The following is a 101,788-nucleotide window of genomic DNA, read 5'->3' as shown; positions in this document are numbered from 1 at the left end:
CTCCAGCTAGTTAGTATGAACTTTTGGAGCCATCCTTTTGGGAAATATCATTTTAACACATTACCTCATGCTTAGTGAAGCTTGAAGGTCGAGATTTGCAACAAAATATTTGCTATTGAAAGATTACACCATCTGCAATGAACTCTCTACCCAAACATATCATTCCTGGCCATGTTTTTCCTTCAGCAGAAAGAGCTCAGGACATAATCCCAGCCTTGTACTTCCTTCCCGGCCAATATTGGTTTCACATTTTAATCATCACCTCATTGACCAGCTCCCTACAGGAGCAGAATGGGGCTGTGCTGAAATCTTAGTGGCTTTACAACTAATGAAAACTGCCTCTTTATCTAAACAAGCCAGAACGCCTAGTATATGAGAATCTTGAAAAATATAGATAATAAAGACAATAAAGACTATGAAACCTGTAGCAAAACATTGTCATTCTGATCAGTATTACCAGAAGTTGTGACTGAAAGTCATATTGCTTTAGTGAAATTATTACTGTTATAGTAATTTCTATCTGGATTAAGTTTATAAAGAACTATTTGTTCATCTAATCGCAGACAATATTGAGACCATTTCCTGTCATCACCTTGTGGAAACACTTTCAAACCTCACAGAAACCTCAAAGTTCCCACACCCACTTATAAACCTACTCTACAGAGACTCTTGGGTAATAGATCTGTTATGAGAGCGTCATGTCTGTTTTCATGGCCGAGATTAAGACCCATTTCTGTCATGTTAGCAGCTTCTAACAGGAAAGATCAGGACATCACTCAGCTCAAAGAGAATAATGTTTGGGGAGCTCTTTTATGTCCTCTTTATGTTTTTAACAATGGAGGGAAACTTAATAGAGTAAGTTTACACCGCCAGACTCTTTCAAGCAATCTCACCCATGTTAGAGACGCATGTAATAATACACCTCAGGGTTCGGAAGCAAAATACGACTTTGTATTGTAAACATTAGCCATCCTTTAGTTTGATAGTTTACATGTAATCTAGTTTTGATTTATACCAAAATGCTGTATAGTAGCAAAAACATGTCTTCACATTACATTTTACTCAAGAGGCCTTTTTAACATCATAAAAGCCTCTCTGAAATAAGCATATTATTACAAATACCATTTTTATTACAATGCCATTATTATATAACCATTTTTTTCTTTGTTACTATTTAAACACTGAACATTAACATTCATTATTATAAGAGGTTACAGAGCTAAAATGTTGTATATTTATGTATTTTCATCTGCAACAATGACAATAAACTTGTAAAATATTGCCCCCTTCCAAAAGCACGTGGTATTGCATGACCCACATTCCATCTTAAAACTTAATAGCATCAAATTGGTAAGCCCTCTAAATTGATCACAACTTTACTTTGAAGTAACTTGATTATCCATACATCATAAATTACTGTAAGTATATACCATAAATTACAATAATTGTAATATTTTACAATAACTACCTGACAAACTTGATTTCCTTGAATTTAATTGGTGCAGGTTGTTAAATACTTCCAGTACACTGAGATAATTAAGGGTAGAATATCACAGTTCAATGATGATTGTGTTGTGAAGTTATCTAACAGGTGATATCTCGTCATTCTCCCTGCTATAAATGGTCCCTGGGTAATTGAATCATTCCGAAACATGGGGCCCCAATGGGGTGGCTCTCTCTCCGACAGGCCGTTCTGGCATGTGGCTGCAGATATTTTACAACTGCCTATAATATCTCATGGTCATAGGTGCTTGTAGTGGAGGATTACCTTACACATAGGCCAACACATATTGGGTGCTTTTGGGGCAAATCAAATGTACTTCTTGTGACGGCACAGCCCAGACAGAAGCCACAAGAAAAAATCAGGTACAGCTTACTGTTTATCCAAAATACCAATAATAACCTGAAAACAAGTGGTTTGTAATTACAGTATACGCAAAATACACAAGATAGCCTATAATGTATTTGTTGTTATATTCTGTCTGCTCATTCAAAGAGATGGAGATGAAATATTCACTCTTACAACTTTCTACAACATATTACAATATAAACAAAGTAAAACTGTCATAATTTATCAGAAGTAGAGGAGACCGGGTATGGTTCTAACATAGGGAGAGTTATAACAACACCTATTCCACCAACCAGGGATAAACTAGGAGTCCTATAATAATTTCTTTACCTCCCAGATCTTGCTGTCAAGGCTGTAAATAGGTACAACCAGATTATATATATATATATATATATATATATATATATAAATGCCTCATCGCAGTATGTGAAAATGGCCCTTTTCTTTTCATTAAAAAAAAATATATATATATATATATGTGTGTGTATATAAACTGATGTTGAGGTAACAATGTCAATTTTTTGACCAAAACTATATTTTGTTTACAATTTTTATGACCTTTTGAAAAAAACTGAATTTAAGATTCTAATGGGCCGTGGGATCCCTGATAACCAACCTACTAATATGTTCTTCTAATTTTAAAGAAAGCCATACAGGTTTGAATCAAGGAATTACCAGACATTTGTAAGTAAACAGCGCCATCTATTGTAAGGCTATGGACTGCATGCTAAGGTTTTGAAAATTAAATTATGTAATTCTAATTATTTTTTTACAATACAAATAAATACAGTATATTTGGCACACAAAATCTGATGACATTCTCATTCTCTATTTAATTAGTTATTTGAAAAAGTAATTGAATGACACATTATTCTGCCTAACTTCTCCTTTTGTAAGTCATATGGATATAGAACAAAATAAAGGTAAGTAATAAGATGTTTAGTTTTTGGATAAAACATTTGGTTCCACTTTATATTAGGTGGCCTTAACTACTATGTACTTACATTTAAATTAATCATTTGGTACAATGCACTTATTGTGTACATACATGTTTTTACATTGTACTTATATTTTTAAAAATACCTATATGTAATTACATCTGTAATTAATTACTATAATTACATTTATAATTACACTGTTGACCCATCCCTTACACCTTAACCCACCCTTAAACCTACCCATACCACCAAACCTGTCTCTAACCTACCCATATCCCACCTCAATAGCAGCAAAAGTGTTTTGCAATACAGTATGAACACAAAAAGTGCATTGTACTTATTTTTTGATGTATGTACATAGTAGTTAAGGCCACCTAATATAAAGTGGGACCAAACATTTTATATACAACATAATCTCTTTTACAATACCTTATAGGGTTACGATAACCAAACAGTCCAGAGGTAGATCATGCTTTAATAGGTGTAAACCAAACTTTCACTTGATTGTAATAATGTTTTTAGCTTTTTACATTCACCAATAAAAAGATTTTATCATTAGCTAGCGCCACACTGTAGAGCTGCTTTATAACAAAACATCACATATCAAGTAAACCCCACTCAGCAGTTTCTGTTTCAGCATTTAAACAGGCTCGGATAACCTCATACTTAAGAAACCCACTCTTAATCCAGCTCTTTTAGAGAACTACAGATTGGTATCCCTTCTTCCTTTCATTGCAAAAGTACTAAAATGAGTTGTGTTTAACCAAGTCTCTGCCTTTCTCACACAGAACAACCTCATGGACAGCAAGCTGTCTGGCTTCAGAAGTGGACATTCAACCGAGACTGCCTTGCTTTCAGTTGTTGAAACCCAAAGACTTGCAAGAGCGGATTCCAAATCTTCTATACTTATCTTGCTGGATCTGTCTGCTGCTTTTGATACAGTTAACCACCAGATCCTGCTGTCAACCCTATTGGCAAATGGTATCTCAGGAACTGCACTCCAGTGGTTTGAGTGTTACCTCTCAGATAGGTCCTTCATGGTATCTTGGAGGGGTGAGGTGTCCAAGTCGCAACATCTAGCTATGGGGTGCTTCAGGGCTCAGTTCTTGGACCACTTCTGTTCTCTGTCTATATGGCATCACTAGGTTCTGTCATTCAGAAACATGGCTTTTCTTATCACTGCTATGCTGATAACACTGAAGTCTACCTCTCATTCCATCCTGATGATCCAACGATAGCTGCTCGCACCTCAGCATGCATTCACTGCTTTCAACAACAGACATTTCTTGCAGGATGAAGGACCATCAACTTCAACTCAACCTTGCCAAGACAGAACTGCTTGTGGTTTCAACAAACCCATCACTTCATCACAATTTCCAGCTAGGCGCATCAACCATAACTACTTCAAAGACAGCCAGAAACCTTGGAGTTGTGATTGATGATCAGCTGTATTTCTCAGACCACATTGCTAAAATTGCCTGGTCCTGCAGATTTTCTTTATACAATATTAGGAAGATCAGGCCCTTTCTTTCAGAATATGCTACACAACTCCTTGTTCAAGCTTTGTTCTGTCCAGACTGGACTGTTGCAATGCTCTCTTGGCAGGTCTTCCAGCCAGTTCTATCAAATCTCTACAGCTAATCCAAAATGCAGCTGCAAGATCTCGCTATTCTTTAACGAGCCAAAAAGAACACATGTCCCACCTCTGTTCATCAATTTGCACTGGCTACCAACAATTGCTCGCATAAAATTTAAGGCATTGATATTTGCCTACAAAACCTTTGCACTCCTTTACCTAAATTCACTACTTCAGACTTATGTGCCCTCTAGAAGCTTGCGTTCTGCAAGTGAATGGCACATTATTGTGCCATCCCAAAGAGGCACAAAATCACTTTCACTGACTTTTTCATTAACTGTCCCCTCCTGGTGGAATGACCTGACCAACTCAATCCGAGCAGCGGAGTCCTTGGCCATCTTCAAGAAAAGGCTAAAAACATATCCCTTCCATCTTCATTTGACCCTCTAACTCTAGCACTTTCTATTCTAATTCTATCTGGTGTTTGAGTGTCAACTTTCAGAAATTGTGTGACAAGTAAAGATTTTTTGTGTAAGCAGTTGAAAAAACTGTAATGTTTACACTTGGATAAATGTGTGCTATTTTAGTTCATATTGTGATTCTTGAGGTAATTATACTGTGTGTTTGTGCTTTCTGAATGAGAAAATGGCTAAACCTTTGGAAAATGAGGGCATTTTGTATAGATTTTTGCAGAAAACACTGAGCAAATTGGAACGTGTGTGAAAACAGGTGAAATGTGTTTAATGTTTTGAGAAACGTGTCTTTGTTATGAATGAGCCAAAATGAATAATTTATAGTGTCTTAGCAATTGATAAAAACTTTAAGCAGGGTCTGTTGGAGACGCTCAACTTTCCCTCACTGGTGGAGACAAGAGTAGCCTGATGGATGTATCCTGATCATCGAAAGCTGCTCCACCAACAACAGAAGCTTCGCTTCTCAAATTCATGTGGACAACAGTGAAGAGCCACCTCCTGAGGAGCCCAGAAGAAAGAAGCCCGGACCCTGAGTCATCACAGTGTCACCTGGAGCCCGAAGTATATAAATACTGTATATATTGTATATAATTACAGAGTATGTTTCATTTGTAGAGTAAGTTTTAGTTTAGTAGTGTATTTAGCTCATTGCTGTGTGCTGTTTGGTGATTGTTGATGTACTGATATGTGGTTCCTTGGTTGTTCTGGTTTTTAGTGCTTTGTTATGTGGTTGTCATGATGTTTTGAGTGGTTTGCTATGCATTAACATGGTCTTGCCAAGGTTTTCTGCACAGCTGCTGGACTCCTCTGAGCATTTTTCGCGCATTGGTTGTTATGCGTTATGCATGGTTGTTGGTTAGGAGTGGTTGTTTGATTTGCGGTTGGTTTTAAACAGTTGGCTTTGGGTAGGTTAGGGTCCCTCACACGGTTTGCAGCTTGACGTGCTGTGAGGGCTTGTGTGCATCAGTGATGCTAAGAGCTACACCACTGGTACTTCACAACTAGGGTCGCCCATAGTGGACAGGTCTCAGCTGAGATGCCAGACGAAGACAAACCACCTGATTCTGGAAAGCAGCAGACTAGCCTGATGTTCCTGGCAGAAGATCACAGTCTTGTGTACGGGTAAGTTGAACAGACATACATTATATATAACAAAATGATGATTATGAAATCAGTAAAGTTTTGGATTTAATTAATTAAAATATTTAGTGACAATTAATTGCTTTGTTTAGAGTTAATCAACATTAATCACAGATTTTGAAAGTGCTGAAATGTTTATGCTTCTGTTCCTGTCAAAATGGATTTAGCTCCTTTTAAAGGAAAGAAAACAAAATTGGAAAATATTTTATTAATATTTTGCAAATAAAGCCTTACTAAATGTAAAATAAAAAGTCAATGTACTGAAAAAATAAAACTATGGAACACTGAAAAAACTAAAACTGTGTTTGTGTTAATAAAAGTGTACATACATTTAAAAGTGTGTTTATACACACACACACACACACACACACACACACTTTTAAATTTATGTACAACTTTATATATTTATACATTTGTTTTACTATATGCCAATAAAGCCACTTTAATCTTATATACAGTACATATTCAATTATTTTAATGTGTAATTTTATATTAATTACATATATTAAATATACAACATTTTTTAAATACACTCTTAAAAATACAGTTGCTTCAAAAGGTTCTTCACAGCAATGCCATAGAAGAACCATTTTTGGTTCCACAAAGAACCATTCAGCCAAAGGTTCTTTAAAGAACTATCTCTTTCTTACCTTTTTATAATCTGAAGAACGATGTAAAGGTTCTTTATGGAACCATTTACAAAACGGTTCTTCTATGGCATCGTGAAGCACCTTTATTTTTAAGAGTGTATAAAATGTTTCAATAATGGTTTTAATAATTAAAATCATAAATGTTTGTTAAAAAAGTAGGTAGGTGTCAGTCTTGAGCAGTCCGTAATGACACAATATAATTTCTCCAATAAAAACTTAGCTCTTGTAATAAAGGCCTTCTATTTCTACTGTAATTGTTGTTATCATGAATATATATTTCAGTCTCAGTTAAATCCGTTGTATAATATTTAAATCCATTTTATATTATTAAAGTCTCCACTAAACTTCACAAGCTTCACTAAACGAGTGAATGTGCACTTGGTTCCAGAAGTATTTTAGGGAAAAACATATATTAGATTAGATTAGATCAACTATATTAATCCCCAAAAGGAAATTAAATTGTCATAATTAAATTGTCATTAAGAATAGGCTACATGTGACTACAATACCCTTTGACTGACACAGTTCTGTCCTAGACAGAGAAATTATTAAGTCTGTTAGCACTAGGCAGGAACGATTTCATATCGGTTCATCTTTGGAACACCTGTAAAAAATCTATACCTATAAACCTATCAAATCTGAGAGCTCTCTGACCCTCCGTAGACAGCAATGCAACTGCAATGTTCCCAGGTCCAGAAACATAGCAAGGACATCGGTAAAATAGTCCATGTGACAGTCCATGTGTGGTTCAACCGTAATTTACGAAGCTACAAGAATTTTGTGCGCAAAGAAAACAGTAATAACATAATTTATTCAACAATTCATCTCCCCAAGTTACCGCCATTTTGGAGTACCCCAGAACGTAATCAGCGTTGTTTACATTCAGCATGCAAGCCCTTTCTACTGAACGTAAACAACACTGATTACGTTGATTACGTTCTGGGGTACTCTCCAAAATGGTGGAAGACGGTAACTCAGGGAGAAGAATTGTTGAATAAATTATGTTATAATTGTTTTCTTTTGCTAATGTCACATGGACTATTTTACCGATGTCCTTGCTACGTTTTGGAACGACATGAGGGTAAATAATTAATGACAGAATTTTCATTTTTGGATGAACTAACCCTTTAAGCAGCGAGGCTGAATGAGCCTGTTGCTGAAGCTACTCTTAAATTTATTCCAAGTTTTATGGAGGTGATGAGAATCATTGTCCAAAATTGCCACAAATTTTGCGAGCATTTATTCCCTAAGCACTTCCTCCAGAGTAACGAGCTCAGAGCCGACGACAGACTCAGCCTTTTTGATGAGATTGTTTAGTCTGTTGGTGTCCTTTGCTTTGATGCCTGCACCCCAACACACCACAGCAAAGAAGATAGTACTCGCAACAACAATCTGATAGAACATCTTGAGTACCCTGTTGCACACGTCGAAAGACCTGAGCTTCCTCAAAAAATACAGCCGACTCAGGCCCTTCTTGTAAACCACCTCTGTATTTGTAGACCATTCCAACTTCTTGTCCAATTCAACACCCAAGTACTTGTACAATTTCGCAAGTTCCACATTAAGCTTACTATGAATTTTTGCAGATGACATGACTCAGAACCATATACTTAAAGTCTGCAGTATAAGTTGTGAAAAGGAAGGAAGTTAGCTCAGTTCCCTAGGGGGCCTGACGTTACTTATCAGACTTATATATACTTATTTAAAGGAACACTCCACTTTTTTTGGAAATAGGCTCATTCTCCAACTCCCCCAGAGTTAATGAGCTGAGTTTTACCGTTTTGGAATCTATTCAGCCGATCTCCGGTGATAGCACTTTTAGCATAGCTTAGCATAGATCATTGAATCCGATTAGCCCAGTAGCATCGCATTCAAAAATGACCAAAGAGTTTCGATATTTTTCCTATTTAAAACTTGACTCTTCTGTAGTTCTATCGTGTACTAAGACTGGCGGAAAATGAAAAGTTGCGATTTTCTAGGCCGATATGATTAGGAACTATACTCCCATTCCGGCGTAATCATCAAGGAAGTTTGCTGCCGTAACATGGCCGCAGCAGGCGCAGTAAAATGCCATGGCAAGCACCACTCACATTTTCTTCAGGAAATGTACATATCTATTTCCACATGCGCTGCGTGATATCACTGCGCCTGCTGCGGCCATGTTACGGCAACTGAAGTATTTTTCACAAAGGGGATTTTTAAAAGTCTTCCATAAAATCATCTAACTGGATGCTTCACACACACACACACACACACACACACACTTCTATTATTGCTGTCTGTCATGTTTATTTGGATAACAGTAAGATCAGCACAAATTATATTGATACAGGTTTGATGATGCAGTTTCCCTTGATGTGTCAGTATTTGTATCTGTACAAAATATTGTTTCTGTCAAAAGATAGACATTCAGATCATACAGCTTGTGTATGTGCTCCCTTTTGGTTTTTTTAATAATTTAAAAATGGGGGTTCACATTCACAGATAAGATCTGGTATCTGATGACGTGTTAGACTTGAAAGTGCAGTGTTTAACACACAAAGCTGATTCACTGGGCTCTGCTCAGAAGTCAGGCCTGTCCTTCTTCAGTTTAGAGTAGTCCATGTTGACAGCGAAGAGCTGTGGGTAATAGGTTATGGGTTAAATTATATTATTACATATTATTACACTAACAAAATGTACCAAATGGGACTTTTTGTAAGGTTATTATAGGCTTAACAGACTATATTAGCTAAACATAGATGGACATACAAAGATGGACACAGGAATGGCCAAAAAGTCAACATGAATGTTGTTTTCACCTTGTACTGGTCATTTGGCCCCAGTTTGTTCCAAGGCTCTGGGTTGTTCTTGCGATCCCATCTGTGCACAAATTTCAGTCACTCATACTCTGAATCTAAAGACTTTTGCCTGTTTGATAATGTAATGAAAAGGGTACTCACGAGCAGTCAGGGTTCTTTAGCGCAAGGCGGCCCAGGTAAAGCATAGACATGGCCGCTCCACCACCGATGAAGATGAAGAGAGGAATCAACTTCAAAGAGAGACAGAATTATAAATAAATGGCTAAAAAAATGACAAAAAAGCTGAACAACCAATAACCTCCATGTTATGCAGTCCATAAAATAAAAGACTTAAATATATTTTAGGGGTCAAACCTGTTATCATCATATTTGTTAATTCAGTTAAATAGTATTCATTAAAAATAATATAATCATGTTTACAAATACTGTATCAGCATTCAATTCTCTTCAAAAAAAGCTTTTAATATCAAAGTAAACTGTAAAAGACTGTCAAAAGTTTCATGATTTAGTTTGAGATATAGGCCTACATACATACATACACACATACATGAATGTTTTTTTTTTTTAAAACATTGTTTTTTCATGCACCTGTCAAGTTTGAGATTTTGGGCTTTTTGGTTTTTCATAAAGTGTTTTTTCGGACTAGTGAAAAGAAAACATCCAAAAAACACTGTTAAGTGTTTCTTTTATAGCACTTTATCTATTTGTGTCAATAGATTTAAATTAAAATGCATATTTTTTAAAGGCCGTTTTCTCAAAATGAGTTTTTTCTCCTACACTGAGCCATAAATCTCCACTTCAGTAGCACTTACACACACCAAACTTTACATTTTTATTCCTGTATATATCCTGAAGGTTTTTACAGAGGGATTTGTTCATATAGCCTATAATTTGCTTGATTATATACAACATTTTAATCCTCTAAGTAATCCGTTCTAAGCATTTTCTGAATTGTGGAGTGACAAAAATGAGAAAACCAAAATTCCCTCTGTAAAATTTTTGACACTAATATATCAAGAAAATGAAACAAGAATTTTGAAACTGACATCATCCAGTGTTTAGATTTTTGTACTAGAATTTATGCAAATTAGAGCATATTTCATTAAATAATGACTCATTTGCATATCTAAACCTAATATTTTAGAAAACTTGTAATAAAAAAAAAGTTTGCAATTATCAATGTAATCAATCAGTTGGGTAAGCAAGGTTGTTTTTTCACCTGCACTTTATCAAACCGGAAAAGGTATGTTTCCAAGAATGACCCCTTTAATGCAGTATATGTAGGCAGTTCACTAGGTATTGAGACATCGCCATGCTTCTCTGAGGGAATTAACAACGGGTTTTATGTTGATTCCGATCATCTACAAGCGGAAAGCTAATTTCTTTGATATTTAGAGTATATTACAAATCCAGTACTACTGCAGCTGCGTATTAGATAGGCTACTGTACAACCAAATACGTATGATGAAATTTGTCCGATTAACCACAGGGCTATTTCAAAATACATAAATGTCCGAATTCCTTCGCATACCAGAATATGTTCTATACTATTTTAGGCTTAAGTCTTGCAAATCTCGATAGAAAGCTGTTAAGGTAAATGACTTAAAAGAGGCACAACTGATTTCACCTCAATGTCCTTGACAGCTGCTGAACAGTGCACAGCCATATATAACAGATAACGCGCCCTATAGCCTGCATACGTGCTCAGCCACTGGTGTTATATGGGAAATCACGTACACAATGTATAGACTGAAAACCATTTGATCAATATTTGATCAATGCCAATATCCTTACCATATCACAGAATGACCAGAATATCTCATCATTGTGAATGAAATAACATGAAATCCATGTTTACTCCCCACTGCGGCAATTCAATACACTGTTTGCCTTTTAAATCAAACATATTTGTATTAAATATACCCCTCAAGCAGCGGGTGAGGATGTATTTACGACACAGCCAACGCCTGAATAAACGATTCTGAGGCATAATTTGAGAATGAATGAATCGTTATGAACAGACAGAAGCATCAGCAAAAAGTGATCTGAAATACTTACAGCCGGGTGGCTTTTCAATTGTTTCAGTACGGTATTCAGCATGTCAAACTCCCGAAATATATATAGAGAGAGAGAGCAGGATTAACGAGAGATCTGATGGTGTTCGTACGCTCTGCTGTGTTTCTGGAGCGGAGTGTAGAGGGATGCCTGACTGTTCTGGCTGCAGAGGGCGTCCGCGGGTAACATTCCATAATATTCGTCCTTGTACAATTGAAATAACCTACTCTTGTGGCCAAACCAAAATAAACCACTAGTGTTGGTGAACTGCCGCTATATATATCGACAGTTCACCAACACTAGTGGTTTATTTTTGCTAAATAATTAGTTTTATATATACATATATAACTAAATTATTTAGCAAAAAGCTCTGAGATATGTATAGTTTCATTTGAATAATCTGTTATCCGAAACTATTTTTAGGAAGTTCTTAACTTAAATGGTTTTAAAACTAGTGCTAGACAACGATTAATAAATTATATCGTGTCATGTAATGAAAATATGTGAAATCTGGCAAGGTAGGAGCAGCAGGTATGAAACTGAATTTTTTTTTTTTAAACATCTCGTTTGCTACATATACTATAAACCACATTACTTGATGACATGAAAGTAGCACTTAATTTTCTTTTGATAATCTTGACAGTCAAAATCACAGCATGTTGTTTCTCATAATATCAGAACAGACATTCAGTCATGCTCAATTCTACTTTATTGGTGTCAAAACATACTACAGACATGGAAGAATTTAAGTGATCTATAGAAAGAAAAGAATAAAACAATATGTATCATCAATGTGCATGTAGTTTCCCCAAGTAATTTCCAACGGGAAGGCAAGTAGTCCAAACTAACTCATCTGAACATAAAGAATTTCAACCAAAGCTTAAAATAGCAACACACATCATGTGTGCAATGAACGTATTGAATAAAGAAATACTTGAAGTCAGATAATGTCACCATTAACATTCTATAGCTTATCTTTAGCAAAAAATTTAAAAAAAATGTGCAAACAATACAGACGTGTTAACTAATATTACATTCATGTACAGATTAATCTATACAAACATAAAAATATTCATATGTTCAAGGTATACAATGTAAACATTCATTAGACAAAAGAAAGAAAAAAACAACTGTGAATGTAAATGTACCATGACTGTGACATTCACCTCAAATCAAAGAACATGAATATACAGTACCTACTGAAATGGTCTATGATTGTTATAATCCACCCAGATACTTTCTTCAATAAACCTTTCAATAAATCAAAATAAAATATAACTAAAGTACATATTAAAAAAATAATACATTTGCTATGTTTTTTTTTTTTTTTGAAGTAGGTGGTAAAATGCAGATTTAAAAATACAATCATTGCCTTAATAGTACCATTCAATTTTATATATATAAACTGCCCTATTCAACATTCACGGTCTATAAATGACAGACTTTTCCTTATAAAACTGCCCAAATTATTAAACCATAAATCTATCAAGCCGGCCATTCCAACTGGATATTTTCAGCACTCTCTCTGAGCCACAAAGAAATCTGGTATTCTCTTATTACAATTAGCAAAACTCAATATTAAACACCAAAGAACTGATTGTTTTTAAAGACAGTCGCTTTCTATCTCTCTCACGCAGATGCTGATTTCACCGGTTTTTCTTTTCTTACTAACTCATCACTGTCCCACCCAGCAGGACCCTGGAGAAACTGAGAGGCTGCAAATCAGGAAGTCCACTGGAGGTATGAGGGGCTTCGGGAGATTGACAGGGCAGAAGGCTGAGCCTGTGTGTGTGGTGAAGTTCACTTTGTTGGGGTCAGGGCAGGAGGACACGTACACTTGATCCAAACATGGAAGGCTTAATTAGAGGATTGGGGGGAGGGGGATGACAGAAGATGCACAATGTCAATACAGAGTTAACCACTCAGATTGAGAATAGCATTATATATGTACATAACCACATAACATTCTAGCATGGTATGCCTACTTACACGTTCTCTTCACACACTCGGATTCTTTCACAACCCTCTGGTGGATCTCTCTGAAAGCAGTAGCTGTTATTGGGCCGTGGTGATGAGGACAGCATCACGATACACGAGTTGACCTCTTCAACTGAGGACAGAGCAGTATCACAGTCAGTTCAAATTAAAGATACATAGGAAGGTGACCAGATTTATGAACGTGTACCAGTTCAGTAGTCAAAATATACTTTACTTGAAATCTTACTTGTTATTATCAATGAATTAAAAATGGGGACAATACATGTTTGCAAGTTTTTTAATGGTTGTGGGTTTCATATAGATTAATAATTATATTTTGGGGGGTGAAGAATCACACTTGGTAAAATAGTTGCAAATAGCAAACAGATAAAAACAAGAGTGTAATAAAATTATAACAAAACATATGAACAAAAGTGTATATAATTTTTTTTTACATTTTCTAATTGTATTTAATACGTCTACAAACTGTGAAAATACTGTATATGATAAATACACCTTTTTAACTTTTCAAATGTTGTTTACGCTTTTTAAAAATGGATTTTACCATGCCTAATTAGGATTATTATTTTGCAGTTTAAGTTCATTTTGAGCAAAAAGTATGTGCTTTCTGCAAACTGAATTGTTGCTAGTGTAATGGACCCTTTTCATATATCTGAGATTCTCAGTATAGCATTATAAATGTATGTAACATTTTTAGAAAACAAAATCTATTGGTAGATTTACAATGTTAATAATGGTGGAAATGCCTCATCGCAGTATGTGAAAATGGTCCTTTTCTTTTCATTAAAAAATAAATAAATAAATAATATATATATATATATATATATATATATATATATATATATATATATATATATATTATTTATTTATTTTTAACTAACTATATCACATAGGTGAAAATACGCGATATGAATATATATATATATATATATATTCATATCGCGTATTTTCACCTATGTGATATAGTTAAAGGGTAGTTCACCCAAAAATGAAAATTTTGTCATCACTTACTCACCCTTAAGTTGTTCAAATATCTGCAAGTTTCTGAGTTTCTTTCTTCTGTTGAACACAAAAGAAGATATTCTGAAGAATGTTGGTAACCAAACAGTTGCTGGTAGCCATTGACAAAAAAAAATAAAAATCCCATGGAAGTCAGTGGCTTGGTTACCCACATTCTTCAAAATATCTAAGTAAGGCAAGTATATGATGGAAAAAAATCTTGGCTGAGTTTTTGGGTGAACCGTCCCTTTATGATTACAGTGTTGTGAGAGCGGAATGTTTGGGAACATTTTAAAATTGTACGCAAAACAATCACAAATTTAATCACAAAAAGCCCTGTTATAAAGTACATAGAAACAGTAAAACTTGCTCGGGTAACCAGCAGGGTATGCTGGCCAGGAGTTTTTGCAGGGCATTTAAAGAGCGTTTTGAATGTGCTGAAAAACCGGTACATTTCCAGGCACAGGACACCAAAAACCAAACTGTGTCCAGAAAACGTGGACATCTGGTCACCCTAATATATAGTTAAATTTTTGACAGGAATAATATGGTGGTGACATAAACTAGAGTTTCAAAATAAGAGACCTACCAGTTTCAAGATCTAGAGGGCGCTGTGGAGAGCAAGATGTGGATGAGGAAGAAGAAGAGTGGGAAGCTACACAGGAAGACCCAATCTGAAATCCACTCTTGGAACACAGGTGAGGAACAGGAGCCCTGTGGCCATCAGGAACCTCATATAGCTTTAAAAAAAAAAAAAAAAAAAAAAAGAAGTTACATGAAGGTTTCCAGTCGTGCAAGTTTGAATATGCAACTTTGCATCATATCAGCCTTCACAATCAGTTAAAATAGTGATAAAGTGTTTAATTAAAAAAAAAAAAAAAAAAAGTGTTAGACATACTCCACAGTGGTGAACTGATGATTGATGTGTGAAGACTTTCTCCAGCTCCTGATCTAGTCTCTCTTCACTTTGACGCAGACGTGACGGCAGTCGAGTCAATGATGCAGATGGGATTAATAGAGCAGGGGACTGAGGAGAGAAGAAACACAATATTGGTATTAGTATTATTACAATGGCTTTTTATTCTAATTATCTAATAATATTTTCTATCCCCAATTATTCCCAGATTTTTTTTTTTTTTTTTTTTTAAACTTTATTAACAGAAACTGGGAGTATTTAAATATTGAATTCATTAACAATGATTCAATTGTGATGAGGAGAAAAAAAAAAAAAATGCACAATAATAATTTTTTATATACTAGTGTTTTGCTCAGCCTCCTTAGTTGGCCCCGGCTCCCAGGTTGAAAGCCACCGCTCTAACACTAAACATAACCATCCAAGAAACCTTTTGGTATTTTCACAAATACATCTATATTTGCGTTAATCATTTTTTGTATGTTTTTTTAAATTGTTTTAATTGCAAGAGCATTTAGGGTTTTAGGTCTCCTATGTTTCCTACCTATAATCAGGACTTGACATTAAAACCCCACACCCCGTCATATGGTTACTCCCACTAGCCACTTTGGCGGGTTAAATTTTGTATAGCCTACAGTAACAGAGCTCAAAATTAATGCTTGTATAGGACAAGTGGATTTTTTGAAGGGGCGAGTGAAAGACAACTGATGTGACTAAAACAACTAATTAGGGATGCACTGAAATTACATTCGGTGTAAACGGCAATCGATAATGGATAAATCAACAAGGTCAACCTAATCAACAAGGTAATCAACAAGTAACAAGGTCGGTTGAGGCTCACAAAGTCTGTCTGTATGTGAACAATCTCGTTGAGAAATCAAAACAAATGAACGCAACTGCACACAGAAGAAACATACTGCGGTAAAAATGTAACTTAGTTTTTATATTTATAACTTGTAGCCTAATTAAGCAGCATGACACGACCAAGAGAGTTAAGTTTTCCCGGAAAACCACGATTGCAAATTTTTGATTTTATACAAGAGTTCAGATGAATAGTCAATATATATTTTAGTACAATATTGTCAATGTTGACATTTTTGCTTGATTTGGTTAACGAAAATAGTTCCAAAGATCACAGCAGAGTAGTCGCGCATCTCTGAGCAAAACAGCAGTGTTTCGTTACTGAACAATTTGCGTTTTTGAATTACTCATTTGAGTCAAAGATTCAGTGGTCCATTCATAAAGACAGGCACTTGCTTCATTCTTAATTGAATCAGACGTCAGAACGAATCGTGTACATGCTGCCACCTACTGGCGGTTTACTTTCATATTTAAAAGTAGCTTATCTTTGCATTTCATATTTGTTTATTTAAAAGAAAACTGATTTAAAACAAGCTCATAACATTATTTATGCAGTTATAATTTTGCAGTGTAAATGCATTCATGCTACATTTCAGCTTCATTAAACTGTCCATGTAAATGTATCTAAATGACACTTCAGCTGCTTCTGTTTCTTCTGCAGTGGAAAGATAGGCTTTGTTAATACTGATTTCATTTGATTGGGAAGCACCCTATATTGACATTATATTAAGTGAAATTATTCATAAAATGTAAGAATGAGATATGAAAGATGACGTATGCATTTAATACAGTTAGGGAAAAATGCCCTTTAAAATAACATGGAAATCAATTTAAATAAATTTTAGTATGTAGTAACTTCAGTCATATAAAACGTAATTTCCCAACAACAAAATTGTGGCCAGTGAAAATGCTGAGTGGCTAGAAAATTTGGAGAACCACTAGCCACATAATGCCTATAATGTAAGTGAACCACAAACAAACACACTTTAAAAGCATGCAATACGTTTAAAACTGCAAATTAGAACATCTCATACATTACACTTCATTTCATGCTAAAACTTTAAGACAATGTTGGCATGAGACGAAAACAAAAACACAAAAAGAAGTTTTCAAAAAATATATATTTTCAATTCTTGCTGCATGGTCTGATTAAATGATCTCCCAAGCCAGGTTTTAGTTTGTATATTTAACAAAATTACACAGAAAGGAAGAGCTTTATCAACATACTGTATAAAACAGCCTATCACAGTTTGCAACAAAATCAACAGCCTCAAACAAAACTCTTGAATAGATATACATCTCAAAGTCTATATGGTATGAACCTTGAAAATTCTCCAGTGTGTACCTGAGTGGGTCCAGTTTATGCTGTTGAATCACAACTGCCCTGGATATGAATAAAGGATGTTACAAAAACTGGTAAATATAGCCACCAAGGGATATTTATCACACATTTCATGGACAGCGAGTACTGCAGTATGCTGCGTTCTTATACAGGGGACTAATAAAACCTTGAAGTTTGCTTAAATACCAAATTTACAGAACACATCTGATAAAAGTGCTACGCGTGTGATGTTGCAGATTGTTGGCCTAGAATTTGGTGCAACAGTATGTTGTAATGCATAAAAACTAACAAAAACAACAGGCATAACAAAATACCATTATATCTACCTAAAACTAAACTGAAATTAAAAACCATAATACACAATCAAATAAGATCAAGAAACTGTAATAAAACTGTGAAACTGTAGTAACCGTAGGAAGTGTTTACAGCTGGACAGCATGTGTTTAAAGCAGAAGAGTTTTTGATACAAGCACTCTTCCTGTTACTTTTTGCAATCCTCCACACTTCCTCTAACATTTGTGTACATGTGTCAGAATATGGCACTTTAGTGCACTTGAAGGCTTCACCCGCAGACCACCGAACTCATTTGAATTTTATGAGCGTCTAGAAGCTTTTGGTGCAACTAAGAATGTGCTTCCCTAAACTATAATACAACCAGAGTTATATTCTAATTTTACGTTAATATGTTGCAATATTTTGATACATGACATGCAATGATATAGATTTCACTACAGTTCACTGAGGTACAAATAGTATCTGCCACTATTTACACTTACATAGTGCAAAATACATACTGCTATTTTCAGTGTAAAAAGCACCAATTTCAGTGATGTTTGTAAGATTTTTTTTGTCAAAGTACATTCTCTTAAGCCAGTTTATTGTTCATTGACTGCTGCAAGTACACCATCCATGGGTTTATCTCCCCCAAATGATTGTTGTGTAGATAAGAATATTCATAAGGCCTTGATGCGTTTGCAAATATGCTTTATTTTTTTTTAATTAAGCTTGATTTTTGTAATTCTGCAAGCGATGCCAGTAGTGCATACATGGCATACTTTTTACAGCATTTTACCACAATTTCAATTAGCTCCATTTGATCTGTTTAGGTTGAAAAAAGAAATGAGGATTGGGAATAAGGAACCGGGGAGCATAAAAGTGTTTGAAAAAGAGAATGACAGTATGTGTTTATTGTATTAGTACCTGATGTTGGTTGGGCAGTTTTTCTTGATTGCCAACCAGAACGCCTGACCTTTTCTTCTGTTGTAGTTGTTGTTTCAGCTTGAAAATCTTAGAAACATAAATAGTGTAAGGATAGAAAAGAAACAGCAGACATTTTCTTCCCCACATACAATATAGAAATGCATATAGTGCGATGTAGATATACAGTATCTTACATGACTCACAGTACACGCAACCACACATGAACTATAATTTCATGCAATTTTCAATTTTATTTATTGTGCAATGAGACTTACATATGAATCTGCACACACGTCACTTCCATCCTGGAGACATTCTGAATTTCCCCATGATGCTGAACGTTTGTGAAATCCAACAGCTGATGTTTCAGCTCCAGCTAACCATGTGTGTGGTGTCTTTTAGAAAAATAACATTATAAATCACATAAAACTACATTTTAAGACTCTTGTTCAGAACATATTATCATCTGTTCCTCATGACTTTGGAATATTGCACTAGTCATACAGACTACTTTCATGGTGCATTTTTATCTTGCTTTTAAAGTCGGCATGAAATTAAAATTCAACCCATTTGGTTACATCCTTGTTTTACTCACAAGGTTGACAGAATTTTTAGTGAACACTTACAATTAGACATTTTGCTATTAACCAGCTACACTTGCAAATAAAACCATTTTTAGAGAGACTAAAATATAAGGCAATTTCATAAGTAAATGGGTCAAACAGTCTTGAGGAACAGAAAACAGATGATATTTAAAAAATGAGAAAAGCTGATGCACCCACTTCCCTTCACATCGGAGCTGAGGATTAAAGTTCATTAGGATTGCAGTAAATCATAGGATGTGATGTAACCTAGTTTGAGCAAACCATGGTACAATGATGGTGTCAGAGAGTACCACAGATACATACCATGGTACTGCATGGCCCCGTTTACACTGATATTAACATCTGTCCTGGGTGAGTCAGCTGAACTCATCTTGTAATATGGGCTAGAATTTATTATGGATCTTGCATCCATTCACCTGTGTGGTTTTGTCTTCCCTGCCGTGTCTGTCATCCTCTTTGGGCCATTGGCCTTGCAAGTACGGCCACACAATCGCATCCAGAGATACTGTGTGCTGGATCGGAGTCTTCAAACGCCACTCTGCTTTGGTCCTTTCACCTGAGGAAACAAGAAAGCTTGAAAACACCTGAAATCAAAGTGATTACAGTAAATTGCATTGACAGAAAAACAAAGAAAACATTTTTAATAAAAAATTTAAATCTAGATCTTAAATTGCTTCTAATTATTATTTAGTATAGTATTATTATATAATATGAATAACAATTTGAGCTGTAAAGATAAACACGATTTCCAGAATGTCTGATATGAACAAAACCAGACGATCGTGTCTTCTAGCATGACTTGGGATGTTTCAATGAACATCTTGTGCTTCAATGGATGCAAGAAAATGTGACCTTTAGTACAAAGGAGTTCACATGATCAGTGTCACAAATTGTATTATTTGATTACTGAAATATTTCTTCTTCATTCTTCTCCGTATGTCATAAACATTCTTGGTTCCATGAATTATTTTGTATTAAAACAGCATCTTTATTTCCTGCTTTGGAATCCCAGATTTTTTATGTAGTCCCCACAGCATATGGGATATATATGCAGTATGATACAGTATGTCAATGAAACCATTCATCTTACAAGTATAACTTAATCGTTTAAAGTAAATATAACGTTACAGCCACTGTTTATAATTAAAATATTAATGATGAAAGTGATGAAGATGTGTTGCTTGCTATGCACCAATCAAGTCTGGAAGAAAACTGAATATAGATTAAATGCACATAAATGTTAAGGTTAAAGGAATAATGTATGCGTTTAGATCGTTATAGCACATGAAGAAACAAGTTAAAGTACTAAGTTAATGCAGTTGCAAACAGTCACATAATATTTCCTGTTGATCTTCAAGATAGACATCCAGTGGCTCAGATCATGATAGATACTGATGTGTATAATATACTTCACCTGGAGTGATATTTGTGACGGAAGCTGGTTTGTGCAGCGTGAAGGGAACAGTAGCTTTGAGAGGCTGGAGACCTGATCCGCTCCTGGACGTCTTCATCTCTCCACAAACACTGACTCTGGCGTCGTGAGCGGTTTTTGTCCTTTTCCAACTGTCCATTTCCAGCTATCTATCCATTCTAAATGTTTCTCATCTAGTTTCTTAACTAGAAGATATACTTATTTAATCGCATTCAAGTAAATGATTATAAAAGTTAAGAAAGCTACTTGCTGCCCAACACCGAGTAACACTCTACCTCTCAAAACGCTCTGTGTCGGATCTATCTTTCATTCATTTAGGAAGTGGGCGGATACCTTTAGAATTCGCCTTTTGATTGGCTAAAAGAAATAGCTGCGTTAAGATAATTGGGTAATAAGACATCAATCCAGAAATAACGTAAACATTTTTATGAATAAACTGTTCATTTACACACACACACACAAATTTATCATGAAATCAATACCAGAGTTGCTGGCTTAGTCTCTTTCTTTTAGATTTAAATGAATCTATGTACAGTAAGTGTACTTCCATTGACAAATTAGCAAAAGTTGAAATAATGCTATTGAAACTTAAATGTGTACAAGTGCAAATAGATGCTGTAGTTAAGCTATGGTTGGTGTTCTGGGCCCCCTCTCCCTTGTCAGGCCCTTGGAATCATCCTAACCTCCCATTATGGTGTCCCTGCATACAATAATATAAAGAATCTGGGGTTAATTAATACTTAACTGTAAGTAAAGCAACATATTTTACATATTTCATATAGATGTGGTACTATATTTCATATCTATGTACAGCACAGATGTGGTATTTCTTCCACGGGTGTAACAGTCACGTCCCTGTGGGTGTCTTCAGCATGTATTGTTGGAGATAAACTTCCATCTGTGGTAGTTTGCATAGGGTGGAGTTTGTGTGAGATAACACCTTCTGAATTTGTAAATTAATTGCTATCTTAAGTTATTTAAGCAGAAGAGCTGTTTTGTGGCCAGTGTTCTGAAACTTATATTTGTCAGTTGTTTGTTTGAAATGTACACTTGTATTGATATTTTGTTATCTATGGTTTACTGTATTTGCTTTTTTCATGGTGTGGGGTTGCAGAGAATTCTAGGATTAGAAATATTGAGAGACATTCTGGTCATTCATAGAATGTTTTTGAAACTTTGATATAGAGTGATATAAAGTGAAGTTTTTTGGTGTATTTCATTTTGAGTTTTACTTGAGGAAAATATCCTTTCTTTGACCCCATCCACATCTGATAGGAAGGGCTTTTCTTTTGCCCTTTGTCTTTTGTAAACCTATCTTTTAGAATTTAGTCAGTTTGAAGATCAAAAGTCATTCTTTAGCTTCACTCTGCTGCATGCTGTGAAATCAATCAACGGTCCCATCTTTTTTTAGCAAGCATATTTTGAGCAACCGGTCCCCATTTTGCATTTAGACACCCCTGTTAGGTTCTTTTTACTGCAGCGGCCCAAAGTGAACAAATGATGCTGACCTTTGACCCATAATTGACACTTGTTCTTTGCTTGACCCCTGAGTTGTGATGACCTTAAATTCAAGTCAATTTGTACACAGTGACATCTGGAGGAGGCACAAGTTTGAAATATATTAGAATGGTGTGTTTAGTCCACATGAGACTACAAGACGTTATGCAGTTATGTGAGATTTTATATCATGGGCTCCTTTGACATCAAATGGTTAGACGAAGAACACTGATCATGGTTTACATTAAGAGGGTGTTTACACAAAACCATTTTCAAAAAAAAAAAAAAAAAAAAAGTTTTGGCCATTCATTTACACGACAACGGCCTGAAAACAAAAGCTTTGTTTTAAAGTGCAAGTGCAAAAACTAGTTAAGGTGCAAGTTTTTGAAAATGTTCCCATTATCGTCTATGTGATAACAAAAACACAAATTTGCCTATGCCCATTACGTGTTTCTGCACAAAGTGACATCGCCATCTACTGGCCTGGCAGGCATAGTGCAGCATTTTAAGTCGTTTTTATATACAAGCTAGTTAACCAAATTGATAATGCCTTATCATATAAAATAAAATGTTAAAAGACACTAAAAATGGCACTGAAGCTGGTTTTTCATGTTTGTTTGAGGGACCTACACAGCTTTTTAAGCATTTGAATCAAGCATTTGTCAAGTTACAGTCCTTAAAACAAGAAGAGAAGAGACGAACAATAAAGACAGTGAAATATGACTCAATGGAAAATATTAGGACAAAAGAGGCAGTTTTATTGCGATTTTAAGTGACAAACAGCATAGTTTCCAATGTCTTTTTAAACAAAGAAATAATGTGCAATAAATTAAAAAACTAATTTAACACTAATTGAGGGTGAACAGCTGTCTAACACAACACATACATTCTCAAACAAGTAGACTTTCAATTACACTGACAATGGAGGGAGGAAATCTAGCTTATCAGTTTTATATGATGCCAATGCGATTAAATTCAATGCAAGGTTTCAAATCTGCTGCTAATATACTGAAAATGACAGTGGCCCACACATTGCAGACATATTGTAATGATGCAACAACAGATGCCAAATAGAGGTCAAGCATACAGTACAATACAACAGTATGCAGATATACACTGGTCCAATGTTTACTTCACTCACTGTCAGTCATTCAGCAATATTATACTGCCATCATGTGCAGAGCGATCCCATCTTCAGACTTACTTCAAGAGGCAAGAAAAAAGGAATAAGGCAGCTATTCCAGAAATGTCTTTCATTTTATTATCACTGTAATTGTACAGCAGACTGTAAAGACATACACATCTTCTTGTTCATCTTTTTAGTTCTTGCATGTTGTTTGGCAGAGGAGGGATGTTTAGATGGTTGAAATGTGAGAATAAAAAAAAAAAAAAAGTGATGACAATGTCAGAATACTAATTTGTAACTATAATATGCTTTCTTTCACACATTTTCATGGTTAATTTCTGGTTTTGTTTATATGTGTTCTGTAAGTATGTATGTTCCCATAAGAGATTTTAAAGGGCAACAGAATGTGGGAAAGCTGTGTTGGGCTTTGACGCATGAAGTTGTAGTGAAAACTGCTTTCAGGTCTCAAGTCTGTCAGTGCATAGTCCACAGTTTGCCTTCACTGGATATCACAACAAGTCAGGAGAAAGGTTTGAACAGCAAAGACATTCAGAGATATCCGCATTTGAAAAGCTCTGACGGGATAAATCTGAGAAAATATCTCTTATCATAACTACAGAGGTCTCGCTATATCTCATCAATGATACTTTCATGAGAATTAGTGTAACAGGCATTACACAGGCTGTAGCCGAGCCATAATATCTTAGGATGTCTTAGCTGACAGTGCAGTTTCTCTCTGCTTGGTCTCATTTGGTGGTCCCTAGCTGGGGGTTAGAGCAGGACTGGGCTCTGCGCTGATGTTTACCAGGCACTCTGTCGACCTCAGGCTTGGCAGGGACTTACAGCTGGGTAAAGAAGACAGAGAACCACACAGACCTAACATAGAGGGAGTGTAGTCTTTTTCTGAAATGAAAATGAAAGAAATAGGGATTATTATTAAACCCCAATAATAGCTTTTCCAGCTGAAAAAAAAAAAAAAAAAAAAAATCAACAAAGGGACTCAAAGGGATAGTAAAAAAAATAAATAATTCATTCACTCTCCTCACGTCTTTCTTTTGCAGAACACAAAAGAAGATTTTTTTGAAGAATGTTGGTAACCAGATAATTTGGTTAACGCTGACCTCCATCAAGACTAAAACTAAATTGACATATTTCTCAAAATATCATCTGTTACGTTCTACAGAGAAAAGAAACTCAAACAGGTTTGAAATGATGTGCATGCCACAAGTAAATGGTAAAATATTAATAAATTAAGCAAAACAAAAATTGGTGAACTATCCCTTTAAAGTCAACATGAAACAGAAGCTGCAATTATCTTTTTTCTAATGCTATACATGTAAGAATGAAATATTGAAAATATTACGCTCTCAGAAAATAACTTACAAAAGCTGCCACTGGGGCAGTGCCTTTACAAAAGTACTAATATGTACAATTTAGGAACTAATATGTACACTGTCAGTACAAATATGTACCTTTAAGGTACTAAAATGCACACTTCAGGGAGTATATAAGGTACAACGTTGTACCTTTTGAAAGGGTACTGGGTAACACTTTATTTTGAGGTGTCTTTGTTACACGTTACATGTACTTACTATTATAATAACAATAAATTATGCATAATTACATGCATGTAACCCTAAGCCAAACCCTAATCCTAACCCTAACCATATAGTAAGTACATGTAGTTAATTAATATTATTCAGTACTTAAATGTGTAAATACTAGCTAGTTTGTTGCTGGACCAAAATGGTGTACCAGCATGGGCATTTGCCCAAAAGTCTTAACGTTGACAGATTTTGACTATCAGCATGAGGTGTGGTAGTCAAAAGTCTGTCAACGTTAAGACTTTGGGGCAAATGCCCATGCTGGTACACCATTTTAGTCCAGCAACAAACTAGCTACCATGCTTCAAATACCTGCTTAACCATCTTATAGCTAGTAGCTCAATTGATCAACCACCAAAACCAGCTTGGACTAGACAGCTAAATCATAACAAAGCTACAGTACCACATTAAGCTTGTTGTGGGTGGATTTTAAGGTGTACCTGCTGTGCACCAGGCTTTTCCATTCTGTCTCCTTTCCGTCCTCTGAGAATCTGTGGTTAGGCTTATATGTGGCTCCGGGCTGGGGAAATTACCCCTAAAATACAACAACAGACCCACAGCAAAGGTGTATTTTGCCGTTGAATTTGTATCACATTCTTGATGCAACACAAACTTCAAAAAGCCAGTTGTTTGGCTAAAGCCTGGGAAAAGAGAGCCTCTTCTCACCTGTGGTACAGTTTCCTGTCCTCCTGGTTGTTGTACTTTTGCAGTGATGGCCATTGGTTAACAAGAGGGATTGACAAATCCTTAGAGAGTGGATGTGATTCTCCTGGAATCAGACTTGTCCTGTGATACAGTTAAAGACAAAAACATGGTATGGTCTTAGTGGGTAAGTGTGTGTCACAGATTCTTCAATACTGTATGTGCCACAGTTTTTAGCAGTCATTACTAATGTGAAGCAGTTTTAGTGGACTTAATTCATTTAGATGTTACCATTGTTCAGTGTATTTACTCTTATTTTATTGAAAGTATGGCATTACATCATTCTTCACAACCCCTGAAATCATCTGTTCTCAGACCATAAATCAATACGTCATACAATTAAATTATAATACTTTAAAAATAAATCTTTAAAAGAAACCATGTTTTTAGTTAAACGTGATCAGATATTTATATTAAATTTTTTTTTTCCTGTCATTCTGAATGTGATCTTTCTAAACTACCTATTCTGAATTCAGCAATGCTCTGGTGAGATGTACTGTAGTAGTAGTAAAATTTAAAAGAAATAATTATGAAACGTAAACAGTCACATGAATAAAGAAATTGATCACACTTTAGTTTGGGGACCAATTCTCACTATCAACTAACTATTAACTATGACTTTTGCCTCAAACTCCTAATTTGCAGCATATTAATAGTTAGTAAGGTAGATGTTACGTTTAGGTATGGGGTAGGGATATGGTCATTTAGAATAAGACATTAATATGTGCATTATAAGTACAAATAAACAGCCAATATGCTAGTAATATGCATGCTAATAAGCAACTAGCCAACAGTGAGAATTGGTCCTTAAAGGGGACATCGGATGAAAAATTCACTTTTACATGTTGTTTGAACTTAAATATGTCTTGGCAGTGTGTGTACAAAACCACCCTTTAATGATAAAAATCCACCCAGTGCTTTTTAAAAATCCCCACAAATAATAAGCACTTTCTCAGAGCAAGCCATTCACAGATTGTTGGCAAATTGACATCACTTTGCACAGGCCCCTCCCACAACTCCCACCCGCCCTGAGTGAGCTGTAAACAGTCCACCACTGTTTCGACGCCAGAGCAGGTGTAGACAAAAATGTCTCCTAAGCGATTGAGGTGTTCTGTTGTTGGATGCAATAATGAACATATAGCAGTCATCATTTTCTCCCGACATCTGAGCTGCTGAAGACACAGTGGATTACTTTTGTTTTTGAATGGAATGCGCCCCCCGATCCACCTAAATGAGTTTATGTTTGCGCAAATCATTTTACACTATGCACACTGCTTTGTAAACGAGGGTTAGTACAAAGCAGGTTTTGCTAAAAAGTTGTTCCTGAAGGATGGATCGGTACCAACTGTTCGTGATCCAGCTTCACCTCCAGAAAAAGTGAGTATAAGTTTTTTTATGAATCTTTGCAAATCACCTTTCCTAATAATGTGTTTGTTAGCAAGTTCCACGACAAATGCGGCTAAAGTTAACAGTCTCAGAGATCATTGATATGTCGTCATTTCTATTTAGAACCTTCTAAATATAATTCATAACCGCATGTTTATAATAAACAATGCATTAAGGTGATCATCTTATTACAAACTGTGCACGTTTTCTATAAAGATAACATGGTAACACTACATTAAGGTTACCTTTGTAGAGGGTTTATAAAGGTGTTTGTTGATATATAATTAGTCATTTACAAATGTATTTTAAGCATATTAGCAGCAGCATTTACGCATCTGTGTTTACACAGCTGGAGCAAAACGCAGTCTAGAGCATGTAACTGCTCTGAGGACACGCTAATAGTAACAGACATGAGAACAGTTTAAATTAAATAAGCATTCTCGTGCATGCATTTCAAACGGGGTTCGCCATATCCAGCATGTGGTTACTATTAATGGAACTGTGTTACATGTGTTATGGTATTTTCATTATGCGGATGCACTGTGAGTTGTTTAGCCCCAGGCTGAGGAAGTTAACAAACAGTAAAGATGGCATAACTTATAGTTCCATGTCTCTCCGTCTTTTCTCCCATAAAAATACTTCAGTGGCGACAAGGATATTGATTCCACAGCGAAGCAAAGTGATAGTAGTTCATGTGTAAGTGAGTGTGCAATACTACAGGAATAGTTTGCCAGTTTTTAAAGAAACTAGAAACTGAAAGTCTGCAACAGATCACACAGCGTGATGGTGGAGATCAGTCAGGCTGCAGCTCCAGAAAAGCGGGAGAGTGGCATCTAGTGGCAGTTGCGGCTACTTCGTGAAGAAATTGCAAGTACAAAAAACAGATATAACAGGAATTAAAAAATAATAATAAATAAAAAAATCTGAATTGCATGGAGGTTATAAACAACAAAAAGTGACAGCAAAATGGCAACGATTGGCATGTAAAGAAATAACTGAAACTTTGTCGCTGCATTTTAAACAAATCCAATACTGGTCGCCAAAAGCTTCCGATTTCACAGATGATATCAAAAAGAAGGTGAAACATTAACAGACTAGATTGTCTGTGGTAAGTTGTAAACCCCCCCAAAAAACCTTGCTACGTGTACTGCGTTAAGAAGTGCTGTACACTGAGACTTCTTATAGCACTTGTTGATTTTGATTGCTTCCATTGTCCTCATTTGTAAGTTGCTTTGGATAAAAGCATCTGCTAAATGACTAAATGTAAATGTAAGTCAGGCGAAGCTTACCGTAAACGTCTCTTATCTGAGAAGGATTTGACTTTCAAACAAGCCTGTGAAATTGCTCTCGGCTTGGAACTGGCATGCAAGGATACAAAGAAGTTGACAGAACGTGCTGACCATTCCAGTGCTGGTGTTCATTGTGTTACCAGCTGTTCACGGGGAAACCAGAAAGACAAACCGCAGGGAGGGTCTTCTCATTCAAGTTTCGCAGCATCAAGTAGATCAGCACAGAGCTCTTCAGCTAGATGAAAAATGACATGCCATCGTTGTGGTAGAGAGGGTCATCAGCTACAGGAATGCCATTTCCGCACTGCAGTATGTCATGTATGTGGTAAAACAGGCCATTTGAAAAAGGTCTGCAAAAGCAGTAAACGAGCTGGTAAAGCCCGGTTAGTGACAGCTACAACCGAGGAACTAAGTGCTTCTGAGGATGCATTTGAACTTTTCACAGTTTACACTGCTCAAGGCCAGAAAGATAGACTATTTCTGCAACTGGAACTCTCAGGGAAGACAGTAACCATACAGATTGACACCAGTGCATCTGTATCTTTAATTCCAGAATCAGTGTAAAAGCTCCTGCTTGACTGCCCCTTGCAGCCAGTTGAAATTCATCTCTCATCATATACTGGTGATACAATTCCAGTTCTGGGAGAAATCCAAGTGACAGTCCAGTACAATGGAAATGAGTGGACACTGCCATTAATGGTAGTCAAGGGTGGCAATACTCCATTACTGGAACGAAATTAGCTGCAGAAGATTAAACTTGACTGGGGTAAAATTTTCAGCCTAAAACAAGAGACAGCAACTCAGTCCTCTCTAGGGCTGGGTATCGTTCAAACATTTTTTATATCGATACCGATACCGATACTGATACCTTGAGTTCGATACCGGTTCCTGAACGTTACTTTTTTCGAAACTAATTTTATGAAATCAATTTTAACAAGATTACATTCTTGTTAAAAGGCGCTGCACAGGACTGAGAGAGCTATAGAAAGACTGCTAACCCCTTAGGTATCGAAGTTTGGTACCGAATGACAGGACGTTTTTCGATACTCGATGGTATCGAGGCAATTCGGTCAGTGCCTAAAAGGTATCGAACTCAATACCAAGCCCTAGCCCTCTTTCAAAGCGGTTTTGGACAACCATAAGGATCTTTTTAAAGATGGTTATGGAAAGATCAGAGATTTCCAGGCAAGAATCTGAGTTGAGCGAGATAGTAAACCAATATTCCATAAGCTGCGACCTGTCCCATATGCTCCGAGTAGGGTGACCATATGGGCCAATTTTATGGGACTCTGGCAAGAAGCTTCCTTTGGTGGACTGGTTAAGATCATGAGATTCCGGCATTTGTTGGTCAGTGTGCACCCTGTGAAACCACACTGAATAGTCCCCCAACAGCCCCTCTCCACCCATGGTCATGTGCCACAGCACCGTGGGAGAGAATACATGTGGATTATGCAGAGGTCAACAAGCAGCATTTCCTGGTGGTGATAGACATCCATTCAAAACGGATTGACGTCTTACCTACAAAGCTGATGACCGCTGAAAAGACTGCTAAACTTCTCAGGAATCTGTTCGCATCATATGGTCTGCCGAAAGTCCTGGTTTCAGACAATGGTCCTCAATTTACTGCAGCTGAGTTTGAACAGTTCCTTAAGGGAAATGGAGTTCGTCATGTCCTGTCACCTCCAAACCATCCGGCTTCAAATGGCACAGCTGAAAGGGCTGTGCAAACCTTTAAAAAGGCATGGACTCGAATGCAGTCTCAGTCAGTGTCTCCTAGTCAGTGGCTAGCCCGTTTCTTGTTCACATACAGAAATACTCCACACACAGTCACAGAACGCACACCAGCAGTGTTGTTCCTGAAACGGCAAACACACACTCGTCTTTCATTACTCAAGCCAGATTTTGTATCCAAGCACCGGCTTCAACAGCAGAAAGTGCAAGATAAGAAAATCAAAGTCACTCTGCACATTCAGTTTGGGAGAGAGGGTGTTAGTGTGAGACTTCAGACATCCCAAAAATCTCAGCATCCCAGGCACTATTCTGCAGCGCAGAGGACCTCTGACTTACTGTGTGCAAGTGGGACATTGACCAGTTAAAGTACATGTGGACCACTTGTTACCGTCAAGGTCTTCAGGACAGCAATAGGGATCAGTGATGACCTCTTTGATGATCTGCCAGTTCAGAGAGCTGAAACATCTGATCCATAATTTCAACCTGATCAAGCTTCTGAAGTACACCCTGAATGGTGCTATCCCCAAAGGCAAACAAAAGCACCACAAAGACTTAACCCTCTGGGGTCGAAGCCCACACCGGTGCGGTCTGTCTTATATTTTCTTGATGACGAAAAGAACTAAAAATACAAGATTGTTGATCTTACAGATAAGAATAAGGTATCGTTTGAAACTTCAAAGGGTTTTTTATTTGTGTATAGTCATAATAACAAAACAATGTGCTTTTGTAAAATAAAGAAAACAAACATGATGCGCTCTCTGCCGTCTCGGCCTCTGTCACCTCTCTTCAGAGACACGTAAATAAAACAACCTGAATCCCAGCGAATACTTGCCTCAAAGACATGAGAAATATGTATAGAACGCTTGAAATGTCCACTTTTAAATGAAGTCACGTTCAAAACAAATATTCTCTGATAAAGTAATCCGTATGAAACAAACGCGAAGACGACGAGCTGAGAGGAATAACACAACCACTTTTCCACTGTTTTGGCCTGACAGTGGAAATGCGGCTAATGCGAAGCGTCTCACAGCTTGATCCAGTGGAGCATATCTGTCACGTATCCGGTTCGTGGCCTTCAGTCTGATTGCCACCAGAGGTCACCCTTCCATCATATTGATTCTCGGACTATACAGACTGTTTCACATTACCTTGCACTACAATTCCCATCAGCCATTGCACTGACGACACACAGCTGATTGCACTGATCACACAGCTGATTGCACGGATCACACAGCTGATTGCACGGATCACACAGCCTACATAAACCATGGACTTCCTCTTCCTCTTTGCCGAGTATTGTACAGCGTTTATCACTCTCCAAGCGATAGCTACTCTACGGAGCCCAGTTTGTTGTCATAGTCTTACCTTGTGTGTTTTCTAGTGTTTTGATTCTTGCCCGTGTTTCCTGGATTTACCCTTTGCCTTCCCTTTCAGACTCTGTTTGCACCTCTCTTGGACTACTGCTTGTGTACCTGGATTATCTCTCTGCCTTGCCCTGTTGGATATTGTTTGCCGATCAAAGACCCACGCTTGCCCTAGGACTACTCTTTGTCTTGTCCCTGCCATACCTGTTTGCCATTGTTTGACCCTGCCTGTGATTTAACCATGTTTATTAATAAAAGCTTGCACTTGCATCCGTTCGCCTCTCGTCTCATCGGCTCCGTTACAATATCACTCTGATGAGTAGCCTAAGATTACTTGCTATCTGTTGTTATTGATGGGAAACAAAGGTGATGTTCAGAGTATGGTAACTACAGTGGAAGTGATGCCCTCTGGGGGCATTTTACCCCACAGACTAGGTTTGAAAAAAAATTATGAAAATACAAACCCGATTCCAAAAAAGTTGGGACACTGTACAAATTGTGAATAAAAAAGGAATGCAATAATTTAAAAATCTCAAACTTATATTTTATTCACAATAGAATATAGATAACATATCAAATGTTGAAAGTGAGACATTTTGAAATGTCATGCCAAATATTGGCTCATTTTGGATTTCATGAGAGCTACACATTCCAAAAAAGTTGGGACAGGTAGCAATAAGAGGCCAGAAAAGTTAAATGTACATATAAGGAACAGCTGGAAGACCAATTTGCAACTTATTAGGTCAATTGGCAACATGATTGAGTATAAAAAGATCCTCTCAGAGTGGCAGTGTCTCTCAGAAGTCAAGATGGGAAGAGGATCACCAATTCCCCCAATGCTGCGGCGAAAAATAGTGGAGCAATATCATAAAGGAGTTTCTCAGAGAAAAATTGCAAAGAGTTTGAAGTTATCATCATCTACAGTGCATAATATCATCCAAAGATTCAGAGAATCTGGAACAATCTCTGTGCGTAAGGGTCAAGGCTGGAAAACCATACTGGATGCCCATGATCTTCAGGCCCTTAGACGGCACTGCATCACATACAGGAATGCTACTGTAATGGAAATCACAACATGGGCTCAGGAATACTTCCAGAAAACATTGCCGGTGAACACAATCCACCGTGCCATTTGCCGTTGCCGGCTAAAACTCTATAGGTCAAAAAAGAAGCCATATCTAAACATGATCCAGAAGCGCAGGCGTTTTCTCTGGGACAAGGCTCATTTAAAATGGACTGTGGCAAAGTGGAAAACTGTTCTGTGGTCAGACGAATCAAAATTTGAAGTTCTTTTTGGAAAACTGGGACGCCATGTCATCCAGACTAAAGAGGACAAGGACAACCCAAGTTGTTATCAGCGCTCAGTTCAGAAGCCTGCATCTCTGATGGTATGGGGTTGCATGAGTGCGTGTGGCATGGGCAGATTACACATCTGGAAAGGCACCATCAATGCTGAAAGGTATATCCAAGTTGTAGAACAACATATGCTCCCATCCAGACGTTGTCTCTTTCAGGGAAGACCTTGCATTTTCCAACATGACAATGCCAGACCACATACTGCATCAATTACAACATCATGGCTGCGTAGAAAAAGGATCCGGGTAATGAAATGGCCAGCCTGCAGTCCAGATCTTTCACCCATAGAAAACATTTGGCGCATCATAAAGAGTAAGATGCGACAAAGAAGACCTAAGACAGTTGAGAAACTAGAAGCCTGTATTAGACAAGAATGGGACAACATTCCTATTCCTAAACTTGAGCAACTTGTCTCCTCAGTCCCCAGACGTTTGCAGACTGTTATAAAAAGAAGAGGGGATGCCACACAGTGGTAAACATGGCCTTGTCCCAACTTTTTTGAGATGTGTTGATGCCATGAAATTTAAAATCAACTTATTTTTCCCTTAAAATTATAAATTTTCTCAGTTTAAACATTTGATGTCATCTATGTTGTATTCTGAATTAAATATTGAAATTTGAAACTTCCACATCATTGCATTCTGTTTTTATTCACAATTTGTACAGTGTCCCAACTTTTTTGGAGCCGGGTTTGTATAATCATATTTTCCTTAAATAAAATGTAATCCCTAACAATAGGCCTTATTGTCATATCAAATATAACTGTGAAAACTGTAAAAACAGTAAATCACTTTTTTTCTTACTGCTGAAAATTAGATGACTTATGGTAAAATCGTTTTCTCTCAGGTACATGCAGTGTAAGCTTCACAGTAAATACTTCTATATCACTTTCAATGTAGTCCATAGCAACAACAAAAATATATCTTGACTCCATAGTGGTTATTTTGAGAAAAACCCAGGTATTTTGAGCAGCAGAATTACATAAAATACATAATATAAAATTACAAAGTACTTTTTACTTTTGCACTTTCACTCGAGTACGATTGAAAAGGAGTACTTCATACTTTTACTGGAGTAATATTTTATTATAAGTTAAATGAGTCTACTCCACCAAGCTACTGTTATAAGCATGAGCCCTGTCAGACTGGTCGTGGTGGCAGTGTTGCAACAATATATAGTGATATTCTCAATGTTACTCCGAAAACAGGATACAGGTTTAACTACTTCAACTTAATGTTACACTGTCAGATATGCAAAATAAATCTCTCCTATCTCTTGCTCTGGCTACTGTGTATAGACCGTCAGGGCCATATACAGATTTCCTAAAAATATTTGCAGATTTCCTCTCAGACCTATTGGTTAATGTTGATAAAGCGCTAATTGTCGGAGATTTTAACAAATCATGCGTTAGGACTTGCATTTACTGACCTAATAAACTCTTTTGGAGGCAAGCAAAACGTCACCGGGCCCACTCATCGTTTTAATCATACGCTAGATTTAATTATATCACATGGAATTGATCTTACTGATATAGATATCGTACCTCAAAGTGATGATGTTACTGACCATTTCCTTGTATCGTGCATGCTGTGTATTACTGTTATTAACTATATGGCTCCGAGTTATCGTTCAGGCAGAATTATTGTTCCAGCCACTAAAGACAGATTCACAAATAATCTGCCCGATTTATCTCAGCTGCTCTGTGTACCCATAAATACACAAACTAGACAAAATGACTAGCAACTTCGGCACCATCTTCTCTAATACGTTAGAAACTGTTGCCCCCATCAAATTAAAAAAGGTTAGAGAAAAACGTACTGCGCCATGGTACAACAGTTATACCCATTCTCTCAAGAAAGAAACTCGTAATCTTTAATGCAAATAGAGAAAAAATTACTTGGAAGTTTTTAGAATTGCATGGAAAAACAGTATGTACAGCTATAGACAGGCTCTAAAAGCTGCCAGGACCGAGCATATCCGCAAACTCATAGATAATAACCAAAACAAGCCAAGATTTTCATTTAGCACAGTGGCTAGATTAACAAATAACCAGACGCCGCTCAATCTAAATATTCCCTCACAGTTTAATAGTAATGACTTTATGAATTTCTTCACTGATAAAATAGATAACATCACAAATACAATAACAAATGTAGATTCTACAGCGTCTAGCACTTCAGCTTCATTCATCGCACCCAAAGAAAAACTGCAATGCTTTACAACTATAGGACAGGAATTGCTAAATAAACTTATTACTGCATCTAAATCAACAGCATGTCTATTAGATCCTGTACCCACTAAATTTCTGAAAGAGTTGTTACCTGTAGCAGAAGAACCGCTTTTCAATATTATTAACTCATCGTTATCTTTAGGTCACGTCCCAAAACCATTCAAGCTGGCGGTTATTAAGCCTCTTATTAAGAAACCACAACTAGTGAACTGGCAAATTACAGACCCATTTCAAATCTTCCGTTTATGTCTAAAATTTTAGAAAAAGAAAAATTTGCTCAATTGTGCTCCTTCTTGCAAAAAAAATTATATCTATGAAGAATTTCAGTCAGGTTTCAGGTCCCACCATAGCACAGAAACTGCACTTGTTAAGATTACTAATGGCTTCCTTCTTGCATCAGACCAAGGCTGCATCTCACTGCTAGTTTTACTTGATCTTAGTGCTGTGTTCCAGACTATAGATCAGGGATAGGCAACGTCGGTCCTGGAGTGCCAATGTCCTGCAGAGTTTAGTTCCAACCCTGAAAAAAAAACCCTCAGCTGCCTGTAGCCCTAGTGATCCTGAAGACCTTGATTAGCTTGTTCAGGTTTGTTTGATTAGGGTTTGAGCTAAATTCTGCAGGATATCGGCACTCCAGGACCGACGCTGCCTATCCCTGCTGTAGATCATGGCATACTCATAGATCGATTACTATACGGGTATTCAAGGGCAGGCTTTAAGATGGTTTAGATCCTACCTGTCCGATCGCTACCACTTTGTTTATTTAAACGAGGAGTCATCTCAGTTCTCACCAGTAAAGTATGGTGTGCCACAAGGATCTGTCCTTGGTCCTCTGCTATTTTCAATATACATGTTGCCCCTTGGTAATATTATTAGAAAATACGGGATTAGTTTCCATTGCTTTGCTGATGATACTCAACTATATATCTCAACAAGACCAGATGAAACTTCCAAATTATCTAAGCTAACAGAGTGTGTTAAAAATGTAAAAGATTGTATGACCAATAATTTTCTCCTATTAAATTCGGATAAGACCGAGATATTTATTAGACCAAAAAAAAAAAAAAACAGTACACAGAATCTCTTGGATTACAATTTGCAACTAGACGGATGTACTGTTACTTCCTCTACAATCAAAATTCTGGGCGTTATATTAGACAGCAACTTGTCTTTCGAAAATCATATTTCCCATGTTACAAAAACAGCATTCTTCCATCTTAGAAACATTGCCAAGCTACGAAATATGTTACCCGTTTCTGATGCAGAAAAGCTAGTTCATACATTCATGACCTCTAGACTGGACTATTGTAATGCACTGCTAAGTGGTTGTCCTGCATCTTCAATAAGCTACAGGTAGTCCAAAATGCAGCAGCTAGAGTCCTTACCCGGTCAAAAAAATATGATCATTGTACCCCAATTTAACAGTCCTACAGTACTGGCTACCTACAGTATTAAGTTCCGTATCAGTTACAAAATATTACTACTTACCAATAAGGCCCTTAAAATGTTTCAGCTCCTGCGTACCTGGGTACACACTCTCTCAGTTTAAATCTAGATTAAAGACACATCTCTTTAGCCAAGCATTCACATAATGCATCTCATAATCTTGTACTGCAGTTATATCTGATCAAATGCACATTATTATTCTTTAGCTTGAATTGAACAAATCATTTTTGCTTGGTTGGAATAGCAGCTACGCTAATTTTGTCTCCATTTGTTTCTCTGTTTCTGCCACAGCATTGACATCCCGTGGTAACTAGGAATTGCACAAGCTTCAGTCTGGATCCAGAACACCTGAGGAGAGATGATGCCAACCCCTCAGAGGACCTCAGATGATGCCAACCCTGAAACAACATACAGAACTACCAAATTTTGCTATAAGTTTGATTGCAACATATAATCCTTGCTGTTAATAGTGTTCATCATCTGTTTGATTATGTCATTAACTGATTTTTACCAATACATTTCTGCCATATGTACATCAACTTGACAGTCACCACTAATAGACTACTACTAAATATATTGTAGAATCTTTAATTTTCTGTAAAGCTGCATTGCAACAATTTGTATCATGAAAAGCGCTAGACAAATAAACTTGAATTGAATTCTGTACTTATCTGTACTTTTACTCGAGTACTTAACTTATGTACTTCGTCCACCACTGTATATTATTAGTGCAACTGTGTTAGTGCAACTGTGAGGAAGTTAATAAACAGTAAAGACGGCATACCTTAGCTCCATGTCTCTCTGTCTTTTCTCCCATAAAAATACTACACAGCGGTGTAATCTCACTGTCACATGCATTTAATTCTAAGGTTGATGTTTAATTTACTGTGATGAGTGTGCGTTCGATTTCAGCTACATGCAGCATCAAAAGCATGTGCTTTTATCGCTCTTAATGGCTCTATAATTAGAAAATACTGTTATATCAATGGCCGATATCCAATTACCTAAATTATGATATTTGCTCAGGTGGGTGCTGGGGTCTTATCTATCGGATTGCAATGCATATTCTTGTTAACACTTGTGAACATTACACATAGTGTGCATCTAATTAGAGTTAGGCTGGTTTGCGTGGTAGCCCAGGCACACAGTCATCATAGGACACTATTGTTAAGCCGGTCGGCGTAGTAGCCAAGGCTCACATTGTCTAGTAATAGGAGTAAATAGCCTAATCTTTTGTTATCCTTACAGCAAGTCAGTTATGCTGTAATATTGCAGGGCAAATTGATTGTTATTTTAATTTACAGTTTTTTTACGATTGCTTACACACTAAAATGACACACCCAAATCAGCACAACTACAAGCACATTCTCAGCCTAACACGTTTTGCAAAACACTACACACTAGGGCTGTCGCGGTTAAGGAATTTCCCTTGCGGTAATTCTGAGTGGCTCAATAGCGCGGTATGCGGTATTAACGCGCGCATATATATATATATATATATATATATATATATATATATATATATATATATATATATATATATATATATATATATATATATATATATATATGAGGAGGTCATTTTCAGAAACCAATAAAACCGAAACTAAATCGCGTTGAAACAGGAAGTGAAGTAAACAGAAGAGAATGACAAAATAACGGTCCACATAACAAAACTTAAACCTGACAATAAGATCATTAGTATATTGTTAGCCTATGTATATAACAGTTAGTTCTGATCCTCGAATCTGACTGACAAGATACTTTTTCTGTTGATATTTCACCTGCGTGTTCTAGACGGCTGTCAGTCAGTGCAGCTTCATTGTTTCGCCTCAAGGTGGCGGCAAGAGACTGTCTTTGAGTGAGTCTTTAAACCGTTCATTCAACTACACCTTCAAAAGCGCTGATTCATTCAGAGATTTGTAATGAAACACGCTGTTTAAATCATTTTAACTTTGAGCACTACTTTTAAAGGCTCAGCTGACCAGCAGATCGTCGATGCGATTTCACTTTCCTTGGACATGACAACCTGTTTTCACATATGACTTGGCCTGAAGGACAGACGCAGGTAATCGAGCGCGATCAGTCGATCTCTCTCATTCGCTGTCTGTTTAGACTTGTTAAGTGCAAATTTACTGAGCTTCTGTGCAAATCAGCATGATACACATTGTTATCATTAGTAATATTCAGTACACATGCACGAAGTGTAAAACAAGAAGGGCGTAACCTTACGAAAAAGAAAACACTGAAATATCGCGGTTGCTGCGGTTGTTGCATTTCTCTGCGGTTATGCTCATCAATAGCGCGGTATTGCAACATTGCGGTTATCGCGACAGCCCTACTACACACATTGTTTTGCAAGATACTAAACACACTTCTCTACATTAGACACAGAAATCTAACATGATGTCACTTCTTTGCCATTTTAAGGCACTGCTTTCCAAAATACTACACACACGAACCAATTGATCAAACTCAGCCATCAGGTGTGCAGACACTTAGGTGCTTAACTGTAAACTCAACAATTGGTGAGTGCAGGAAGAGGAAGAGAAATAGGGAGAAAATTATTTGGCAACAGAGCTATTTTAAATATCCCAGGTCAACGTGGTGATAACATCAAAATATATGCTGCAATCATGCAGAATGGGGTCCTCAACTGGCATGCTAAAATAGGTCCTTACAACAATACCGACCACATACTCATATTTTTAGACAGACTTAGCATTGGACAAACTAGGTATTGGACTAATGCAACCAGAAACTGGTTCCATTATTCCAGTACCTCCCACAACACTCTCCCTTCCTTTCCTTTTTCCCTTCTGCATAGCAGTGGAAGGTTTATGATCTCCGACCCTATGTTATGGAGGAGGCCTGTGACCTAATAGATGCAGAGTCTGTGTAAGGATGGATTCGCCATTCGAGAAGATTCTTCCCTCACTGTCTTGCGAGGGAGGACATTGCCTGTAATGTGGACGAAGTGGTCATCTTCAGCTATACGAACAGATGATGCTAAGGTGCTTTTTCCCGTCTCCACAAGTTGATGTACTATATTGCATTTGCAATATGTTCTGCTTTTCAGTGCAAAATGCAGCCTAATTGCAATGATGTACTGAAGGATTTTACAATGTTGTGAGAAATAAATATTTTCATGAATGTGCAGTACTTGTCTCATGTGTTGTGTTTGGTCAATATATTCATGTACTTTAACAATATCTCACAAAAAAAAAAAAAAATCTATCAAAAATAGATTATTTTGCAAGTGTTTGGTGTTTAAGATTGAGCACAGCAGTGTAAGTGGTTCAAACAGAATCCAAGTGTATGAATCATGTGTGTGCCATACGTACCAAAACTGTTTTGTTAAATTATTGTAAAGTTTTGAATGAAGCGTTTAGTTTTGAAAAAGATCTGAGATGCGTGTATCACACGGAGACACGTTTAGCAGTATACGCATAAATTTTGTATCGTATAGGTGTCGTCCAGATGAATCCGGCGGTTTGGGAGAGTGAAATAGCGATTTTTTGAACCCGGGTTCCAGAGTGGATAAACCTGAAAACGACGCCTATGCGCTTTCGTGTGTACAGCGAATCCGTATATTTTCCGTATAGTTCAAGTCGTCTTCTCCGTTTTTAGTGCATCTCAGTGGCAGAATTACGGCGCCACATGCTGGTCTGGCATGTATACTACATTGTTTTGTGTCGGTTTCGTGTGTACGCAGATATTTCTTGAGACGAGGGAAAAAAAGATTGGATAGGGAAAGCCCTGGCTTCGTGTGGACGTAGCCTCAGATCCGCGTCATGTTGTGATGGCTGTTAATCAAAGAACAAAAGAAAAAAACTACTTTTGTAGCTTTAAGGATTCATCTATATTTAATTTAGAATTTAGTGTTTTATTCAGACTATCGGAGACATCGTCGTCATAACGTGTTGCTATGGGTTGCTTCGGATTTGACCGACAGACTGTCAATGTGATACCGCAAGCTTCATGCTTTCTCTTTATCTCTACTTTTTTACCTTTATGTTGCAATTATTTGTCATTCAACACCTGGTTATTTTAAGCAATTTAGAAATCCTGTGCAGAACGTGTCCCCGGGAAGTAACACGTCTGGTCACCTTATTTAATAACTTTAATGTACTTGGATTGTGCATCAAACACTAGGAATATGTAGTATCGGTTCGTGACATGGTATCGGCAGATACTCAATATTCAATGACTCGGATCGGGGGCACAAAAAAACCTGACATCCCTAGACAATATCACTATTTATTACATCTGTGCCATTAAGTGAGAAGAGTGGATTAGTGGATCATTAAAAACAACTTTTAAAAGCTCTTAAAAGATTCTACAATGATATCTTCATGATGTTGGAAAAGCCAAGGTAGGGATCAGTACTTTTTGGGTTCAAACTTTGTGCAGTGAGGTCTATGATCCTGGCATCATTATGTTACATTTAAATTTTACTAAATGAGACTCCAGAGAAGCACAGTGAGAAATAGGGAAGAACTTGAAATGGATGGTGAAGAAATAGTGAAAAGATACTGTGGTGAAAGAAACTACAGTTTATACCTTTCAGGCAACGTGTCTTCAAAGATTCAGAACATTGTTTCTACTCCAGAGAAAATTAGTTTAAGTGGACGGCCATAAAATTTGAGCATAGAAGCATATAAATTAGAGAATTTGTGTGGGACTGATAGTTATAACTGTTTTTTGAACTAATCAATCATGTTAACAATTTTACAGCACTTGTTGTGAATTTCATTGACACTGCAGGGTCACTTTTTGAAAACCTCTAAATGGTTAATTATAGAGGTAGTAAGACAGAAACTCACCTGTTCCTCACTCATATTGGTCTGAAAAGGTAAAGAGGTGTTTCAGGTCACGGGAGACTAGCATAAATTGACCGACAGCGCCATCTGCTGTTTTTGGAAAAGAAAGTTGCTCAATTGCACGTGTGAGAAAATCTGCCCGCACGCATTTGTGAGAAAATCAAGCCAAGTTTCCTCATAAAAAGGTAAAGGAGTCTCACAGTTGTAACATACAATACATATATTTGTCCATACCTCTGCATTTTCTCTCAAATAGAGTTTTCTATTTGCAAATCACTTTGCGTTTGTTTGAAAGTCGAGTTTTTCTTTGCAAAGCAGATTGTGTTTATTTGCAAAACACTGGATTTGTTTGATGAATATAGGCACAAAATTCGCTCCATAGGCCTCCTGGCCCGACGGCCGTAACACGCGTGCGGCTTTCGTCCGGACAGCGGGTCCGGCAGCACGTCTCTGGCAGTACGGAAGTCCCTCCACGCTCCCTTCCTGGACCCACGAGGACACCAGCGTACATGCACAGGGAAGAGACCGGTCTCGCGAAGGGAGGCGCGCTCGGCATTTAAACAGCGGCGGTGATGAGGCTCCATTCGGTTCAGGTGAGCCTCATCACACGCCGCCAGCCCTAGCGAATTCAGCGCCCCTCCTCTCTCGCACACCCACTCCCGTCGGGAGCCTGGTGAAGGGCGGCTAATAAGCAGTGGCGCCTCCAGGATTTCTTTTATAGGGTGACCGAAAGGGGCCAGTATAAAATGTTAGGGTGGCACAATACAAAAAAGTGTTGCATGCCTAAATCTAATGGCAGACAATAATTTTTGGTGTTACCATTCATTCTGGGAGCATATAAAGTTCAGTAGGCTATTACTATACAGAGCAAAATATAAAAATTCTGTATAGAGCAAAATAGAAAAAAAGTCACTCTGCAATTCAACTGCAAGTACCCTCATATTTATTTGGAGTGCAAATTAATTTCAAATGAGAGTAAAAGTAAACAAGAAGCATAGATGTTTAACCCATCACTTCATCAAAACAATTGGTACACTGACTGTTGCAGTAAATTAAGCCCTAAATGTTCTCAGAATTTACAGACCTTTTGCTGAAGAAGGTGGATGTTGACTGCTTTCCTCTTCATTTCGATTATTTATCATAAACCCTACATTTGTGTGGAAATATGCTGTCAGTGCTTAATTTAAATATTTTCTGTTGTCAGACATAAATTAATAAAATACTACTCGTCTGTCTGGGTAACAAAAACTGTTCTACATATGTGACTTTAAGAGCCAAAGATAGTGCATTAAATGTTGCCCAAATCTGCAATAATTTACAGATCAACTGATGGAGTAACAGGGCTCTACGCTTACTTTTCTTTTTAGGAGCACGGTCAAAAATTCAGGAGCACCTTCTTATCAATAATTAAAAATTCTGATAAAAAATTAACCTTCCCATTACGAAGTGATATTTGACTCCTTAAAGTGATTTACAGGGAATTTAGTTTTTACCTTTATAATGGCATTTTTCTAACTTTATTAAAAGTATGTCATCTTTTATTTATCAATTCAAAAAATTATAAGCTTTTTAAAATTTCTAATTAAAACAACAGAATAAAAAGTGTAATAAAAATAAGTTATCAATCAAATGAAATCAGTATTTAAGGAATAAATTTGTACTACAAAGGTGGCACCGAAGAAGTGGCTTGTAGGTGTATTTTCAAATGTTTAATGAGGCTGAGAGTGCAATTAAATTCATAAATTCATGTTGAGGTTAATGTTTTAAATATACATTTTTGAATATAGAAATATTAAATGATTTAAATAAGAGGAAATACACTTTAAAAATTAAACTAAAACTGCCAGCAGGTGGCGGCATGTCACTGATTCTATCACTGAATCATTCATTTATTTGATTCCTTTGAACAGCTGATTCATTCAGGAACGAAGTACATGACCGTCTTTATTGACTGTCTATATAAACAAAACACCGCTGTGTTTGAATGGAGATGCGCAGCGGCTCAGCTGTTACTTTGTCGGAAACTATTTTCGTTGACGAAATAGAGCAAAATAAGGCAATACTGTTGTAGTCAGAAAATCACTTCAATTAATATTAACTTTTTGTTTAATGAACTGTTGTATTAAATCAATCACATTTGCAAACTCCCTTAATAATCATTAAAAGCTGTCACTCATCTTAGTTTGCGATCTCACAAAACTCTATTATAATCAGCTCCTTACACTGCACAGTGAATCTCTAATTTACAGTCTGTCTTCGCGTTGTTTGTTATAATGAGTGGATACGTCTGTAAGTGATAGGCTACATTAATCAACGCAGCCAAACACGTTGTGAGTACGTTAGAAACCTTTGAAGCTCCTTCAGCGCAAACTCAAATATGCTGATTGGGTCAGTCGCACGTTTCTCCTAAATATTTTTTTCATAGTCGCACGCAGTAGCCTAGTTTTCAGCAACTGAAATGGTCTCACTGTAGAGCCCTGAGTAATATCAATCTAATAAAAACTTAAAGTGTTCCACATGTGAGCAACAGCAATAGATCAGTTCCTTATTATTAACGCCTTAGTGACGCCTAATCTATAGCCAAACAGTATTGTATTATGTGAGTTTGACAGAATAAACTAAGTTTTACTTGTAAGTTTCCCCTCTCGCGTTGATTGCTTCTCTCGAACTTGAACAGACCATGTGCTGCAGTATGCTTCGATAGTGCGGCTGTGTGAGTGCGTGAAGTCTCTCGCCGCAACGCAGGTAAAGAGGGGGAGGGGTTGAGAGCGAATTCTACGGTACACATAATACAAGTTTATTATATTTATTTTTAATGTAGTTTCGTCAATGTCCGTGTTAATTTATATAAAAAAAATATTATTCTAAAAAAACACTCTTTTTGTTTGGGGGGGCCAATGGGGTGGCCAGTGTCATTTTAGGGGTGGCCGTGGCCCCCCCGGCCCCCCCTTGGAGGCGCCACTGCGAATAAGGGACGGGGTGGTGATGATAATAAGGGGGGAGGCAGCCGACTCGTCACAATATACACAACTAAAGCATGCGTCTTTCTAATCAGAAGAACTGTATACGTTTGTGAATTTTATTTTGTATGTTTGCGCGAGTGATTTATGAGTGTATGTGCGCATCGAGTTTAGATGTATGTGCGAGTGTTTATAGGTGTATATGCATGGATAAAGTTTATATGTATATGCGAGTATGTGTAGGTGTGTCTGCATGCAACGAGTTTGTATGTATGTGAGTGTGGTGTTGTAGGTGTATATGCATGGATCGAGTTTATACGTATAAGCGAGTTTCTATAGGTGTATGCATGCGTCAAGTTTATATGTATATGCAAGTTATTCACAAGTGTATATGCATTCACTACTAACATAAGGTGTACTGGTATGGATTTCATATTAGTGTGCATGTGTATTTCATATATATACCGTATTGTCCCGAATATAAGACGACCCTGATTATAAGACGACCCCCCTTTTTCCAGATGTACCTGTTGGAAAAAGGCTTTTTGAAAACCAAATCTTGTTTTTTTTTTGTTTTTTTTCTCTCTCTGTAAAACACATTTATTCTTAAATTATTTTCATATTGCATATTTTTCCAATTCTAATTTTTGTTTTGAAAGTATGGTAAATACTGGTAAAATGTACCAACAATGACATTGGAAAATTTTGATATACCATTGAAATAACAGGTAGCCCATCTGAATTATGTAACAATTAGGCTATCCAACTCATAGTAGCCTACCAAAATGTTATTATCAGTAGACGTGAAATCTTATTGTAGTCTTCAAATCTGGGTACTGTCTTATGTTTTAAAATCACTTACAGAGGAAGTTTGGTCCCATCAGGCTAACATGACAGTCACGATCATGCTGCTGTAAGCTTTTCTTTTTCATTTGTTTTCATTCGCGATCTTTACAACACAAATTACATTACATATTTCATGGCACACTCGTTTTATGCTTTTTTGGCGCCACCTATTGTTGTGGGTGTATTATTGACATGTCAAAGTCTAGACTCTGAATATAAGACGAACGTGTTTTTTCAGATGTATTTCCAAGGAAAAAACATTGTCTTATATTCGGGTCAATACGGTATATATATATATATATATATATATATATTGAACATCCAATAGTATACTAGTATACATGTATATGTGAGTAATTTATAGGTGTATATGCACGTTTTATGTATGTATTGATAAGCGAAGTTTGATTTAAATCCTACATGGCGCCTCATACAATTGAAACTATTCTTCTGAAACTATAATTTGCAATTCCTTTTGAAAATTGCCTGGAATATCCTTTCATAGACAGGCTCTATAGTAAAGCACACTGCTCTTCAGCTGTAGATCTTTGCTTCAAAGCTTTCTAAGTGTTTAATGATAGTTTACCCAAAAATGAAAATTCTGTCATTAATTCCTCACCCTGGTCTGAAAGCTCTCGGATTTCATTTAAAATATCTTAACTTGTGTTCTGAAGATGAACGAATGTCTTACGGGTTTGTACGGGTTTTAATTGTCAATGTCATTTCACTGTGTATTTAAATAGTTAAACATGTCAAAATGTAATAGTTAAACAGTTAAACGAACACATGTCATTCAGAACTAATCGTCTTATTTATTGCAACTGTATTTCTGTAATTTTTGCATTTTCTGGAAAAAAAAGAAAAGAAAATTGCATGTTTGTCATTGGTACAAATTTGAACACATTTGTGAATGTCAGTTGGCATTAAAAATAATTTTTAACAGTCTAAATAACCTGTATTCTTCATTATTTATTAATCCATGATTGTATTGTTAAGCATAGGCAAAATTATGAGAATAACCCAGCAAGAATAATCCAGAAACACAAAAATGCAAACACATAAATGGTAAAAATAACTATATCTTGGGTTTTCTCAACAACTCAGCCTGCTGGGTTAAAATGTGTAAACTGGCATGCTGAGTTACTTTAACCCAGCATGTGTTCTGTCCAATATTTACCCAGTGCTGGGTTGCCAATTGGGTTATTTTTAACCCATTTTAGAGTGTGACAGACTCAAGCTGAGAGGAGTGTAAATTGCCCTGGTCGTTCATGGAGTTGGCAAAATGGCCATTAGAGTGAGTCAAAACACACAAGGGGACGGAGAAGGCCCACTAATTGATCTGCTATGGTTTAGAAGAGATCGCCAAAGTCCACAGAAGTGTAACTCCAGAGCAGCTTAAGAAATTCTTTCCAGAGGCAGACCTTGAAGAATTGAAAATACCAGAGAAAGTTGAACTCCTTATCAGCCATCGAGAGGGGAGACTTGCACCACAAAGATTGAAAATCGTGGGAGATCTTGTCCTGTGGGACAGTCCGTTGGGGAAAACTGTTGCTGGAGCACACCCAGATCTGTTCGAGATAGTGGATATGACAGCAAATGAGTCTAAGACGCATTTTGCTCGGTCCATGAGGGCAGCCGCAGTCAAGTATGAGAAAATCTTTGAGAAGGCTGAAGCCTATAAAGGTCAAGAGGCTGAAACACTGGCAAGTAATTGCAAGTTTCTTGAGTGGTGGAGGTGGGACAGTATTGGAGCAGCCTGCGAACCGAAGTGTGGAGGGTGCCAAAAATTCAAGGGACTGAGCATGAATGATCTTCTGCTAAAAGGACCAGATGTACTCAACCCCATCAGAGCTGTCTTGCTTCGATTCAGAAAGGGAGTATTTGCTGCTCTTGGAGACATTAAAAAGATGTACAACTCCGTCTGGCTGGAAGAGCGAGAAGTCCACCTTCACAGGTTCCTTTGGAGAGATATTGAGGAAGAAGAAATAGGCGAGTATGCCATCACAAGGGTTAACATAGGAGATCGCCCCGCTGGATGCATTGCGCAATTAGCTATGCGTGAGACAGCAAGATTGGCAAAGTTAGCTCATTTGAAGGAGAAGTGCCGAGTCCTTGAGGAGGATTGCTATGTGGATGACATCCTTACATCCCACAATGATCAGGAGAGACTGGCCAGAATAATGAATGGACTTGAAGAGATTCTGACAGCTGGCGGATTTGCACTCAAGCCATGGGTTCGGTCAGGGCAAAGTGGGAGGCATGTGACTGGTGTGCAAACTCAAGGTCAAGTGATAATACTTCCAAACCAGATGAAAGAGGAGGAAAACAAGACTTTGGGAACAGGATACTTTGTAGAAGAGGACAAACTCTACATTATGACTTCCGTTAACTTCTCAAAAAGGAGAAAGAAGATGAGAACAGGCCAGAACCTCCTTGAAGAAGAAGTGAAACTGAAAACTCCTAACCCTTTGACCAGGAGACATCTGCTAAGCCAGGTTGCTGGGCTCTACGATCCAATTGGTCTTGTTACACCTGCCAAGCAAAAAGGTGCAATTCTTGTCAGGAAGGCATTCCAAGAGACAGGAAATGGGAGTTTAACTCGACAAACGTGGGACAAGCCACTTTCTGGAAATCTCAGGAATGAAGCCATCAAACTCTTTGAGGAGTATGTGCAGCTTGGTCAAGTTAAGTTTCACAGAAGTCTCACACCAGTTGGCTGGAAAGGAAATCCATGGGGGATTACATCCTCAGATGGTAGTGACAAGACTCATGGAGCCGTCTTGTACCTAAGGTGGGAGACAGACCAAGGAGTAGATGTCAGATTAGTCGAGTCAAAGGCCAAGTTAGCACCATTGGACCAGAAGGGAGATGCTATCAAGGCTGAAATCTGTGGTGCAGTTTTTGCTGTACGTCTCAAGAAGTACTTTGAGAAGCATGGGCGGATGGAAGTTGAGCGTTGGTTCCACCTGGTAGACAGCCAAACCGTACTGGGGGCCATTCAACGTGATAGTTACGGGTACCACACATTCTTTGCAAACAGAGTCGGGGAAATCCAAAAGGCTGGACCAGTGAGTAACTGGTAGTGGATCCCAGGGGACTTCAATATCGCAGACCTCATCACGAGAGGGGGCACTCCTAAGGACCTAAATGAAGATTCTGTATGGCAGAAAAGACCACAATTCCTCAGGCATACAGTAGGAGAGTGGCCAAAGAAATCTGCTGCAGAGGTTGCTGCTGATGCAAGGGAGAGAGTTAATAAACTACAAAGAAAGACATTCTCAGCAGTTCTGACAAGAGCTCAAACAAAGAAGGACCGGAGGGAAACAGAAAAAGGAGGTCTCAAAGAATCAAGCACTGAGGACAGGAGTGATTCAACCAATATTGCTTCTCACCCAAGCAGTTGTGAGAATCCACGAAAAACAAAACTTGAAGAAAATGTACCAAGAAGAACACTGAGTGACTTGGTTGTTAAAAAACTAGTGGATGTGGAAAGGTTTAGTAACTTAACCAAACTAGTCAGAGTCATCTGCTGGGTGTGCCGTGCCATAAGATCGTGGTTAGGAATTCTAAGTCTGAACCTAAATGATGGAACACAGAAAGTTGCATCAAAGAATGAAACCAGAAAAGCTGTGCTTAGGGCTGTTGTGGTTAAGGAATTTCCCTTGCGGTAATTTTGAGTGGCTCAATAGCGCGGTATGCTGTATTACCGCATATATATATATAATCGGTGTGTGTATGTGTTACGATGTAAGGAGGTCATATTCACAAACCAATAAAACTGAAACTAAATCGCGTTGAAACAGGAAGTGAAGTAAACAGAAGAGAATGACAAAATAACGGTCCACATAACAAAACTTAAACCTGACAATAAGATCATTAGTATATTGTTAGCCTATATATATATAACAGTTAGTTCTGATCCTCGAATCTGACTGACAAGATACTTTTTCTGTTGATATTTCACCTGCATGTTCTAGACGGGCTGTCAGTCAGTGCGGCTTCATAGTTTCGCCACAAGGTGGCGGCAAGAGACTGTCTTTGAGTGAGTCTTTAAACCGTTCATTCAACTACACCTTCAAAAGCGCTGATTCATTTAGAGATTTGTAATGAAACACGCTGTTTAAATCATTTTAACTTTGAGCGCCACTTTTAAAGGCTCAGCTGACCAGCAGAGCGTCGATGCTAAGACAGATTTAGCTTTCCTTGGACATGACAACCTGTTTTCACATATGACTTGGCCTGAAGGACAGACGCAGGTAATCGCACGCGATCAGTCGATCTCTCTCTCATTTGCTGTCTGTTTAGGCTTGTTAAGTACAAATTTACTGAGCCTCTGTGCAAATCAGCATGATACACATTGTTATCATTACTAATATTTAGTACACATGCACGAAGTGTAAAACAAGACGGGCGTAACCTTACGAAAAAGAAAACACTGAAATATCGCGGTTGCTGCGGTTGTTGCATTCCTCTGCGGTTATGCTCATCAATAGCGCGGTATTGCGATATTGCGGTTATCGCGACAGCCCTAGCTGTGCTTAACGTAAAAGAGCAAGAGGATGCGTTAAAAGGGCTCTTTCTAGCAGCCCAAGAGGGTGTGACTTTTCCTGACACTACACTTAATAGACTTGCTGTATACAGAGAAGACTCAGGACTACTAGTCTGTGGTGGCAGAATCCAAATCTTTAATGAGGAAAAGGTTGCAGTTCCAATATTACCTGACAGTGCATGGGTGTCCATGTTATTGGCCCGAGAAGCCCACAATGCAAATCATGAAGAAGTGGCAGGTACGCTTCTCAGAATGAGAAAGAAAGCATGGGTGGTTAAAGGTCGGAGAATAGCCAAGAAGGTAGTAGACAATTGCATGATTTGTAGAAAAGCAAGGGCGAAGAGATGTCAGCAAATCATGGGCGACCTTCCTGCTGAGAGGGCAGAGCCAGCTGCACCCTTTGAATTCACAACCTTAGACTTGTTTGGTCCTTACGAGGTAAGAGATGAAGTCAGGAAAAGAGTACGACTCAAAGTCTGGGGAATTGTTTTCTGCTGCGTGGCATCCAGAGCTATACACACTGACGTCGTGAGTGATCAGTCTGCCGAGGGCTTCTTACTTGCCTACCAGAGATTCACAGCCCTGAGGGGTCATCCGAGAAGGCTATGGTCTGACCCAGGCTCAAATTTCATTGGAGCTAAACCTGCTCTTGAAGAACTCTACAAGTTCTTGGATACGCTGCAGAAATCCGAGCTGGAGGGAGAGGCTGCCAAACAGGGTACCGAATGGTACTGGAAAATCCACCCCGCAAGCTCTCCTCATAGGAATGGAGCAGCAGAGGCCGCTGTTCACATTGTAAAGAGAGCCTTTCATAACTTAGGAGGAAATGGTGTTTTTACATGGGGTGAGTTCCAAACCTTCCTCTACATGGCAGGCAATCTGGCGAACGAGAGACCTATAGACGCAAGAACCCAGAGCAGAGAAGATTGCATAGAGTACATCACTCCCAACTCTCTCTTGTTAGGAAGGTCAGGACCAAAAGGTGACCCAGGTGACTTTGATTTCGTAGGCTATCCCTACAAAAGATTAAAGATTATCCAGGGAGAAGTTAACAAATTTTGGAAGAAATGGAGTCAGTTAGCAGGCCCAAATTTGTTTGTGAGAAGCAAGTGGCACACGAAAGAGCGGAACGTTGCTGTGGGGGACGTAGTCTGGTTGGCTGACTAAAATGCACTAAGAAGCCAGTACAAGCTAGCCAGAGTGGTCAAAGTAAATCCTGATCACAAGGGTGTTGTCAGAGATGCGTATGTGAGAGTCTTTACACACTACCCAGTCCCAAGTACAAAGCCCAACCAAGCAAGAGTCACAGACAAAACAAAGTTTGTCACCTATAAGTTGACAAACAAAATTTCTGCAACCATCCTCCATAGAGATGTTAGACGATTAGTCGTCTTGATTCCTGCAAAAGAACAGACAGAAGGAAAAGAAAGTGTGACCTACTTGGGTTCAAAAACCAGTAGTTCAAGTGGGAGGTGTGAGGCTAAAATAAACGGAATGATGGAGAACAGCAGAAAGTGACGAAGAGCGGCGAGAAGTGCCGAACGAATACGGAAGAAAGTGAAACTCACATGGCAGGTGCATGCACACAGAATGAGAGTGCAGAGAAGTCGGGGATGCCATCGGTTTAGTGAGTTAACGATGCGGATTCAACGAGCATTTTCTAAATGATGATGACGTGCAGAAAAAATTAAAAGACTGCTGTGAGTTACAAATTAAACGGGAATCGCATCAGCTGTTGGTCATCTCAGGGACACTGATGGTATGATAATATCGCTCTTTAATTATATGAAGGACTGATTATCACATGAATCTGCGTTATTTCATTACTGTATTGCACAATACGAAGGAGAACAGTAACTTGTGTTATGCTATAATTGTTATTTAAGTGTATGACATACAACTTTCGTGTACAACTGCATTTGTCACGTGTTTGCTTGTGAAACGGTATGAATGTTATGCTTGAATAAGAAGAGAAAGTAAGAAAATTTAAATATTAAAACAATAGTATGTGTAAAGTTTATTCAGATTGTATTTTATTCATATTTTGTTTACATTTAATGGGAAATAATAATGTATCCTTTTCTTTGTTTATTTTTTCATTTAAGGTTATCAACCTATGTGAATCTACTTACCTACTTGAGCCAAATTGAACAGTTACTGTCTAACCTGCCAAACTGCCAAATACAAGAGTTGAAAAGTAATTCTGGAGTTGTTCCCTGTGTTCCCCGTAGTTGGCTGATGCTTTTGTCGAGTTAGAAGCAGAAGTTGATGTGTAAAATTCCCAGTTAACTTGACATAGAGCAGTGGTTCCCAAACTTTTTCTGCCGGGCCCCCTTTTGCAGAATAAAAAAAATGAAGGCCCCCCCACCCCCACATACACATAAACACACCTCCAGGAGGATTTGTTTGAAACATTGTAATTCATTAATGGTAATTAACACAAATTCAGTGTGTGACAACTTACTGAAAAAAATAAAATAAAATAAAAATAAATAAATAAGGAACTAGTCAATAGTAGAAGCATTACAAGTAAAGCATGCAGCTTCAACATTTATTTATTTATTATTATTATTATTTTTAACTATGTAACAGTATTCATTTCAACAGATTTTCTCTTTGTTGTCAAAAATGAACATTTTTGAACTGCAGGATTTAGACTTATTCTTACTAGTCCCACAGTCTTTTCAGTGACTGAGGTGGGCTTGCTTTGTGCTGCAGATCCTCTCAAATCAGGGATGCAGCTGTGAGACTGCCACTCTTAGCTCATTTTCAATGTCCAGCTTTGATCTGTATTTTGTCTTGATTGAGGCAACTGCAGAAAACCCTATCTAACATAGGTAGGATGTGGCAAAAGGATGGAGTATTGCCAGGGCTCTCCTGCCCAGCAATGGGTAGTCCTTTTCCACTCCAATCCAAAATGCAGCCAATGCCTTGGACTTAAACTGAAGCCTTGTTGTTGAATCAGAGGTGACATCAATGGCCAAAACCAAAACTGCTTTGTAATAATTATTTATTATTTTATTAAATAAGTCATTTTTGTAAGACTTTTTAATTTAACTCAATTTTAATGATACTGAATTTAAAAATCACAAGCCAATAAAATAACCACGTTTATTGAAAGTAACACAAAATTGGACAGAAAATATAGCCTATTAATAGTAAATATCAATCAATATATTATTTTTATTCAGTTCTATGAAACCGAATCGGATATAACTTTTTTTATAGTCCTACAAATCTATTATTATCAGAGCACGTGAGCAGAGCATCGCGTCACGAGAGGGTGGCTTCATTTTACCACCGTTGTGCAGTACATCTGTACTACAGCATGTTACATCACAATAGCGCTATTGCAAAAAGGAACAAGTATACATTGAAATTTTCTGTTGGCGCGTTATTTGAGAGGACTTTGCTTTGCGCACATTCATAGAGCGGAATATTCAGCGGAGTGTCACGACGGCAGTGATTAGAGAGAGAGAGAGAGAGAGCGAGAGTGCGCGCTGAATACTGCCGGGCGGCGCAGCAGATATTTTCGGCTCATTGGACCGTTTTTCTCTTTTGAAATTTCGGTGCGTTCCTATAAATATCGGCTGACTGTATGTACACTAGCCTTGCCGCGCCCCCCTTATCATAACTCCGCGCCCCCCCTAGGGGTCGCGCCCCCCAGTTTGGGAACCACTGACATAGAGTGACTAAGATTAATAGGATTTAATCAAATTCATGCAAATCAACTCGTATGCATTGACCGATTTTGTTAAGTAAATGTTGCACATGGCTCTTACATAAACCCTTTTATGTCAAATCAGATGTATCCAGGTCAAAATAGGTTGCTTATGCTAATTTATTATACACATCAATTACCCTGAAAAGGTTATTCTATATAAGGATAGTCCAGTTACAGCGGCTGCCATGTGGAGATCACATGACCAAATACTTTTTCTTGAATTTTCACTTTTTCATGAGCTGATTTATGGCTAAAGGGTAGTTATTTGATAACTCAAAATGCAGTGTACTATTACACTATGGACTGGCGGGGTAGGGTTATGATAGGGTTAAAGTTAGCTTAGAAGTTTTCTTTCTGTTTTCTTTATTGTTTAGGTGGAGGCTTTAAATAAGCCCATTTGGGTTTTCTGCCTCTCCCTGCACAGTATATGGATTGAACTTTTTTTTGTTTTTATTATATATTTGTGCAAATAAACTAAACTAAAAAAAGAATAGAAGGGGAGGATCTTTAAGGCAGAATCAAGGACTGTGGTTGGTTCTAGTGGAAAAAATAAGAAAATAAACATTTGCAAGTCTATCAGTGTGGCTTTTAAAGCATCACACTGGAAGCAGCAACAACATATGTCAAGTAATATTATTATTATTACTTTTGCCTGGCATATGTTTTCCTTATTGCCATTATTATTTTTCATAAGACCTGAGTTTGTACACAGGATGTTTCTTACAGCACTGTTAGTAGGTAAGTTTAAAAATGTGTTTGTTCATTTGTGTTTAACATTTAAGTTTAAAAAAGATATTAAACAACACTTCCTTACATTGACTAGAACAACACTCAGAAGTTTCACTGTATCTTTTTCAAGGATTTGTACATCTTCCATGGTGCTTTTCTCATCGTTATTACATCATCGATGAGTTCAAAAACTGGACTGAGGCGCGAGATTACTGCAGAAAATACTACTATGATTTAGCAACATTTGACAACAAGGAGGAACACGACCAAGTCGTTCAAACTCTGGTGAGCGGAGGTTACACTGGCGGTGTTTGGATAGGAATGTATGATGATCGCTACAGCTGGAGATGGTCCAATGGTGAAAAAAACATGACACACACCAACTGGGCAGAAAATGAGCCAGACAGTTATCAATCAAAAGAGGCTTGTGTTATTTTATCTTATACAGGATTTTGGATTGATAAGCCATGTGGAGAGCCTTGTTTTGTCTTGTGTTATAATGGTAATTGAATGTACTTTTCTAACTTTAATAATAATAATAATATTACTATTATAATGACTAAACAAATAGAATGTCTAAATGAATAATATGCCCACAGCCACAACGAATACAACTGTCTTAATCCGAGAGAACAAAAGTTGGAGTGATGCTTTAAACTACTGCAGACTGTATCACACTGATTTAGCTACAATAGAAAACCAAGATGAGAACACAAAACTACAGCTGCTGCTCAATGACCAAAATGTGGATTCAGCTTACATCGGTTTATACAGAAACACCTGGAAATGGTCAGATCAGAGTAGCTCCATGTTCAGTGCTTGGATGTTCTCTGAACCCAATAATTTCAAAGGAAATGAATTTTGTGCACAACTGTATGTGTTGAATGCACAATGGAATGATGTATCGTGCTCATTAAAATGCAGATATGTCTGTGGCACTGGTAAGAAAACCTCTTTGTTTGCTGATGTGTGCATGATCCTATGGGACTAATTGTGAATTCACAGCTTGAAAAAATAATTGACTTTATATTTTACATTTATTTAGGAGTAAAATCATTTTCCAAAATTTGTTTTCTACATATGACCTTTGAACTTTTTTAGGGTTCCGTCATTTATAACTGACTTTGTCCCATTAAGGTTAATTATTTTTAGCAAATTGTCTGAAACTTAACACACAATCAAATGCTTTTTCACTATCTGAAAAGAAGTTTCAAAAAACATTAAAATATCTTTATGAACATTCAATTTCTTCTTGTGCTGCTATATTTGATTTGGAACTCATGTGAAAATGTCTAAAACCTGTCTCAAATTCAGATGCAATTTCATTGCCTGGAAAACATGTCTTAGTGTTTCAAAAGCATTAAAACAACTTTAACATTGTGTTTCATCTTGAAATTTCAAATCAATTATCACAGCACAAGTGAAGGTCAACAAGATTCTTCTTTATCAGTGTACCCCACACATTCCCCACGCAAGTAGATTTCGACTTGTTCAGTCATCATTAGAGCATCCCTGCCTGTCAGAATAGTAATGCCAACAGACATTGGCATCTTTCCTGGCCTCTGGTTGTTGTATGGATCACATCTTTCAAACTGGCATACGATAATGCACCCAAATGCCTGACTTCCACAACAACCTATTCTTCATCACTGCCCTCACCCTCATTGCTTCTATTCTCCTTGTTCCTCAACAACTTTTTTTTATTACTATAACCTGATTTTCTGATGCACCCCTATCACTATCATCAATACCTTCTGAAATAAGTACAGATTTGTCTCTTCATTTTACAAAAATCTTACAAAAATGAACCTATAACACATGCATAAAGGCTATTATACTGCCTGCCAATGCTGGTCAATAGTGCTACACAAAATATGCATCCCATAATAGGACTTTGTCAGTTATGCTTGACCCTCACATTTTGTAATTGTTTTTATAAAAGTGCATTACAAATAATAATAATAATAAAAAACTTTAGAAAACACACTTGGATGTACAATTATATTTTTTATAACTTGAATTTATATGTATTTTCTAGGCTAAAATGAGCTCACTATGGAGACTTGAGAGCATGTAACATGTGATAATGTCTCCTTTACTACTTTGTTACCAAAAATGAAACAAATGGCAAATCAATTTTAATGTTAGTTACTGGTTGAAGGGGATGCCATATGACATCACTAAAATAAAATTTTGTTGGTTGAGCATTAATATTGTATTTTAATTGCAGTTTTCTTAGTGTCATTTCTAAATGATGATGTCCCATTGAGGGTTAGGACGAAGACAATTTACTGTTGCAAATTACTGATTTGAATATTTCAATCCCAGTAGGAAAGAAGATTCAAATACTGAGAATAAACATGCAGTCACCACTGAACCTTAACGTCAGTGATTTTAACAGCACCATTTTACAACAGGTCAGTGTCAAATAATACACAGTGGTTTTGCAACAAGGGTATATGTTATTTTATATGTGTCTTTACATTTTATAATATCTAGCCTGTGTTAAAGTAATGCAAATGCTTGAATGACACTTTAAAACATGTTTAAGATGACTATAAGCACAAACGCTTGATGGTTCTGTTTGTCCACAGTTGCAGCAAAAGCTGATGAAACTGGGACTACCGAGTGACACCACACTAATGTGGAGGACGCAACCTGACAGACAAATATTTCACACCCTAAAACAAGCAAATATGACGACAAACAACACGTATTGTAAAACTTTAACATGAATGTTTGTTACAAGAATAGTTCAAAATGTGTTCAAATTCATTTGTAAGACTTGTCTTGTATGTGGTGTAACAAGTAAACTAGGATAGTTCCTTATAAATATTGCATTGTTGTTTTCAGTTCATTTTAATAGTGCAATAAGTAAAGAAGTTAACTGTTTAAATGAAGTTGCTTCCAACAGTGTGAACATCTTAAGAGATGTTTTTCTGATATATTTCTCTTTTTGGAGGGTATGCAGCCAATGAAAAGCCACACAAGCCACATGCTACACAAAACACAGCAACACAACAACACTCGACCAATGAAAGCCAGGGGTGTATTCCAGAAAGCAAGTTTAACTTACTGTCACATATAGGCTAGACCAGGGATCTCTTTTTTTTAAGAATCTTTAATTTTGAGAATGTACAGATTTATGTACAGAATCCAGAGAATTTCTGTTAATCATTGTCTGTCAGCAGCACATAAAAAGGTATGTTTTGGTAATGGAAGGATAGTTGGGATTTAACATGTTGTGGTTTTGATGCAGTAAGAGTTCTTGATAATATTTGTCCTGAGGAAATATCCTTGTGTACCCTGTGTTGTGCTCTCCTCCATTTACACTCTTCATCTTCTCTCTCATTACACCTCTTTCTCTACCCACTCCACCTCCCGTTTTTATTTTTATTTATATTTTATTATTATTATTATTATTTGCGTATTCATTCTTGCTCTTTGTATACTTTCCCTTTTTTTATTACTCTAAAGCAATTGTGATAAATGTGTAAACGATTAGGAAAACGCTCCGTTTACTGACGTAACCTCGGTTATAAGGCAACGACCGTTGCGTGGAAACGCATATAGGGAAATACTCCTGTTTTACTCTGTACTGAAGCCTGATTTGTTCACGTTTGTGTACAAACCAAAGGAGCTTTAGCCCGCCAGAAAAGGCAGAGCCGACCACTATATAAGTCGGCTCAGAGCGCCATTCATCAGATCATTCAACTGAAGCGACAGTCATCGATTCACGTGAAGCTTATAGCTTATATCCCTTATCTCAGGGAACCAAGATTATGTCAGTAACCGGAGCGTTCCCTTTCAAACGGTCTCTCCCGTTGCATGGAAACGCATATGGGGAACGCATCCAATCAGGCCACGCTATGAGCAGATACAGAACAGTCTGCTCTGCCAGCCCAGTCTCAGAGCACTAAGATAAGGACTCCTAAGAACATGAGCACATTGTGCCCCAAGCTAGTAGCTGGGAAGAATGGCAGTTAAACACAAAGAACCCGTGCCTGCAAGGCAGGGACGTCTAAGTCATAAAATCTGGCAAGTGTGGACGGTGACGACCAGCCGGCGGCCGCACAAATCTCAGCAATAGAAATCCCGCTGGACCAAGCCCAGGAGGAGGCCATTTCCTTTGTGGAGTGGGTACCTCGCACCTACGGTTTCAAGACGACTTTACAGTCATTATGTCCAAACTCAAGACATGAAGTGCTGACTGACAGCCCTTGCAAGTAGCCCACTCGCTTAACCGACACCAGAGCTAGGAGGAGGGCCATTTTAAGTGATAAGGGCCGCAAGTTGGCGGAACTAAGCGCCTCAAAAGGGGGGCCTCGCCTGACTCGCTGTTCGCTGGCGGTACTATTTCCAAAGCACCCTTTGCAAGCAGTGTTTGCACTTCCTGTCAGAGAACAAGAGCTTTGTTGTCAGAGACAGAAGTTTGAATAATACCCCTGAAGCGAGGTAGCCTGGGAGCAAACTATAAATATTCGGGCGTGAACCGCGGAGAATAAAACTCCATCGTTCAGAGGTGTTCGGAGGGATGTATGATGAAAGCGATCTGTTTTTGAGGGTGTTCCGGCCGAGTTGCATTTTAAAGTTGCGTTTTCCCAAAAAATGTTTATTCATTATTTGTTCTGTTTTGATAGAGCCATTAGCTGTGTAATATATTAGCTGAATGCACAAGATTGAGATAAAATCAGTGATGAGAATTTAAATACAATTAATATTTTTATGGGAATATTTTTTTTAATGAAATAAAAGTCTCCAAAAGTGTTTAAATAAACATTGTTTGTTAAATTAAATGTAATTCATGTTTAGTGATGTTCTTACCATGTGGATAAGTTGTATTTATAATATGTCATTATATGACAAACTGAGTAGAAATTAGGACTGTCAATGATTTTTTTTTTTATCTTAATAATTACATGATTTTCTCATTAATTAATCTAATTAGTCACAAATAATTATCAATATTTGCTGAGAAAAAACTCTAAATGCCCCAAATAAACAATTAAAAGATTAGTTATCCTTTTAGACAGTGACGTTGAATAGACAACAAAAAAAAGTGACCTTTCAAAACGTTAATGTTGTATGTTTTAATTCTATGACTCTCCTCATTAATTGAACACATTCTTGTATTCTTTCTGCAATATGTTTCTAGCCTCTGCATCACATCTTGCTCTTCAAAGGGACAGTTCACCCAAAAATGAAAATTCTCATCATTTATTGACCCTCATGTTATCCCAGATGTTTATGACTTTCTTTCTTGAGGTGAACACAAGCAAAGATTTTTAGTCCGTATAATGCAAGGGGACAGAACCACTTCAGAAACCACACAAAGTGAACATGACAGTCAAGTTTAAAATATTAGTATTCGTATCCTTCTTATATGTGCCATCATGTCACTTAAGAAGACACTGATTCATTAACTGGAGTTGCATGAGTTACTGTCATATTCACTTTGTGTGATTTTTTTTCTAAAACTCTTAGTTTGTGTTCATCTGATAAATGAAACTCATATGGAATGGCATGAGGGTGGAAAGGATGGAGTTTCTTTTTAATCCCTTTCCCTGTATTATTATTTTTTTCAGCCGTGCTGTATTTTAATTGTTGTTGTTTCAGTAGATATGTGTGTTTGACCTGTGCCATTGCAATTTGTTTCGTTTTCTCCCTTTAACCAAACTTCTGAATGTTTGTCAGAAAAAAAAGTATTTCTACGTTTTTAATACTTGAGTACTTAAAGTTGTACTTTTTTACTTTTACTCAAGTATGTTTTTGGCCAGATCCTTGTAATTTTAATTGAGTAAAATTTTCACTGAGTATCTGTACTTTCACTTGAGTCAAATTTTTGAGTACTTTTTACACCTCTGGTAATGACGGGCGCTGTTTCCTCACGTATAAAACACGCCGGCGGATCAAAGTGCCAGGGGAGAGGGAGCATGCAGGCTCTTTGCCGGCATGAGATCACTCAAACCCGGTTGCTCAGCTCTGTGACTTCACTGTTTCCTTCTCCGAGCTCGCTGAGCGAAGAGAAAGGGGAGAGTGGGCTGCCTTCACTGAAGAAGGCGATTTGCGATCAGAGAAGAGCGATAGTGAAAGCAGCCTGTTTCAGTGAGCGCAGCCTCAGGGACGCACACACAAATGCAATGCTGTCAGCGATATGAAATCATTGGTGACAGCATTCTACTCCGATCCGCCTAGAAGGATCAAGCCGCTCGGTGTAACGAGGCGCTGATCCTTACGTGTAAAAAAGTGCTGCTGGGACAGTGAGCGGCATGGGATCACTCAAACCCGGTTGCTCAGCCCCGTGACTCCACTGCTTCTTTCTCCAAGCTCGCTGAGAGAAGAAAAACGGGAGAGCGGGGCTACCTTCATTGAAAAAGGCGATAAGCGAGTGGAGAGGGGCGAGACTCAGGTGCTGCCCAGACAGGCGACGCACTCACTGCCCTTCTGCATTGTGCAGGGTTCCCTGCATGAGCCACACTCGCGGCGCGACATTTGAAACAACGTCGCTAGGAAATTTGCTCTTTAAAGTGCCGGATAGCCACAGGGGAAAGCTTCTCACTTCTTCCTCTGCCGGGACTCTTCTACAGTGGCGAGCTGCAGGCTGGGTTTCCTCCCTCTTCAGCTTCTTGATTGCAGAGTCAGCAAAGAGATGATCCTCGTCGCTGAAGGAGAATGATCTGATGAATGGCACTCCGAGCTGACTTATATAGTGGTCGGCTCCGCTTTTTCTGCCGGGCTAAAGCGCCATTGGTTTGTGCAGCTACACAAACAAGAACAAATCAGGCTTCAGTACAGAGTAAATTAGGAGTTCTTCCCCATATGAGTTTCCACGCAACGGGAGAGACCATTCGAAAGGGAACTGCATTTCCTGTGTTGAGTGTATGATTAAATCGTTTTTGAGAAGTTATAACTGCATGAATAAGAATGGTGACTTTAATGCAAGAACGGAAGAGAGGGGTGGGGTGAGCAGTAGCTCATTATCATTTAAATGGACATGCACCGAAACGGGTCGCTGTGAACAGAGCTGTTTTTGACAAGGTAAAAAGGGTGTTGTTTTGCACAACCTTTGAGAAATTTTAACCAAAGTATGTTATAGACTTTTCATTAAGACCCTAAAGATTCATACCAACTTGTGGAAAATGGGCATCCGATGTCCCTTTTAAACTAAAGTGTTACCGATATTTTTTTCTACAAATAGTAAAAAAAATAGTTAACGTAATACATATATGTATATATGATATATACATATAATACCAAGTTCACATGGCATGATTTTCAAAGTTATTGGATCACCGTTGTTTTCACACTGCACGACTATCTGGGGTAGCATTCAGTTGCTGCTGTGTTCACATGGCACGATGGATCAGCGACAAGACGTTACATACTGCATGACTTTACAATAGGAAGAATCGGCGACAACTCTGTCTGTGTGATAGACCAGAGTCAACAGTAACTCCCCCGGGTACTAATGCCCGTTCAGTAAGGAGTTTTAATCTGTAGGGGACGCTGTTGGCCTACTTCTAATTAAATTAAAAGTAAAATAGCCTACACAAATAACATTTAGACTGTGTACAGAATCCAGAGAATTTCTGTTAATCATTGTCTGTCAGCAGCACATAAAAAGGTATGTTTTGGTAATGGAAGGATAGTTGGGATTTAACATGTTGTGGTTTTGATGCAGTAAGAGTTCTTGATAATATTTGTCCTGAGGAAATATCCTTGTGTACCCTGTGTTGTGCTCTCCTCCATTTACACTCTTCATCTTCTCTCTCATTACACCTCTTTCTCTACCCACTCCACCTCCCGTTTTTATTTTTATTTATATTTTATTATTATTATTATTATTTGCGTATTCATTCTTGCTCTTTGTATACTTTCCCTTTTTTTATTACTCTAAAGCAATTGTGATAAATGTGTAAACGATTAGGAAAACGCTCCGTTTACTGACGTAACCTCGGTTATAAGGCAACGACCGTTGCGTGGAAACGCATATAGGGAAATACTCCTGTTTTACTCTGTACTGAAGCCTGATTTGTTCACGTTTGTGTACAAACCAAAGGAGCTTTAGCTACTTAAATTAAAAGTAAAATAGCCTACACAAATAACATTTAGACTGTGTTTCTGATTAAATAAAGCAGTAATTGATGTCATAAAATAATGAGTATGTTTTGATTTAAAGGTCAGAAGCTATAGCTTACATGAAAAAAAAAAAATCACAAACATGACACTTGTAAATTAAATTTTATATATACTGATTTATTCATTAATGTGTAATATTTTTTTATTTTGTTTTTTAAACAAATCATAAGCTTTAAAATATTTTCAGAATTTTTACAACTCTTTAGACATCTACAAATGTTAAATCTTAAAACAAAACGTTAGGATTTCAAAAAAACCTTCATTATTGTTTATTTAATTCTAACAAATAAGTTCTTGTTAAAAACTAACCAAAATTAAAAATATTTTGCTTATAATTTCTGCACAGGAGAGACTTGGTGTTGTTTCCAAACAAAAGGAAACATATCGGTATTGGCATCAGCCAAAATGATTTGAAAAATATCGGCATATCGGATATCTGCAAAAATCCAATATCGTGCATCCCTAGGTAAAACAGTAATATTGTGAAATCTTATTGCAATTTCTAATATAGGTTTCCTATTTTAATATAGCCTACTTTAAAATAGAATTTATTTCTGTGACACAGCGCTGAATTTTCAGCATCATTACTCCAGTGGCACATGATCTTTCAGAAATCATTCTAATATGGGGTACGTTCACACTGTCAATTTTTGAGATTGACAACTGCATTTATTTACAGGTGTGTCTTGAAATGTCCCGTTCACACAGCAGAATACTGTCTCTATGAATGTGCAACGGGATCAGTAAGATTCCTTATCAGTAACCATAGCGGCAGCGACCAAAGTAAAATCAAAGATGGCGACGTCCATAATACTGAAAGTTTTATCACTTTTTACATGACAAGAGTCCAATCGAGCCGCGAGTTCTTCCGTCAAATCTTCATTAACCTGACAGCAACTTTTAAATTTGGGTGGAGAGCGGAGCATTTGAATCGTGCGCAGAACACAAAATTGACGGGAGCGGCTCCGGTGGAAAACTGACGGGATCTAAAACTTTTAGATGACACAGAGCTCATTTCTCCGTCACTGTAAGTTACTGAAAACACGTAACACACGGTAGATGCGCGTTTGTGCAGCAGAGCGGGTCTCTGTCGCTCTGTATGACGTGACATGTATGAACTAGTTGTCCAATCCGGTTCTGTTCACACAGATACTTTCATTGTACTTCTGTCATTTTCCCTTATCTTGAGGACCACATAAAGTAAAAAATGGCTAATATTGTCCCACTCTCCCCTATAAATATTAGACATTTAATTTAATATTTTACAGCATAAATCTATATTATATACTATTAAACAAGTTATTTAGAACATTTATATTATTTTTTAACTATTTAGGCCTACTATTAATATGGCTTTAATAAAATATTGTAAATATGATGTGTTATAGATTACTAGTACCAAGACAAGTGATTATAATGTGAAATACACTTAATTACAAGAATTAAAATGTGAAAAACTGCTAAATATTCTATGATTTACCAGCTGGCTTGCTGGAGTTTTGAATTCATGTTTGCAATGTTGACCTGCCTTTAGCAGCCTCCCTTCACTCTTTCTCTCTGTCTTCTTTTTTGTGAAGGCATTTTTTTTTTTTTTTTTTTTTGTCTACAAAGTGTGCCAACAATAATTTGATTAGACATTCTAATTCTAAGAACGTGGATATTTTGTTGTTAGCACTTTTAGTAGACCGAGAGCAAATCATTACTGACAGAAATACAAAAACAAACTACCAAATTACTAATTCAGCATATCATCCACTGACTGTAATGTGGATTGTAATGTAGGCTATCTACCTGTTAATGAACGACTTTCGGGAACTATCTTCTCCACTCTCCAGAAAGCAGGCACACAGATATTGTGAGTGATGCTGCGGAGCGGGTGGGAAAACACGGAGCGCATTAGCAGAATCAGTGGATCTTTAGCGGAGTGGTGACAGAACGCTTTGAGCTGGGGTGATGGGGGGATGGGTTGGTGAGAGGGGCACCTCAGCCGATGAGGGCAGAGGGGCAATGGCTCTAGCCACCGGGCCACACCCCTGTCCACGGCCCTGGACTGGAGTAATGATGCTGAAAATTCAGCTTTGATCACAGAAATAAATTATATTTTAAAGTATATTAAAATAGAAATCTTAAAATTTTATTTTAAATTGCAATAATATTTCACAAAATAACAGTTTTTTTTTTCTGTATTTTTGATCAAATAGATACAGCCTTGAAGAGCGGAAGAAACTTTAAAAACATTCAAAATCTTACTGATCCCAAACTTTTGAGCAGCAATGTATATATATTTCTTCATGCACCTGTTCACTACATTCTAATGCAAAAATGTACCGATATTGCCACGTTGTTTTTACATGGCTAATTGCCTAATAATAATATTTTAAAAAACGCAAAAGAAGGTCCTTCCCGAACTTCCCACTGCGCTGTATCTTGCTCTCTCATTGGCTGTAGGTCATCGCCGATGTATTTTTCAGTCAAAACCATACCTGTCAACACTCCCGTTTTTCGTGGGAGTCTCTGGTATTTCACACCCATCTCCCGCCCTCCTCCCGTTTTTTTATTTCTCCCGGGAAACTCCCGTAATTTGCATGGCCCAAATCTCGTTATATGAATAATCACATCAATATTTTATTCCAAGGTTGTACAGTTAGTTGCCAGATCTTGTATGAAATGCATCACCCAACGCATCACCTTACACCATCGACACAATACACAAATTTCAAACCATTTGTGACCTCAACCTGGCAACCTACAACCCAGTTGCGCAGTAGATTTCTGCGCAAGTAGTAGACGTGGGAAGTTGAATCAGTGGTAGAAATGGAAGGAGAAGAGTAAAGAGAAGAGGTGGTGCTCTGGCGAAGAAAAAAAATATTTGTGTAAATTTAACAACAGCTGGACGGAAAAATTTAATTTCTTGTCTCGAAGCCATGTAAACAACGCCCACGCCTTTTGCAAAGTGTGTCGCACTAATTTTAATATCGGACACGGTAGGAAAAACGACATATCTCAGCATCTTAAATCACAGCGGCACATTTGTTAATGTTATGTACAATGTAATGTAATGTAATTTGTTCCATGGTGTTTAACTGCTGTGCAGTGTTTCTGTTTAATTTAAATAAATAAATAAATATATATATCCAGATATTTAGCATGCCAAATATTTCACGGGCGATGGAGACGCAACAGCGATTCTCTCAGATCGTGTCTTTGATAATTCACACTGCGTGACTGTCACTCGCGTGAATGAGCACCGATTTGCCTCCGATTTCGGGCATTTGTCAGCGATTTTGTAAAACCTGTTGGCGAGTGAAAATCAGGGCTAAAATCGTGCAGTGTGAACTTGGCTAAGTGAATATGAAATCTCTATTCTCTATGAAAATATATATTCATTCATTCATTAATATGAATGTTTTTTTCATATTTATTTTGACAGTACATGTTTTTGAATCTGACAGTTTTGATATTGAATTATTCATAGGAAAAATGGAAGCAGAATGTTTCACCAAATGACTATGCCTGAACAAATGAATCTAAAATAATTCCCTAAACTTCCCATATCTTAAGAATCAGTGGTGTGTGTGTGTGTTTCTCTCACAGTTGTTCCTGCAGCTCCAGTATGATGTTCTCCAGTTCTCTCTTTTCTTTCTGGCTCTGCAGCTGCAATTCTTCTAGTCCAGCTGTTAGTTTCTTATTCTCCATCTCCACATTCTTCAGCTGAGATTCCCGCAGCCTTACCAGTTCCTCAAGGTACCCCTGAACACAAATAATACAAATGCACTCTTTAGCAAACAACATATTCATTACAGTTCATTACGTTACGTACCCACTAAAGTAAACCTTTAATCATATTGTTCTGTGTGCGCGTGTGTGTGTTTAACCTTTTGCGCATTGACAATCTTGAACCTCTGCTCCATCTTGCGGCACTTGTTCCTCCAGCTCTCCTCATCAGTGACCAGAGGGATGTATGGATGCTCAACACTATCATCACTGTTACTGCTGTCCACACTCTGACCATCCTCATCGTCACTAAGATAATCATAACTGAACCACACACAACACAACATCTCATTTCTCTGGCAACAGAGCAGCAGCATTTTGGTCAATTTGACCAGCACTGACCAGGTCAAAATGACTCATGAGTCATCGGTTTGAATCAGTTTAACAAAAAGCTTGCTGAATCTGTCTGGGCTGCGTTTCCCAAAAGCATCGTAAGCCTAAATTGATCATAGCTCCATTGGTTTCAACGGGTCTACGATGTACTTAAGCTTACAATGCTTTTGGGAAACGCAGCCCTGAACAGTTACTAAATCAAAATCTTACTGAACTAATTTTTTTCCTGAATATTGAGTGAATATTGTATATACTACATTTCAACAATTGTTGTGTATTTCTTATATAATAAAATATTATTAATATTCCAATGTGATCAGATGTGATATCAGTTGACCACTAACTATAATACAGTATTAGCACCAACAGAAAATGTTTATTTCTTTCAGCAAACCATATAAATATCAATCATACCATTAGCATACAGTAATGCTTATAACTAGGGTTGTGCGATTAATCGAAATCGAACCGCAATCGCGATTTGAGATGTTGCGATTTTACTAATCGCAAAGCCTGCGATGTGGACGCGATATTCTCTGTTCCAGATCAAACGCAAATGCATGACTGCCAGCCTTGAGTGGCAAAAAAAAAAAAAAAAAAATAGAAAGCGAGCGCGAGAGGGATTATGGCATCTACAAGGTCAGATCAATAGTCAGGCAAAGTAATACTAAAGAAAATTGTATGTAATATGAGATTACTTCGGCTTCGAAATGACAGACACCGAACAAAAAAGGTTCATTTGCAAGAGCTGTGCCACAACGCAAAAGAGCTCCCTTATCGGTTCTGCTTTTAGTACTGGAGAATAAAATATACATTTTATTATTTGTTTTTATTAGTACATGAACGTTATCTTACACATTTTATCTCCCCAACAGATTCTAATTTGAAATAAGTTTATAATGCATGTTCGCTATTCCCAATTCAGAAGACCGCACACACAGCCTGCGTCTCAGAATGCTTCTCATACTCGCTCCTCTCTGCCCCACGCGGACGAGCCGTTTACACTTGCCGCACACACGCAGCCTGTTTCGTATCACACCTCATAGTTTCGTAATGCTCGTTTATACTCGCGGTCTCGCATCTGGCAGTATGGACGAGGCCTGACACACAGGCGCAACCTGTGTCAACTCGCGCCTGTCTCCGCGTTTGAAACAAATGTAAATTCAGTCTAACTGCTTTGTTAATTTCACTTGGATGAAATGAAACATTCAACACATTTTCCACTTGTTCTTAAAATCCCAAATACTTAAAAATGAATAAATCAGCCTATGTAATACTTGAATAATTGACTAAAGTAATACAGTTCTTTATTTACACAAAATAAACAAATCTTTCTGGTGAAATTCAGTAATTAAGTAAATTCTGTAAAAGTAGTAATACCATTATAATCTTCCCTGCTGAAAAAACAATAGAACCCCTCCCAAAACACAATAGAAAATGTAATGGGTTATAATTATAAAGGGTTATAATGGGAATTGTATTGGTTTTAATATAATGGTGTCTACTGGCATTTGATGGATTCTATTGGTGGGATGTAATCTGGCAGATGGGAACCAACAGAACAACAGTAATTCCTATTGCAATAATGCCCAAAACACACTACAAAAAGGAATTTTGTAATGGTTTTAATGGAAACCATAAGAATTTCTGTGATGGTTTCTATTGTTTTTTTTTTTTCAGCAAAGAACAATACCCATATTGTGCCGCACACTATTGACAATATTGAGCTGAAGCTTGACTTTGCAAAATTAAAATCGCAAATCAAATCGCAATCGCAATATCTGTCAAAAAAATTGCAATTAGATATTTCCCCCAAATCGCACAGCCCTAGTTATAACTGACCCTGAACACTCTCTACATTATAAAAAATGGTAAAACTGTAAGAGGCTTCTCTCAAAAATCAATGGGAAGAATGGGAAGAGAAATTAGGGGATTTAAACTCATAATATCTGGCAACCCCAATCATGCGGCAGCATGCTAACAGCACAAGTTAACAGAAATGTCAAATGAAAACAACATTTTAAGAATAAATAACCAGTGGGACAATATTTCCATTGATTATGCATATTAATTGAGAGAACAATAACAATATGATTAAAATTTGATTGATCGTGCAGCCCTAGAATAAAGAGATATAAATAAAATCTAAACATCAAAGCCCACACCACTCCCTGCAAGATCCCCTGTGTCATACTGTAGGAAATAAATGTTCCTCACCTTTGAGTAAATTTCAGATATGGAGTGTAGTCAATAACAGCCTCAGACTTCCCATCCAGAGCCTCCCCTTTCAAACAGAAACTGACAACAAACACAGCACAGCAAGGATTACGCAACATTGATTACATTATACATTACATCTCAGTTCCAAAACCTGCCTTAAAGTATCATATGCATTACATGAGTAAAACATTCCAAATCAATCACTCATGAGGTTCCATTCCAGTTGGTTTTGAAACATAGCTTGTGTGCTATGTAGTTTTATTACCCCTTCAGTTTATTACCCCTTCCATTACTCATCCTCTAACCTGAAGTCAATCGCTCCAAGTCCGATGAGCATTCCGGTCAAAACAGTTGCTTCTTCTCGCAACATTATGGCACCTTCATCGTAGAACCTCCTGTAGACAAACACACACATGCAATACATAAATAGTTACATTATAAACGCACCACTTTATGTATTCGATAGTGCAATAGTGTAATGGCTGTCTCAATTGTTATGCTTACACTGGATATGTGTATTGATGACTGGGTATGACTGCATAAAAGGATCATATTGGTAGTTTGATTAATATTGAGTTTTTCTCTTTTGGTCTGACCTGGTGGTGCGGCTATCTCGCAAAGCTGTGGCGATGTATTCAGAAAGCCGTTTCTCCATCAGTGCAACCCGTAGCCATGCTCTGCCCTAGAGATGCAGAAAAATCACAAATCATCATACAAACCATATCAAGCATCTATATGCATACACTGCAGAAACATTAATAAACCATTTTAATTGAGTCGATTAATTGTAAATGAGAATAAAACATACCAAAATAAAAAAAAAATTTGAAGAAAACCCTACAATTTATAATTCACCAAAATTAAATACAGTAATGTATAAAATAGTACCCTAACAAAAACTTACTGTACTTTGTCATGGTACTGAAGGATATATTCATATTCACATACCATGGTTTTTAATTAATTTAAAAAGTCCAATTAAAATGGTGGGCCAAAAACAATCATATTTTAGTATTTCATGGCAATCTCTTTTTCTCTCAAATGTAAATTCATAACTGTTCGTAACAGTTTTTTTTAGCTTTATTTAAAAAAATAAGAGAGTTCTGCATGTTACATTATGTTTTTGTACGTACTGTACATCATGCTCTTTTATCTCAAAACATAAATTAAATAAATGAATAGATTCCTAAACAAATTCATCCAAAAATTGTTTATTCTGTCATTATTTATTCATCTTCATGTTATTTTAAACCTGACTTTCTCTTTTGTAAAACAAAAAAGATATTAAACATATTTATAAAAAGGATATTTTTTGTAAAGCTGACTTCCAATATGTGGGCAAAAAAATAATCCATTTTGAGACATTTCTCAATAGATCTCCTTTCATGTTCCACAGAAAAAAAGTAAGTCATACAGATTTGGAACAACGTGTAAACGAAGACAGATTTTTTATTTTTCAGTGAACTATCCCTTTGAGAACGAACCTTACTTAATGTACTCCAATGTACTTCTATCTTACCATAACTGTGGCACAAAAAAAGTACAATGGATTTTTTGTTTGTGTATTAAATTGAAGCATTAATGATTATGGTATTATTTACCCATTCTACTTTAACTATTTTAAGTACAGATATTTGTTTTCCCACCTTAGCTCGTGAGGAATTGATGTTCTCCATGTTCTCAATGCTGCTTATGCAGTTATTGGGAACTTTACTGCAGGCCAGACGGATGAAGTCCCAAAAACTGCGCTGACCATCAAACCAGCTGCCAGAGCCTGCAAAAGACGTGATGTGGGAGATCACCTTCATATGCATCACTGGCTTAAATATGTCCCTGATGTTCTTATAAAGTTAAAATGCAATACTATCTTACCTTTAAAGCGGTGGCTGAGGATGTGTTCCAGAATAGCAGCAAAGTTAATGAACTCCTCAGACGAGTCATCGATGGGCTCCGCTGTGTACTTCTCTAGCAGTGTCTTCACTGAAAACCTGCCATACAAGCACAAACAATACAATGTACTTCAATATGGAAAAAATGACCTGGTTTCCATTTTGCAACAATACCTGGAGAACACCACTGATTCCATATGGATTTTTCCAGTTGATTTCATCTGTTTCCAAGAAAGTGTCTTCTTATTTCATTAAGTTCAACTGTATATTGTACATAATGTGGACCGTGATTGAAATCCCAAGTGAAAAAGAAGTACACTTTAGCATACTACTAAAAAGTGTGAAAAAAAATTGTAATATTTTCAGACATTTAACTGCATATTATTTACAATATTTTATAGTAAATTTTTTATTAAATCATATTAGTTGAACTTAAGTGTGTTTTTGACCCAATTAACTAGGACTTATATCCTTATTGTCTCTCTATTTTCTTTGAAATATAGTACTGTTGTGTTTAATGTCATTTCTATTGAAACTTGACTGTCGTGTACTTCAGTATATTTGTAATTACATATTTGTATGATGAAGTTGCAATTTAGTACATTAAAAACATATCAACTTTAAATGTACTATCAAATAACATAACATATAATAACGTGCTTTAATATGTTAGTCAACACATCAAAATAAAGATTATTAAAACATAATTTAAAATGTAAACTTTTAAAGGGGTAATATTGTGTATTTGGTGTAACAGAATATGTTGACATGCTTTAATGTTCAAAAAACACATTATTTTTCAAATACTGTACATTATTGTAGTTCCTCTATGCCCCTCCTCTCTCAAACGCGTCGTTTTCTACAAAGCCCCTCCTTCCGACAAGCACAGTCTGGTCTGATTGGCCAGCTGACCCAGTGCATTGTGATTGGCCGAACACCACAAGCACACGTTGGAAAAGTAACGCCCCTTTCCATAATCGCAAGCTTCAGCTTTCAAAATAAATGTAAAGACAGTTAATAATGTCCTTAGTTTTACCATCAGTTCAAGCCCGAGAGGGGAACACAGTCAATAGCAAATACTTAAACTATTAACAAAACATACTTACAGTCACTGATTCAGAAGCGCGGTTACTGAAACCACGCCTTCTTTCTTTGCCTGAACATTTGGGCGGCATTACGCAAATATTTCCACATCGTGACGTAGACATGTGGGGGCGTGTTTTAATGAGGCGTTTTAGCCTGGTCTGGATCAGCCTTCTCTTTTAGATAGAATAAATCCTTTTGTGGGAGACTTTGAGCTTTGTAACTCTGCAGATCTTATACATGCACAAACAGCTACATATCACACTAAAGAAGAGGAAAAATAGGAATCGCATCATATGACTCCTTTAATTTGACATTTTTACAAAGTGAACTATTTAAAAGTGTACTTAAATGTGCTAAGAAACATGATCATGAAAACACACTCTCTTTAAGTGCATTTAAGTGGCAATTATTTTGTATAATTATATTATCTGCAAGTACACTACAAGTCCACAGTCAATACAATTAAGTGCACTTCCTTTTCACAAGATATTGGTTCCTTTTCACAAAAGATTGGTTTCACAAGGTAATCTATCGGTAAAGCATTACCCCAATCAACATCAAAGAGAATTTCTTTACATTTGTCCATGCTAAGACATTGTATATTAAAAAAAATAAATAATAATTCAGATACAAAGATAAGATATAAAATCTTTGAAAATTTGAAATATTTAATACACTAAGTCTACTCATTAAAAGCTGTTGCTAGAAGCACTGGTGAGGTAATAGCCAATGATGATATGATGAGTGTGTTCCGTTGAACTGTGTGGATCAACTGAATCTTTCCGATAAATGACTAAAGCATTTTCTACTTAACTACAGGTACTTCCTGTACTTTCCTTAGAAAGGTCATGAATATAACTGCTTCCAACTGAGTGACATACATTACAGTACACAATGTTTTATATATGAGTTTACTGTATTACACAACATGATATTATTTTGTCATGCTGTTAACATAATAATTATCTTTAAAATATTTTGTAGGAACGAATGTCACCTGCCTTCTTGCAATAAATATTTTTAGGCAAAATATATTAAATGGGGCTTTTTGGAATCAAATCTGGGTTATATAATGAATCACATTTTTGAAAGGTAGTTCCACCTGCATTTACCCTGGGAAGTACCTAATATTGGGAAAAATGAAGTAAATAGAAGGAACAAATATCATCAGACATAAATTTCATAAAAGTTACTTAACCTAATTATGTAAACATTACAATTACAAAAATTAGTTACTACTTCTTTATAAGCATGATAGTTCTTTTAAAAGGGTCATGAACTGCCTCTGTTTTTTATTTTGTAGCGTTCTCTGAGGTCCACTTATCTTATCAAGATTTTTACATCACAAAAGACATCATAACTTGTCCCCCCCCAGAACACTCTGTTTGAATAGGCGTGGTGGATTGTAGACTCAGAAGTAAATGCCTATGCCTAGTAAACTGCTATGATTGTCTAACGGTTGTGTATGTTTGACAGCCTACGTCCTTCACAGATGGACGCTGATGTGATTTAGGTTAAAAACACAATAATACTCATATCAAACGATTTCCACTGCTTGGCACTGCACAGCGTCTTGTTGTCTTCAGACCCGTCTTTATCGTTTGGTTTCTGCGTAGACCTGAGCGTTCGCCTCTCTCGTAAACACTGCATGTGTGAATCAGTGGGCGGGATTAAACAGGCAGCGCTGTAGAAGCAGGCGTTGATATTTTTTTAGCCACACTATTACATCATAGAGTTGTATATTCCACAAGCTGGCTTTTTGGCAGACTGGCTTCAATATAAGCTGTTTTTAGACTAACAAGAAAGTTTTGAGTTCTGAAGCTTACAGGATGCTTTTTATACAATGACCTCATATATGTCAAAAGATCAAAGGAATTTTGGTTTCTCAGTTCATGACCCCTTTAATTCCAATTATATTTTTATTTCTTTGTTTGAATACTCAATTCTAAATATCAGTCTATCTTCTGCTTATTGTCATGGGAATGCTGGAACATAATCCAGTGTCTGGGGCCGCAGGCACAGAAATACGCTGGACAGGTGACTTCCAAACATAATCATATTTAATTAATAATATTTATTGTATTCTGTTGCCATCATTTTAGAAAGAAGATATACTGTATCATTTACAGTGTTCACACAGCTACACGAAATCTAATTTAATTTAACGCATAATATGGCATAGTCATACATGGAGCAATGTTATTCGTGCCAAAGCCAAACCAGCAGTGACTTCACCATCGATTGTTCTGATCACAACAATGACTCTTTCAGTACAGCCCTCCACAGCAGTACAATAGGCAGAGTACGACAGCCAGAAGTCGGAGAGAAAAACCTTGGTCAAACTTTATATTAGGTGCCTTAACTATCTTGTACTTGTGTTACAAAAAGAGTAGCCCACTTACTGTGTACATGTTGTACTGAAAACCCCTTTGCTATTGTTTTACAGTGTAATTGTATGTGTAACTACAGAAATAAAATTACAAATTTGAATTACATGCATGTATTTTTTAAAATGTAAGTACAATGTAAAAACATGTATTGTGTATGTGTATGTTTTGTATCAAATTCAAATGATTCATTTAAATGTAAAGACTGACCTAATAATATAAAGTGAATCCAAAACATCAATGATTTTCATCAGTATTTTAATAATAAGTACTAATTTTATTTTTGGATCATTGTGACCCCTATTCTCTGTACAGCACAGCAAGTTCCCAGCTGCCCCCGTCAGCCCTGCTGCCCTTGCGGGAGGAAGGTTGTCGTCATAGCAACGATATCATCCGGGGAACGGAGATAAATCACATTGCGTGAAATGTCCGGTTTCAAAAATAATTTGTATACAGACATTTGATAAAACACCTTTAATAATTAAGAATTAGCTTATAGAATCACATAACGAAGTAAACGGAACTAAAGATCTTTAGCAATCCGGTGTTTACGATGTATGTCGGTCATAGAGCTGACAAACGAAACTCCGAATCTACAGATTCTTTAAGATGATGGTGAAAACGTCTTATTTGTTTTCTGCAAGCCTTTCCATACACAGTAGCCTACATAAGTGCCGCGTTTTCTAAATGAAATTAAAGAGCAAATGATATCTTCGCTCGGACGCATCCCTATTTATGGCTCCGCTGAAGGCCGTACACTTTGCAACACGCATACATAACGTTACGTGAATTCTGGAGGCTTCTCACTCACCTACAAACCGTGATGAGGTTTTTTCTCTCCACGGCGATGCTCCTGGAGAAGCATTTCTTGGACTGTGCACCCATAGCCATCGCGGACTGCATAAAACTCTGCTCCATCCCACTGGACCCCTCCCTTACGCCACAAATACACACACAACCGCATTCAGAGACGAGGCATGACAGGTGAAGACAGTCGATTTGAAAACGCCATTCTCCACTATTACAGTGCAGACGAACTGAGAGGCTTTCTCCTCGAGCGCTGTTAAAGAGAGACACTGATGGCGACCGTCTGCACCCCTCCTCTATACTGACCTCATCATGATCTCAGCATTCACCGGATCAGCAAAATCATTTTAGGATGATTCACGTTTCTTTCAACCCCCAGCGCTTCATATGAAACAACTATGAGGTCAAATTAATAAGGTTAATTAACTGGAAATGTTATTCCAGGTGGGTCCTGTAAGGCTGAGATGCGCATGAAGGACGCACAGACCTTTCCAATGCCGCGGGGACGCAGTGAACCAACGCGGCCGCTAGAGGGCTTCAGTCAATCGGTTCTGAAATCTAGCTACTATCAAACTACTTGGTTGTAATCTCGGCTCTTTTTCTTTTTCTTTCTTTCTTTCTTATTGCATAACAAGAACAGTAACATAACATACAGACGATCATAGTGTATTCAACTATTATCAGATACATTGATAATAGCATCAAAGGAACCATCAGAAAAAATGAAAGAAGAAAATAAATAAACTACACAGGGAATAAAGTACAAGAAATTTCCAAAAGAAAAGGATTCAAAAATTCGATGTGTCCTTTTTGGGTTTTTTTTTACTTCTTACATCTCTTAAGGCCTCAGTTTAATGCTTAAGTTCAGTTTTTAAATAATGTAATTATTAGTCCATTTTTGTTTGTTTGGTATTTCCCATGCATGATTATTAAATGAATCACCAAATTTGGCTCCAAACTCTTATTTTTATACAAAAAAATATATATCTTTACGAGAGAGTCTTAATTTTGTAGCTAAATTTAAATATTAGATATTAAACATCAGTCCAAAACATATGGGTAAATACGCATTCATAAAATAAGTGTTTTATGTAGTCTCTCCATATCTACAAAATCATTTGCAACTGCTTGTCTCACTGGGTAAATCAAATGAATAACTTTATATGTAACTTCTTTAACTTTATTGGTGAGACAATATTTATTAGCTAAACTCCAGACGTCTTTCCATTCAATCTGATTATATAACAAATTCAAAAAAGGTGTGGTTCTACATTATTTTTTTTAATATGAAAGTTATTATCTATAATTCTCACACCATTAATACTCAACTGATTAGTATATAAGGGGATAGACTTAGAAGATATATTGGCAAAAGTTGAATAAGGCAACTAGGAATCTTTAGCAGTTACAGGGATCTTATAGGCTAATAATTAAGGAATTCACAGTAATTAAAGAAATGTTCATTATTCTTGAGTAACTGTCTCACCAAGATTATACCATTATTGTATTCGTTTCTGTAAAAGGACTTATTTTTGAACAGTATGGCTCTGGCTAGATAGAGTGCTGTGTGGATGACATATTTTTGTAGGTCAAAACCCAAAATGAGTTAGCGTTTTAGCACTTCCAGTTACATTGTCCAGAAAACCTGAGTTTTTAGTTAAATGCCTAAAATAATGTCTGTGGTTCACACAAGCTCAAGATATATTCACATTTTAATCTACGACATAAAATACAAGAGTAATATCCCTTGTGTTTTTTAAGTATTTGTTTGTGAGACAAGTGCTAAATTGAACTAAAGAGATTGTCGGATTATTATTTATGCGTCTTTACAGGAATAGTTTACCCTCAAAAATGAAAATATACTGACCCACAGGCCAAGGAAGATGTAGATGAATTTGTTTCTTCATCAGAACAGATTTGGAGAAATTTACATCACTTTCTGACCAATGAATTCTCTGCAGTGAATGGGTGCCGTCAGAATGAGAGTTCAAACAGCTTGTAAAACCATCGCAATACTCCACAAGTAATCCACATGACTCCAGTCCATCAATTAACATCTTGTGAAATGAAAAACTGTGTGTTTGTAATAAACAATACCATCATTAATATGTATTTAAAGGGTTAGTTCACCCAAAAATGAAAATTAGCCTGTGTTTTACTCACCCTCGAGCCATCTTAGGTGTAGGCCTGTATGCCTTTCTTCTTTCAGATGAATCATTACGGAGTTATATTAAAAAGTTTTCCATAGCAAAAACTTGATTGAGGTGCAGTTACCCATATATCCACTAGAGGTCCTTTTGTCAGCATCATTCGAATTGCTAAGACATGCAACACACCCTACTCTTATTTTGTTGCACTGTGAAATGTAAATATGAAAAGGTGTCAATAATGGCTCACTGGATGTGCAATGCAGATTCATAATGGCAAAAATATAATCAACAATGCTAATGTTAAGTTTAATGTTCTTGCACATTTGTCTGTGACCGAGACTGTCTGTGTCCAGGGCCAGGTTTAGACCTGAAGCTCTGCTGTGAAATTCCTGACTGTGGTGAGAGGGCATCTAGGGCAGGGTGCTGAAAGATTGTGAAATATGTAGTTTTAGAGTAGAAGAAAGACTGAAGGAAAGAGCGCATCCATAACAGAAGGAAAAAATCTTTGTTTTGAATTGTATTAGAAGTAAAAAAATATCTGCCAGTCAAACACAAACACATGCATTCTTTCACACCCATTTTTGAAACCTTACATCAAACATTTATCTCCACTAAAAACTAATATCTTCGCTTACATTGTGGACATAATTTTGTCACTGATTTGCAAGGGGATTTTTAATGGAAGTGCTGGTTTCCTTGTGTCCTGGTGAAACTGTTTACTGTGTTCATCGTTAACATTATAATGACTGCCACTAATGAAGTACATATTCCAGTGACATACATATTTAATAAATAATTAAAATAAGTATTAAACTTGTTACAGACAGTACAGAATTTATTCAACACACATAAAAAAATAATAATTTTACATTAAACACCACATGGTCCTTTTTTGTCAGTCGATTTCTAAATACAAAATCACAAAATATCATTATCATTACAACCATCACAATCTTATGATTCTGGTTAATAATGCATTTAACTGCAACAAAACATAATATCTCCAAAATTAGAGCTCATATTCTAAATGCAGATTAAAGTAAGCATCATAATATCACAATGGCTTGGGCAGATATTTGAAGAGATGGTCCAACATGGACTGTCTCATTAATACTAATGCAGGTTTTAATTGCAGGACATCATTTTGAGATTCTTACTGAACATTAACTAAACAAATATTTGAAACGATAAAGAGAGACAATTGCATTCATTTTTACAGTTCATTTCAAATGTGAAACTTTTATCATGCAAATTTCTAGTGGCCTACAGGTTCTTTAACTGACTTACGTACTAAGGGTTTCATTTTCAGACTCACAAAGGAATGACACAGGAACTAAAAAGAATTGTGCCCATTGTTCCCCTTTAAATCCACATTGATTTTCAAGTTATGTACAAACCTTTCAACTAAGGAAAGTATCAGGAGGAGAGCATACCGTCCACTGATGTCCAGTAAAATCCTGTGCCATAAAACATTTTCTCTATATGCACAATATGCATGACAGACAAATATACGTATTTGCTTGACATCTCAGATTCAGACATCCATACAATACTAAAAACTCAACATTTTCTCACGAAAATGAGTGGTGCTTGCACTTTTAGAAACTCTACAATGTTAGTGTGCTGGGTTGGTTACTACAGTGTTTTCTAAATGTTTTCAGCATGTTGCTATGCTATGCTATGTAGTAGGGTGTTAAGGATGGTTGCTAGGACGTTGTTAGATGGTTTCTTATTGGCCATAGTCAAAATTGCACTCCTCCATGAGGCCTCTAGATATCGTTCTTTCTTGAATGTAAATCCATGGGATTTTTGTTTAATTGTCTGGCAGGTGAAAACCAGTCTTTGTGGCATAATGTACCATAAAAAATTATTTAGATTCATTTCTCATTTTCTTAAAAAAATAAATAAATAAATAAAACCAAAATCAAAAGTTATGGTGAGTCACTGACAGTGTAAGTGAATGAGGCCAGTTTTTGGAAGATTTAAATTTTATAAATTTATTTATAAATTAATTTAGCTATTTTATTTTATTAATACATTAATTCTTCTGTTAAAATGTATTATTTGAGCTGTAAATTTGTTACAGTAACTTTTTTAGGATCTGAGTATATGGGTGTGAAACTGAACTGTGAAAGTTGTGAAACTTAATATAATTTCACACACACAAAGGTTAGTAAGTGATTTTTCACACTAAATTCATGTTAACATTGTTTACATCATGTGGCTATACTATAGAAACACAACAACGGGTATTTCAACATTTACATTTGCATGTAACCTTTTTTTTTTCTTCTTCTTCTTTTTTAAGAAAATGAGAACTGAGCTGAAATTCATACCTGTGGTCAACAATATGCCACAAGTGCTGTTGACTGAGCTTAACTTGTATTTAATTCTAGACTATTTAATACTAAGGGCTTCTAATCATAAACACCAGTAATATTCAGCCAGGAGACCATCAAAGCATTGTTTCCAGTTCTTTCCAAGACATGGATCCTGAATGTTCATCATCTGCTACAAAATATGGCTCAAAATCATGCTCACTTTCCTCTGCATTCCTGCTGGTCTGCTTGCATGGAGACCTTTTCCCATCATTCTGCCTCAGAACCAGCTCATGCTGCCGCACTGTAAAAAACACAGTCTCTATGTCGTGAGGCGCATACCCAGGTAAGTTTCCTGAATTGTGGAGACGTGATTGTCCTTTGGCCCCCATGGTCCCCAGAGGCAGGCCTTTAGTGCCGCTGACACTGAGACACACACTCTGCGTTGTGGTGTGTGACATCATGCCTCCATAGTAGCCACTCCCACATCCCGCGCTGCTGTTGACACGAGCTTTCTGCTTCAGGTCTATTGCAAGACTGCGCCTCAGCCAAGCCTTCTTAACCTCTGCCTGCACCTGTTCATGATGGAGAGACAAAAAAAGAAATAGACAGAGAAAAGAGACTAAGACAACGTGATGTATGTGGTTTCTTCTATGTTAAAATACATTCACTTGTTCCAGCTTAAAGAAATAAGTTGTGTCCCAAATGAAAACCTTTTTTACAATACTATGTAGTGTATGAAGGTTATTTTGTCATGCGGCATTGGAGTCTCATAGCCCTTACCCCTCCAGTATGTAATTACCAATACAGCAAAAAAATAAAATACTCTCTGGCCAAAATATATTTTAAATATAGGCTAAAAGCTAAATGAAATATCTTTTTGAAATTGAAAAATATTTAGTTTCAACCTTCATGTACCAAAATATATTTCAAAATGTATTTTGGGGGCAAGAAAATTCATTTCCAGCCTTACAGTTGCCTAATAGCTTATTACCAAAACTACCAAAGTGCATAGTTCATAAGTCAACTGAGATGCATCAATTTTAAGTAAAAATTTAAAAGGCTTCTGGTGTCGTCAACTTCCAGTTATTTTCATCTATACAAAACAGCTTGTTATGCTGCTTGATATTGGAAACTGGTATTTCTTTTATTATTTTAATGTAGTACTGTGTTATTGCAATTATAGACACACTGGTTTGTAGCACAAATAGTTTACTGTTCACAGCACTTTTTATTCTCCTTGTTAATTTACCTATAGTGACTAATGAATCAGAAGTCTTGCACTCACAGAAAATAGCATCTTCCACGTTGCAAAATATTATAAGGTGGATAGTTCACCCAAAAATGAAAATCCTTGTCGGTACAAATTGGGTAAAATTTCAGCCATAGTCACACAGACAAGAAATCAGAATGAAAAGTTTGAGTAAAAGATGACAGACCTTAAATTTTTAAGTGAACTATGCCTTTAAATATGCAGAGACAAATTAAACAAATATAAGCCATTTGTGTTTGATTCCCCCCAAAACTGTATAAACTATCAATAAAACATTGCTCTGTTTATATTTAAGCTCCCCAACCAGCCCAAAACAAGCAACATTAACTAAAGGCATTATTCTTATAATTAGGCTATACATTCTGTCATAAATAACACTCTGCATCTTTAAAGGATTAGTTCACTTCCAGAATAAATATTTCCTGATTATTTACTCACCCCCGTGTCATCCAAGATGTTCATGTCTGTCTTTCTTCAGCTGAAAAGAAATTAAGGTTTTTGAGGAAAACACTTCAGGATTTTTCTCCATATAGTGGACTTCAGTGGGACCCAATTGGTTGGAGGTTCAAATTGCAGTTTCAATGTAGCTTCAAAGGGATCTACACGATCCCAGTGGAGGAATAAGGGTCTTATCTTACAAAACGATCATCATTTTCTAATTATTGCCTATACTTTTTAACCATAAATGCTCATCTTGCACTAGCTCTGTGATGCGCGTCTGTGACTTGTGACCTGTGACGCATTACGTAATCTTGTTGGAAAGGTCACACATGGTTAGTTCTTCGTCTGTGTACTTCGGTTCAAAATGTAGGGTGAAAAACTCCATCTCATTTTCTTCTCCAATTCAAAATCATCCGACATTGTTGTTTTACCTAAAGGGCGTTTGACTTTCTTTGCATGATCACTTTGTAAACACCGGGTCAGTACTTCCGCCTACTTCAATATAATTTTGGGGTTTTTTTTAGAAAATGACTGATTGCTTCACCAGATAAGACCCTTATTCCTCGCCTGGGATCGTGTAGAGCCTTTTGAAACTGCATTGAAACCACTATATGAAGAAAAATCCTGGAAAGTTTTCCTCAAAAAACCTAATTTCATTTTGACTGAAGAAAGAAAGACATGAACATCTTGGATGACATGGGAGTGAGTAAATTATTAGGAAACTTTTATTCTGGAAGTGAACTAATCATTTAAACCTGCATTTTTCAAAGAATGCTTATTGAACTGTTCAAGTTCACACCATCAAGTCACACTGGGTAAATACAGTAAGTACACACGTATAAATCGAAAGTGTGAAACACTCACCTCCCCATTGCAGAAGCAGTAAATAAATGCCACAAAGAAACCCTGTGGAAATTAAAAGAAAAATTCCAATGAAATCATAAACAGAAAAAGCATGCGATTTTTCAGGGCAGCAACCATGTATGATGCTTCATGTTCTCTAACCAAATTAAAGCAACGTGAAAAGCTCCATTGACAAGTCATTTGTATGTTTAAAAGTTGTATCTGTTAACATGAACTACAGTAACAATAAAAATTTGTATTTTATTGACTAATGTAAACAAATGTTAATAAAAACCATAAGCAATTGTTCACTGTTAGTTAATGTCAGTTAATGCATGTAAAGTGTAACCCTGTCATCTTAATTCATCAATTCTTATTGAAAATTAATCAGCTAATTAAACTTATATGGAAAGTGTAAATCATTGTCACTGTGAACATAACGGTTTCAAAGACTATTCCATTTTTAGCAACTGAATCCCAAATTGATTTCCTTCATATCTATTATTTGCAGATTATAGGTTTAAAAATGTCCTTGGGGAAAACTTGCCAGGTCAAAAGAGACCCCTGACCCCAGCTGAGTGGATCTGATTTTTTTTTTTTTGAAAACTGGACTATACCTGTGAAGAGTTGAAGAGCATCTCATAATGCATCTGAATCTGCCACAGCAGACCTGTGACCTCAGTGTATGGAAGAGCCATGAACAGCATGTAATGAACTCCAAACAGTGGCATCAACACCAGGGTTGACTTCAGCAGTTTCCTATACAGTAAACAGCAAATAAATCACTTCAAATCACGTGTGTGTTTACATGCACAAACACACACGTGTGTGTGTGTGTGTGTGTGTGTGTGCGCGTTTTTGTGAAAAGTCAGGACATAGATTTGTATAATGACATAGGTATGACATAGGTATTACAAGGTGAAGGTGACTTTTCAGGACATTAACCCATGTCCCCACTTTTCAAAACGCTTATAAATCATACAGAGTGAGGTTTTTTGGGGGAAAGTTGAAATGCACAGTCTCCTGTAAGGGGTAGGTTTAGGTGTAGGGTTGGTGTAGGGCAATAGCACATACAGTAAGTACAGTATAAAAACCATTACGCCTATGGGATGTCCACACTTTTCACAAAAACGAACATGTGTGTGTGTGTGTGTGTGTGTGTAGTAATTTATAACCTGTACTGCTGTCTAGGGTCTAGTTTTCCAGTGTTTGTTTCCCACAACTTAGAGGCCAGAACCCTGATGATATTGAGGAAGAGAAAGAAGTTTACCTAGATAAATAAAACACACAAAAATAAGTGACTTTTAAGTTGTGATTTTCTGATAGGAAGCATTTAGTGTTAATAAAATATGGATACTATATTTTCCATTTGATAAAGTACATATTTTTGTTATATTTAATTTAAAGACTTGAATTATTATTGGTATTAATTAGAGAAAAATATACATTTTCTTACAACAATGGCTGCCAGGATAGGTACTTGATAGATCCATTTGAGATTGCCGGCGCTTATATCCCAGCACCTAGAGATGAAGAAAGCCAGCCTTCAATGCTTTAGAAAGCACTCTCAATCATCTATTATCTTTATAATACACTCATTACACAGTTCAGTGTAAAACATTAAATTCTTAAAAAAAGAGTTTTTCCTGAATATTTTCCTCACACATCCTCTATAAAAAGTCCAAAGCAAATTACCTACTTTTTCAACAAACTCAATGGTTCTATGAGAAATCTAATCCCTTCTGAATGCAGATGTCTGTGACTGAGGATATTTTATCGCAGCACTCCTCCATGTGTGTTTTTTGACTACACTGATCTACCATTTGCACATTAATCTTGCTGCACCTGGACAGCATCCAACTAAAAAATTTATATAATACAATTCTGGAAACCATTTACAATAAGGTTTGATTTATTAACATTAGTTAATGCATTACCTAACATGAACAAACAATTTTTTGTATTTTTATTTTATTTGTAACTGTATTTTTACAGCATTTATTAACCTTTGTTAATGTTAGCTAATAAAAATGATATTAATGTTATTAGTTATTAGTTCACAGTGCATTAACTAATAATAAAAGATACAACTTTTGTATAACTATTGTGTATTTTAACTAATATAGATAACTGATTTTAACAAATGAAATCTCATTGTAAATTGTTACCAAAATTCTTACTTCAGAAAAGCCTTATTTGTGCTAATATGGTGGAAATTACTAGACATCCAGGCTTTAGTCTAAACAATGTAGGCCCTACATTGCGCATCATCAGCATATAAATTATATGAAATTTTGTGTTTACAAAAAAAAAGGAAACTAATGGAAACATATACAGTGAAAATAAAATTGATCCAAGAATAGTACCCTGCAGCACACCGCTGTTTAATATAGCCAATAAATAAATACATGAATGAAAACACGAACTACTTAAACAACTGCTTGAACGCACCATAAATATCTTGACTTCACAGGTTCAGCCAGAGACTATTTTTAGAAAGGCCAAAATTAGGTCTTGCCTGGAATTTGCTACAAACTATGTGACAAAACATAAACCATTTGGAAAAAAAGTTTTGTGGTTTGATGGGACCTATTTGGCTTAAAAGTGCAAGCCAAACAAAGCTCAACACCCAGAAGATAATACATTTATTCTCCAAACTGCATGTCCTATGTAGGGTTGTGGGGATGTTAGGGTCAATCCCAGAGTCTGAGGCCGAAGGCAGGGAACTCAGGAGATCATATTCTAAGTTGTTAACATTAAGAGCTTCAACAGAAACCTTTACATGTAGGCACTGCATGCATGTATGCCACCTGTTTGTGTGAGTAAACCTACTGTGTGTCTGCCAGAGACACCCGGGCACTGACCCATATGGACACAAACACTGCAGGTATTCCTATGAAAAAGGAAGCAAGAGAGACTGAAGCAGGGTGTTAAAGGAGAATACTATCTATATTTTGTACCCTCAATGCCATCATTTATTGCTCTAAAAAATGTTACTATCATATGCTATCTTCAAATTAAAAGTGACAACTCACCCCAGCCTATGATTGTTAAAGCCCACAGACAGTTTTTATCAGACAGGAAGGCCATGAAGATCAGACTATGCAAATACAGACCCTCCACCAAGATCCAATAATGATTGGTTGCCAAGAGATACAGGAAGAGGGTCACAGCAACCTTGCAGCCCACCTGTTAGCACACAGAACAATAAAACCAATGTTGGGTTCTGCAGACACTTATTACACTGTGTTATTTATGTCCAGTATTTATGTATTCATGTGCAAATGTGTTTTTGTGAGTACCATGTAGGGTCTTTGTCCAATGGCCCCATCTTCTAGTTTGCCTTCATCTGTGACAGCATAAAGAACGGCATCTTTCACAAATATACTGATTGCTCGGCATATGAATGAGGTGAAGAGGTGGATGTGGATGTAGTTACGAGTGCAATGGAGACGTCTATAGAAAAAAAGAAACAGAGAAAGGAGAATTATCAAACTGCTATCAAACTGCTGAAAAAGCTTCATTTCATTGTCTCATACTGTAGGTCACACGACAATGCAGATGTAGTATATCCAGATTGCTTTCATGATGAATTGTAACTTTTTTAAGTGCAATTAATTGAACTTACGGGTATTTTTGACCCACGTCAAGTATGACTTAAGTACATCTTCATATGTAATTTTACAATTACTTGATTCTTGTTATTAATTACTAGTGTGAACTGAATGTAAAGTTTTGATTCTGCATGGGTAAATTACAACTATTCCCTGCTACAACTAGGACCTGCTGATTGTCTGATCAGATCATAGCAAAGATATATCATAAGTCTGTATCTGAACACATGTGTATCATATGCAATGCTACTCTTACATTAAAAACTTGATATTTATCTTGTCTAAATGTTAATTTTGCACTTACTTAAAATAGCAAAGGATAAAGACAGCCACCAGTAATGCCGCCAGTGATATGGAGTATCCAATAGTGTACATGAGATAAAGTCGCTCAAAGATCTCCTAAATAAACACAGCAAAATAGTACACAAATTATTGAGCGTATGTACATGTGACTGTAAATGCCTGTACATTTTAGTCCTTGCTCTTATTTTATTCCTTTTGGACAAAAAAACAAACAAAAAAAACAATACATTTTTTTGTGTGTGTGTGTTGCTATGCTGATGTTTCTGTGTGGTTGCTATAGGTGGTTGGTGACTGAACCATGTAAAAAGAGCACATATCAAACTATCTATGATATTCTGGTCTAAAGAAATGGTTCAGGTCCCTCTTTCAATTTAATCTATTGAATTTTGAATATTGAATTTATAATCATTTTGTTTCAATTTTGTTAAGCCATCTTCCAGGTGATGTCAATTACTTGACTCTGCATTATATAGTATAATATGAGCAATAGAAATGTAATGCATGCCATAAATTGGATAATAGCTGCCAATGAGTTATGAAAAATACACACCTCCTGATCGCTGTGGTTAGTGTGCAGGTAGGTGGTGCATTCTGTGTAGTTAGCCCATGTCCGGTTTATAGTTGACACCTGCTCCCAGTTACCTGATGCATCACAGTGGCGATATGCGTATCCTAAAATGCACATAAAACCGTAATGCTTATACTTAAGTATATAGTGTGGCTGCGTACACTTAAAGATGTGACAGAATTCACAGACCGTGCTTGATATGTTTCCCCTTTAAGGATGTTTAGTTGCCTGTGGTGGGGGGGTTTCCACAAAAGCCATAAAAGCAATAGCCAGTTCTCAGCTTTTCATCCAATTGTAATGTTGTCTTTGTTCATTTAATCGCACAAATACCTACTGTACATGTAGTGACCCTGATACTCTTGGACGTTTCCAGAGTTTTTTGTTGTTGTGGTTTGACAAGATGAAAGCCAGCGCAGTTGCTCTCAAGTTACCAGAGTTTTGGGAACAGCAAGCCGCGGCAGGGTTTGCACAGGTGGAGGCACAATTCACGCTGCGAGACATCACTGCAGATGTCACAAAGTATTACTACATAGCAGTTTTGCTCAGCAGCTCCACAGCATCGCAAACCATCGCAAATCGCAGCCCCCTGAGAGGGACAAGTATGTCAAAATCAGCAATCAGCAAATCAAACTGCACAAGCGCCACACGGCGAAACGACTCTGGATTATGTTTTTATCATGAACGCTTTGGGGACAGGGCCAAGAAGTGTTGCTTGCCATGTACTTTCTGTGGTAGAATTACCACGGGGGTCAGCAGTCTGTGAATGCTGTGGACACTGGCCATGCTAGTTGCCTTCACGTCATTACTGACAATATATCAGGGTGAAATGATAACTGGGGTCCAGGTGAGTGTACTGCCAGTGACTCCACTCGACATGTGTCCACTCGACAACCCCTTACTGGAGGCTGCTAAAGCAGCAAAATCCCAACATACGGTAAGCACTAAGTTAAGCTGTGTTTTAATGGACGGCATTTCACTTGGGATTTTGTTGTGACTAAGTTGGCTCGTCCTTTGCTGGGTGCTGATTTTCTTTGTGCAATTGTTTGTTGGTAGATGCACAAAACTGCCGCTTATTCAATGCAAAAGATTTCAATTATTTTCCATGTATGCTCAGCGTCTTTTCAACTACAAACTTGACAAATGCTTCAGAGTCTAGTTGCGAGTTTTTGCAAATGGTCGCTGAGTTTTCTGACAACTCAGTAAACTTTCTCCACATCATACATTTCAACATCATATTTCTACTACAGGTCTGCCTGTGTATGCTCACGCTCACTGTCTTGAATCGTTGAAATTAGCTGTTGTTAAAGCTGAGTTTGCATACATGGGAGAATTAGGTATTTTACAATGCTGAAATAGTCCTTGGGCTTCTCCCTTGCACATGGTGCCTAAGTTGGATTGCAGTTACGGTCCGTGTGGCGATTATCACAGACTCAATGATGCCAATGTTCACAACCTTGTTCTGCATGTTCAAGATTTCTCAGCGCAGCTAGCCTGCAAAACAATTTCCTCCAAAGTTGACTTTGTGCGAGGTTACCAACAAGTGCCAGTCCACCCGGATGGTATTCCAAAAACTGCTGTTGTCACACCTTTTGGATTATTTGAGTTCATGCGAATGCTGTTTGGCCTGAAAAATGCCACTCAGACTTTTCAGAGGACTGTGTTACAGGGTCTAGCAGAGGCAGCCATGTTGGTGCATCCACTTCCAGATGTTCCAATTGATCTTACTACAGATGCTTCTGATTTCACTGTTGGGGCTGTCCCCTGACACACAGCACCATTATGCTACGGCATCCCGAGTTCAAATCCTGGCTTTTGGACCTTTCCCGATCCCACTCCACCTCTCTCTCCCACTTTACTTCCTGTCATTACACCGTCCTATCTAAATAAAGCCAAAAATGCCAAAAATCAATGTTTAAAAAAATTGTCTAGCATGGCCTTATGAAAAATGCATAAGAGCATGGTCCATTTCATGCGTCACATTAAGGCACCGCTGGTGCGTTTTCAGGTACTGGAACATAGTTTCAGTCATTTAACCTTGTTGGTCCTCTTCCTCTGTCTCGGGGGTACGCTCACCTGCTCACACTGGTGGATTGTGTGAAGTTGTGCCCTTTTTCTCAACATCAAGTGGGGACATTGCACGTGCTTTTACTGGCACCTGGATTGCCAGATTTGGCACCCCGTTAGACATCTCTTCAGACCGCAGTTTGCAGTTCACGTTTGCACTTTGGGTGGCAGTTGTGCATAATCTGGGCATTAAGCTTCATCACACAACATCTTATCATCCACAAGCGAACGGCCTGTGTGAACATTTTCACAGCTCCATGAAGTCTGCACTGAGGGCTGCCCTGAAGGATGACAACAGGTATGACTGGCTCCCTTTGGTGTTGCTGGGACTTCGGACGGCCCCTAAGGAGGATTTACTGGCTTGTTAAGCATAGCTTGTTTATGGGCAGACACTTAGGGTGCATGGCAACTTTGTTCCTGGTATGAACACTCCGTGGTCTGGATCAGAACACAAACCCACTCTGCAAAGCCATGACTTCACTTTCATTCCAGTGCCCACCTCTCAGCATGAACTTAACAAGGCTTGGGTTCCCAATGATCTGTCTTCTGCAAAATTTGTGTTCATTCGACATGATGCACACAGAGGGCCATTGAAACCACCATATGATTGGCCATTCAAGGTTCTGGAGTCCACGGATAAGACATTGGTAATTGATGTAGGTGGGAGGTCAGAATGTGTCTCAACTGAACACCTTAAACCAGCTCACAGAGTCCAGGATCAGCCAACTGAGGTGGCCATGGCACCTACCTCTGTCAACAAATCGGGCCAGTTTGTTGCTTGAGCTTTTCCTGGTAATAGCCACATCTCTTCTACTTGCCGTGCTCGTACTGTGACAGAATACCAGACCTGAAAAGAAGATGGATCTAGCAGCCATCCACCTCTTCCTCTTCCTCACCCAGGATGATCACTCCCTTGAAGACCATATCACATATTTATTTTGGAACATCCCCATAAATAACTCTACCTTGTCAGTTTGTTAATTTCATTTTATTACACTGGATTTCATGAACAGTTGAAAACCAATATCCCTTTTTCTTTTGATGGTACGCAAGGGAAATGTATTGATTTTTTTTTCTTTCACCATGGATGAAGTGGACGAGGGCTTTGATTGCAACTCACCCGCCACAGACCTAGAGCTCACACTCACCACTGACTTTCTGCCAGTGGAGATGTTCGTCATGGAGCTAGAAGCGGAGGACATGCTTGTTTCAGACCCTGAACCTGTTACCATATCTGTCTCAGAGCTAGAGCCAGCAGCCATGTCTGACCCAGAGGGAGCACTAATCCAGTTTGACATCCTGAAGTGGACATCCTACCTGTGTCCTCCCCCTCGAAGCTCTTCCTTCTCTTCTGGTCCTTTCCGCCTGTCCTGTCTGGAAACTTTCCAGTCTCCAAGCTCCTTCATCTCCGCTGGTTCCATCCAGCCTTCAAGCTCCTGCATCGCAACCATGGAGGCCATACCATGTTTCCTTGTCCTGACCATGGAGGTCATCCAAAACCTAGTCATCCTCACTGGTCCTGTCCAGCTGCTTGGCTCCTCCCCTTCTGCTGGCTACATCCCACTTTATGGCTCCGCTTTCACCCTGGGTTTTCATCTCCTTGTTTCCGCCTGGGTCTCTAACTCTCCCAGCTTCGCCTCGCTCAATTAATCGCCTTGTTAACCTCGATCTACAGTCAAATCTCCACCCTGGCTCCTCTATCCATCAACTCCAATGTGAGTTCTTCTTCTACCGGCTTCTCCAGTGTGTCCTCCTCCTCAGGTCCCTCCATAAAATTCACCCAGGGGTCCTGGCACTCTCTCCCACTCTTTTGGTGTAGTTTTTGCTTCCACTGCCATGTGGTGCTTAGCGGGTGCCTAGTGAGGGTAAATATCACGTTTTGTTTACTTAAATATCCGTTTCTATAAAATAAAATGTGGGCCCATTTAGTTCCAAGTACTGAAGTTATATTACTAATATAAAGTATAATACTGCACTTTTTTTTTTTCGTATACTTACTGCATAAAGTATGTTTTACAGAAGTTTAGAAATCTACTTTTTTTTTGTAAGGGTTAACTTTTCAGTTTTCTTTTTTTCAACTTTTCTTTAAAACACATTTTACACTCCCAGCTTAAAATACAGAGTAATATAAGTAAGGCATTAATAGGTTCATGTTCTTGAAACTGGAGAAATCACATACTTTAATTTCATTTTGTTCAGGGGGGTTTAGCAGACCTTTGTGGTTGAAGTCATAGATGTACTCAGGACAGAGAACTGCAACCGTCTGATCGGGCTTTCCCATGGGCCAGCAAATGATCCCATCCCATTCAGGAACACAGTGATCCTCTGACAATGTACACAAATATAATTTTTTTTTACCAAAAGTATAACATGAAATGCATCTATATTTAACTAAAATATGCATTCAAAGTATTCTCCAACAAAATGTTTGAAGGTGACAAGTCAAATTAATCTCTCAACATATACTGTAGTATCCCAAAAGTAAATCCGGTATATTTTTGATATAACCCAACAGCAATGGGTCTGCATTCATCACACAATTATGCAATTCTATATCCTGCTATAAAGTGACTGATCACTATGAATAACAAAGGAACCTGAGCTCAAATCAATATTTCTTATCTTAAAATCTTCATACAAACAGGGCCACAGTCTAATTTGCCATAATCATAGATCTCGCTGTCTTCAGGAAATTGGATCCGTGGGGGTAGGAAGATACCATCTTTTGATTGCTTCAGTTAGCTTTATATTATGCCAAATTACACATTTAATTTAATTAGAGATGGTAGATATCAGAATATATGAGTCATATTTTTTTCTCCTCTTCAAGTGAAAATCATAAGTTTGATTGGCTTTAAAAGTAATTGCATGCTTCTCCTCAACAGGCCCTATAATTTGAGAGGCTATACTTAGGATTAGGGGTGTTTCTGACATTGTACAACAGTCATTTACTCACACAATAATTACATACACATTTCTCATTGAAGCAATCTTACAATTAAGTGCACAAATCAAGCAGAAACACACTATAATACCTCTGACACCATCTAACTGTGCACGGATGCTTCTCTCACACCTCGTCCGTGCATCAATCAGAAGAAAGATCTGTTCATCTCTGGTGATGACATCATCAGAATCAATCTGTAAGAACAGCAACATAGAAAGAGAGAACATTACTCTCTCGCTTTCACATTTTTTCACTTTACACAATTCTAGTCAACACACCATGATGAATACCAACAGCGCAGTATCATCATAATCAACATATCTTGATTCTGAAAGATAGTGGTAATTTTTTTTTTCTTAATGTTATTGTGCATTTTTTACATGGTAGATAAAATTATATGTGCATTAATTTTTCTTTTTTTTTCTTTTATTTGGGCACTTTCATTTATGTCTCATGGTGTGGTTTTCTTTTTGTTATCCCAAAAACAAATGCATTTAACTGTACTGAATATGCAACTGTATTGTATTTTTTTTTTTTTTAAATGTTAAAAGACTTTAATTGCAGAAAATATAGTATTCAATAAATGACATACTTTATAATCCACTTTAGTCCAATTTGTAATAATGTGAAATTAAAAAGTTTTGCTTTAAAGTACATTTTAAATCATTTTTTAAAAAACATTTTAAATTACCATTTGTCATGATTTCATGACATACACTTATAACTAAAGTATAAAATACTTGATTAGTATTACATATAGAGTTAACATATTTTAAATATTTAAAGTTAAAGTTTTTAAAGTTGTGTTTGTCAGTACATTCAACAGTACTCAAGGGATATGAATGTCACATAAAAAACTTTAATCATTTTTTAAAAAGCCTTTTATGTTTATATATTGTTTTTATTGTCCCTGACATTCTTTCAAGACTTTCAACAAAGAGTGCAATAATATACATAAACATGTTGGAAAAAATGGTTGTTTTACCATTTTATCTACACATGTGAGATTACAAAAGACTAACAACAACCTCCCTTAGTTTCCATGCATACGCTTTATGGTTTTCCACAATCTCAGCTGAAATCATTGACATATCATCCATCTATCACTATCTGGCGCACCTTCTTTTAGGCTGATGTGCTGTCTCTCAGTGTTGTGAAATATTTGCACAGTCCTGTGGTATGTGACAAGCTCTCTTCAGTCTTCAGGATGAGAGAGCATATCCAACCTTACACACCCCACACCCATGGCCATCCCTCACCACTGTCCCACATTATGAATCCTCACGAGTAGAGAAACACAGAAGCATTTGTGCCCTGAATACATTCATAACCACCAAACAAAACATCAAGCTCGCACACTGACCATGAGAACAAAGAAAGAAAGAAAGAAAAGGACGCTAAACAAGTAACAATTAAGTTGCCATGAAATCAAAAATGACCCTGTTTGTTTTCTTACTGAAAAAGAAATCCACATCCAATTCTTAATGATATTTTGGTCTCTATATGACTTGTTGATTTCAGGAATTGTTCACAGCACAGTTGTAGCACACAGAATTGAGAAAAAGTTACTAGCCAAAAATTAATAATTTGGGTTTGTTCAGATCTCTAACCCTTAATTTGAGCAATAGTAACAGTAATGCTTGCATTTAATTATAATAATAGTGGTAAAATATGACATTGTGAATGTATTTCTAAAATCTTATTATTTGTTTGTTTTTGTTTTGTAATAGCATCACAAAAATTTCAAATTAAAATTGCAATTCTGTAATGCTTTAAAATTTCATACACACACAGAGATAACATTGTAATCACAGCATCATCATTAGTTCACAGTCCTTAATGGATTAAAACTAAAACTGCAAAGAGTCAATTAACCATCTGTCTCATTTGATTTGTGTTTTTGTTTACCCCAGGAAGACATAGGCATTAATGAACCACACTCTCACACAATCTAATGCCATTGATTCGTAATAATTGGTTTGTGTGACTGCCCAGTAAAACAATTGTGAAGATGTCATCTGATAGATATAAGTGAATGTTTATTTCATTACACATTTAATTCGTGTTTGAAGAGGGTTATTCTATTTCAGTAGTCGAGAGGTAAACTTTCGAACTTGCCAGATAATCTAAAAACATCTTACTAACTAATTTACTAACATTTAATTTCACTTGGATGTTCAAACACCTGTCTTCTCCAGTGAAGGTGCAATTAGTGGCATGGCAGTGCGCTTGATCAATAGTGCTTCTCGGGGTCATGTTAATACTGTTTCTAAATTGTCTGTTTATCGAGCGTTCATCTCTCTCTGACAGACTCGTTTTCTGCTTCATTGAACATGTACATGCATTAGCCAGTAATTCTCTCTGAGGTTGACAGGACAAACAAAGAGATACTTTCATTTCCTCAATAGCCAGACATATGCACAACCATGAAAAAATATAAATTTCTTTACGCCCAAGCTAAATTTCAGTCAGTCAACCGTCATGAAAGAGTGAAAGGTGAAAAGGGTAATTTTCCCTATGCCCGAGTGATTTCTTGGCTGGGGAATCTCTCTCTCACACACACACACACACACACACACAGTGTCTGCGGTCTTCTCATCGACCAATAAAATGTATGTGGCTGATGAGACATCGATCCAAATAGACAACTGGGAAAACTGTTTAACTGAAGATGATCATCTGTGTTCAACTAGTAGTCAATAACGCTGAATTCTAAATTGGATTCATAACTGAATTTAAAGTAAAAATCCATTCAAAATTTAGTCACATTAGAGAAAATGAAAAGCACTTGAAATATCGGTCCCACTTTATATTAAGTGGCCTTAACTACTATGTATTTACATTTAAATTAATCATTTGGTACAATGCACTTATTCCGTGCATACATGTTTTTACATTGTACTTATATTTTAAAAAATACCTGCATGTTATCACATCATGTAAATAATTTCTATAATTACATTTGTAATTACACTGTTGGCCCATCCCTTATACCTTAAGCCCCCTTAACCTACCCATACCACCAAACCTGTCCCTAACCTTATACCTGTATCCCACCTCAATGGCAGCAGAATTTGTTTTGCAATACAATATGAAATACAATAAGTACATTGTCCTTATTTTTTTATGTAGTGGGACCGAGATATCTCTAAAAGAGCATGCACAGTCATTCATAACATTTGTTGATTAAGTTATGTATTTTTTTTTTCATTTATGTTGATCATATTCACAGTGTATTTGCACTTAATATGGTCTCATTCTTTATCACAAGAAATTTTATTAATTTCACATAAATTTATATACTTTTTAAGCAATTCTATGAATCAAAGTTGTTATAGAGACAAGCACAATTAGGAAGGAACCATTAAACTATAATCTATAAAGATATAACTATATATATATATATATATATATATATAGACAGACAGACAGACAGACAGTCAGATAGATCTAAAGATATATATTGTTATACAACGTTATGCAACCCTAATGAAAAAGAAGTAGACTTTTGCATAGATTTAAAAGGAGTAATTATCGCAGAAATTATATACTTTATAAGAATATAAGTGCAAACAATGTGTATCAGAGTGTTTTACCCACTATACACAATCAAACCAACAAAAGAGCAATATTATGTAAGTGCTGTGACAAGTCCAAGTTAGTCTAATGCAGTAAACGTAGCAAGTTTTTTTCTTGTAATATATATAAAGAAAACAAGTAGATAAAATAGAAAAAAGAATAAAGAAGGCTAGTGTTAGAGGATACTTTTTTTTTGGTATAATAAGTCAAAAGAAAACAAGCAAATAGAATAGAAAAACAATAGAGAACATATAGTGTTAGAGGGTAACTTTTTTAAAATAAATAAAAAGAAAACAAGTAAATAGAATAGAAAAAGTAGGCTATAGAGAATGCTAGTGTTAGAATGTCATTTTTAAATAAATAAAAAGAAAAATAGGCAGAATAGAAACAGATATGTTACTGCCGAATGTATTGACAAACATTAATGGCAAACCTAAATATGTTTTGTCAATATGTTATGTCTAAATATGTAATGTCATTTCTATTGATACTTGCACATTTTTAATGATGAAGTTGCAATTTTGTACAATTAAAGTATATTAACTCATCAAAAAGTGTACTTCTTTAAAGCATGATAAAACAATGATTTAAAATGCTCTTTGAAGTAAAACTTTTGTATTACAAAATGCTCTTTTTAAAAGCGTACGTTAGTGTACTCTCTTTAATATAAGTGACCTTTTATTTAAGTAATATATTATCTGTAGTAATATAAAGTAATACACACACACACACTTCAGATCTGAAGTACACATCACATGCACATTCAACACAGTAAAGCACATTCTTTTTCACAAGGTTAAGTCAAGACAAATGTGTGCAAACTGACCCCACAGTAGATGTATTAGAGTTAACGTAGGGAAGTAAGCACATGCCAGTAGTGAAATACTCACCAGAGCTCTGGCTTTCATCAGCACACAGCACAACACAAGAGCCACGGAGACCTCCACTGACACCATGCTTAACCCAAGACCTTTGACCTTTTCCAGAACTTCAGCTCTCCAGAGAGCTCCTGTTTCTCTTCAGGACATGGTGGTCTAATTGAGGTGCAGAGAAGTGACGTTTGGAGCCATTACTGCTGTGTTGTGTTAAAGCTGATGTTATTCTGATGTCGTTGCGTCCACCAGCTATTCGTCTGTTGGAGTGTGATCAATAGTTTGTTTTAGCCGCGGTTACATTTGAATATATAGACATATTTCAAAAGAGTAAACTCCACTTCTTTGTAAAATGTTTAAAGTAAAAAAACAAGGGAAAGATGACAATTGAATATTATTTACCCATCACAGATGATATTCTTCCATTTCTCAGATTCTTGGTCTCTTATCATTGATTGAAGATGCAACTTGTTGATCCATTTGGAGACCAGTTAAGGAGAGACTCATCTGTCATTGTAGAGACATGACCTCCTGTGTGTGAGTATGTGTGTTGTGAGAGTGCTCAGTGAGGTTAATAGTGTGGTGGTCATCATTGGCCCTTGGCTGCTGGGCTCCACCACTGTTTATTGTGTGGGATGGGCATGAAAAATGTTAACCCTTCATTGTCACGAGAAGACAAAGTCCTGACTCTACTCCTTTCCAGAGTTGCTATTTTCAAACATTACAAACATTACAAATTCAGTTCGATTTCATGAACGTCTATGTATGGATTTGGTATATGCTGCAGTGTAATAAGTAGGAAAACCAGTGTGACACATGAAACCAGATATATAATATACCATATATATATTCATACTATTTTGTTTTTAAATACCTTTTTGCATTTAAATACATTTAAGCTCAGTATTTTTGTATTTTTAAAATAGTATTTCAAATACATGTATTTGAAATACTGCCCATCCCTGCAGGAAATCAGCAGTCTAATAAGGAGGTTGATTGGCAAAGTACCTTTTGTGTTTTGAAAATACTAAGATTAAATGTATTTAAATGCAAAAGTATTTGTATTTGAAATACATGTATTTGAAATACCGCCCATCCCTGAATACATATAATAATATTTGAATTATTTTTTGTATTTTATCTTTCATCTGAAATAAAAAGAAAAAAATCTGTGATTTTTGTTAATGGTTTTGGTTTTTGTTTTCGTTTTAGTTAATTATAACCCAGGAACACTATATAGGCTACCGTGCATACTTTTTAAATCAACAGGTAAATTTGTCTAATATATATATATATATATATATATATATATATATATATATATATATATTCAAAATACATGCAAAACCTCAGAACGATCGCGTCTGAGGACTTTTATTTTGACATGGTTTGTTCAGCGGTAGTGACGCTAATAGTGTTGCTGCCTCTTGGGCTCGAGTGTGATGAACTAGCTCTGGATTGCAGAAGAACTATGGCATAAATTGGCTTTTTTGTTGTTGTTGTTCATTTTCGCAAGTAACAATCACGGAATATACTGTATCATGGTCGTGAAACCGTTCTTGAAACAATCCGATTAAAACGTGTATGTTAGAAACTTAAGACTTGTAAGTCAAAGACATGATGACATTTTAAAAATTTGACCAAAGTCATTTGCTTTGGTCACTTACATAGCTACGCATCTGTTTAGTGAGGGAAGAACAATGTTAGGAGACATGATTCTGAGGGCTTTCAGACTGACAGCGAGAGTGTCTGCTGCGGTTCAGAGCCGCTGTCAGTGTCCAGCCCTCCATTCATGCAGAGCACTGCACTCCAGCCCTGCGCTCTGGGCAGGACACAACAAATGGTCCAAAGTAAAGGACATTAAAATACCCAAAGATGCTGCTCGATCCCGGATGATTGCCAAGTACGCCATGATGATCAGGATTGCTGTAAGAGGTGAATGCGTAAAATTTGACTGAAAGAATTGAGATGATCTAATCTGGTACTAACCATCAAGTATGTACCATGGTAAAAAAATAAATAAACATGTACTATGAAAAAGAACAAAGTATTTACCATGTTAAACATCTGATACCCTGTGACCCTGTGCTTATGTTTCAGAGGGAGGACCCAATCCAGAATTTAATGTTGCTTTGGCACAACTTCTAGAGCAGTGTCGGAACAAGAACCTACCCAAAGCTACCATAGAAGGAGCTATAAAAGGAGCCGTAAGACACATTTTACAGTGCTAAACAGCCTATCTGCTGCTAAAGAAACTGTCATTTTTACACAATTAACAATTAATTTACTCTACTTACACACACACATACACACATACACACACACAAACAGGTGTTGGAAAATGAAACTGAAACGCTGGCCAATATATTGTTGGAAGTTTTACGCTTGTAAATGAACAGAACATAATATTTCTTGTACTTTGTAAGTCCTCTCAAGTGGTTCCATTCTGTTGTCAGCATCATGTCTGAGAATGATTCAGTGGGCTTTTGAAACACTTTTAATTGTCAAGAATTTACTCTTTAAATATTTTTGCTGAACATGCCTACGTGGTGATAAAAATTGCCTTCCAGCTTGCATCAGAAATTTTATATTTAGCTTTATTTTGTAACCGGAAGGTTTACTCATTTTTTCAACACAACATTTTATCTTATTAAATTATCAACATTAAAATCTTATTTTCCTGAATAATTTGAACATGCTCCTAGTTAGTATTTTTAGTATTAGTATTAATCATTAGTATTTTCAGCAAAGACAAAAAATGGCTTTTGCTGTAGTGTGTCAGTAGGAAATATCAGTTTACATTTCCAAACATTCCTTTTGCCATTAATTTTAATAATCCAGTAAGATTTTTGTTTGCACAAGGAGTCTGACAACAGCCGGTGCTCCACACAGAGATCTGATCTCATTATCATCATCCAGTCTGTCTGGAATGACATGAAGAAACACAACAAACTGAGACAGACTAAATCCAGAAGAACTGTGGGAATCTCAAAACGTGCGTGCAAAACTTTAAGCACAAATGTACCTAGGGCAAAAGCTGTTTTAAGTGCAAAGGGTGGTCACACCAAATGTCAATTAATAGAAGTTAATTGATAAATAAAATCTATTTTAGGCATTATTTTTTGAAAGCATCCTCACTTTATGGCATTTTTACACTTTTCACAGTACTGCTGCTTTGCAGGTATGTTGAAGGTATGTTTTATTTCCCCCCCCCACATTTTATGTTGTGGCCTTATTTTAAAATACTTCACTTTTTTTACATCAGTCTACACTACACTCCATACACCAGAATGACAAAGCAACAAAAAACAACAGATTTGTGAATGTTGCAAATTTATTAAAAATACTAATAATTCCGTTCTATGAGTATTCATACATGAAATTTAGCTGAGGAGCAAAATATCGCTGAAAATGCATATCAGAGCAAAAACCTAGCCATGACCCTGTTGAAAAAACAACAGTTAGTTATATTTTGAAGCATGGGAGTGAGGAGGTCAAAAGAACTGCTTGTAGAGCTCAGAGACTTGTGACAAGACAGATCTGGGAAAGATCTGGGACAGATCTGGGAAAAAATTCTGCTCCATTGAAGGTTCACAGAAGCATGTAGCCTCCATCCTAAATGAAAGAAGTTTGGAACAACCAAGGCTGCGTTTCTGGCCTCTTGGCCAAACTGAGCAATCGATGGAGAAGGTGCTTAGGGGTTAGAGGGGTGACCAAGAAGCCTTTGAGCTCCATCATCATATATGGAGATGGGAGAAACTTACAGAAGGGACTCTTCAGAGATTAAGGAAAGCTCAACGCTGCAATACGTATACAGAGATAGCCTTAATGAAAACCTAGTCCAGAGCATTCAGAATCTCGGATTGGGCAGGACAATGGACAATTCAAGAGTGGCTTATGGACAACTCTGTGAATGTCCTTGATAGCCTGGGCTTGAACCCAATCGAACATTTTTGAAGAAAGCTGAAAATGTCTGTCGGCCCTCTTCCAACCTGACAGAGCTTGAGAGGTGAAGAGGTGAGGAGAAGAATGTCAAATAATTGCCAATCGCAGATATGCAAAGCTTGTCGCATCATATCCAAAAAGTCTTGAGGCTGTAAAGGTGCTTCAACTAAGTACTGCGTTAAGGGTGTGAATACTTATGCAATGTACTTATTCCAGTTTTTTCATTTTAATAAATTTGCAAAGTTGTCACAAATCAGTTTTTTTTCCCTTTGTAATGATGGTATATGGAGTGTAGAGTGTGGGGGGAAAAGTATTTCAAAGTACTTTAACATAAGGCAGCAACATAAAATGTGATGAAGAAAAAAGTGAAGGGAAAAGAAAACTTTCACAAGGCACTGTACACATTGCCTTTCAAAAGTTTGGGATCAGTAAGATCAGTTTTTTATTTTATTTTTATTTAAATAAGTTCCTTATACTCATCAAGTTTAAAATTTAAAATAATGATTTTCTATTTTAATATACTTTAAAATGTTATTTATTTCTGTGATGCAAAGCTGAATTTTCAGCAGCCATTACTCCAATCTTCATTGTCACTTTAGAAATCGTTCTAATATGCTAATTAATGATTAATGTTGAAAACGGTTATAGTAAAAACAGTAAAAACTTATATTGTTAGAAAAGATTTGTATTTTGAGTAAATGCTGTTCTTTTTAACTTTTTCATTAAAGAATCCTGAAAAAAAGCCTCCAGAAAATATTAAGCAGCATAACTGTTTCCGACTTTGATAATAAATAAGCATGTTGGTAATAAATCAAATGATTTCTGAGGGACCATGCGACACTGAAGACATTATTCACTCACCTGCACACGTTATGTTTTTTTTTTCCAAACAACAATAGTTCGCAGTGTTCATCATGTCTGTCAGCTCCATAAATGACACAAAGACTCTATAAAAGTATAGTAAATACAGTCCATACTAATTGTATCTCAGTGGAGGGGAAGGAGATCAGTGAATTATGACTGACATATCAGTCTTTTCAACACATACACACTCATATCATATGACTTCAGGAGACATATGACTTTTTTTATTCCTTAAATATTTTCATGTCATTTTAGCAGCTTGACAGGTGTAGTCACTATAAACTGTCACTGAAAAAAAATCTTGGAAAATGCTCCTCTATTCTGTTAATTATGTATTGATGACATATCAGTATTAATAATAACACTTTTTTCTATATTTAATAGAAGTCCAAGCCAGGAGTACAGTATGTGTATGAGGCCACGGGACCGGGCGGGTGCACGCTGCTCATTGAGGTTTTGACTGACAACAACACACGGTCCCATCAAGAAATCAAGCATATCTTGATGAAACATGGGTTAGTACTGATTTGTACTAGATCAAAATCAAGATGTAGTGATAGAATTTAGGCACAACTCAGTGTACCATTTTTTTCTGTTTGTCCACAGTGGGGCGCTGTGTGAAGGAGCACGCCGGAACTTTGACAGGAAAGGTGTTGTGGCAGCATCCAGAGATGGGATCTCCTCTGAAAAAGCTCTAGAGCTGGCCATTGAGGCAGGAGCTGAAGATGTGCAGGAGATAGAGGATGAGGAGGAGCGACCCATACTACAGGTCTGAGCACTCTTTCTTAGTGGGATCTAAACATCTATTTGACATCTGATAGGGAACATCCTATTGAAGTATTGCAGATGAGCAAACACTCTGAAAATACATCTTGCAGATGTAAATGCAGACGTCAAATAGACGTCTATCAGGGTGAAAGTCCTTTCTGCAACCTGTTTACAGCATGCATCAAGTTCAAAATCAGGAATCTGAATGAGGCACATGTTCCAATGAATTATAATTACTCCTGTGTTGTAATCATCGGCAGTTAGAGGTCTGTGTAGGATTTTACTTATAGAATCTCTTTGGGTGACACTTTATTTTGATAGTCCACTTTAGACATTCTACTAACAGTAAGTAACTTTGCAACTACATGTCAACTAGCAGTTATTAGAGTATTAGTAGACTGTCTGCTTAA

The 101,788-nt window shown here is 37.0% G+C and overlaps 5 protein-coding genes across 10 annotated transcripts in view; 1 reads left to right on the top strand and 4 right to left on the bottom strand.

The window, feature by feature from the left end:
- Window positions 1-8,906: 8,906 nt before the first annotated feature.
- Window positions 8,907-11,678, bottom strand: ndufa4b (NDUFA4 mitochondrial complex associated b). The gene is made up of 4 exons (XM_058794126.1): window positions 11,486-11,678; window positions 9,569-9,657; window positions 9,428-9,488; window positions 8,907-9,245 (listed from the first exon to the last, which is right to left on the bottom strand). The coding sequence occupies exons 1-4, from the start codon at window positions 11,525-11,527 to the stop codon at window positions 9,189-9,191; spliced, it is 249 nt and encodes an 82-aa protein (XP_058650109.1). The 5' UTR covers window positions 11,528-11,678; the 3' UTR covers window positions 8,907-9,188.
- Window positions 11,679-12,055: 377 nt separating this feature from the next.
- On the bottom strand, window positions 12,056-21,152 carry fam117ab (family with sequence similarity 117 member Ab). Its single transcript, XM_058792625.1, has 8 exons — window positions 20,815-21,152; window positions 19,817-19,956; window positions 19,071-19,190; window positions 18,796-18,882; window positions 15,378-15,506; window positions 15,069-15,219; window positions 13,472-13,592; window positions 12,056-13,338 (listed from the first exon to the last, which is right to left on the bottom strand). The coding sequence occupies exons 1-8, from the start codon at window positions 20,969-20,971 to the stop codon at window positions 13,158-13,160; spliced, it is 1,086 nt and encodes a 361-aa protein (XP_058648608.1). The 5' UTR covers window positions 20,972-21,152; the 3' UTR covers window positions 12,056-13,157.
- Window positions 21,153-23,066: 1,914 nt separating this feature from the next.
- Window positions 23,067-75,348, bottom strand: rundc3ab (RUN domain containing 3Ab). 6 transcript variants are annotated; one of them, XM_058793954.1, is made up of 14 exons: window positions 74,834-74,947; window positions 71,656-71,896; window positions 71,362-71,539; window positions 70,724-70,810; window positions 70,533-70,648; window positions 70,307-70,434; window positions 69,257-69,342; window positions 68,966-69,055; window positions 68,658-68,738; window positions 66,209-66,371; window positions 65,926-66,083; window positions 25,726-25,845; window positions 25,500-25,594; window positions 23,067-24,358 (listed from the first exon to the last, which is right to left on the bottom strand). In XM_058793954.1, the coding sequence occupies exons 4-14, from the start codon at window positions 70,768-70,770 to the stop codon at window positions 24,216-24,218; spliced, it is 1,227 nt and encodes a 408-aa protein (XP_058649937.1). In that variant the 5' UTR covers window positions 70,771-70,810; window positions 71,362-71,539; window positions 71,656-71,896; window positions 74,834-74,947; the 3' UTR covers window positions 23,067-24,215. The 6 variants fall into 6 exon arrangements, with proteins under 6 accessions (XP_058649937.1, XP_058649936.1, XP_058649935.1 ...); XM_058793953.1 differs by having other exon boundaries at window positions 71,656-73,319; window positions 74,834-74,919; XM_058793952.1 differs by lacking the exon at window positions 74,834-74,947 and having other exon boundaries at window positions 71,656-74,812.
- Window positions 75,349-79,434: 4,086 nt separating this feature from the next.
- On the bottom strand, window positions 79,435-95,885 carry pth3r (parathyroid hormone 3 receptor). Its single transcript, XM_058794047.1, has 13 exons — window positions 95,820-95,885; window positions 91,439-91,544; window positions 90,618-90,728; window positions 86,322-86,443; window positions 85,773-85,867; window positions 85,157-85,310; window positions 84,890-85,043; window positions 84,687-84,747; window positions 83,311-83,377; window positions 83,030-83,124; window positions 82,472-82,613; window positions 81,876-81,917; window positions 79,435-79,872 (listed from the first exon to the last, which is right to left on the bottom strand). The coding sequence occupies exons 1-13, from the start codon at window positions 95,883-95,885 to the stop codon at window positions 79,435-79,437; spliced, it is 1,653 nt and encodes a 550-aa protein (XP_058650030.1).
- Window positions 95,886-97,196: 1,311 nt separating this feature from the next.
- LOC131550672 (translational activator of cytochrome c oxidase 1) overlaps window positions 97,197-101,788 on the top strand; it is a 5,262-nt gene continuing 670 nt past the window's right edge. The window contains exons 1-4 of the mRNA XM_058792961.1: window positions 97,197-97,736; window positions 97,902-98,008; window positions 100,995-101,125; window positions 101,217-101,379. Coding sequence (XP_058648944.1) covers window positions 97,502-97,736; window positions 97,902-98,008; window positions 100,995-101,125; window positions 101,217-101,379 — 636 coding nt within the window. The 5' untranslated portion in view covers window positions 97,197-97,501. The remainder of the gene's footprint in view (window positions 97,737-97,901; window positions 98,009-100,994; window positions 101,126-101,216; window positions 101,380-101,788) is intronic.

This window comes from Onychostoma macrolepis, chromosome 12 (genome assembly GCF_012432095.1).
Source record: "Onychostoma macrolepis isolate SWU-2019 chromosome 12, ASM1243209v1, whole genome shotgun sequence".
Taxonomy (NCBI): Eukaryota; Metazoa; Chordata; class Actinopteri; order Cypriniformes; family Cyprinidae; genus Onychostoma; species Onychostoma macrolepis.
The sequence above is the reverse complement of the archived record's forward strand: the minus strand, read 5'-3'. Positions and strand labels throughout refer to the sequence as shown.

Excerpts from the sequence above, each read along its gene's own strand:
- ndufa4b (XM_058794126.1), bottom strand. The coding sequence starts at position 11,527 with ATGCTGAATACCGTACTGAAACAATTGAAAAGCCACCCGGCT. Across the intron at positions 9,489-9,568 it reads CTAAAGAACCCTGACTGCTC|ATGGGATCGCAAGAACAACC; the intron begins GTGAGTACCCTT and ends ATTTGTGCACAG. Across the intron at positions 9,246-9,427 it reads GGCCAAATGACCAGTACAAG|CTCTTCGCTGTCAACATGGA; the intron begins GTGAAAACAACA and ends TATTACCCACAG.
- fam117ab (XM_058792625.1), bottom strand. The coding sequence starts at position 20,971 with ATGGACAGTTGGAAAAGGACAAAAACCGCTCACGACGCCAGAGTCAGT. Across the intron at positions 19,191-19,816 it reads GGGAAGACAAAACCACACAG|ACACCACACACATGGTTAGC; the intron begins GTGAATGGATGC and ends TTTTTCTAAAAG. Across the intron at positions 18,883-19,070 it reads ACGTGTGTGCAGATTCATAT|ATTTTCAAGCTGAAACAACA; the intron begins GTAAGTCTCATT and ends TATGTTTCTAAG.
- rundc3ab (XM_058793951.1), bottom strand. Across the intron at positions 69,056-69,256 it reads CGAGATAGCCGCACCACCAG|GAGGTTCTACGATGAAGGTG; the intron begins GTCAGACCAAAA and ends GTTTGTCTACAG. Across the intron at positions 25,846-65,925 it reads CTGGAGCTGCAGGAACAACT|GACAAGTCTGATTCCAGGAG; the intron begins GTGAGAGAAACA and ends ACTGTATCACAG.
- pth3r (XM_058794047.1), bottom strand. The coding sequence starts at position 95,885 with ATGGTGTCAGTGGAGGTCTCCGTGGCTCTTGTGTTGTGCTGTGTGCTG. Across the intron at positions 85,311-85,772 it reads TTTATCCTTTGCTATTTTAA|ACGTCTCCATTGCACTCGTA; the intron begins GTAAGTGCAAAA and ends TTTTTTCTATAG. Across the intron at positions 79,873-81,875 it reads ACTGCTTCTGCAATGGGGAG|GTGCAGGCAGAGGTTAAGAA; the intron begins GTGAGTGTTTCA and ends CATCATGAACAG.